The sequence below is a fragment of the Leishmania martiniquensis genome, chromosome 27, assembly GCF_017916325.1.
Source record: "Leishmania martiniquensis isolate LSCM1 chromosome 27, whole genome shotgun sequence".
In the NCBI taxonomy this organism is placed as follows: domain Eukaryota; phylum Euglenozoa; class Kinetoplastea; order Trypanosomatida; family Trypanosomatidae; genus Leishmania; species Leishmania martiniquensis.
In genome coordinates this window covers 197041-332214 of record NC_090162.1, presented here as the reverse complement: position 1 = coordinate 332214, position 135174 = coordinate 197041, and the positions used below count along the sequence as shown (strand labels likewise).

General features: G+C 58.8%; 32 protein-coding genes across 32 annotated transcripts; all 32 read right to left on the bottom strand.

Moving 5' to 3' along the window:
• Positions 1-1393: 1393 nt before the first annotated feature.
• LSCM1_03425 (uncharacterized protein) lies at positions 1394-1681 on the bottom strand (the record flags this gene model as incomplete). The annotated part of the gene is made up of 1 exon (XM_067320967.1): positions 1394-1681. The coding sequence occupies one exon, from the start codon at positions 1679-1681 to the stop codon at positions 1394-1396; it is 288 nt and encodes a 95-aa protein (XP_067177577.1).
• A 2330-nt stretch (positions 1682-4011) lies between these two features.
• Positions 4012-4302, bottom strand: LSCM1_03424 (uncharacterized protein; the record flags this gene model as incomplete). Its single annotated transcript, XM_067320966.1, has 1 exon — positions 4012-4302. One exon carries the CDS (start codon positions 4300-4302, stop codon positions 4012-4014), a length of 291 nt encoding a protein of 96 aa, XP_067177576.1.
• An 895-nt stretch (positions 4303-5197) lies between these two features.
• On the bottom strand, positions 5198-6253 carry LSCM1_03423 (uncharacterized protein; the record flags this gene model as incomplete). The annotated part of the gene is made up of 1 exon (XM_067320965.1): positions 5198-6253. The coding sequence occupies one exon, from the start codon at positions 6251-6253 to the stop codon at positions 5198-5200; it is 1056 nt and encodes a 351-aa protein (XP_067177575.1).
• A 639-nt stretch (positions 6254-6892) lies between these two features.
• LSCM1_03422 (uncharacterized protein) lies at positions 6893-9553 on the bottom strand (the record flags this gene model as incomplete). Its single annotated transcript, XM_067320964.1, has 1 exon — positions 6893-9553. The coding sequence occupies one exon, from the start codon at positions 9551-9553 to the stop codon at positions 6893-6895; it is 2661 nt and encodes an 886-aa protein (XP_067177574.1).
• A 2567-nt stretch (positions 9554-12120) lies between these two features.
• Positions 12121-12807, bottom strand: LSCM1_03421 (uncharacterized protein; the record flags this gene model as incomplete). Its single annotated transcript, XM_067320963.1, has 1 exon — positions 12121-12807. The coding sequence occupies one exon, from the start codon at positions 12805-12807 to the stop codon at positions 12121-12123; it is 687 nt and encodes a 228-aa protein (XP_067177573.1).
• A 2354-nt stretch (positions 12808-15161) lies between these two features.
• LSCM1_03420 (uncharacterized protein) lies at positions 15162-19169 on the bottom strand (the record flags this gene model as incomplete). The annotated part of the gene is made up of 1 exon (XM_067320962.1): positions 15162-19169. The coding sequence occupies one exon, from the start codon at positions 19167-19169 to the stop codon at positions 15162-15164; it is 4008 nt and encodes a 1335-aa protein (XP_067177572.1).
• A 3839-nt stretch (positions 19170-23008) lies between these two features.
• Positions 23009-23611, bottom strand: LSCM1_03419 (uncharacterized protein; the record flags this gene model as incomplete). Its single annotated transcript, XM_067320961.1, has 1 exon — positions 23009-23611. The coding sequence occupies one exon, from the start codon at positions 23609-23611 to the stop codon at positions 23009-23011; it is 603 nt and encodes a 200-aa protein (XP_067177571.1).
• Positions 23612-25698: 2087 nt separating this feature from the next.
• LSCM1_03418 (uncharacterized protein) lies at positions 25699-26082 on the bottom strand (the record flags this gene model as incomplete). The annotated part of the gene is made up of 1 exon (XM_067320960.1): positions 25699-26082. One exon carries the CDS (start codon positions 26080-26082, stop codon positions 25699-25701), a length of 384 nt encoding a protein of 127 aa, XP_067177570.1.
• Positions 26083-26915: 833 nt separating this feature from the next.
• LSCM1_03417 (uncharacterized protein) lies at positions 26916-27248 on the bottom strand (the record flags this gene model as incomplete). Its single annotated transcript, XM_067320959.1, has 1 exon — positions 26916-27248. One exon carries the CDS (start codon positions 27246-27248, stop codon positions 26916-26918), a length of 333 nt encoding a protein of 110 aa, XP_067177569.1.
• A 3182-nt stretch (positions 27249-30430) lies between these two features.
• LSCM1_03416 (uncharacterized protein) lies at positions 30431-31036 on the bottom strand (the record flags this gene model as incomplete). The annotated part of the gene is made up of 1 exon (XM_067320958.1): positions 30431-31036. The coding sequence occupies one exon, from the start codon at positions 31034-31036 to the stop codon at positions 30431-30433; it is 606 nt and encodes a 201-aa protein (XP_067177568.1).
• Positions 31037-34431: 3395 nt separating this feature from the next.
• Positions 34432-35421, bottom strand: LSCM1_03415 (uncharacterized protein; the record flags this gene model as incomplete). Its single annotated transcript, XM_067320957.1, has 1 exon — positions 34432-35421. One exon carries the CDS (start codon positions 35419-35421, stop codon positions 34432-34434), a length of 990 nt encoding a protein of 329 aa, XP_067177567.1.
• A 2697-nt stretch (positions 35422-38118) lies between these two features.
• On the bottom strand, positions 38119-39345 carry LSCM1_03414 (uncharacterized protein; the record flags this gene model as incomplete). The annotated part of the gene is made up of 1 exon (XM_067320956.1): positions 38119-39345. One exon carries the CDS (start codon positions 39343-39345, stop codon positions 38119-38121), a length of 1227 nt encoding a protein of 408 aa, XP_067177566.1.
• A 1786-nt stretch (positions 39346-41131) lies between these two features.
• On the bottom strand, positions 41132-42484 carry LSCM1_03413 (uncharacterized protein; the record flags this gene model as incomplete). Its single annotated transcript, XM_067320955.1, has 1 exon — positions 41132-42484. The coding sequence occupies one exon, from the start codon at positions 42482-42484 to the stop codon at positions 41132-41134; it is 1353 nt and encodes a 450-aa protein (XP_067177565.1).
• Positions 42485-45492: 3008 nt separating this feature from the next.
• LSCM1_03412 (uncharacterized protein) lies at positions 45493-46869 on the bottom strand (the record flags this gene model as incomplete). Its single annotated transcript, XM_067320954.1, has 1 exon — positions 45493-46869. The coding sequence occupies one exon, from the start codon at positions 46867-46869 to the stop codon at positions 45493-45495; it is 1377 nt and encodes a 458-aa protein (XP_067177564.1).
• Positions 46870-51744: 4875 nt separating this feature from the next.
• On the bottom strand, positions 51745-54507 carry LSCM1_03411 (uncharacterized protein; the record flags this gene model as incomplete). The annotated part of the gene is made up of 1 exon (XM_067320953.1): positions 51745-54507. One exon carries the CDS (start codon positions 54505-54507, stop codon positions 51745-51747), a length of 2763 nt encoding a protein of 920 aa, XP_067177563.1.
• A 1841-nt stretch (positions 54508-56348) lies between these two features.
• On the bottom strand, positions 56349-57956 carry LSCM1_03410 (uncharacterized protein; the record flags this gene model as incomplete). The annotated part of the gene is made up of 1 exon (XM_067320952.1): positions 56349-57956. The coding sequence occupies one exon, from the start codon at positions 57954-57956 to the stop codon at positions 56349-56351; it is 1608 nt and encodes a 535-aa protein (XP_067177562.1).
• Positions 57957-61406: 3450 nt separating this feature from the next.
• Positions 61407-62768, bottom strand: LSCM1_03409 (uncharacterized protein; the record flags this gene model as incomplete). Its single annotated transcript, XM_067320951.1, has 1 exon — positions 61407-62768. The coding sequence occupies one exon, from the start codon at positions 62766-62768 to the stop codon at positions 61407-61409; it is 1362 nt and encodes a 453-aa protein (XP_067177561.1).
• A 4228-nt stretch (positions 62769-66996) lies between these two features.
• LSCM1_03408 (uncharacterized protein) lies at positions 66997-68415 on the bottom strand (the record flags this gene model as incomplete). The annotated part of the gene is made up of 1 exon (XM_067320950.1): positions 66997-68415. The coding sequence occupies one exon, from the start codon at positions 68413-68415 to the stop codon at positions 66997-66999; it is 1419 nt and encodes a 472-aa protein (XP_067177560.1).
• A 3713-nt stretch (positions 68416-72128) lies between these two features.
• On the bottom strand, positions 72129-72632 carry LSCM1_03407 (uncharacterized protein; the record flags this gene model as incomplete). Its single annotated transcript, XM_067320949.1, has 1 exon — positions 72129-72632. The coding sequence occupies one exon, from the start codon at positions 72630-72632 to the stop codon at positions 72129-72131; it is 504 nt and encodes a 167-aa protein (XP_067177559.1).
• An 804-nt stretch (positions 72633-73436) lies between these two features.
• Positions 73437-74390, bottom strand: LSCM1_03406 (uncharacterized protein; the record flags this gene model as incomplete). The annotated part of the gene is made up of 1 exon (XM_067320948.1): positions 73437-74390. The coding sequence occupies one exon, from the start codon at positions 74388-74390 to the stop codon at positions 73437-73439; it is 954 nt and encodes a 317-aa protein (XP_067177558.1).
• A 1222-nt stretch (positions 74391-75612) lies between these two features.
• On the bottom strand, positions 75613-78291 carry LSCM1_03405 (uncharacterized protein; the record flags this gene model as incomplete). The annotated part of the gene is made up of 1 exon (XM_067320947.1): positions 75613-78291. The coding sequence occupies one exon, from the start codon at positions 78289-78291 to the stop codon at positions 75613-75615; it is 2679 nt and encodes an 892-aa protein (XP_067177557.1).
• A 657-nt stretch (positions 78292-78948) lies between these two features.
• LSCM1_03404 (uncharacterized protein) lies at positions 78949-80364 on the bottom strand (the record flags this gene model as incomplete). The annotated part of the gene is made up of 1 exon (XM_067320946.1): positions 78949-80364. One exon carries the CDS (start codon positions 80362-80364, stop codon positions 78949-78951), a length of 1416 nt encoding a protein of 471 aa, XP_067177556.1.
• Positions 80365-82126: 1762 nt separating this feature from the next.
• LSCM1_03403 (uncharacterized protein) lies at positions 82127-83518 on the bottom strand (the record flags this gene model as incomplete). The annotated part of the gene is made up of 1 exon (XM_067320945.1): positions 82127-83518. One exon carries the CDS (start codon positions 83516-83518, stop codon positions 82127-82129), a length of 1392 nt encoding a protein of 463 aa, XP_067177555.1.
• Positions 83519-84443: 925 nt separating this feature from the next.
• LSCM1_03402 (uncharacterized protein) lies at positions 84444-87362 on the bottom strand (the record flags this gene model as incomplete). The annotated part of the gene is made up of 1 exon (XM_067320944.1): positions 84444-87362. The coding sequence occupies one exon, from the start codon at positions 87360-87362 to the stop codon at positions 84444-84446; it is 2919 nt and encodes a 972-aa protein (XP_067177554.1).
• A 1873-nt stretch (positions 87363-89235) lies between these two features.
• LSCM1_03401 (uncharacterized protein) lies at positions 89236-91059 on the bottom strand (the record flags this gene model as incomplete). The annotated part of the gene is made up of 1 exon (XM_067320943.1): positions 89236-91059. One exon carries the CDS (start codon positions 91057-91059, stop codon positions 89236-89238), a length of 1824 nt encoding a protein of 607 aa, XP_067177553.1.
• Positions 91060-92061: 1002 nt separating this feature from the next.
• LSCM1_03400 (uncharacterized protein) lies at positions 92062-94152 on the bottom strand (the record flags this gene model as incomplete). Its single annotated transcript, XM_067320942.1, has 1 exon — positions 92062-94152. The coding sequence occupies one exon, from the start codon at positions 94150-94152 to the stop codon at positions 92062-92064; it is 2091 nt and encodes a 696-aa protein (XP_067177552.1).
• Positions 94153-94942: 790 nt separating this feature from the next.
• LSCM1_03399 (uncharacterized protein) lies at positions 94943-96646 on the bottom strand (the record flags this gene model as incomplete). The annotated part of the gene is made up of 1 exon (XM_067320941.1): positions 94943-96646. The coding sequence occupies one exon, from the start codon at positions 96644-96646 to the stop codon at positions 94943-94945; it is 1704 nt and encodes a 567-aa protein (XP_067177551.1).
• A 1450-nt stretch (positions 96647-98096) lies between these two features.
• Positions 98097-99083, bottom strand: LSCM1_03398 (uncharacterized protein; the record flags this gene model as incomplete). Its single annotated transcript, XM_067320940.1, has 1 exon — positions 98097-99083. The coding sequence occupies one exon, from the start codon at positions 99081-99083 to the stop codon at positions 98097-98099; it is 987 nt and encodes a 328-aa protein (XP_067177550.1).
• A 1094-nt stretch (positions 99084-100177) lies between these two features.
• On the bottom strand, positions 100178-101260 carry LSCM1_03397 (uncharacterized protein; the record flags this gene model as incomplete). Its single annotated transcript, XM_067320939.1, has 1 exon — positions 100178-101260. The coding sequence occupies one exon, from the start codon at positions 101258-101260 to the stop codon at positions 100178-100180; it is 1083 nt and encodes a 360-aa protein (XP_067177549.1).
• Positions 101261-105116: 3856 nt separating this feature from the next.
• Positions 105117-105746, bottom strand: LSCM1_03396 (uncharacterized protein; the record flags this gene model as incomplete). Its single annotated transcript, XM_067320938.1, has 1 exon — positions 105117-105746. The coding sequence occupies one exon, from the start codon at positions 105744-105746 to the stop codon at positions 105117-105119; it is 630 nt and encodes a 209-aa protein (XP_067177548.1).
• Positions 105747-106625: 879 nt separating this feature from the next.
• Positions 106626-108389, bottom strand: LSCM1_03395 (uncharacterized protein; the record flags this gene model as incomplete). The annotated part of the gene is made up of 1 exon (XM_067320937.1): positions 106626-108389. One exon carries the CDS (start codon positions 108387-108389, stop codon positions 106626-106628), a length of 1764 nt encoding a protein of 587 aa, XP_067177547.1.
• Positions 108390-110148: 1759 nt separating this feature from the next.
• LSCM1_03394 (uncharacterized protein) lies at positions 110149-111222 on the bottom strand (the record flags this gene model as incomplete). Its single annotated transcript, XM_067320936.1, has 1 exon — positions 110149-111222. The coding sequence occupies one exon, from the start codon at positions 111220-111222 to the stop codon at positions 110149-110151; it is 1074 nt and encodes a 357-aa protein (XP_067177546.1).
• Positions 111223-135174: the final 23952 nt, after the last annotated feature.

Here is a 135174-nt window from a genome sequence, read left to right as displayed (position 1 = left end):
GTGTGTGTGTGTAAAGATGTACCGATCGGCACGCGTCGGTGACGAACACGAGTGGGGGTGGGGTGGACAGGTGTATGTGTATGGGTGAGGTCGAAATGAGAGACAAAGTCGATGGGCACCTCCGAGCGCACCTTGACGACCTTATACGATGGATGGCTCTTGCACAGGGACTTTTCGGGTGGCTTACGTTTGATTGTCATTCACTTGTCTGCTACGCTGCGGCCGCTTGGGGAGAGGGCAAAGAGGCAGGGGCGTCGCACGGCAGGAAACGAGCGGGGAAAGGGAGGAGTCGCGAGGGGGTGGAATGCTGGTAAAGCTGTTTCTCTGGATCCAAGACGCGCTGGAGACGTAGACAGCGTCGGCGGTCATCACGCGCCTACCCCTGCACCATGTGCATAGTGGGAGGGCGTGACAGATGTGCCGGCTTGGCGCCAAAGAAGAGGTGGCGCCAGCAGAGGAACTCCTGGTTGGATGGCACGGCGATCGGTAGAAGAAGGTATCGCCTTCAAGCGCACAGGGCAACCGAAACAGGCCTCTTCATATGGGGGGAGCACTCGTATTGCTGCTGAAAAAGCGCTGCAGCGGCGCGTCCTTTTTCTTTCCTTTCGCTCTACGCCCCAGCGATGGGGTGCCTCTGCCACCCTGAAGCACACGCAACTCCTCCTTACCTCTCTCCCCATATCCACGCGCGCAGGACGAGTGTGAGGGAGCACTGTGGGCAGTCGAAGAAGGAGAAGGGTGTGGGGAAGGGGCTGCAGCGGCGGCAGCAGTATATATAGATATATATACGTATATATGTCTGTGTATGTAAAAAGTAATGCAAAGTGGTCACCGTATTGTACATACGTACGACAGAGGACAAGGGGAGGGCTGAGCAACGAAACGGGTGACGTCGGCAACGCTGTCACGCGAGTTTCAAACGTCTACTTGAGGTGTCGCACGGAGGACGACGGAGATGCAGAACACACGCACGGCCCCGAAGGCTGCTCGTCATCCAGCAACTCATGCTCCTGCTCACTCGCCAACTCATTTGATCCACTTTGCGCCCAATCAGCTTTTTCCGCTGCAGCGTCACGGCCTTCAGGGCCACCGTCAGCACCTCCGCGCTCTCGGAGCCCAAGCGCCGCGGCCTGGGCATCCACTGCCGTTGTGGGGAAGGCAGAGTCTGACAGCGAAGACTCTCTCGCCCGCTCTTTCCGCCTCCGTCTTGGCGCATTCTCTGAGAAAGAGTTTCCGGCGCTCACGCAACGACCGCACAAACGTAAAAAAAAAGTCTGGAGAGCTGCCGCTCCCTTCCGCCCTCCTCGTGGAGAGGAGTGCTTGCCGTTTTGAGCTAATCGGTACAGGGCCCATGCCTCTGACGCGGAGACCCCTCAAACTGCCGAGTTTCCTCTCAGGGGATAGCGCAGTGGTCCGTTACCACAGTGATCGTGGCCCCCCCGCGGGGACGGCATCCCGCCTGCGTCGAACCTCTTGTGACATGCAGCTGACTGCACGGTGCGTGCTTTGAGCGGGATGCCGTGGCGGCGAAACACAAAGTCGGGCTCTGTGATAGTAGCTGAGTCACTCCGCCACTGGGGCTGAATCGCTGAATCAACGCTTCTGCATACCCATCTGACACCCCGCTTCGCCATGAGAGGACTGCTTCCTTTCCTGTCCGCGATGCATCTGTCCCGATCATGAGGTCGCACACACACTATTGCATCCATCGGTGCGGCTGCAAGAGAAGGGGTACTGCCCCTCATCATCTCTCGATTAGCCACCGACTCCATCTGGCGAGGGCTAGGTTAAACTGACCCAGACATGAAGGGGCGGGGAGGCTGGCCCTCTTATCGCTGTCTAGCCCCTTGTCGACCTGTGTAGGTGCACACCCCGGCATTCTGCTGTGAGAAAGCAAGTGCTGGCCGGACGTCTCCTCGCTATCCGCATCCTTTACAAGCACGATGAGTACGACTAGACTGATGAGCGGCTTCGTCAGATGCCTCTGCCTTTTTTTTTGGAGGTCAAATTTCGACGTTGCAGTACCCCTCACTGCGTTCTGTCCACGTCTGCAGCGGCGCTTTGCTGACGGCGGCCACGAGGGCCTCGCCTGGTGTGGATGCCCGCGGGTTCGAAACCTGAATTCGTGTCCGACATTTTGTTGACGGCAGCGGCAAAGCATGGCCCTCCTGACTAGTGTAAGCTGCCAGCAAGACGATGCTGATGGAGATCAGATGATGGACAAGTCGATGCTGGAGTATGGGGGTCCAACATCCTACCTTTTACCCGTAATTCCTCACTTTGCGACCGCGCTCCAGACAATGCGCCGTGCCCGCCAGCGCCTTGTCTGGGGCGCTGATGACGGACTCCCACGAGCGAAAGCTGCTGCGCCCTTTGCCTGAAAGGGTGGGGGTATCGCAGAAGACAGCCGATACCGCTGACAGAATACACTGCGCCTTCGCCAGAATCCCCCGAGAATCGACTGTCGTCAGAGCTCAGGCGATTGGCAGCAGACGCTCTTTTGCCATTCGTTCGTTCGGGTTCGAGGCGTGTGCTCTCAGCTCGTCAATCCCTCCGCTGCTGACGGTTTGGGTGATGGCGCGAGGCTGATGTATTTAGCCTCATGTGCACATAATGACAGGCTCGCCCCCGCGCCGTGCGCTACCGCGTGCTTGGGCACGATGATGGGCTCTTGCCAGTTCTGTCTCTCGGCCTTCTCGGTGCATCTGTTACATCACTGCAGTGGCTCTAGGCTCACCGCCACTGGACTGTGGCGCCACCGTGGACCGCTGCTCGAGTGCACGAATGCGCTGATTTCGCGCATACATAGAGGCCTTATCCCATAGGCTGACCACTGACCGCTTCTCCAGTTAGATGGCGTCACGAGTGTTAAAGCGGACCATCGTCGACAGCACTGCGTCACTTGGGCTGCTCAAGCTGTATGAAAAGAGGTGTGTGTGGGGGGGAGGGAGCGCTGCTCCCCGTATCACTGACATGGGAGTCTAGTGATCTTCTGCCATGCAAGACACGTGCGGCCCTCCCTCAGTTCTTACAGCTCAGCTGATGTTTGCATAATGCCAAAGGTGCTCCGGTCTTCGTTTCGTCCTGCTTTCCCGGGGAATACGTGCCACTGGTTCGTCCGTCATACGTCTATCTGCGATGAGGTGCATAACCATTTCACGTCGATGCCCTCTTTGGTTGCCGCGACGCTGAGAGGGCTGCTGCTGAGGCGCCTCTTCCTTCAATCTCGCTCTGCGCGGGGCTCGTTTTCTACTGTGCCATTCCCCCCCTCCCCCCGCTCACCCCGTCTCTTCCCCTCGCGGCAAGAGATCGAGTGAGAGGAGGGAGGGGGAGTACAGGGAAGCATTCGCCTTCTTATTGTAGCCGATTCTCTCTCTCTGTATGTGTGTGTGTGTAAGTGCGTGCGCCCCTGCGTCTTCAGCTTTGATTGCCCTTTCCCTTGTAACGGTGATGACTATTCATGAGAGACAGAGAGATGTGGGCTGAACGTTTTCTCGCATAGCCGGCACGCCGTCTGCCGCCGACGGAAGAACGGAAGCGCGGGGGAAGAACGGTCAATACTGAGCGAGGTGTGTGTGTGTGTGCGTGTACCGTTGCCACTGAGACATGGTGCGAGTAAAAAGGGGACATGGAAAGAGTCGCAGCAGGCTATGCAGGCTCAGAGAACGTTCGCCGCAGTATAGGACGGTATGTTGCGACCCTGCCATGGACCCTTCGCTAGAGTCGGTTCTTTCATCCACAGTCGACACTAGCCGGCCCTGCAGACGCTTAGCAACGCGTCCAAGCAATTCCTTCTTTGTCATCAGTAGACGAAGGTTGAGAGCATAAAGACGAGGGGAGCGACGGAGGAGGTGCATGGCACGTGTATGCCACCCACCCAACCCATCTTAAAAGAGTTGCCCTCCGGTGCAGAAGGCGGTCCGACACAATAGAGAAAAACAGCCGTTGTACGGCGCACGAGTCCACTCTCATCGGAAGCACTTTGGGTCCATGAGGTGCCCACTTTATGCTTTACGAGAGCTTCTTCGTAAGCCCGCCGCTCCTCTGGAGGGCCTGCAGCTCGCTGCAGCCACCAATGAACTCGCCGTTGATGAAGATCGCCGGCACTGTCTCATGTCCGTACTTGGAGAAAATCTCCTTGCGGAGGTCCTCGCCGTTCGGCATCTGGTCACACTCGTAAACGCGAAGATCCTTCGCAAGAGGCTTGAGGAGTTCCTTTGCGCGAACGCAAAAGGGGCAGGTCACCCAGGAGAACACCACCACCTTATTCGCGGCGATGAGCTCAGCAACAGTGGCCGACATGGCGGGCGAGAGGCGGTAAAGGGAGGGAGTGAGGGAGGATGGAGCTGAAACGAAAACAGAGCGAGCGAAGCCACACGGATGTGAAGGCACGAGAGGGGAAGTGGGAGGGAAAGTGTGGAAGGTACCGGTGGGAATGGGAGCTGTAGGCAGAAGGGAGCGGCGGCAAGAACGAAGGAAGTGGCGGGTCGACTAGGGAGCTCTTGAGGCAAACCCAACTCGGAGAGAGGGGAGCGAGAGAACAGTTCATACATATATGCATACATATTTGTGTGTGTAGCAGCGGAGAGGGGGGGGAATCGCTGACGGGAGAGGACGTACGAGCGTCCTTCAGGGGAGGCAAGGGAGAGCGACACGTCACGGGAGCTGTGTAAGGCGCCTTGCACAGCGTGTCGCTGCAACAAAAGTGAGCGCGCAAGGCAAAGGAGACGGCTGTGAGACTCTCACTCGAGGCGGGGGACGCCGCGGCCGAGTCAAGCACGGGACACGTCGTCACCAGCACCGTCCTGCCTCGCATGTGCGGTCACCCTACTCGAGGAGTAACCGCTTCATCGGAATGTTAATCGTTTTGATCTCACTTCTTCTCTTTTAGCCGACGATGTGACTCAGTAGCGAGAGAGAGAAAGGAAAAGGCGGTGCCACGGCGGCTGCGGCTGAAACGAAGGCTAGCCGTCTGCATTGCACCCTCCCTACTCTTTCCCCCACATCCGCATCGCTCACTCTCTGCGCGCGGCCCGTGATGCTATGAGCGAGGAATTCAAAAGCTCCAGCTCGTGCACCGATCACACACCCGGAGGACTCGCAGGAGAAGACACGCTCACCTACACTTTTGCATCACCGCCGCACAGTTGCACGCAGAGTCCTCTCCAGGAACTAGAGAGGGGCCTGTGTCCTGCGCTCACATGGACACGTGAAGCGCCAAAAAAGTGTCGAGTGCTGACTGGTCCTCCACCTTATCACGCAGCAAACTCAGCGCCTCTGCCTTGTTGGCAAGGTGATTTTCCCGAAGATAGATCGTGTCGAAGACGCACGGCTGAGAACGCTCGGCGAGACACTCTCGCACCGTGTGCAAAACGCAAGCCAGTTCGCGCGTACTTAGACCAGCGTGGTTGAGATGTATACGCCGCAGTGATGACAAGTGCGACACTAGCGTGCGAAACGCATCGCACCAGTCATCCTCGGAGGGATGAGCCTGAACGGTTCCGCGTGCCTGGGCACCCAGGGGGTTGTTTGTGAGGCCAAGGGTGTCAAGGTTCGGAGGCAGGTCTCCCCCGCCCTGTCGTTGGGACGCGCTGGACATGAAGAGGAGTCCGGCGGCGGTTATCTTATTTGACGCGAGCAGGAGGCGGCGAAGGCCGCGAAGATGCAGAAGAAGACCGCTACAGAGCAGCTGCACTCCGTCATCGCCCACCTCATTGCACTCAAGGTCTAGCGTCGTGAGGCTGACACACGCAGGCGGCGGCACTAATTGTGTCGTCAGGTTCCACAGGCGCTGAGGAGCGAGGACAATGTCCGCTAGCGAGACCGCGCCGGTCGCGCCGTGGTCCTTTGTGCAGAGATTGTCCGCCCGCAGCCCGCAGTGGCGCAGCTCTATCCCCGTCACTGACCTCAGCGCGGAGGCTGTCGACGCAGACATACTTTCGTTGGCGGCCGCGTCTTCTTGTTGCTGCGGCGTGCGCTCGAGTTGCTGCAAGACAGAAGACAGGGCAGCCAACACGCGGGCAGGCCACGTCTCGTCCAGTGATACAGCGTTTTCACTCTGTTGTGAAGAGGTCGTGCCCGCTCTGTCGCGATGCCGTTTGCAACTCTTCATCGCGGCGCGTGCGCGCAACGGCATGCCGCTGACCTTGAGGCAGAATCCGCGCGGCGTTGCCTGTTGCTGAGCAAGTCGCTGGTGCTTTTCCATGTCACGCCGCAGCGACGCGCGCATGATGTCCTCCAGGTGTGACGCCATCACTGCTGAGAGATCGAGAGAGGAGCGGCGGCGAAGGCAAGGATAAACCCCTGCGATGAAGAGGGAGGGACACAGAAGCGGGCAAGTGAATCTCGAGGAGACGGAGAAGAGAGCTCAGTCCGCTTACACCCATACGCATATATGCGTTTCCTGACATTGAATGACAGGGCGGCAGCAAAAGCCCTCACAGCGGTGCTCACAGCCTGAAGGCACGCCTGAGAATTTCTGCCGTCGCGCGTTGGACGCGTGCAACGACGATACGCTTTCCTTTCGCCGCTTGGACTTGTGTGCTGCTTCACCTTCGCTCATCACCCTCCCCGGAGTTGCGAAAGGGAGGGAAGGACTCTCTCAGACCCGCGTGGACCCCTGAAACAGCGGCGCGGATTCATTTCGTTGATTACTTGCTACGATGCCCTCACTCTACACACAGTGAAGGTGACGCCTCCGTCCCTCCCCCCCATGGCAGACAGGCGCGCCCAGTAATGATGTGTGCAAATGTGTGTGTGAGTGTGTGTGGAGGAGGAATAAGGGTAAAAGAGAGTGCAGTATTGGCTCGTCACGCTACCAAGCCTACATGCACGATAGCATTCACCTCACACACACACGCAGATACACGCACGGCGTCACTTGTTAGCACGTTTAGTTGTCTTCATCCTGGTACCTCGCAACTCGCCGTGAACGGCCGCGACGAAGGGGCGGCAGAAGCTTGCGATAGTGCTCCGAGTTACCTTCCATCACCTCCGCGTTGCTGATGGATATGCCAGAGCGCCGCATCACCTCCTCGACGTACTCGTCATCGTACGCTTCGCTCGCCTCCGACTCTTCTGTGACCGCGCTCTCTTCGTCCTCCATGAATTTCTCGCACACAGCTACGTAGTCCGTCGTGGACGCCGCGTACGCCATCACCGGTGCCTCGATGCACAAACCGACTGTGATACCGGCGCAAACGCCTAACATGCGATAGTTGAAGTACTCGCCGAGGGTGAACGCGAGCGGGACGCCCACTCCCCAGAGGCTCGTCAGGAGAATCACCGCGCCCACGTAGTTCCTACCCATGCCGCTGAAAATGCCCTGAAACGCAAACTGCACCGCATCGCACACGTGGAAGACAGGAAGTAGAAAGAGCACCTCGCGCGCCAGCGCCAGCGTGCTGCCTTGGGTGCCGAAGAGTGACATGAGCTGGTCGAAGAACATCACCAGCAGCGCGGAGTCGAAAAGGCCCATGGCAAACGTGGTACAAATCGCTATAGCCGCGAAGTCCTTGGCGCAGGCCGGCTCATAGGCACCGATGCAGCGGCCGATGTTTGCACATGCACTGGCACTGAGGCCTCCAGGGATGGAGGCGAAGATGAACAGGCAGTTCATAATGCTGGACCAGGCGGCGCCGTCCATTTCGCCAAAGCGAGCACACATGAGGACCGTGACGTCGAAAGACGACGCCTCGGCGGCGACGAAGATTGCGCTGGGAATGGCGAGCTTCATGTACTCCTTGACGTGTGTCCAATCCAATGCCTCCGTTGGGCGCCACCTTCCCAGCGTGATGCGCGTCTCGGGTTTGAAGACGGTGACGACCATGACTACCGCCAGCTGGAGCCACGCCGTGATGGCCATCCCCACCATTGTGTAGCGCACTCCCATCGGTGTTAGCTTTAGCTGCAGGAACGGCGTCACGAGCACGCCAGCGGTGAGTGCGATCATTGGGATGTGCGGCTGCATCTGGTTGTTGAGGAATTTATTCACGGCAATGAACAGCACCATGGGAATAAGGTACAGCGGGGAGTAGAGGAGAAACTGTTCCGCCTCCTGCGCCAGTGCCTCTCCGTAGAGGGGGACGAGAATGCCGTGAAAGAAGTAGATACACACGCAGAGCGGCAGCAAAATGATGAGGTTGATGAGAGCTCCGCGCTGCAGCGCCAGCCCCATTTCCGGGCTCAAGGGGTCTCGCCCGTACTCGTGCGAGCAGAGGGTGTCGAGCGCGAAGGTCAGGCCAATCATCGGGTAGATGATTAGGATGCTGATGAGGAAGAAGCCAACGGATGCACCGGTTAGCTGACGTGGGCCAAGGTAGCTGCCGACAAAGGCCAGCGGCATCGCGGATATGGAGAAGGTGAAGCAGATGGAGACGGCCGCTGGCATTGCCAGGTAGAGGAGATCCATGGCGGCGCCACACCACGAGAAGCTTTCCTGAAACTCGACATTCTCATCCTCATCTCCCCCCGACACGGTGGTGGCGTCATCGACCACGTTGTCCTCTGCATCGGAGTTGATGTGCACACAACGGGGTACTTCGGCTCTTGTCGACCTTTCACTCTTCGCTGCCGATAGCACCAACGGTGTGTGGTCTGGAACCGGAATAACGTTCCCAGCGTAGGTGATTACTCGCGCATTCGAGTAGGAGCCGCTCGGCATGCGCACTTTGCGCTCCTCGAAAGCGCGCAGCGCGCGCAGGGCGCGGGCGATGGTAGCGGGGGATAGCGGCTGCCTCTTCTCCTGCTCAGCCCTGCGGTCGCGCATGAGCTGCACCGCCAGCAGATCCGGCGACGATTCCCGAAACTCCATCTTCGCCACCCCCTCGGTCGATGAGTTGACGCTACGGATGGTGCGTCGCAGACGTCCCGCAGCGGCGTTCGTGTCCACGCCGTGATGCTCGCCAAGTCGGGCGTCAGTGCTGACAGAGCGACGCGGTAGCACAATCAACTCCTCTTCGAAGCTCCAATCTTTTGGGGGTGACAACGCACGCAAGTAGCTCCCTTCACGCGAGTCCACGCCAGCTGCTGAGGAGAGACCGGCGCTATTCTTCATGGCCGACACGGCCGGGGCGACGATGAGGGAGATGGGGGTCGGCCGGCGCGGTGCGGCCGACGTGTTACGCGATATTGATGGACGTCTCATTAACGGACCAAGCGACGGCCTATTGGTCGCCATCTGCTGCGCTCGGTTGGGAACGGTGAACACGGAGCCGTGCGCAGAGGTGAAGCTGCCGTGGAAAAAGTTTTGCTTTGCCTTCTCAGCGAGCCATGCCGACTGCTGTGCAACGCTGCGCTGCCGTGAATGCTTGCGAACGTGCACCACACACGATAGGGTCTCGGGCATCGATGCGGAGCGGACCATACCAAATCTACTCTCCCGCATCGTGCCGTAGTTGCGCTGCCGATGAGGGGACGCGTGACGCGGCCTCGCCGAGCCCTCGAACAGGAGCGCTGATGCGGCATTTTCTCGTCCAAGGGAGAAAGTGCGCGATGCAGCATCGTCGCACCTCTGTGCCGTGAAGGATGTGTTCGAATTACTGGGGAAGCTCATCAGCGCGAGCGGCTCGCCGACCCCTAACCCTTATTCGTTTGTGCCGCGAGCTTACAGCGTCTTCGCACTTGCTGCTGTGCGCGCGCGCATGCAGAAAGGAGGTGGAGGGGGGGACGCCGAGGAAGAGACGGATGGAGGGGCGGAGGCGATGCTGCTGCTGTGAGAAATAGACTGCAGGTGCAGCAGCTGCGGGAAGGCCTTCGGATGAGGTGCGTTTTGGTATAGAATAGGAGAGAGAGGGGCTGGGGGCGCACGCACACACAGACCGACGAAGGGGCAGGAAAGTGGCGAAATCACGACGCGAAATGTAAGCAGCGGCGAGAAAAGAAAAAACATATAAGGAAGCAGACGCGGGACAGCAGCGGGGCCGGCACAGTGACGAAATGCGTCGCCCCACTGAGAAAAGGAGAGTAACAGCAGAGGAAGGCGGGCGACGCCAGAAGGGAGGAAAGGTGCTGGAGGGGGGCCTGGGTGACAGTGGTGGACGCGGAAGGCGAACGAGATGGAGAGGAGTGAGAGAGGGGAGGGGGGGGTGGCGATTGGGGTTGTGAGAGCCTCCCCTCCGCATTGAACACAGGATGTCAGGAAAGGGTCGCACAGTGAGCACGACGGCGCGGAGTGTGTGCCATGAAAACCAGAGATGTGAGGGAAGCATGCAGTGTTGGCGAAAAGGTACACCAACACAGTGGCGTAAGAGTGGAACAGCCACAAGGAATAGACAGGCAGACCCCAGGCGTGGGGGGGGGAGAAAAAGAAAGGAGAGGGGAGGGGGGCGACGCGGGCGCGCATGCGGAACAGGGGATGAGATGAGCGGCAGAACAAGAACATCAAAAAGGAGAAGCACTTTTACACTCACGCAGTCGAGGTGCCCTACGCCGAGATCAAAACAGACCCTCTCACTCTCTGATAGCCTCAACGACCGAGCCAACGTGGTGAGGGCGTATGTCGGTGCTCAATATTGACGTATACGTATTCCTAACCGAACGCGGAGCCTGGTCTGCTGTTACCCAAAAGAGAAAAAAGCAGCGGCTGCCGTGGAGATCTCTGACGTCTGAGAAGCGACGCACAGATCCAAGGGCACGTGCGCGTAGAAGGAGAGGGGGAGGAGAGCGCGTGCGGTGGACGCGAGTGGTGCGACTACGCGTATTGACCAAAGAAAGCACATACCGTGCGAAAAGAATGCGAGGACCGACGGGTGAAAAGCCCCACCGAGGCGGGCGCGCAAGATGCGGCCACCGACACCCTCGCGGGTTTGTTGAGATGCTGAGAAGCTCTAACAGATGGCAGCTGCCGTGGTGGGAACAGGATGAGGAGGGATGGGTGCGTGGCACAAAGGAGGCGTGGGCGTGGGCCTCCAGCGAACAACAAAAAGGGACGAAACAGAAGACGGCGGGCCCTGCTGCGAGAGGGAGAGTAAGGCGCAGGTGCGATCGAGGAGACGTGAGGGAGGCGGCAAAGAGAAGAGTTGGCGGACCTGCAACAGCTGCAGAGAGCGAGGTGGAACGTTGCGAGCATCAATGATCATAAAGAGGGCGAGGAGGTCAGTGGGATGCCGCATACCCCTCCCCCACCGCCACCGTGCTCACAGCCCCTCCTCCCCCACAGAGCGAAGAGAAAACAATCGGCCACAGAAGGCGTCGCCCCCCCGTTAGAGAGGTGAGTCCCAGAGAGGTGAAAAGGGCCTTCCATGTGTGTTTACGTCTGACGGCACAGATGCACGGCCCTCGATGATGACACGTCGGCGTGTGCACGCGGGTGCGTCGACGAGAGAAGCTTCACAGAGAGAAGCATCAAAGCAACTCGCTGCTGCCCCTCTCGAACAGCTCCGCTCACGCTCCAATATTCTCGATCATAAGCACACGAAGGCGAATGCACTTGGAAGTGACCCGTGAGCTTGCGCGGCGGCGAAGAGAGTCACACAGGCTAACGCGCCCCGGAGAGACGCAGAGCAGGGCAAGGAAAAAGAAGAGGAGCGCACCAAACGCGATGCAAATCAGCCGATGGCGGGTCAGCGCAACAGTCGGAGGGCAGAGAAGGCAGATGGAGTGCGGACAAATTATATCAAAAGGCTCCACAGACCGAGTCTTTCCCCCCTCTCATCATCGTCGTCGTGGTCGTCCTCCTCCTCCTGCTCCTCGTTTCGCGCAATATCTTTGCGCGTGGCAGAAGTCATGCAGAGAGCCGGCAGCACAGGAGGAGGAGGTGGTGGCACACGTATACCTTGAGCTGTGCGCAAAGCTCGCTACTTCGCCCCATGACTCAGTCTCTCCACAGCCACGGGGACTCCTTTGGGGGCATCGCCCTTCAGTGCTTTTCCGCCCATTTCAAAATTCGCTTCAGCATAGCACGCTCCTCGACGAGTTGCTGGCAGACGTCCGCGTACGCCGTCCAGTCAAAGTCCTGCGGAGCGTATTGGCGCACCTTTCGGGGCACAAATCGTCGATCGAATTCGCTGTAGGAGGGATCCTGGTTCTACTGCAGATAATACATAAAGAACAGCAGCGCGTTCACCATCGTAAAGATGTACAACACCGGCTCCATAACGTCCCATCCTAGGTCAAAGTAGGTCAGATGGCGAGCTGAGCACCTGCGTAGAGCAGCGCACCGCCCCACACCGTGCGGCGCCATCGCGCTACTCGCGCGATGGCAGGCCGTAGCTGATCCCGCATTTCCTCCTCCTTGCTCAGCTCAGCGACGCGGCGCTGCGCTTCCTCCAGCATGAAGCTGCTACCGGCCATTGACGGCTTCGAGCTCACCGCAGACGTCTCGTTCGCACTGATGGGTGACTGCGCTTGTGTGCTGCGGATCAACTCGAGCGTTTCGAGGTAGAGCAACGGCCTCAAGTGAATCATGTTTCCGCCGTCCAGCACTACAACCACGCCCGCCGCTGCCAAGTCAGCGAGGGCAGCTTCTGGATCCTCGACTTGCGCGGTGGCGCAAAAGTGGCGAAATTCGGCTCGCGAAATGACGATGCGCCTCTCGCCCGGCTGGAGCCGCGTACCGGCGTCAATGCCATCAAGCTCCGTGTGCTGCTGCAGCAGTTCACGTAGTAGAAGAAGCGGGGTGATGGTTGCAAATTCCTGTGCAGTCAAGGGAGGCGGCGTCGACGCCGAGATGTGCGCAGCGCGCGCGGTGGAAAATGTGCGACAGAGTGCACTGACCTGATGGCGCCACTGCAGCGACGTGAAAGCCGAGGGAGCACTCGGCGGCTTCCTGCAGCATGGAGAGAGCACCGTGCGACTAAGCGGTCGCATCGCGCACGAGTCTCCCTTGCCTGGAGTGTGGTGGTGGTGGCGGGGGGGTGTTCCTCTATCGCCGCAGAACTGACCCTTCACAGCTCTCGTCTATGGAAGCAAAGGAAGTACAGTGGGAGGAGCAGATGAAGGTCCGCCACTTACGATCCCGCGCGAAAAGAGAGCGATGGCTGCCGCCGCTCTCGGCATGTGACGAAATGATTGCCAACGAGAGACGAGAAGGAAAACAGAACAAGAGTGGGAGGCCGAGTACCGGGAAAAGACGTGATGCTCTGGTCGGGTGAGGTTTCGCTTACGCTGAGCACCGCGGCCGTACGCCGCGGTGGTCTGTACGCAGCCTTATGCGAACCACATCGTACAGGACGCGAGAAAGATACCTGGAAAGTGGAGCAGGCTAAAGGTATAGGGGAGGAAGGCGGCTCATATTTTTTTGTCGCCCGCCACTCATGTAGTCGCCCCACTTTGTTTTCGCCCATTCGATCCCTCGATCTCTGCAACATGAAGTGCCTCCGCTAATCTTGCACCTGACAGCTGCATTCACGGCGGGCATTATGGGCGTCCGAAAGTGTTGCCTGCTGCGTTGCAGTCACGACGGTACTGAATACAACTTCCGTAAGGCTGAAGGACATGTCAGGGCGCGGCAAACGAAAATGCTGCAAGCCCCGAGACACGGCACGCTGCGACTGAGATATGTGCGCACTGTAGCCACATGAGGAGTGTCACATGAAGGCGCAGGGACGTGACGCACAACAAAAAAGGGATTTTTTTTGTGCCCACACGTGGATCTGTATGCGCATCATGACGCCGAGCCGATTGTCCAAAAAAAAGAAAAAATGAAAAGTACAATTAAAAAAAAAGAATATCTCCTCTGATCGCATAAGCGGAAAAGGGGCAGTCGGCGTGGGTGGGCGGAAAGCCACGAAAAATGCCATGAAGGAATCACCACAATGGTCAGGGGAGAATTGCCAACGAACACAGAGGAATTCAAAGAACAACAACAACAAAAACAGAATGAAAAAAAATTCGCTCAGCACGAGTGGGGTGCCCTTGGGTTCTGCACGAAAACTGTACCCTACTCTGCGCTGACGGGATGTGGCTCGCGTCAAAGCGCGCAGACATACCGACCTGCGCGTGTCTCAGCAAACCAACCTTCGAAAAGACGGGAGGGGGCGGTGTTTGAGGCAGGCGGAGAATTTGGCAAGCACGCGAAGCCTGCCGTGATGTACAGGGACATGCGTGCATGCGCCTCTGCTTCCGTTGCGCCCGAGGAAAAATGCCGTTGGCGGCATGTCAGTTTTTTACTCCCTTCCACTCCGTCTGCGTGGTCGAGTGGGCAAAGCATTCTGCACCGCCGTGGGCGATTGCAGGAGAGCTGTTCTGCACACGTTCACAGACCAGACCTCTAAGTGGGCTCTTATAAAAAAAGGGGGAAAGAAGCGCGACGGCAAAGGGCAAGTCATGTGTGCGAAGAGGAGGCGAAAAGCTCTTCTGCGAGGCGGTAAAGCCGAAGCGTAGTCACAAGGAGAACAGCAGAACGATGCAGCAAACGCGGCTCAGTGGAAAGAGGTCGGCGGGTAGGCGGGGCTCTTCGTTGCGTTGCTCATGTGCCCATCTGGTTGCCTGTTCCATCATGCACCCGACGGGCCCTCGTCGACTGAGAGCATAGCCATCCGTGCCTACCCTTCTTCAAGAACGGAGGCGGCGTCACGTCGCACGCGAGAGTGTGAAGCGGTCTGAGGGTGAGTGCGTCGGTGCAGAACCATGCGAGAGAGCGACAGAGGAGAAGGAGGAGGCGGAGTGCATGTGCGTGTGCATGTGCGGAGAGGGATGAAGCGGATCGAGGAGGTACAGGAGTCATAGAAACAGGCAAACAGCAAGAAGAAATAAAAGGTTGCATTGCAGACTATGGGCAGGTCGTGGTGGTGGTGAGGGGCGAGAGAGGAGGGGGGGCCGGGGGAGGGGTGCGAAGGCCCGTGTGCGCATCCATCACCACCACACAGCAAACAGAGCAACGAACGGCCGCGGGGCCATCGCCCCTTCCCGCTTAGATCGGAACGCGCAAAAAGAGTCATACGACACTTACACACACGATGAAAAAAAATAAGCCTTCATCGAATCCGCCGCGGCTCCTCGCAGAACGGTGTGGGGTACAGGTCCGCCTCTCCACACTCTGGTGAATGACCTCACCACCACAAGCACTGTGTGGAAAATGCAGCGAGGCACCATTCGGCACACGCTAACGATAAAAATAAAGCGTCAGAGGGGAAGGGAGGGGAGGGGGGATAGAGAGAACGAGCCACAACAATAGGAAAAAGGCGCAGGTGAGGAGCTTTTGACCGCGTCATTGCCTGCGACTAGCCACCGATTCGGTACGAGACCCAAACAGACTGCTCCGCGTCTCCAAAGAGGAGCGCGGCGGACAGGCCATCGAAGCCCATCCAGACCGCCGGAATAGCCTCCTCCCGCGTCTGCGGCGACGCGTTTTCGTCTTTCTTGGGAGTACAGTCGCCCACGAGATGAGGGGGACTCGGGTGATCGGGTGTATAATTGACTGGGGTGTTGGCCAACGCCTTCCGACTGCCCCACCCACGATGAGGCAAGGAGGAGACATGACGCAGAGGGCTCGCTTGGCCGTCCTCGTTGCCGCTATGGTTTCCCGCCTCGCATCCAGCGCTGGCGGCCCGTCCCCTGTCTTTTTCAACCCCTACATGCTTCGCAAGGTATGATGCATAGACGGTTCGCGAAGCAACACTGCTTCCCTGGAACGCCGTGCTGACGCGTGTCATGATCTCGAACTCGCCACGCATCGGGCCCGGGTCTTCCTTGGTGCTACATCGCAGCGCCAGGACCCCCACGAGCGTACCATCCGAGGTGTAGCACGTGAACCCGTGGTGCGGTAGCCTCAGCGAGCGAATCGCCGCGTCCATCTGCGGGTGATTGCGATGAAATAGCGGCGATTGGTTGGACAGAAAGGCCAAGTAGGCCACACCAGGCGGTGCGCGGATGGTGTGTGCCACTCGTGCTGATATCTTCACTGGTGGGTGCATATAGCCGTGCTCCCCAGTAGAGAAGACGCAGAAGGTCAGGGCACGGAAGGCTGCATCAATCGTCTCGCTTGGCAGCCACATCCCACAGACACGCATCCCACCAAGTCCCGCAGAAAGGGTGGCGAGAATTGGCGGCAGCTTCGGCGTCGCCGTCGGGACGGTAGCCTGGATGCCCTCCTTCCTCGCGGCACGCTGAGCGACAGGCCGCAGCTTAAACACCCGTGATGCGCTTTCGCGGCCGCTGCTCCGCGTGGAGGGCACTAAGTGCGCCGTCACTGCTGTATTCGCGATGGTGTTCCTAGCGTCGACGCTCCCCGGCAAGGACGCCATGAGCACTCCTGCTGACGCGCCACGCGAGTCCTTCAAAGAGTTCGTCATGTCAAGTTGCTTGCAGAGCTTCGTTCGCCTGGGGGTAAGCAAGCTCGACGTGGTCGGCGAAATGCTCTCCTCAGGAAAGGCCGCGGCTCGTGCACTGTTGGCGCTGGTGTCTGAACCCAGGGGCGGCTGCGTGATGTTGCGATCCGCCAAGCGCGCGTGATCGCGCCTTTCCGCCCACTCCTGTGGGTTTGAGTTCGTGCCGTCAGTTTGCACGGGTGAGTTCCGCCGCGGTACCCCAAGAGGAAAGGCGGACCCATTGAGCGGAGGCGTTGAGGGGGTGTCACTGCTCGCTATGTCGCTGGCGGATTGCAACACCGAGGGAGCTAGGGCGGAACCGGGACTCTTACCTTCGTCACCAGCTGCTTCAAGAAAGCCGACGACGGTACCAGGGAACATGCCAGAGCGGCGCGATGGAGCCCTCTCTCTCATGCTGCTGCGGCGGCGTCTCCCAATCACCGGCGGCTCCGCCTGTGAGTTGCGCAGCTGCGAGACGGAGAGGGAAAGGGGGCCGTGCTCCAACACGGTGCTCGCCTTCTCCTCCGCCTCTATAATTTCATGCGTTGCCGATGGTACAACTACGTCTGCCACGCTCTGGCACGAGCGGCGGTGAACCATACTACTCCGCAGCACGCTAGAGCGGCGCAGACCAGGGTCAGCTCGGTGGCTGCTCTCGGTGCGACTACCCGAAATCGCACTGATGTGCTTCTCGTCACCGGCGTGTAGTCGGAACAGTGAGTCCGGCAACACGGTGCGCGGCACCTTCACCGACAGCGTCGCAGCTCGCATACTCGTCAAAGCGAAGTAACGGTCAAGATCCGTCGGCCGAAGGTCCGCGTTGAACAGGAACACAAAGGCACCATCGTGCGGCGCCGTCCAATGACCTCCGTTTGGCAGACTGAAACGCTCGCCAGGTAGCACCCAGCCAAACCACTCCACATCCTGATGGGCCCCAGTGAAGTTGAAGGGAACGTAGCGAGAGACACGGCCGCTCTTCTGCAGAGCTTCCGTGCAGGAGGAGGGCCACGGGAGCCCTCCGCTGAAATCGATCGTTAGCTTTACCAGAGACAACTCCGAGCGACGCAGTCCTTGACTGGGGTACGGCACCAGCACTTCCTTCATCACAACGCGGTAGAAGACCTGACCTTTCGCGTTGAGCTCTGGCACTCGCTTGTACACAGCGAAGCCGCCAAACACTTGAAACAGCAGCGCGCTGTCCAGCTGTGGTGCGGACTCCCGGGCGATGCTGCCGCTGGTGTTCATGCTGCTGCGAGCACTCTGCAGGGCAAGTGCCACTTGTTTACGCCGCTGCCGCTCGTCACTGGAGCCGCATAGCGGGTACAAAAAGGTCATGTAGTGCAGGGCCATGCCGGGCAGCTGCGGCAGAGGTTCGTCATCGGACCACGACGGCGACGACAGGCCCGGTACATGATCGCCCCCCTTCGCGCACACCGGGGTGCTGTCACGCTGCTTCTTGCACAAGATGCATGCTCCAGCCATAGTGTACCGCCGTGCTCCGGGGTTCAAGTCAATGTCTGCCGGGTCCTGCATTCGCAGCAGGTCGTACGAGCCCAGCGCAAACGGGAAGCGATACACAGGGGTCGGCCGCTGCAGATCCTGCAGCAGGCGGTCCACGGTGCTCAGTGACGGTCGCGTAAGCGGGTCGAGTGAGAGGAGCTGTGCAATCACCGTCACAATGGTGCTGCCGTAGCCGCGGCACTCAAGCTCCCGCCGCAGGCGCTTCCACAGCGCGTCAGGGGTGAGCTCCGCTGAGTTCAGCGGCGCGAGTTCGCGCATGCGAGCGCCGTGAGGGTTTCGGCTGCGCAGGGAGGCGCCGGCGATACTGCCTGCACCGGCTACGCCAGAGGCGAGCAAGTAGAGCATCACACCGATTGTCCAAACATCTCGCTTCGCGGCGGCGCTGCCGTGCGTCGGGTAAAGCCTTGGCGAGCAGTCCTCAGGAGTGCGGTATAGAAGCTGCTCCTCCGCGAGGCCAATCGGGCGATTCGTGAAACTTCCTCTCCGGGAGCGTGCAGTCCCGTTCGTGACGCTGCTCTGGTTTGCACGCGGCTCTGCTTGCCGCCACTGGCACGCACCAACGGTCAACACAAACGTTACGTCGCCGCCGGCGTTGCCTGAGTCGGCCTCTTTCGCGGGCTTTTGCTCTGCCTCCGAGGCTCGGTGAACGAGCACTTTCTCCAGCGTAAGAGCAAGTGAGAGCACCGCGTCCGGATTGCTCGCCACGCTGGCGGCCGCCCGTAGCGCGACCGCGCCAGTGGTCACGTGATGCAGAAGCGCGAGAAGCGACGCCTCTGGCACGCGGTGGCCAGACTGCGCAAACGTCGCCGCCCACTGTCGGAGGTTGTACGAGTAGCGCGGCATCCACGCGACACCAAGGCACACGCGCACCCCCTTGTGCTTGTAGACAAACTCCTCTATGGACAAGACTGGCACACAGAAACGCGACGTGTTCACCGCGGCGCAGGCCTTCCGCGCCGTCATCTCCTCCATCAGCTCTGTATACTCCTTTTCGGTGTGCACGGGCCACGGCGTTTCGGCGAGTTCTTCTGGTATCACCAGCTCATCCCCGTGGTTACGCAGCAGGCCGGCGTACACCAGCGCACGGCGACAGAGCTCCTTCCGCTTGGCTGTAGTGAGCCTTAGATGCTCCCCCGCGCCGGCCGGATCGCACTCGCACGTGTCACGAGTTGGTGACGTGCGGGCCGTTGGTGGGGTGCCGGCGGCGCGCGCCTCGTAAAACGTGACGCCGACACTGACCTTTGCCACGAGCCCGTTGCGCTGGAGTACGCTGCGGTGCGATGGGGGAGCGGTGCTCACTGTCTTCAAGTCGAGATGCTCATTCTCGAGAGGGACAAAGAAGATGCTGCGCCCGCTGATGCTGTGCACACTGCCAAGAGCAAGCTTCGGCGAGGCGGCCATTGCGTGTGGGCGTAGGCTGTCGTCGGTCTAAAAGAGGCGATTACAGATGTTCGGTAGAGAGTGAAAGAGAAAGCGAATAGAGAGAGAGCGAGAGAAAGCGAACAGCCCGTCTCATGCTGTCAACGCTCGCTCTTGGGCTCTGGTGCACGGCTGTTCCTCGTTTTGTGCTTTGCGGTGAGGCCCTCGACGGTGGGCGTCTTTGGAAACCACCAAAATGTGGTGAAAAAGCGAATAGAGAGGGAGAGAGAGAGGTGGCCGAGGGTGGTGGTGGTGGTGGGGCTGTTTGTAACCTACAACAACAGCAGCAGCACGGTGGAGCCAGCGCGGCGTGGACTACAAAGTTCTCCACCGCAAAGACGGGGGCGATCATAGCCGGTGAAGGAAAAGGCATCTGCAGAGGTGAATGGGAGGGGGAAGGGGGCGGAAGCTGCCACCACCGGTCCAAAAGGGGGACGTACTTTTCCACCCCTTCAGCTAGTCCCTTTGCCATGATGCGCTTCGCAACTGTTCTTATTCACTTTCACTCACACCCCCTCACTTGTTGTTACCTTGCTTTCCTGAAGGAGGAGCCCATCAAGCACCAGAGAGAAGGGGGGAAGGGAAGGGAAGGGAAGGCCGAGGTGAGAGGCGAGAAGAGAGGTCGACGGGCGTCTCGTAGACGGGCAGCGCACAAAACGTTTATATATATATATTATATATATATATAAACGAGGAGACACACTGTGGCCCCCTTACACCACACTGCCACGTGTCTCTGCCTACCTCCGCTTTACTGGGCGATTTGTCTTTGTCTCTCTTTCCCTTTCTCTCTCCCCCCGTTCGGCACACGCACGCCCAGCCATTGGTCTCGGACCTTACGGGCTTGCTGCACATCACTGCCATCGCAGATGTGAGTTGACATCTCCGATCTCTTTTTTTTGGTTTCTTCAGTCTGTGTCTCTGTCCCTCGGCCTCCCCTCTCTCTTTCGGTCTAAATACACATACACACATATATGTATGTGTATGTGTATGTGCTGTTCGGTGCCATTTTTTTCATTTCTTTTTTTTGCTTCTCTCATTTCTGTTTCAACGTTCTTTAGAGTGCACGTCTGTGTGAGCGGCAGAACGGAAGCACGGACAGAGACACAGAGGCTTACACGCTAAGAGATAGAGGTATGGCATACAGCGACGAACATCATGAGAAAGATAAAACACCCGAAAAAAGGCCCACAAGCGCGTACGCGTCGATCCGGGAGAGGAGCGAATACCAGAGGCGTGTGCGTGTGTGTGTGTGCCAGTGAGAGGACAGACAGACAGCCAAGGAGAGTGAGGGGGCAGAGGACGGAGAGAAAGACAGACGAAGTGTATTCATTCAGCACATGTCACGTGCGACGAAACAGAGAAACAATAACGAAAGAACTGAAAAAAAAACACTAACAACCTCAGTGAAATAGAAGACGAAAAGACGGCCCATCGCTTTCCTCTCAGACGGTTGCCCAAACTATACCGGGGGATACAAACGAGGAATTAATGCGCGCGCGTGTGGTGGTGGTGGCGGGGAGGAGGAGGATGCGAGAAAACAGAAGGGGGTGGTGATGATCGAACGAGGAGCTGCGAAGCTCAGTGAATCCCGAAACAGGGCATACAGACAGTGTGGCCCACTCAGAAACGCAACTGCAGCTGTGAGCCGTGACCGTGTCGCGGCGTCCCCTTACCAACACCCCCGTCTTCTACCGGCATTTCATGAGTCGAACCTGCTGCTGATTTTGTTGGATGTGTCTTGACGCATCTTTGTGTCTCGGCTCTCCTCACTGCACACCATCCAAGCAGGAGGGCAATGAAAGCGCGAGCCATTCAGACACTTTACCCCTCACATCGCACGCGCCACAATCAAAGAAGCGGCCAACAGAAAGACGCACACAGACAGACACACGCACAGACACAGACGTACACAGAAACACGCTCCAGGAAGCACACTATCAGAGAGAGAAAGAGAGAGGAGGGGAGGGGTGGAGAATAGGTGCGAAGGACACAGAAACAGGAGAGTGGAAACACCAGCACAACAGACAAACAAAACGTCAGAATGAAACACGCGTCCTGATGGAAATAAACGAGGAGAGAGAGAACCTCAACGGAACGAGGGTGCCTATGAACACCGTGGGCGAGATGTGGGCTTCGGGGCGGTAGAGTGTGAGCGGGGTACGACCCGAGCACAGCCCACTCAGGACACATATGCACACACAGAAGCAAAAAAAATCCCGGCCACCTGATATTTCTTCGGCAAGTGAGCTGCTTTGCTTCGTGCCGTATGTGTCTTCACGCACTCTTGTTGTTTGCTAATGTTTGCCTCCCTCTCTCCGTTCTGGTGTGGCGCTGGTTGAAAGGAGGGCTGTCGCGGCAGGCGAGGCACCTTATTCCCTTTAGGCGAGTCACGAGCCCATTCGCTGAGGCGGAGCGGTGCACCAGACAAAAGGAAATAATCAGCGCTACAGTGTATATAAGGGGGAAGAGAGAAAGCCGCGCAGATCCTTCCTTTTGGGTCTCTTCCCTCGTTCCTTCACAGCTTGCTTTTTTTTTGCATGCGCATGCCCGCTTCCTTAGAGTTGGCTTCCTCACCGCGCATCCTCGCCCTCCAGCACTCGTTCGCCTTCCCTCTCCTCCACGGTTATTTGTATCCGGACAAAAGAGCGCATGATCATCCACCCCTCCTCCATACACCAACATCACATCACAGTCTTCTTCTGCATGACCTTCGGTATGTTTCTACCCCCCCACACACACACAGATACACACACCCAATGCTGTTCTCCTCTTCTTTTAAAGATCTGTGGCGATATACGCAGTGGCTTGCCCCTGAGCGGTAGGCGGGGAAGGCAGCCCAGTGTGGGCGGGGACACGCGACCTTTGCAAAAAAAAAAGATGCAGCACCAAGCAGCACCACGCGCACACACACAGCCCGTTTTCTGTTTCCACACACCGACCTCACACTCCCTCTGTCGTCTCTTTTTTCAGTTCGCGTGAGTCGCAGCGACCAAAAACGAAGGCTAAAGCGCACGGAGAGAATCAGCAAACTTATATATGGTGTGCTCGTGAGTGCAGAGGGGGGGCGGTTGCTATGTAGACGCACGGACAGAGGCACCCAGAAATCCCGGCAAAAACGCAGAGTTGGCGAATGTAAATGAAGGTTGCACAGAGGGCAAGACAAGGCACGTGTTTATGCGTGTGTGTGGGGGGGGAGAGGAAAAATGCGAGAGAAAACCGTTAGGGTCGCACAGCGATCGCGAGAAACGCTGCGGAGTCGTAGGGGAGGGGGAGGGGGGGAGAGGTGACATACCACACATTCTGATCTTCGAAGACAAAGCGGTAAGCTAAACGAGGGCTGCTGTCTACACGCAAACGACGCCACGGGGAGGAAACAGATGCAGAGGACACAGCGAGCAATGTACCGCGTGCATCACGGCTTCTTCCAGTTGAGGTTTTCGGGGCTTTGCATCGAAAGCCCTTCAGAGCGGATATCACGCACACGGATGCAGACACAAGTACCAGCCGTTTGCAGTGCCTATCCCTTCTGGGGAGGCGCTGAGGCAGCGCACAAGCTCACCTCTGAATCCGTGACAAAGGATCGCAGCACCCAAAGATACAACTAGGGAGAAGCGGCGACGCACTAGATGTTTTTTCCGTTCACGTCCACTGCCGAGAGCGCAGAGGCTCTTGTGCACCTTGCTTCCACGTCGTGTTGGCTTGCAGGGGATTTAGTGGAGGGCTCATATTCTTCGGATCGAGCGAAAAAAGGGGGCTTGGCGAGCCCTTCCCTCGGCAGCTGTCGTCGCTGTCAGTGCCTCACCCGTCTATCGCAGCACTTAGCAGCAGGTGTCATCTTTCTTCGCCGGCGGGGGGTTCTGTAGGTTGGGGCGGGACGCTGCTTTGGCCTCGCCGCTCACCGCCAGGCGCGTCTTGATGTCAGAGGCCATTCGGACGAAGGCTTCCTCAACGTTCGTTGAGCTCTTGGCGCTCGTTTCCAGAAACGGGATGCCGAGCGAGTCGGCGAAGTCCTTCGCCATCTGCGAGTCCACTGCCTTCTTGGTGACCAAATCGCACTTGTTACCGACAAGAATCTTGTTGACGTTCTCGCTCGCGTACTTCTCGATTTCGCTCAGCCACGTCTTGACGTTGTTGAAGCTCTCCATGTCGGTCGTATCATACACTATGATGATGCCGTGGGCGCCACGGTAGTAGCTACTGGTGATGGTGCGGAAGCGTTCCTGACCGGCGGTATCCCAAATCTGCAGCTTGATTACCTTACTGTCCAGGTTCAGGGTTCGAATCTTGAAGTCGACGCCAATGGTGGAGATGTAGCTATCGGTGTAGCTGTCATCGGCGAAGCGGAGGAGCAGGCAAGACTTGCCGACGCCACTGTCGCCAATCAGCAGCAGCTTGAAGAGGTAGTCGTACTCAGAGGTCATCGTTGCGCGTGGAGAAGAGTGATGGCTCAAAAGGAGGGAGGAGACGAGTGCGTTGCTTGTCGATCAAAGGTGTGGGGGCGTGAGAGGCAGGCGTGTGGGGTGTTGCACACAGGCGGGGGGGATGAGGCACAAAGATGAACGCGGCAATAGAGAAAACGCTGAAGGAAAAGAGGAGAGGGTAGAGAGGGAGAGGGCGGGGGCCTTTTATGGGGTATGGATGACTCTGTGTGGAGTGGGGTGGGGTGAGGCAGTGGGGTGAGTAGATGAGCATCATGGAAGAGCAACACACATACACACACGCAAGGAAGCATCGGGGTGCACGCGGCGGGGGTGGGGGCGTCACGCATTCCACGAAGGGAGCGGACACTAGCACATGTGCGACATACAAGCCCTATGAAGAGAAAAGGGCAGCGAAAACACGGCCGACAGCACCTCCGTGACAGCTGTCACGAAGCGCGTGCGCGCATCCTCTCCGTGCGGTGGAGCACAAGCGCCGCCGTCCTTCTCTACGAAAGTGGGGGGAGCATTTCCGCTCCCTTCTCCTTTTCTTGCTGTCCGGACTCATCTTCTTGTTCCAAAAAACCGCTTCTAACAATGAAACACGTCAAGCGGGGAGCGATCACGGGCAGACGCAAGCAGCGGTACGCACCAACACGTACACACAAGCCAATAGGGAAGGCACGGGAGGGCCTCACACAAAATAGATGCGCCACCGTCTTCTCCCTCACCAAGTATATGTATATATATATATAAAGGTCGAAGAGAGAGAAACGTAGAGGAGTAGTGAAGCATAATCGAGAGCATTTCCCCCCCCATCCTATCCTGAGACACGCTCTATTCGTCCTGAACGGCCGGTGTCTTCGTGTGTGAGCATGCATGCAGGAGGAAGCATCGGTTTACGGGGGGAGGAGGCTGCAGTCACGCCTCTGTCACTCGAGTCTTTTATTCTTCTTCTCAGTTTTTCTACCCCCTCGCGTAGCAGTGTTGTGGAATACGCGAGCGTCCACGTGCCATCTATGCAGAGGCTCTTTGCTGCTTTTTTTTGCTGTTGTTGTTGTTGGGGCATCACCCGTTGTGCCATGTGAGGTTTCCGGAAAAGAAAAATTAAAAAAAAAACAGCGGAAATAAACAACGAGGAGAAAGAACAGAGAAAGCGCGGCGCCGGCGGTGCTTCACAGCGGGTCTCTGTGGGGAAGGGAACGCAAAAGATGCAGAGAGAAGAAGCAGTGGAGAGTCGGCAGGGCCTGTGTACGGCGTGCGGCGGGGACGAGGAGGCGCGGGAAGGCCGAATGAGCGAGTTCAGGGACCGAAAAGGGGTACGGCAGCGAAGGAAAGAGGGGTTATTTATGGCTCAACGTAAAGGGAAAAAATATCATGTAGGCATAGCACTGTTGTTTTATGTGTTCTTCAAAATAGAAACAGCAACAGCAACGGCAACAAAAATAAAACGAAACAGGAACGAACGCGACAAAAAGAAAAAACACCTTGTCTTCGGCAAAGCGGCCCAACTGCAAAGGAGCCGAGCCGCTCTCAAGCCGTACGCCCTCACACGTCGGTGGGGTGCACTGCAGAGCTGATGCTTGTTGTTATTTCTTACGTCTTCACGGTGTGGAAGACAGAGCCCTTACGTCCTCTCGAAGTTTGCGATGCTCATATCCGTTGCCTCGCTCCCCTCCTCATCCCCCCCAATAGACAGAAACTAACGTCGCACACTTCCCAAGGCCTGTGCCGCGTCTCATACAAGTAGAGACCCTGGCTCACCTCTTCCGGTCTCTTTCCTGTGGCCGGACATCTCAAATTCTGCCTGCGCGAGTTCCTTACTTACTGTGCGCCTTTCTTCGCCGGCTCTGCATGGCAGCGCGATGCTGTGGAGCATAGCTCCATAGATTCACTTTTCTTTTGGGGAGATATTTGTGAGATCGCGCAAACGTGTGTGCGCGACCTCATCAGCACACATCGGCAGGCCGCATTTTATTGGTCCCGCGCGTCGGTTGGTGCGTGGAAAACAGGTGCGAGAGTCTCGCCATGTTTGTGCATGGGTGCTTGTGCGATGCGGACTTTCTGTGTTTCGTGCCTCCATGCAAGAATCACAGGCTTGAGGTGATGTTGACGAAGTTCACCTCTGTCGCAGGGCGCTCCGCTTTGCTCATGAGGTAGTTCATGAGATCGACGCGTGCTGGGTGGGTGTGATACATCTTGAGGTAGTGCCCGTTCTGGTGGCGGCTGAAGAGGGCGTGAGTATTGCCATCCGTGGAGTCCGTCCTGCTTGCGGAGTACTTCACGTTCTCTCCAAAGTGAATTTCAATCAACCCAGGCACGGATGAGCGCACGCGCTTGAGCAGCTCCCGCAGTTTGTCGAGCTGAAGCGGTTCTTTCAGCCTCAGGTGCGTGCAGTGGCAAACAGAGTTCACCTTTGGATTCAACGAGGCCGGGTGAAACTCTTCGTTCGCATTTGCCGCGTCGATTTCCATGATGATGGACTCACTGTATATATGAATATTTATGTATATTTATATACACACACACAATCACACACACACACACTTGAACTTCACGAAACAACAGGCTGGAGCAGAGCAGCGAATTCTGTCGCTCTATTTCGGCTTTCGTCCTAAAAGAGGAAAGCCTCCCGTACTGTATACGTATGCGCGGGCAGCTTTTTGTTTCTCTTTTTTCCTTTTCGGTGGAGCTGCGGTGCTTTCGCTTGTGTAGGAATGAGTATGTAAGCTGTCACAGGAAGACAAAACGTCTGAGAGGTGCAGACAACACGCGGATGGGCAGGAGGCGCGGTTTCGTGTACCGCAAGACTCAGAGGAAAGGGTTTGCGGCGAGAGAGAAATGGCGTGGATGAAGGCGGCGTGCCGACTGGCCACTGTCCCAGCGGCGACCGCGAGACGAGCGGGTATGCGGACAGGCGTGCGAGACCGTGCCATCACCAATGAGCCATATCCAGTGGCGGGAGTGGGGTGCGCCTCTGTCGGACAAACACAGACGTACACGCACTTCGGCTGCACCTAATAGGAAGCACCACTCCTCTTTTTTTCCTTCCACCTTCTGCATCCCACTTCATAACCTGCAGAAGATCTGCCTTTGGTACTGCATTTTTGCGTTCCCCAAGGGAAACGGCCGCTAAGCAAAGAGGTTTTGTTGGCCATCGGTAGAGGCTTCTGATATGCACGCGCCTTGTGGCGCGATCCTCGCCCTCCCCTCATCTTGAAGCTCTCGACCACGCGCGTGGGCGCCTACGGTGATGCCTAGCATGCATCAGACGAACGAGCACCCCACAGGTTCGCTAAATTGTCCTTCAGAGCTTCGAGTGAATGTCAAGCACCAAGCGCAGTACCGGGGCCGCTAGACACTTGAGAAGGCGCACCTGCAAAGCCTTGTGTGCCGGGTGGTTGAAGTAGATCTTCAACGCCTTCGCGTTCACGTGACGCGACACCAACGCGTGCGTGTAGCCCTGCGAGGCATCCTGGTAGCCTGCCCATGGAGTGACGTTCTTGGCACTCATGTTCACTTCCACGAGGCCGGGGATTTCAGCTTGGCGCATGGACTGAATCGCTTCCTGAAGCGAGTTGCCAGGGAACTCCTTCGAAAACTTGTGAGGGTCGAATCTGAAGATGGCAATGTGGAGCATGACGTTGTACGGAGGCGTCGGTGGCTGATGGGAAAAGACCCGGGGGCGTCTCGCAGGAGAGAGCGGCGTGCAAAACGCACGCGTGCGATGTCCTCGTCGCTATGCCGTGTGGGTGACTCGATAGGGAAGATGCCGAAAGCGCAGCTCCCCCCTCTCCTTGTTTGTGTGTATGCTTGGGTATGGGTACCTGTAAGTGTGGGGGGGAGGGGGCGAGAGGCCAGCAGTAACGATGGCTGAGCAGACAGTGACTCTATCAGACGACGAAGAGTGTCGGTGGGTGGGTGAGGAGTGTAGACAGACAAACGGGTAGTGCTCACACGAACACAGAGGCAGAGGGGAGGGAAGGATTTCCTCAAAGAAGATGTGTTCACACGAGTCGAGGTACGCTGCAACGTCGCACAGATGGACCTCCCCCTCGTTTTTTTGCTCGCTTTCTGCTCATACCTTCCCCCCTCATTTCGAGCCCGCATTCTCGCACCCATTGCTCATCGCCTTTTTTCTGTTATATGAACTGTTCCCCAGCCATGCCGAAATATTTCTCTGTGTACGGCGTGTGTGTACTTCTCCCAGCGCCAAGGCAAGCGAGCCAGAGAGCGATCGCGGCGACCGAGCAGAAGTTGGATGCTCAGAGGAAGAAAAGTGAGAGGGAAAAGAAAGCAGACATGCATGCGCTTTGGTAAGGTAAAGGAGGAGGTGGTGCTGGGTGGGGGACTACAGCGAGGGGAGAGAGAGGGAGGCGACAGGACGGCAACGATAGAAAGAACGCCAGGGAAGAGACAATAGAAGCAACGAAGGGGGTAGCGATGGGTAGCCGGAGGCACCACTTCCACCACCGTCACGCGAAACAGCACAGCCCGTCCCCGGCACCCTACACGGGCAGCCTTGCAGACGAGTCTACAGCCGTTGTGCATCAGCTCAGAGGATACGAATAACGTGCGAGGAGGAGCGTTGTCGAGAGCAGCAGATGAAATAGCGCGAAAGGCCGCCGCGACAGGGTCCGCTGGGGATCGGATAGTCGTATGGGGCATGCGTGACGTGTGTCATAGCGAGCTCACACACTCACACAGCGAAAACGGAAGAGCAGCTCCAGCCAGGGGCGACGTCGCACGAGCACAGAGTTCGCAGTTGCAGCAGCACTCGGGCGCGACTGCTCCTCTTCCCCCCTCTCTCTCATTTCAGCTCCACTGCTCTCACCCCACGAAAGCAGGTCGCCCGCCAGGCGCTTCTCCGTCTGTTGCGCGCCTCCTCAGCCGCAGAGTGCCTGATGCGCTCCTTGTCCGAAGCCGATGTGCATGCGCAGTGGCGGCGGCGCCGCACATAGAGCGCTACGTGTTGTGAGTGGGTTGCATAAAGACGGAGCGCCTCGTTTCTCTTCTGGCACGCAACCTACGCAGGCACAGAGTCGGCGGCAAGGTCCAGGTGGCCGCCACGTGGGACGGCACCCTCCCTCTCGAAGGAAGGCGCGTCCTCGCACCAGGCCCCAGGGAACGTACTTGACGACTACATAGCGACGCCTGGCGGCTCTGTGGCCAACATGTCTGAGGTATGCAAGGCAACGAGAGCATCAGAGGAAGCTTTCATAATGAACACGGAAGCGACAGGGAGACATGTGGTTCAGTGTCTCCTGTGGGCCAGTGCGCGGCGAGAAGATGCGCAGAGACGCTGGGGTAGAGGCAAGAGACAGGGAGAAGGAGGGAGCTTGCTGTCCCGTGCATGCGCCCACAGCGCCATTACGAACCTTTCAAGACCACCCGAATAGCATGGCCCAGAGAGACCGCCAGAAGAAGGCATGCGGTGTGTGTGTGTGTGTGTGCTCGCTCACCTGGCACACCGTCCGCTCAAGCATGCACTGGAGCCATTCAGTGAAAGCGGAGGCCGCTGCCTGAGAGGGCACCCGTGTCCCTTCCTCACGGCTCCCCACGTCTCTGCGTGTAGCCGCTGCCTATGCGACGGTGCTGTTCGTAGGACTGCCAGGTGGCGCGCGCCTAAGACGAGACGGAGAGCAGGTTCCACTTTCACACAGCACTGCGGGCGGCGGCGTGCGGCGCAGCCTCGATCCCCTCACTTCCTGAACCGTTGCCGTACGCAAGCACCACAGAGCGAGCAAAGCGAGAGCAGATTTCAGGGTTTGCGCTCCGCGGCAGACGCCTTTACGGCACCACAACTACAGGGCACATGCGGAGCACGCCGCGAGGCCTTTCCGCATCTCAGTACGAGCCGCCTCCGCGACGCCCCATGCGACAACGCAAGTGTGCATGACTTTCCGGTGGTTGATTTTGCCCAGGGCTAGAGCATGGTCGGCAGAACGATCACCCACGATACAGGGTACTAGAGCTACCCACGGCACTAAAGAACTAGAGGACGGACGGAGGTATACGAGTCCGTGGAGATGGCAAGGAAAAGAAAAAAAAGAGGTCTCTATCCGCCTCGGTGTAGGCGTTGGGCAGAGGAAGACGGGATGGAAACCAAAAGGGTGGCAGCGCATCCGTTCAGTGGTTCCGCGCCATTGTTCAGCAGCGGAGCGATAACGAGACAGACCACCGCCGCCACAGCATCAGCATACCTATATCCAGGAAGAAGAGAAAAAGTTGAGCACAACGAAAAAGACACAGGCAAATACGCGCGGGCGGTAGAAGGGGACCCAAGTGAATCGGCCGGTGAGACCGACTTCCCTGCCCCCCCCCACAGAACACACACACACACACAGACACGAGCCTGCCAACTCCACACTAGAGGTGAGAGCACAGATTCGCGGCAAAATACCGACAGGCGATGTGCGAGAGTGGTCGGGTGCGGGCTGAGGTGAAACCGCACCGTGACCGGGACTGCAGAAGTCAGCAGCAGGTGAAGGACAACACACACCAATGAGGGTAAAGAAGGCGAGCGTAGAAGAACAGGAGAGCCGCGCCTCACGTGCAAAAACAAGAGCCCGCCCCCCTCCCCCGGAGGGGAAGCAGGTGCTTCGCAACGGCCATGCCAGAGAGCTTGCACTCGACGCTGAGCATACACACACACACACCTTTTTCAGATCCCTTTCTCTCACCCGCTCGCTTGCGTGCCTCTCCGGGTAAGCCGTCCTGCTTACCACTGTCCTTCGCCTCCCCCACCTCAGCCTTTGCTTCTCCTCCTTTGTGTGTGTGTTGGGGGGGTATGTGTCTCAGACAATTGCCCCTCACTGTTGCCTACCGCACCGAGTACTTCTGAATTTCGTGCCAGCGGATCTTCTTCTGAAGGTTGTGCAGGCAGAAAACGAGGCTCTCGGCCGACGGTGGGCAGCCGGGAATCCAAAAATCGACCGGTATGGACCGCTCGCATCCGCGGAGCACCGCGTAAGAGAAGTGGTAGTAGCCACCCCCGTTGGCGCAGCTTCCCATCGAAATAACCCATTTCGGGTTCACCATTTGCACGTAGATGTTGCGCAGCAGCGGGGCCATCTTGTTCGTCACGGTGCCGGACACGATGATGACCTCCGCTTGACGAGGCGACGGGCGCGGCACAATACCAAAGCGGTCTAAATCGTAGCGCGAGGAGTAGGAGTGCATCATTTCCACCGCACAGCACGCAAGACCAAAGGTGAGCGGCCACGGTGAGTAGGCCAAGGCCCACTCCGTCAAGTCGTGCAGCGTCATTTGCGCGTACTGGAGGGCATTGTTGGGCTTACTCGTGCCGAGCTTGTGGGCCAGCGTCGTCTTCTTGCCTTTCTTGAGGTCGAGACGGTGGGTCCACTCGGGACTGCCACGCGAGATCATCGCACGGCCTGTGAAGGACGCACGCGTCAAACGCAGCATGACGAATACGAAGAACAGCGTGGTGGGATGCGGACAAATCGAAGGATTCACTTCGGAGGCGCTACGAGAGCGATAATGGAGACGTGAAAGGGTCTCGAATGCACGCAAAGGGAAGGCACAGAGCAGAGTTGGTTGTCTCCTAGTCCGTGTGAAGCGACTGTGTCTACTGACGGTCCTGCGGCTAACTGTGTGGTGGTGCTTCGCCGGTTGCGGTGGGGAGAGCGTGGGAGCGGGAGAGGGAAGAGGTACTGGTAGCGCGTCCTTTCTCGGTGTTCGCACTTGACAGTCTGGCGATACGCCGATTCACCAATTTCCCCGGCGCACGAAACAACGACCAGCACTACAGCGCCGCAGTGCTGACCGTGAACACTAGCAATACGCAGCGTGCGTGTTGTTTGCTGAGTATGGCAGGGACGCGTCGCTGCTCCGGTGTTCCGCCCGCTTTTTCTCTTTCCGCCTCGACCTTAGCCGCCCCCCTCTGCCAACCATCCCAGAGAGCACACTCCCGCAGAGCGTCGATCCCAACCTGTGTAAATGCTGGAGTCGACACCCGCTCACTGGTGCTTCACACGTTCGGTAAGACTCGGTGGTACTCTGTATTGGAGTAGAGGAACTTTGACGTATTAATGTGGGTGTGTATGGATGAGCGTACGGTGATAACGTTTCGTGCTACCGCTCCTCTGACATCAGAAAGGCCACCAATAAAGACCAAAAAAGGGTGAAAGAGGGTGATGGTGGGGGGGGTGCAGATGAAGAGCGCGTAACGTATGGAGCTTGAGAGTTCCCTCTCCATTTTCTCACCTATGATGGGTAGTATCGCCACACCTACTGGACGTGGCCAGGCAGTGCGGGGCGGGTGGGTGGGTAAAGAATAGCTTGTGCTTTTCGCGCTTCCAGCAGAGCAATTCCTCCCTTAGCCCACTTCGACAAAGCTGCACGGGAAGGGATGCATGACACCTTCGTCTCCACCATGCCTCGCGCCTTTCCTCCAGTCGGCACTCAGTTTCCACTTTCTCGCCTCCTTGGCGAGGTCAAGGCTCCGGCTGCCTGCAGAATACGTGGCAGACTCGATACGTGGCGATCCGACACTGCGTATGGGGAGGCCACCCACCGGTGCATGTGTGCCAGCGTTAGTCGCAGAAGCGCGTTTGTGGCCCCTCGCAGGGGAGCGAAGAGGGCCGACGTGCGGTCGATGTTGTAGCGCGCTGCTACTAGCCGCTTTAGGAGTGGCGCCCATGTTTAAAAAAAAACCGCCTGCTGCGTAAAGCGGGAGCGCGTCGATGCTGCGTGTGTCGGCCCCTCCCCCCTCTTTATATGCACACACACACATATGTACCCGACGAGCAGAAATGACGAACAACAGCCTCGAGCGCCCATGGATGTGCACTGCTCCCCATCGTACCGGTGTCGCGTCGCTATGAAGATCACAGTCTACAAGGGGCACTAGGGGGACAGGCGTCCCGGTATAGCTTTTTCGGTACCGCATGCCAGCGCCACGCCCCGGGTTCGCCATGTGCTGTATGAGCCACATCCCGTTCTTGAGGCGCCGACGAGCAAGGGTGGGGGGCGGAGGAGTCCCCCGCGTCGACCTCGCAGAGAGACGGTGCGAAATCCTCTAGGCAAAACAATCTGTGAAGAGAACGACGCAGGCCTCGGGTGGCAGACCAGAGGCGACACATCGAGCCGCTTCGATGTTACGAGTGTCCGCTGCTCGATCGATTCATCTCCCACACTGGTGCACGTCTGCTCTCGTAGAGAAGCCGCACAGACGCTGTGGTGGGGTTGCCCCCACACCTAACATGACTTCGTTGGTGACGCCCACCAACTCGCCCCTGAGGGCGGCATGGTCCGCCTTTCGCCCACGCTTTGCGACACACGTACACGACCGTCTCCGTCACCGGTCCGCAACCCTGTCAGCCGCGCATGCCGCCGCCGCAGCAGCAGCACTACACATCAGCGTCAGAAGCGGGCCATCGCTTGGCCCTCTATGATGCAAGAACAATGTCACCGTCACTGTCTGCATTGCCTCCAGCCTCACGCCGACGCCCCTTTTCCCCTCTCTTCGAAAATATGTGAGACGATCCCCGCATTCCTGAGCGAGAGAGCGGCCGCGGGAACAGCCAAGACAAGAGACATTTAAAAGTGGCGCCATTAGGTCTGTCAGTGCCCCAGGAGACTCCTCCGACCGCACCTCCTCCGGCTGTGTACACCACTTTACGGGCACCCAAACGCCCCTGCGATGTAGTCGCGCGATTTTTCGAGTCAACGCTGCCCGTGTCGCGGCCAGAGGCTGAAGCGGTGCCTGAGGGGCTTCTTATTCACTTCCACCGCGCTGCAAGACGAGCCGATGAGAGGGCTCGCAGCCGCGCTTGGCCCCCAAATATTTGCTACCTGCCGTATCTCGGGGCATCTTCGCATCCGCCACGAGCAGGCCGTGGGAGAGCGGCATTGGTCGGTAACGTTTGGAGGGGCGCTGGGAGGGCGGATGAAGAATGCGCTGCATTCGCTGGTCCCTATCGCCGCTCACCTCCACACACATACACACACGCACAAACTCGGCGAAGAGCATCGCTGCCCACCCGCACCCCCGGTAGAGAGCAGAGGGGGGAGGGGCTTACGGACCTCTTTCGTAACTTGTATACGTGCGCACACACGCCCTGGGGAAGCGCAGTCGTGCATGTACGGCGGCCTCTCATCCTCAGGCCGTGAGATGAGTGCTCCGTACGGGAGCAATGCCCAGCATGTGCGAGACCTGAGGCTGCGCACATCCCCCCCATCAAGCCTTTTCGCACTTCTGGCGGTCATTCGAAACTCCGTCAGAGCCTCCGTTGTCTCTGCGTGCTTCCCAAGAAGCACAACGGAGGCGGAGCGCGCGGGCTCTGCCGGTTTCAGGCACAGCACCGAACCCCGACGCTATCTCGCCGCTGGTTGCACGGGGGAAGTTCTCCTTATTTCTGAGTACCGAGCATCGATTGCCCGACTCACCACTTTCCACGTGGGCCGCAGGAGAAGACGCACCGCCGACTCCCCGCCACCGCATGACTGCACAGCGTCGCGGTCTGCCTCAACGAAGGGCCGCCTTCACCCGCGCACCTGGCTGGGCAGGGCCACAGACCGCATGTTTGAGGGGCAGGGAGTGGTGCAGCAAAAGCCCCTTGGCGCCAAATGCTCTGCACTCTCCTCCAGAGCGGCCCGTACCCCTTTCCCACTGTCACGTGCGCCAGCCGAAGTCCCGTGCTAGTAGCCGCAGCACACACGCACACACACTCACCCCGTTCCGCGCAGTTTAGGAGTGGGGTGGGGTGGGGTCGGGAAAGAGGCCGCCGCCGCTCTCCGCCGCTTGCCTTTGGTTATGGTTTACCGCGAGCAGCGTGCGGCAGCGCCCGTGCGCCTCACTAAAACCGATACACGTCATTGTTATCGTAGCCGAGTTCCTTCAAAAGACCACCTAAGCTGACGAGATTGTTCATGTCCGTGGCCATGGGCTGAATGTTCAGTCCACCAGACATGGAGGACATGGTCGACATGGGAGTGCCCGCCACGTGCGACAGCAGCGGGTCTGGGCCGCACAGCATGATGATCTTGTTCTTCTCCGCCGGTGCCGGCATGCTGCGGCGAATCATGTCTGCCGTTACATAACCGAGAAAGTGATTCTCTCTCTGCAGCCACTCCTTCGCGTCGACTGCGAGGTCAATCGTGTAAAACATGCGGAACCGTTCCGGGTAGCGCCGCGCAAGGTCATCGAAAACGCCACCGAGAAGTATGTGCCGCTCTGTGCGGTTGCAGAAGAGGAAGGAGAGCTTCGTCCTGTCCACCTCTCCGCTGTCCCACCGCTCTGTCAAGGCGTGTCGGATGATCTGCAAAAACGGAGTGAAGCCCGTGCCGCCGCCGATCATGCCAACGTGCGCCCAGCGGTTCGGGCGATATTGTATTTTGAAGGCGACACTTCGAAAGAGGAGGGTGTCGCCCACATGCATGCCAAAGAGATGACTTGTCATCAGGCCATCTTTCTTTCGTTTGACGATGAGGTCGAAATAGCCTTGCGTGTGATTCGCCGTGACGGGGGTGTAGAAGCGCTGGCACTGGTCTTTCGGCTGCACGCCGTATTTGTAGCACGCCTGCAGTGTCGAGCAGGGCTTCAAGTTGAATTCGTCCTCGCTACGATGGAGGAGGAATCGGAAGAGCGCAACGTCCGAAGTGATCGGTATAATTTCTCCCAGCTGATACGGCTCGTAGCGCTGGCTGAAGACCTGTCCTTTGCGTGGCGGGTTGCGGAACGTGAGCGCATGTTGTACGCCACGGTAGCACTCCGCGTCCTGACCCAGAGACGGCCGCCAGACCCACGCTCCCACTGCACCCGCTACACAAGAGAGAGCGAAACGCATTCCTTTTAGGGTTTTCCCTTCTTCCTTCGCTGCCTTACTTCTGCCGGGTCGTGCGCAGCAGCAACGGCGAGTGCAGGATGCGCTTGCTCGGGTACCTCTGGCACGCCCGTCAGCGATGCACTGTGCTCATGGTCTGCATGCAAGCGAAATAAAAACAAAGAGATGAGTCGGAAAAAAGGGGAAAAGACACGCATGAGCCCAGTACATCAGCAGTGAGTCCACCTACAGCTGGCAGCAGCAGCAGCCACAACTCACGCGCACATCACCACGACTACCACCCCCTCCTTCCCCGATATACACGCACCAACAAACAAAGACACACACACACACATAGGGTTGCACCACAAAATCACGTACACAAAACGCAGCGAGCGACGCACCGCGTAGCGAACCCGCACACGATGAGCGTGCTCACATGAAGGTAGAAGATACAAAGACTTTGTGTGTGTACGTGTACGTGTGTGTGTGTGTGTATGTGTGCCATAGAGGAGGAAGAGGGACGGAGGACGATGCGATTGCGTCGAGAACGTCTCCTTCCCAAGCAAGCGCGGCCGCCATTCGCTTTTCGGCGTACGCTGTCGCCTTCCTGACTTTCTTTCTGTCACCGTCCGGACACCTATGCAGAGAAGGCCTGGAGGCCACAGAGAAGCGGCAAGAGCAACACAAGCACAAGATACATATTCTTCTCTTCACGTGTTCACACCACAACGAGCACGCCACTTGATGTATAACAGTGCATATATATATGTTACCGCCACAGCTCACCCGCTAAAGGTGCACCATGGTTAACGCTAAGCTGTCTCGCATGAGCTTGTCAGCCTTAAAATCAGGCTACGCATCGCACAGCCTCTTCTCGAGCTTTCTCGGTCCTTTGCACACTAGCTACGCTATCCGCACAACGCGAACTCTGGCGAACAGTACGACATGAGCCTAAAGAACCGCGCTCATGGGCCGGCTCCAGGGCAGAAACGGTGACGCAGGTCGTGGAAGTCGACGGAGGTGGCCTTGAAGCCCAGCGAATAAGTTGAAAGAGGAGGTCAGCCAGCTTCCGCCAACAGCCCTCCGGGAAATCCTGCGCCATGCCAGTGCGCCATGTACCGCGCCCTCCGGTCGCGTCAAGCAGCTGACTCGCATCATGTGTTTTTGCAGCTTTTTCACAACGAAGCCCGCAGGGTTCGATGGGGAGCGTCAGGCAGTTCTCCCCACGCTTCGAACATCTGAGCGTCAGCAGCCTCTCCCGCCGGATATAAGCGATGCCGAAAACTTCGCACAAAAACGCGTAGTGCGACACAGGAGCAAAGAGCTCTCCCCATGCATTTCTTGATTGCTTGCCATGGCGTGGCTGACGTGGTGACGCCTTGCGCGACTGCGACACAACATACCCATCACAGCTGGGAGGGCGAGCATATCGTTCGCGCCGTTGCACGTGCCCTATTCACTTAAATGAGATGGTTGGCGGCCCAGCTCTTTATGCTCACCCTTCCGCGGACTCAGGGGCAGTTCTCCTTTCCCGGCACCCGCGCACCTCTGACACGGGGATCGGCTCGCCTAATGGAAGGGGCCCATACAATAGATCTGGGCTAGGGCATAAGAAGCTTTCGGCCGCAGGTAGAGATGGGACGCAGGGGCTCGGCATAAGCACCGGGGAGAGGGAGGCGTGCGCAGCGGGCTGTGAGATGGCCATCACCCCATCAGTGCATGCGTGTGCATATCGTGAAGCAAACGGTGAATTGCGTGCCAGCTGACTGGTGACCTTTGCCCAGTCTACGAGGCACAACACCACCTCGGCTGCTTTCATGACAAAGGCGGACGGGCCAGTTGAGGGCGGCGGTGGTGGTGGTGGTGGGGCGCCACATTGCCAGCGGAGTAGCATCCAGCGGCACACCATCTGCATTCCGTGTTGTTCTTGTCTACCACCCAGCATTATAGAGAACGAATGGCGCAGTCAGGTGGCACTGCGTAAAAGAGTGAGAACGGCCTCCTGTGCACTGGCTAACTCCACAGTTGTGCGCGTCGGCGTCGAAGGCCTGCTTACAAGAAGCTCCTGCCTCAGCGTCTCGCACTGCGTGTCACGGCTGTGGGAAGTATCAGCCTGATGTCTGTGACTGGTGATCCTATCCGTCATTCAAGCAGTTGGCGTCTTCGATCTCCCCGACTGCCGCTCTCGCCAAGTATGATGTCGCGTGGCGTTTCACAACGGGCCAAGACGAAACCTAAATGAAAGGAGTGCACGATGGACCGCTAGCGCCACCATCGGTGTCCTCCGACGACGTAGCATGTCGGGTGTCACCATTGCGGGGTCCATGCTGGGGTGCTGTGAGACGACCGAGCGGCCTCATCGGCACCATGTACCACCACTGCACTGGTTTCGCTGCTTCGTCAAGGAGCGCGTGTTGCCGTTGGCCTTCTCCGAGCACCACCGCCACTGCTACACACGCAGCGGTACCGCGCCAACAAAGGAGGCATGCCAGCCTCTTGCCGTTGGAACTGACCAATGTACGATTCTTTTGAGGCGTGGCAGCCCCCCCTCACTAGACGCCTGTCCCCACTGCACCATCTGCACAGAGCGCGACAGAAGAGGGGGGAGTGGAAGTGTCCGCTCATCGGGAGAGGGGTTGTTTTGTCTGCCGCCCATTTTTCGTCAGTGCGTCACGGACCAAAGATGAGCGAAACGAAAACAAAAAGCGCTGTCTCTGCCTACTCTGGTTGATGTTCTGCAATATAATCTACCGCCGCCTCCGCGTCGCCGCCACACGCCGCCAGAGCCTCACGGCACAGTGCCTCGTCCTCAAACCCCATGTCGCGCAGCACCGAAAGACCTCGCTCCATCGCCTCCTCGGACAACACTGACGGGGGTGTGGACGACGGTGGTGCCGCTACCGAAGGCGACGGCGCATTGGCAGTGGTCGTTGATGGTACCAACGGCTGCGCCCTCATAGATGGCATCACCATTTCGATCGTTTCATTCATGGCTGCCTGATCCGGTCCTCTCGATAACGCGGAGGCCACGTCCCGGGCGAAGAAGGGTGCCATCGTGTTGGTTGCAGCGCCGCTCGGAAGAGAAGCAGCAGTCGGTGGAAAACTGAATGGGTGGGCGAAAGGGAAGCCATCAGTGCCGCCAAAAGGGAAAGCACTCGCTTGAGGTGAGGGCGTGACAGACGCCGGCGCCGCCCACGGGTTTGGCAGTGGATCGTTGTTTGCCTCCTTGTTTGGGTCGGGTTGATTCAGCTCGCTGCTCACGTCAGTGGTTGACATGCCAATGCGCACTTGCCGCTGTGTGTCTGTCTCTTCCTCGTCCTCGATGAGCTGGTCCATGTAATGATTAATCATCTGCTGCCCCCCGGGCAAGGCGGCGATGTGAGCAAGCTGCAGTTCTGCATTGCGCTCCATCTCACGCCGCCGCTGCGGGTCAACGGATGACTTCAGGAGCATGCGCAGCGTGTCGGGGTCCTTCAGCATCCGTGCCACCTCCGGCGACTTTTTCTGCATGCTTTGAATCATGGGGTTCATACTCAGCATGCTCTCCAGAAACGCAGGGTTGTCGGCGAGCGAGTCCACCATGGAGTTCATCGCGGCAGCTTTCTCGCGCTCCTTTTCCTGCTCCAACTTCTTCTCCTCCCTGGTGGGCAGCATGCGCAGCATCTCTGCACTCTGTGACTCCACCACCGGGCGGTCCGTCACATTGCAGAAGAGCTTGCGCTGCATGGGGTGCGGCTGCTGGCTTCTGAAGAGGCGCCCCCGCAGCTCTCCCCAGGTCTCCGCATCATTTTTGAGTAGCTTCCCGTTGAGTGAAACAGTCATGATAACGTCATCGGGGGCGTCGAGCATCGCCGCAGCGACCCCTTTGACATCCCCCACGGTCATCTCATCGTCGATGCAGAGCGCGAACTTGTCGCCCTTGCTCGATATAATTTGATACTCCATCCCGCCCTCTGTCCCTTTAAAAGGGGAACAGCGAAGAAGATTGCAGGGGGGAGGGGCTTTGTGACAGGAAACGATGACGGCGGTCGGCAGACTGGCGCGCTGCTCTCTGAGACGGGTCAAATGAGACCTGCCCGCTCTCCCTTGCTCCCGCTGACGCGGCCAGCGATGCGTCTTCCTGTGCCAGCAATCGAGGCAAGAGGCAAGGGGTCCCAACTCGGAGACGCGCTGCTGCTCGATCACCTCACGCCCGAGTTATGGCAGATGCATGGAAAAGAAAACAGTGGGGGAGGGACGGAGGGGAAGACGAGTGCAGGCGAAGTCAAAGGCCGATGCAGAACGCTAGGGACGGCTTCTATTTTTTTTTAACTTGCCTATTTCTTCGTTTGCTCGACTCAAAGACGCTCTTCGCAGTGAACGCCACCGTAAGTCATCATGCCTCATGGCAGTCCAGAGGTATCTGCCCAGAGAGAAAATGCAGTGGCCCTACCTACCTGTGAGGGAAGTCCTCATGCTGCCGACTTTGCTACGCAGAAGACGCTGGACTCCTCGTGGTCCGCACTAGCTCCATACATGCCATCATCAGCCAACGCACGTTGTTCTCTTTACGACGTCACCGTGTCGCCGCTCAACACACACACAACCTCTCTCGCCGGCCCCGGCGGCAGGACGAGAGCGCAGTGCAAAGCAGCCGGTCACACACACCCGGCGCAGGTCGCCTCCCAGCCGCTCCCATCATCCCGGCCGCCGCGCGGGTGCCTCGCCTCGCGGGGGGGGTGCTCAGGCGACCCGCACCACTAAGCAGCTCCAGCGCCGGGGCAGATGCGCTCGGGCCCTGCTGCCCACTTGGTCGGTGTAAGGATGGCCCATCTGTCTGCTCAGTCAACAGTCACGCCGACGCAACGCCATGTAGAGCCTGACTGCCGGCATTCGTAGGCGGCACATCGCTCTAATCGTCCCCCGCCCCCTCCACACGGGCCCACGTCGTAGGCACCGGACCCCCTATCACGACCAGAGGCGGCTTGGCGTCGGCAGGGACATAAGGGGGCTTCTCGACTCGCTCAGGCGGAGTCGGTGGTGGTGCGTGAGACAACTCGCAGTGCGTGGTGTCTCGCCTCTGTCACCAGAGTCGTTATGCATGCGACGTATAGGTGAAAGAAGGATGGCAAAGCCGTCCTCAAAAGGGAGAAGGGGAGCCAGCGGAGCGCATGTGGAGGCGAGGGAGGGAAGGTGCGACAGCGCTGACGAACGTCATCGTCGTCCGATACGGCGCTGGTAAGGATAGCACCTGAGCCAAAGGGAAGAAATGCACAGATGCGGGATATCTGTGCTCTGCAGCGCCCCGGCTACCAAGGTAGCACGGAGTAGCTTGAGAGAGCAAGCCAGGGTGAAGAGCATCGTGCAGGTGGGATCCAACACGTCTTGCCCTACTCCCCTCTCCCTCCAAAAAAAAAATCCAGTTAGTCTGCAGATGCATATTTTTCTGGATCCACGTTCCTGTTCTCGCTCTCTCGTGTCCATTGTGATACGCGCACCAACTGTGAAGACAACAGCCTCCTCCACCATCTTGAGGCATGTGTGTGTGTGTTTGTGTGCGTGTCGGAGGGAGGGGGCGCAAATGCACAGAAGGCGCTGCGGACACCATCGTGGGAAAGCAGCACAACCACCACAGAGCATTCACGACAAGCCGGTACCGCATAGAAACGATTTCCAGGGCTTGGAGTGTGTATCGCGGCCCCTGTCCTGTCTTTCCTACTCGCCATTGCCAGCAGCAGCGGCACAACGGCAATCATGGAGGAGGTTCGCTCGAAGGGCTGTGCTCGTCTCCCTGCGAGGCAGGGTAGAGGCTAGAGAAGACGGGAAAGGTAAGATGTATGTCAGATTCACCGCTCATGGTACGGCGCAACACCTCGGCGTCCATCGTATCATCCAAGCGTTCCGCGGGCAGAAAGTAGTTTCTACTGTTCCACGTCTCAGGCGGTGATGTGGACGCTAGCTGTAGGACGGTGGAAGCTAGCAGAAATGTCAGCAGTTTCGTTGCTGCCCCTGGTGGCAGCTCTGCCGTGCTTGCGTGGGCAGTGCCGGGCCGCACAATCGCGGAAAGGTGGTGCACCTCCATCTCAGATAACCCCAGCTTTCGCCTCTGCCGCCTGCATGCCTCCGCCCGCTGCGTCAGCGGAGACGCTGGGTCGCCGACGGCAGCCTCCAGCAGGTGGCCCAATGACGAAACCCAAAATGCGCTGGCGCTTGGAGTGCAGCTCACGACGTGCTGCTGCCACCGGCGCAGCACACGAACGGCACGTATCACGGACGCTGGCAGAGCTCCTCGCAAGCAAGGGAGAGAAAAGCCGAAGGCTGTTCGAAACGGGCCACGCCGCCCACTGTGCGGTTGCCGCTGCAAATCGGCCAAGGTAACATCAGGGTTTGCAATGGACACGAGCAGCCGCTCACGAGCATCGGCACCACAGCCGGACAGGTCGCTCGGCACAGGCAGTGACAGCTCCAGCAAGTCCACTCCCCGCATGGCGCACCGCTTCTCCGTCCAGATGGCGGTCCAGTCGACTTTTCGACGGCAGTACTTCGGGGCCGGCCGCTCAGCTGCGTGTGTGGCGGAAGCCGCGCCGACGGTGCTGCGCGGCGTCTCAACTGCAGGCACCGCCTCCACCAGCTTTGGAACCACAGCTCGCATCACATCCAGTGTCTCGACGCCGCCAATGTAGACGATAGCGTCTGGGCAGCAAAGAATGGGCCGGCCGACGCATGGCACCCTGGATGACGGCGATGGCTGCCCACAAACGCCAGAAAATGGGCTGTCCACAGCATCGGCCGCGTACAGCAGCGCCCACCATGACCACGCCGCATTCCCGGCAGGGCCGGCAGGGACGATATTGCGTCGTGCCAGGACGCGCTGGCACCCAAGCGTGTCTACCCTCCGACCTTGCCGCTGAGCTTCACGTATGTGTAGGACAGTCAGTAATGCATCAAACGTACCTGGAAGGTGGATATTACCCACAGATGTCGTGGTAGCGCTGTGGGCAACTGAGGTGAAGAGAACACCGGCGGTTGGGTAGCAACTCTGAACAAGCGTCACGAGGGCATCAGCCGCTTTCCCGCTCACGCCACACTGTCTCTGCAACACCATCAACGAGCTCGGGCGCCGTCGCGCGAAGTGATGAAGCACAGAAAGAGAGAGAGCGGAAAAAAAAGCGCAGCGTTGGTCTAGAACGTGTGCCACAGCAGGTCGACCAGCAAAGATTTAGTGCGTACAACGAAAGAGATGAAGGAAGAGATAGAGAAGGGCAGACAGAGGTAGGTGGGATGAAGAGTGGGCGAGAGAGAGGCGAGATCAACATGCAGCCGTGCGACGCAGGACGACAGCGGAGGAGCGACGTGAGCGTCGGCTTTAGGGTCAGACGAAGGGAGGAAACAGAGGATATCCCCTTCCACACAGACGCTGTGCCTTGGCGTGCCCGCTGCCGGGGGCACATCACCACCTATGTGCCATTATATATGTGTGTGTGTGTTTGTGTGTGTGTGCATGGCACTCTTGCGTCCGCCTCGATAAGACGAAGGTGCCTCAAGCACAAAGGAAGCACAGATGGAAAGTGGGGAGGAGTGAACACGAACGGGATGAGCGACAGCGTAGAGGCGAACACCCGGGGGAGGGCGGATAGACGAATGGAGATCAATGCGGGGCTCACTCATCGACGATCTGGCGGGGCAGACACACATACACACACACATGCGAGCACGTAGATTTTGCACGGCAGCATGTTGCTCCTGCCTCCTCTGTTCTACTCGAAGGCACCCTGACACCTGCTTCGCCCATAGCCGTCTCTGAGAGGTACTTTAGCCACCACCACCCTGGAAGCCGCCATGCCGATTTCCACGCTCTGCGCCCGCCGCCGGTGAGATGGGCGCAGTCGACGAGGCTGACCCGCTCGTCTACGCCTTTGCAAACTGTGGTCTTCAATCACAAGAAACAACCTACGTGTCTGCGCGTTTGCGTTCAAAGATGCGAGACGTGCGTGTACGTATGTGGGTGTGAGCTGCCAAGAGAGTGATAAAGAGAGAAAGAACATACACTTGAAAGGAGGCGCAGCGCTAATCACTGCAAATGAGCGAAAGAAAAATAAGGGAGAAAGACATTCGTGAGTGGGCAAACCGTAGCCACTACGCTGCGGACGTCGAGAGAGGGGCGTCAGGGGAAGGGGGAGAGGGATGGCAGAGGGACAATAATATATAAAAAAAGAAGAAAACAACAACACCCGATCTCGACACAAAGGTGCACACGAAGGAAAGAAGGGACAGTGCCTGAGGGTGGAGAGAAGAGACACCAACGCCTATCGTCGCGCTTTCTCCCTCGTTTTTTAATTTTCTTCGCCGCTTCCCTATGCATTAATCATGACACAAACAAACGAGCAAAAGGTGAAACAGACGGAGAAATCCCACACGTTGGGCAGAGAGCGGAGAACAACAGAAAAAAACTCTGCTTCGAAGACAACATCTGAAAGCGTAAACACGAAGAGAAATATAAAAAAAAAACAAAGAGGCGTGGAGAAGCGGTCACTGCATCAAAGCGTTGCTCGTACGCAGCCCTATATACGTGTACGCGTGTGTCTGCTCCACCTATCAGCATGGCGACACCTAATCGTCTTAGTACTTGCTCCAAGAGAGGGTTAAGAACACCCATGCGCACACCCACAGATACTTGCACACGCACGCGCGCTCACAAAAGGGGTCGTTAGCAATACAGAAAAGGTTCCTTTTCTCTGTTGCATAATGAAAGGATGTGCTCAGTGCGGGAACCAAAATGCCAGCAGCGGCCGACGTCAGCGAATGGGGGAAAAAATAAGATGCCGAAGGATCGATTTCGATGCGAGCGACAGGGAGTCTAGAGGGGCTCACGGTTGAGCCCACACTTCCTTTTCTTTCCTCGTCGTCAGAGCTTCGAGTCATATATATATATGCATGTATGTAAAAAGACACACACACACATACATACGTCGGCGCGCCTTCGCCGTCCCACTCTTGCCCCATCTTATCCTCACGCTCTTATGCCGGTCGTTAACGAGCGACACAGGGGAGGCGAACACAAGAAAATGAAGAGCAAATCAAACGAGTGCTATTCCTGAGCGCGGCTGTCTACGCCACCGCTCTCTGGAACGTCTACACTTTCATTTATGCTTTTCTCTTTGCTCACCGCTTTTTTCTCTTCGACTGATGAAACGCAAGGACAATAGGGAGGGGGTAGGGGCAGATGAGGGGAAGGAGGGGAGAGGGGGGAGAGCTGACCACACTCAGTGAGAGAGAGACAGAGTGACAGAGTACGACACACATACCTTTAGCCAGATCATTATCGGTGAAATCAGGAACAGTTATAGATAGAGATATATAGAAAGAACCATCCATATATATATAAAGTGGCGGACGTGCACATTTACACATGCACAGCAGCACCCGCACTCGCACTGCGGTATATATATATATATATATAACGTCCGGGGAGGAGAGTCAAATAAAAACAACAACAAAAAACGCCTGCCCCTTCAGCTATCATGTGTAGCCTCTCCCACATTTTTTTGCGTTTGTGTGCGCGCATTGTATGTATAGATGCTAATATATATGTATATATATATATATCTGTGTATTCCCTCTCCTTTCCCCCGCTCTCTCTCGAAGAGAGAGCGAGGGAAAACAGCAAGAGCAACACCGAACGGAAACGCATCCCGAGAGGCAAGACCAACACCCAACGCATCGCTTTTGTTGAAATTTATCGACGGACAGAGCATAGATGGGCGTGAACACCACAGAGAGAAAGAGAAAAGCCAGCCACGAGTGGCAATGCTCGTACACAACACGAAGAACATCTATTCGGTCATAGGACCACCGCACCCCCACCCCTCAGCACACGCCATGACAGAGCCATGCGCGCATGTGCAGACGCCGGCAGAAGAGGCGTTCTGGCGCCACATGCTTTAAGGGCGTGGGCCCGATAGCCGCGAACACTGGTGGTAGAGAGAGAGCGAGAGTGGTGGTCAGAATCCAGCCAGCTGTGTGCGAGTCTGTTTCACAGAAGTGAGTCGAGATGCGACCACACACCTCTCACTGCTCGGCGCAGACGTCCAGTCCGAGGCGGGCATTACACGGTTACTTGTAGGGAGGGGCCTCCATGAAAGCCTGAGGCGAGTAGCCGGGGTACGGAGGAGCGGACTCCTCATACGTCGGAAGCCCTTCTCTGCTCCTATATTGCTGCTGCTGCTGATGCTGCGTGAGCTGCTTGCGGATATCATTACCACCCTCTTGCGATACGCCGTCAGCGCGAAGACCTTTCGTGATGCTTGGGCGGGCACAACCCCGTCGGTGGCCCGTGGAGCCATTGCCGCTAAAATTTCGTTTTTCGTGAATGACACCGGCAAAGTGAGTACGGCGAAGACTGTTGTTGATGCTATCGGCCTTGAGCTCCTCAACCACCATTGAATCACGCGGCAGGCGAGCCTTCTTGGATAGTAGCGGCGCGTCCAGAGCAATGTACTCACACATGGCGTCCACTTCGCTTGCCGTGCGCGCGAGCCATACACCTCCAATGTCGAAGAGAACGCGTTTGTGCAGGCTGCGAACGAGCCTGAGATCGGCCTCGCTCTTGCAGTACAGCAGGTAGCACCCGGCGCCGCGGCTCTCCAAGTGGCTCGCACAGGCTCCGCAGGTACGATGCACGAGCCACAGCAATTCCGCTGACGTCGTCTCGAATCGCACTTGGCCAATGAAAAGCGCCATTGGGAGAGTGTTTTCGCCAGAGCCAGCGCTGCCGCTGCTGCCGTTCGAGCTCGAGTTCGTGCCGTTGATCGCGTTGTGGGCGGGGGTGCCTGCCTTCGTGGCGCTGAGACTCGCAGGGAACTCAATGAAGCGGCAGCGATCCTTCAAGGAGCGGTGCACCACTTCTGGTGGGAGCTCGAACGGTGTGTCGAGAGGAGGGCAGTGGCCATGTATGCAACGCTCATCTGCGGCCGGGGGATCTCTGCGGTAGTGCGGGGCACCGCGCAGCATCCTGCGGGACGGAGCGGACCAGACGTCGGAGGGACTACCCTGCGGCGAGTGCGTCGGCGTAGACAACTGCAGGGGGCTAGAGGTACCTGAGTAGCTGAAGCTGTAGGGATTGTGTCGACCGCTGCGATCCGTATCGGCAACTACGTCGCTCGGCATCGGCGTCACATAGGGGGAGCGGGCACTGCCCTTGGTTAGGCAGGTGACCTTGATGGGGCTGTCCCCCAGCGAAATCAGGGTACAGCTACTGTGACGCCTAGGGACCGGTTGGTAGTTCGCCTGCTGTGGCTCAGCGTGCATCGAATTAGCGAGGAGATCCTGCTGCTGCGAAGGCGTTCCGCCTGGCTGTGAGGTGAACCCAAGTGGCCTTGGAGGGTTCGGCGGCGAGCAGGTGGAATTCGCCGTGACCGAAGATGGGCCGCTCAACACTCTTCCGCTGCCGAACGGCTGCTGTGAGGGATAACTGCTATCGCGGCTCTGCATGATGGAAGCTGCGCCGCTACAGACACGAAACACAAAAGCCGTGAGGATGCGTCAAAAATGGAGCCGAGAGGAGAAGGTGAGGTGCAGCAGGGGAAGGGGAAAAGTGTGTGGGGGGGGGGGGTAGATGGGCAAGAAGAGCTGCACAGAGAATGAAAGAAGAGAGAGGGAAGAGCAGAATACTAGATGAGGTCAGACACAGCTAACGAGGCACGCAGCGATGGCACGCAGACACACCAAAACAAAAGAAAAAGCACGCCAACGACAAAAAATGAAACAACCACTTGCAGAGGAGTTCACACACGCGTGACTCGCTGGCGCACAAGCACGTGCACACTCGACACCAGGAGTGTAAAAATGCTTGTGTGTTTTGAGCCAATGGACACACACGCCTTCGTGTACACACGTATCAGAGAGATCACGCGAAGAGCACAGAAAGTCTTACCGAAAGGACGGCGACCACAAAAAAAAAACGCACAGACGAAGAAAAGAAAAGGACAACACGTTTGGACAAAGAGACGCGATGCTGCAGGGGGGTTGGCGTGCAGAGCTGCTAGGCTAGAGGAGGGGCGGTATGGCACCAAAAAAGCGAGCGAGTGACACACACACACACAAAAACAGAACAGTAGTGGACCTCAGAAGACGGGGAAAAAGGCCCTACGATTGTGTGAATTCGTGTAAGAGAGCGTGAGGACAGGAAGAGAAAGAGGAGAAGGGGGTGGGGGTGAATCGCCGCGCACAAGGCCGTGGCAGAAGAGTGGAGTGGAGTGGAGTGGAGTGGAGGGAGTGGAAGTGGTGAGAGGGAACGCGAGATGAAAGAGGGGGGTCAAACACAAGATGCGCAAACACACGTGAAAAGGGAAAGAGAGAGAGCGATGCAATAAGGCAGTGGACATAAAAGATCGAAAAAAAAAGCTCAGAAATCACACAAAAGGCGCGAAGAGAGGTGTGCAGTCCAAGGTAGAAAAAGAAGAGGGAGAGACGCAATCTGGCACGTACGCACAGAGAGTGACTGCTACAGTACGAGTGAGAGCGAGAGGGAGAGAGAGTGAGGGGGAGAGACGACTAGAGGCGTGAGGGGGAGAGGGGAAGAGCTGAGTGGGCAATCGCGACGCCGTCGCGACGGCGACACCTCCAGAAGAACGAAAGAACAATCACAAACGTGCTGCCGAGGAGAGGGAACGTAAAGAAAGGGAGAGGGGGGGCAGAGGAAAGGAAGGAGAGGCACACAATAAGGCTACAAGAGAGACAAGAGTACAGCGAAGGCGAGCGTCCGTAACCAAAGCACACCGAGTGGGCAGTCTAGAAGACGAGAATCACGAAAATGTTGAAGCCTAAAGGCAAACAAAAGCTCGAGAGGAGAGAAGCACGCATGCACACAAAATGGACACACTTACTATCCGGGCGAGGGGCAGCAAAGCTCTATAGCGATGAAGAAAAAAAGCGAAAGAAGGGGAAAAAATAAGTTACTAAAACAGAGAACAAAAGTAGCGGAGGACCGTCACACACACACACACACGCAGATAGAGAGACAGAGAGCGAGACGTACAAAGGAGACGCTGAAGACACAACGAAAAAGGCCAGAAGTGAGGGCAAACGTAACGGTCGCTTCCTCTTTCGGTTTTCTCTACGTGAACACGCGATAGAGTCAAAGGGGGGCGTCGTACTCTCACACCGGCACACACACACACACACAAACGCACAGGTACAGAGAGACAGCCAGTTCACAACGTAAGGGAAAACAAAAAAAAGTGAAGTGAGGAGAAGTGCGAGGGTGAATGGAAGCCGACGAGCTAACAACGCACAAAATCGCTGTATAAGAGGAAGACACACCCACGATTGGCCAAACAGCTGACTAATAATAGCAATAATAAAGAGATGATGCACAGTACGAGGAGGGGGTGGTGGGAAACACGGAAATGGAGGCGTTAGTCAAATGAAGTCACAAGAGGAAAGGCGGAAGAGAGAGAGGGGGGAGGGGAGGAGGGGAGGGGAGGGGGGTGAGCGGAAGATAGTAATGGGGACTGCCAACAGAAAAAGGAAACGCAAAGGGGAAGAAGGGAACAGGTACGGGAGTCGAGGCGCAGAGGGGAAGGCAAAGATTTGCGTGCGTAGAGGTGAGGGGAGCGAGAAAAAAAAGTAAAAAAAGCAACACGAAAAGAAGCTGAAAAAAAAAAAGAGGGGAAGAGGAGAGCTACAGAGAGCAAAGAGAAAACAGGCGCGGAGGCTCGAAGCAGAACACACGTAACTAACCCAACCGCGAACAGAAACCTCTCGGTACTGGTGCACGTGCGGAACGACCCTCCTCTTTGTCTGGGCAAATGTGTCTTGATGCCTCTGACAAACGCGTTTCTCTAAGTTCGTACCGTTTTCGTATCCCTCTGAATACCACACTGCTTTTTGTGCCCGCCTTTTTCTTTGTTGATTCGTTTGACTGGCGTAAGACCCGTTCGGCACAAACAACAAGCAGCGAGCGAAGAAAGAAGAAGGAAAAGAAGAGAAAAAAAACAGCGTATCGTCTCTGCGTAGTGCGCCCTCTGATCGTTACGTTTTGCAGCTCTCTTGCCACCTCACAAGACAGGCACCAGCAGGGGAGAGGCGCACCGAAACGAAAGGAGACGATGAGGAGGAAGTAAAAGGGGGGAGGGAGGGGGGCAGTCAGCGACGATTTCGAAAGAAAAAAATGTTTTTCTCACTGGAAGCAGGCAGAAAAAGAGAAGCGCAGCGACAGAACAACAGAAGTAAAAACCAATGGCGTCAGCGCTTCCGCCGTCTTTTCGTGTGCGATAACGTAACGGGGATTCGTCACCCACGAAGAAAAAAGCTGCCGTGGATGAGCGGTGTCTGCGGCTTTCTGTTGTGTGTGTGTGTTTGTTTTTTGCTCTGCTTTTGCTCTCACAGGGGTCTGCAATAGGGCGATGGAGAAGAATAAAGAGACGCAGGCGTTTGCTTACAGAAGGAGAAAATACGGGGATGCATACCACCACACATACACACACACACACGCACACACACACACGCCTCACCAAACAAAGAAACAGCAGCAAACAACCGAAAGCGTCCCCAAGAGTACGGTGGGGAGGAGGAGGAGGGGGGGAGGTATCAGTGGTGCGGCGGGGTGAAGTGATGGGGAGCCGGAGGCGGTCAAGCAGACAGTACGCGAGGGAAACACAGAGGGTGGTGGCGACGAGTCTAGTAGCAAGGATGGCAAAACAGCGCTTCGAAGCCTGCCACGACTGCGCGTGTAGGAGAGAAGGGGATGAAGGACAATGCGGTAGAGATAGATGCGTTGGCTGTTGTCTGTAGCGCAGAGATTGAGGATGAGCGAAGGAGAGAAAGAGAAAGAGAGAGAGAGTCGTGCAGCTTTTTTTTGTTGTTATTTGCTCGTCACTAAATTCGTGAATCCCTTTGCAGGAATCGAAACAGTGGTAACATACACACACACACACACACAAGCGTGCGCCGAGTACAAGAGCAAAAAAACTGTCAGCACAATGCCTTCGTTCTCAGCACCTGTCGCCCCTCCCCCTACACCTCTCTCCTCGTTCACTCGTTTCCTCACGGCGTTTTGTTTGCCTGATGTGGTGATGATCGTTGAGGAGAGCGGTTGTTGCCTCTCCCTTCAGCGCGCCCACGCCCTGCGCCGCTCAGTCCGTGGGATTCGTACGCGACGGTTTTCGTGTGTACTGCCGCCTGTGTCACATATAATCGACAAAGCTGTGTTCTGCGTAGAAGGGGTGGTGCGCCGGGGTCGGGTGGGGGTGGGGGGAGATGCCCTCGTGCTAATCGCTTGTTTTCTATTGACGAGCGAACAGCGAAGGTATGAGCAGCCGAAAAAAAAGCACGCGCGCGTGTGTTCGTGTTTTCGCGTCAATGAGAGTTGATGAGACCAGACGAAGGTGAAGGCAAAAAAAAATGCATGTAAACGTATAGGAGCACGGCTACGAAGCAGGGAGGGAGGGAGACGGAGCGCCAAACTTGGGGTAAGGTAGCTACGGATAGAGTGAAAAGAGGCGAGTACAAGAAAGGGGGTGAAGATTCGGGGTGGCAGGAAGGCGTGAGGCATCGAGGCATTCTGCCAGGCACTGCGGAGCAGGTGAAAAGAGTTTCAGTGGAGAGGCGAAGGGCTCGTGCGTGCTCAGCGGTGCGCATAATGGATGTTCGGGTGTTGCATCAGATGTTCCGAGAGAACCTTCCCACCAGAAACTGCAACGGCGAGGGAGTTACTGTGGGCTCACATGCGCGGCAGAAAAAACAACATGTCGAGGTGCCGACATGTTCGCGCTCTGTGTCGCTCGCCTTGGCGCGCTATGCGGGGAGCGGAAGGGGGGGCGCGCAAAAGAAATGACTCTATGGGCCGGAGTGCACGCAGGTTGCACTCGAGGCTGCTCGAGGAGTTGTGCTTCATTCGCGTCGCAGTATCACCAAGGGTAGACGGAGAAGCGCCCACGCGCTGACACGCGCACGCGGCGAGAGAGGGAGTTGATGCAGCACTCTGCAAAACTCAGCGCACACTGGACGTGGAAAAACAGACGACAGGGAAACAGAGAGAGACGGCAGCCTTTAGCCAGCATCCAAAGAGCTCGCGATGCACCTAAGCCCCTCGCCGCACGTGCCGTGAACCTCCCCATTCCCCGCACTTCCCCTCACCCTCTTCGCCTCCAACGTCTGCAACAGGGCCTACGCGTCTTGCCCCAACAACGAAAAACTGATGAGGGCTAATGTACATCTGAGAATACTCTGGCGAGGCGTACAGGGATGCACGGCCGAGTGAACAGAAACGCACAGACTGTGCGACCGTCAATGATAACGGAAGTAGCACCGGTCCCAAGACTCACTCGCTCTGCAGCAGCCTCGTGCACACACAGTCAGACCGTGTCAAAGGTCAGGCACTACGCAGCAGTGCCGAGTCAAGGCAACGCGCAGTTCAGGGCAAAGAGCGGTGAACTCTTCGTTCGCCATGGCGGCGTACCGCCACCGGGCCCCCGGCCTACCAGTGCGGTATGGGAGAAGCTCCGCGGCGTACCCGCTGCTCTCTCCGCCACTCCCTTCGTCTCGCACCTCCGCCGCGGCCTCACCGGCTGCGTTGTGCGCCACCGTAGTGCTGGTCACCGTGATCGCCGTCTTCAGCGCGCGGAAGCGGCTGAGGGCAGCGTCTTTGCCGAGGGCGACCATTCCCCGTGGGCCGCGGGCCTGCGTGGCGCTCACCCCGTTCTTGACAGCCGACCCTTCCGCGGCGACGGCTCGCAGGGCAGCGTCCAGGTCTAACAGGGGCTGCGTCAGCACCGTCACACCCGACAATAGGTGATGGTCCTCCATCACCACGGCGGTCGATACTGCTGCGCGGCCGTCATTGCAGGCTCCTGCGCGAGTGATCCGCGTAGGCAGACGAAGCAGAAACTCGCCCTCTTCCAGTAAAAGTACATGACGCGACATGTATGCGTATCCGCAAAGAGCCGGGGTGGGTTCGTCACTCCGCCTTGCCCATGCTTGCGATGAGCTGTGCCTCGCGTGCTGGTGGACCGGCACGCAGGCAAGGTGCACCGGATGAATGTGGGCGAAGGCGTTCATCGGGGTGCGGTGGATAAACTGCTTGTGGAGCAGCTGGGATGGGGCGTATAGGTAGAAGAAGGCGACTGAAAAGGGCAGCGCCCAGACAACAACATCACCAGTCGCCTCGGTGACCATGCGCACGGTGCTGCTGCGCTGAAAAGCCCTTGCACAGACGGGCAAGGCACTGCTGTGATCAGCAGGGGAGGACTGGTACTGGGCGTAGACGGACACACAGTCTAGGACCTCGGCGTCGCCGACCCACTGGCCAGGCAAAACTTGATTCACGCGCCGTGGATTCACGCCTGCTTGGAGCTCGGCGTACGTATGCGTCTCCTGCAGCGATATGGGCAGAAGGTAGATGCTGTCGCATTCGCTGCCCTCTGCGTAGAGGGTTTCCCCGTTGCGCACAAACACCGGGACGAGATGCTCTGAGACCTTCTGCAGCACGTAGCCCCACTGAGTCTCCTGCTTTCTGCAGATAGCCCTGTAGTGCACCTCGGAGGTGGTGAGAAAAGCGCCATCGACGGCCGAGTCAAGGCGTAGCCCAGGCGGGGCCTCTGGTTCAGGCAGCACGACCTGGCGGAGGCAGCGCATGAGGTCAGTCGCCGCCACCGCAGCTGCCGACGGCGGCGTCAGATCGTTCAACTTCAACACTTCGAGCGGTTCTGGGACGTTGGGCCACACTTGCCGCCCTCCGAGAACGGTGCGTTGCGCCAGTAATCGAGGCATAAAGGCGCACCGCACCACATCGACGCACTCAGCGCTCCACGTCGGGCCTGCCGGCAGGGGTACTGTAGCTGTGGCAGCCGCCCAACCTTGCGCGGTGGAGTCGTAGTTCACATACCCCAGCTTCCTGCCCAACTCTGCGTCCGTCGCGGTAATCGTGTTCCCAGAGCTGCAGTACGATTCGGAGAGCCTGCAGGAGTCGAGGCCGGCGCGCGAGCCTTTCGCTCTTGTACCAATAGCTGGCATGTTTGCCTGCGAGCCGAGGGACACGTCACAGGAGCGTATCAAGGCAGTAGACCTTCCAAGAAGCCACGGCACATCCGAGATGCCGCGCTCCACCGCCATGAGCACCCTCTGCCGCATCTGCCTCGTCCACATCGTTCGAGCCGCAGAGTCCGGCGATGCTGTCGATGAAGCGCTGTCGCAAGCCGCCGCAACCACACTATCCGTTGTCCCCTGCTGCAGCCGGAGTTCATTCAGCAAGCACTGTGCGCGAAGCATCTCCTTTTCGCTCTCCGAGATCAGCGTGTCGTCCAACACGAGTGTCGTCAAACTTGGCGTCGTTTGCACTAGCCGTGAAATCGCCGGCACCATCGCCGCCGCCACCGGGTTGCCAGAGATGTCCAGGAGCCTTATCGAGGGGTGGCCTTGCAGCGCCTCCAGCATATGACGTAGCACCGCGCTGCCGCCTTTTAACGTCGTGGAGTCGAAAGGCGACGTGAAATCAATCGAGAGGCGTGAGAGGCGCAGCGTTTCCAGGTGCGGAAGCAGAGAGCACATTACTTCGTCTTCCTTACGTGCGCGGAGCACGCCCCCGTTTTGGAACAGCACCATCGCGGAAGAGAGCGCAACAGGGCTTTTCCGCCCTGACACAAACCGCTGCTGAATGCGGCTCCGCTGCACCGTCACACAGTGCACGCGAAGCAGGTCAGCGAGGGCCAGGAGCGTGGTCGGCCCTACGTAGCATGCGCTGAGGTCGATCTCAGTCGCGGGGGAAATGATCACCTCCGCCCAGTCCTCCTCGAGTCGTGCGGTGTCGGAGTTTTCGTTTTCAGATGGTCCCACCGGCGATGGAAGCAACAGTTGTGCCCAGTACCGAGGCACGTGCACGGCGCCGTGGTAAGAGGCAAGCAGCGAGAAGTACTGAAAGACGAGACTCGAGGTTGCAGCGGCCTGCTGCAGAGCCACAGACGAGCCCTCGCTCGAGGGGACTTTGAAACTATCGCCGGAATCGCTACCCCAGAACACCTCCCCTGAAATCTCCTTTTCGGCATTCGTGTAGGCATCGCGATGAACCATTCGCCCGGAGCCGTGACGCGATTCACCGCTGGTGATGACGGTTTCTTCAGCCGCGACTTGCATCTGTCATCGACAACTTTGGCGCTCACATGCACAGACACACGCACAACCTGCAGAGGCGATCTCGGCTGGGTGTACACATACGCACGCCTCCACAGAGACAAAGCGTGAGGAGGCGGGAGACACAAAGAATGCGGCAACTGCTGCTGACGGAGTGATATGACGTAATGCGGAATGCGGCGCACAGAAGAGGAGAGCGTCCCGTGTCCTCGCCTCTGCACACAATACAGCTGCGTGAAGGGAGAGAGTAGAATCGGAGGTAAAGAAGTGAAAATGACCCAGAGAGAGAGCGGGACGGTGGGCTGCCTCAGTGCCACTACGAGTGCGTTACCCGCGCACGCGATCGAGGTGCCACCGATGCACCTCCTTGCCGCTTCCACCTGCTTTTCGATGCTGCTTCGTGACGCGCAGCACCGTTTTCTTTTGGATGCAGTCCTTATGAGGGCATCGGCACACACTGACGTTTTCGCCTTCTGCGGCGGCTGTATGCGGGCGTGGCCTCAGATAACCATTCAGGTGCCTATTCGATCCCCCTTGCCCACTCGCGCCGCTCGGAGATCCATGTGACAGAGAGACAGCGAAAACAAGACAGAGGTCCGACACTCACCGCCGCCCGCCAAAGGAGACGAGAGGGGGAGGGAGGCAAAAAGACGCGAATTCTGATTTGGAGAAGACTCGACCTGCACGCTCACCCACACAAGAGCCGCCTCCTTCCTCGTCGCATACTCGCGAGGGGGCGCCCCGGGACACAAAGAAAAAGATGCGGTGACACAGCAGTCGTGAACGGCGCGCTTTCGGGCCCCTAGTGCCGACTCAGCCATTCGCCAAGGCAAGGAGAAGAGCAGAAAGAAAGGAGAGGGACACGCCGACGTTTCACCAACATCTATCGCGGCACGCCGAGCAGAGAAGGATTGCTGGCGATGGAAGAAATATGAGAGCGACGCGCTTTCTGAAACGAGTAAGAGAAGGCCAGCGTGCGAGGAACGAAAATGCGCTCAGGAGGAGAGAGCGCGCGCACCTAAGGGAAACTAACGACTTCATAACGAAGAGGCTTAAGTGGTGGGAGTGGGGGTGGGGTTGGTGTGTAAGGCGGCAAGGCTCGGAGGAGGGGCACCATTGCACCCTCTGTGTCCTCTGTGCTCTTCACCTCTGTTTATGAAAGCAGTAAAGCGCTTTCATGAGCAACAACGACGGCTAACTAAAGAAAAAAACAAAAAAAATACGACGAGCATGAAGAAACGAGCGCTGAATGCCTTCTGCGCAGAAGAGGGGAAAAAAGAAAAAAAGAGGTGGCCGGGGGGTGGCCGGACAGGGTGCGCTCCATTGCATCCAACACCAACGCCGAAAGAGAGAATGAAAGAGTCACAAATCAACTCCTATCAGCGGTGATCGGGATGCACGCTCCCACTTTCGCATCTTTGCCAATGCTCTTCCGGACATTGGCTTGTGCCGTCAGCTCGCTAAGTACACCAGCATTGACGCCCCTCTTCTGCCATCCCCCTCACTGACGCGCGAGCTCTCCCCCCTCTCTTCAGCCCAGAGTGCTCGGTCACGGCGGCGTCGAAGACACTATGAAAGGTAAGGGCGAACGCGCAGGTGCTCGCGCAGCGTCACGGAGTCGGAGCTCCAAACTGCGAGGAGGCAGAGAGGGAGAGGAGAGCGTGTCAGACGAAATGAGCAAGGGCGCTGTGGGGCAGGCATTTACTTAATCCTTTGCGTGCTGTACTCTCAGTGCGTGGGTGATGGTGGCGAGGGCTTCTCCGTTGCCGGCGTGTGTGCAGAGGCGCGCCTTTCGCAGACAACACTTCGCTGATCTCTTCGGCCATCGCGCCGCCGCCGTGCGTCTACCATGAAGAGAGGGTGGCACCGTAAATGGCGGCGCTGGTGCCCCATACCACAGCAATCACACCAGCGAGCAGCAGCGTGTAGGTGCCCAGGAAGTGGCCCCACCCCACGCGCGCAATCGAGAAGCCGCCGGAGTACATCATGAACAGCGAGGGGAAGATGAAGCCAACGAAGCCACCGCAGAAGCCCCCCAGCAGACCAAAGACGGTGGTGATGCGCGGGATGAAAAGGCCGGCAACGAGGGCCACCGTTGACTGCAGGGCGCACAAGGCGGCGTTCTTCCACCATGGCACGCGGGACACGTCGGTGCCGATCATGTAGTACACGCAGTCGCGGCACGGGATCAGATGCAGCGCGAAACCAACACAAATTTTGAGCAGCATGCCAACGTACGAGACGGCCATGAGATGGTCCTGCATGGGGTTGTACATGGCCAGAATGGAGTCGCTCACCTCCGGGCCGAAGTCGAGATACCCGAAGAGGCCCGTGAGGAAGTAGAGGATGGCGCACAGCGACATGCCGAGGAGCGCGGCCAAGAAGACCCGGTGCACGGAGAACTTATACATCTCACGGGAAATCTCCGGCGCGTTCACCTGCGCAATGAAGGCGAACATGAGGCTTGACAAGCCGTTGATCGCCGTGTTGCCGGATTGGAAGGCCACAAGGTCGTTCCGCATGCCACGCTCGTGCAGACTCTGACCGGAGTGAATAATGCACGTGATGGTGAAGAACACAACAAAGAGGATGGCCACGGTCGAGACGATACGCAGCGAATTGATCTCCTTCAGCAGACACATCGGCAGGATCACGATGATCCACAACATCGAAGTGATGAGGCGGTACCCAGACTCCGACTTAATATAGCCCGAAGCAGTCGGCGAGTTCGTCAGAAAGCCGGTGAGGATGCTCTTGAGGGCAATGATGTACGAGACGTCGCCGCCGAAGCAGAGCACCCACATCACAAAGACGACGAAGTAATCCCAGCCGCGACCCATTAGGCGACGCGCAATGATCTCCCAGTTGTACAGCCCGGTCTTGTGCGACACAATCGCAAGCAGCACAAAAGAGTACACCGCCATGGTCACCACGACAGCCAAGTAGATGGTAGCCATTCCCGTCCCGCTCATCTGAAAGGCCGCAGGAAGCCCGATGATGCCGCCGCCGATCGTAGAGCTGGCGATGCTAAAGGCTGAGGCCAAGATGCCGCCATAAGGCATGATCACCTGCAGCGCACGGAGAACAGGGTTGGTCGTGTGGCGGCGACGCCACACGCGGTCCTCACGGTCGCGCCGATCCGCCTCAATGATCTGCTGCGCGATGTCCATGACAGGCCTCTGCTTCGGGTATCCCTCCGCTGCTGGTTCTCGATCATCGCTAGGCGAGGAGGACTCGAGCCCCTTGGCCTCTTTTGTTTTGCTGCTCGTGCCGCTAACCCCCACCACCACCTCATCTGCCGGGCACTCCTGGCCAAGGTGGTCATTGAGGAACTGCAGTCCGTCGTCTCCGTACTCCGGCGGGTCCTCCGGCATATTATGTAGGCCTACACAGCCCTCGCCGCGCTGGTGATGCGACGCATCTTTGGCTCTGTGGATTCTGTCAGATGGCATCTCCCACGTTGCGAACCGCTGTTGTGAAGAGGGGAGTGAGTGTATGTGCGTGTGGTTGGGGGAGGGGGGCGGTGTTCGGAGCAGCGCGTGGTGTTGTGTGTTCCGTCTGACACGTCCGTAGCCGTGAGTCAGCTTTTCTTCGATCTCTTACTGGAGTAGCACCGAGCCGTTGCACCGCCCGACTCGGGAGAAAAGCCGCAGGCGACGCGGGCGGTGGCAGTGCATACAGCGGCCACACGCGAGGCGGGATGAGCGTGCGCGTATATACGCGGAGGAGGAGAGTGCAGGCGAACAAGGAGGACGGAGTGTGAAGGAAGAGAGGCGAGCCGCCGAAAGAGAAGCAGCGGCGGACCTTCGCATCATACCAAACTCGGAAAAGAGGAAAAAAAAAGCGGTCCGATCTCGGCGGAAGGCGAAATGGCGAGAGGGAGGGGCGGTCGCCGTGCAGAGGAGGGTGGGTATGTCCGCACGCTCCCTGGAGATGCGTATCCAGCACCTGCAGCGTCGCCCTTGCATCGCGCGCGCGGCGCGTGCGCCTTCTAGTGAGTCCATGCGTAACGCCGTTCATGTGTCTTTGCTCTCTCTCTGCATGCGCGTGTACGTGTGCTCGAAGGGGTGGGAGGAAAGAGAGGGCTACCACTGCTGCAGACGGCGCCTGTCAGCAGCTCCGCTTCCGAGAGTGAGCGGCGAGAAGAGTTCGCCCTGCGCTGCAATACGAATCATGAGCGCTGATCTCTACAGGCGCCCGGACTGTTTGGCACGCGTGCCATCAATGGGGGAGCCAGCATAGACAGAGAGCACAGTCGCCGGTGGTAGAGAGGGCAGCATGGGGGACGTAGGTGTTGACAGCGCGGCTAGTCTGGGCCACGGAGCTCCCCCCACACACACACTCCGCATAGACGCTTGCCGTCACGTGTGGCGCCACCGCCAGCGAAATGAGAAAACGAACAGCAAAAAAAGTGCAGAAAAAGTCTCAGAGTTGAGATGACCTCCCCGACTGATCCATTTGTGTGTCGCCCACTCGACTCTCTTTGCAAGAGAGAGAAAGAGGGGGGAAGCGGCCACCAGTGAGTGAGTGGAGACCCCGGCCGCCTCGGCAGACTGCTCCGCTCGAGACCTCGTCACCTGCGAGTCGTGGCTACACAAAAAGAAAAAAGGCCAGAAGAAGGGGTGAGCCGAGGGCCCTATCACACCTGCCCCACTCCCCTTCACTCACTCTGCTCAGCCTCGCTGCAATGCCTAAGGCGCTTTACGGTCACGCAGTTCCGGATTGAAGCGCACGCAAAGGCAGGGCCAGCCGGACCCGCACAGCGAAGGCGCTGCTCAGGTGGCGAGCAAACGACTGGAGCGTGTAAACGGCGCGGTGAAGGAGAGCCCTAGCGTGGGGAGCATGGCGAAGAGAAGAAGAGAGAGAGAGCGATGTATTTAAATCAAAGGCGTAGTGCGGCAGAGCGGAGAGACTGCAGATAGTGCGGCAAAAAGAGCTGGAGAGAAGAAGAAACGTGACGGCGTCGTCAGTTGTGCTTAGACATTCGCCATCACTCCCTCTTTTCTTTTTTAAAGAAAGTTCGGCCGTTCTGTTGGCCTTCGTCATGGTCTCGCCGACGGCGTCTTTAGCCCTCCACGTGGAATACGAGGAGGGCAACAAGGAAGTAAAAGAAAAACGCCACATGAGCGAATCGCCTTCTTTCCCTCCCCCGCCTCCCTTCCCCCGAGCAACCCGTCACCTCCGTCCCCCCTGCGTCGTCTCACAACGTCATACGGGCCATTTCTTCCGCCGTACCTCTGCCAGATCGTTCTGCATGAGCTCTTCTGCCGCCGATTCTCTATTAAGGCTATGTACTTGCGGCATAAATAGCCCCAACTACCGTGCACAGGGGAACGGGTGGGGTGACGCGGCTGCCGTGTCGTCGTGCAACGCACGGGCGAAGAGAGCGGAAGCATGGCTGCGGAGAAGGTAAAAAGGGAGCAAAGAGGAAGAGAGAGGCAACACAAGTTACCTGTGCTCGTAGGGACGAAGAGAGGTAGTGGTACTCGATGCCATTTCCATGGACAACTGTGGTGCTGCGCGATGGTGGAGGGCGGCGACTCTACATCGAATCCAGTCCATTCCTTCCACGAGCCGGAAAAATGCAGAGAGTGAGGGAAGATTAAGATGAACAGTTACAAAGGTGAACACGAAGGGAAAGACGCTCCACAACGGGGAGGGTAAGGGAGAGAGAAGGTGCACAACACTGATGTTTGCTAACAGACACACATACACACTTACACACAGACAGACAGACAGACGCATAGCAACACGCAAGACAAGAAAACTGTTTCCAAATGAATGTACCGGAGGAAAGAATCGAACCTTAGACGGATGAGAGAGGCATACCCATGGAAACTCGCTGAGAGGGAGAGAGGAGGGAGGGAGGGAGGGGGAGGGGGAAGAGGGCGAGTCCATCCAGCGGTGCACGCACACCGACACGCACGCAGAAGCGCAGGCATATCTGAGTTGCCAGTGGAAAGAAAACAGAAGAACGAAAAGATAGGATGAAGGAAAGAGGAGAGGAAGTCGAAAGATGAAGAAAAAAAAGAGACGAAGAGAGATCGAAACCTTGCAGGAGGGGGCGTCATCGCGACCCACTAAAGGACACCGAAAAGAAAAAAAAAGTCGCAGAGACAACCAACAGCAACAGCCAAAAAAGAAAAAGTCTGCCCATCGAAGAAACGTCACATCGAAATGGGACATCTTTTTCTGTGGGCAAAAGGGGGACTTGAGAGGGACGGGAAGAGCGGGAGGGACGGAGAGCACAGAGGGCGTTAGAAGGGGAGTAAGTGGGAGAAGGGGGAAGGAGCGCGATCGACTTTGCCGGGAAGAATAAAAACGAGAAGGCAAGCGCTGAGGGAAAGCGCTGATCGCCACGCGGAGCGGTCAGCCTCATGCATCTATATATGCCTGCCCTTTTTAACTCACCTCTTCTGGCCAGCGCACTAAAACTGGTGGAAGAGGAAAAAGGAAAGAAAAAAAAAGCATTTCCTCAAGCGGCATCATCACTCATCGCCGAATGGATTGCCATGGCGTGAGTGCGCATTACATTCACGCCCTACACCTAAGACGGAGCTCCTTATAGCCTTCTCAGAAAAGGTTCCGCTATGCGCGCAGGCAACACGGCCCTGACCTCTGATTTTCAGGTTGCGTTCCTGCCGGAGTAGCTCATGTTGACAATGTGGTCTTGCGTCCCGAAAGGCTGCAGGCCAGATGTCTGCGGAAAAGCAGCCGCATCTCGGCGCGCGTGGGGCCGAGGAGAGATGTCACTCCAATGCCTTTCTGAAGCTCATCTGCCAGCCATACCCTCCCGTCTCCGCTATCGTCCACCACATTTTCGCTCGACTTGGCTCGCACTGCTGAAGCAACACCACCCTAAGGCCATCCTCGAGGCGTGGCAACGTTGCAGTCAAAGCGATCTATACCTCATCATAGATGGCGGACGCCGTCCCCCACACCACGCCAATGACGCCGACGATGAGCAGAAAGTATGTGGACAGGTAGTGGAACCACCCAACCGACGACAGCGACCAGTCGCCCGCGTACATGATCATGAAGGACGGGTAGATGAAGCCAATGAAGCCGCCAGAGAAGCCGCCGACGAGGCCGAAAACAAGTTTTATGTTCGGGATGAACAGTCCGGCCACCAGCGCCAGAAACGCCATGAAGCCGCATACGCACGCATTCTTCCACCACGCGATCGTGTGCACATCCACGCGAACGCAGTGATAGATGGCATCGCGCACAGGAATCATGTGCAGGCCAAAGCCAACGCACAGCTTGAAGAGGATACCGGCGTAGCCGACACCCATCATGGCGTCCTTCACAGGCGTGTACTGCTTCAGCGCGGAGCCGGTCATCGCAGCGCCGAAGTCGAGGTAGCCGAAGAGCCCTGAAAAGAAGTACAGGACAAACACAATGCCGACCGCAATGGAAGCACCCAGCGTAAGGCGCAACGGCGTCGGGTTCCGCATCTCCCCGTAGCTCTCGTACGCGTTCAGCTGCGAGATGAAGGCAAACATGAACGTGGCCAGCCCCGAAATGGCGGTGTTGCCGGTCGTGAACATCCGTATCTCCGGGCGCGGGTCCGCGCGAAGGCCGTTCTGTGCACTGTGCACCACCATCGCGATCACAAAGTAAATGATGAACACAATCGCGACGCAGGAGAAGTAGCGCAGCGTGTTGATCTCCTTCGGCAAACACAAAGGTAGCATGACCACGAGCCACACAGCGAAGGTCAGCAGACGCTGACCCCAGATGTTCAGAAGAAATTTGGGTGTGCTGTCGGCGTCCACCAGAAAGGCCGTGATCACATCCTTCAGCGAGATAATGTATGACACCTCCGCCCCGAAGCTGAGAAACCACATGCAGAAGGCGAGGAAGTAATCCGCGCCGGGGCCGAGGAGCGTGCGCACAATTTGCTCGTAGTTGCGCAGTCCCGTCCTGGCGCCGGCCTGGCCCAGGAGGTGATAGGAGTAGATGGTAAGGTAGGCGATGATGATCATGTAGATGATCGACATGATGAGGCCTGAGGCGTTGAAGGCGTAGGGGAGCGCAATGATACCCGCTCCGATCGAGGAGCTGGCCAGGTTGAGGCCCGTGGACAGCAGGCCGCCGTACGGCACGATGTAGTCGAAGTACCTCTGGAACGCGTTCGTCGGGACGAGGCGGCGAGCCACGCGATCGGCGCGGATCTTGTCCTGCGCCTCGATCTGGCGCTTCGGGTCGTACCGCGAGAAGTCATATGGGTCCAGCGTTTCAGCGGAGGAGATCTCCTCCATTCCGTTATTTTTGAGGGCGTGCCCCTGAGCCGTCTCCACGTCGAGTTCGGGGGACAGGTACGGCAACTCCTCTTGAGCTTGGCTCCCCACAGGCGGAGAGGAGAGCCCATAGGGGGCACTGGCTTCGACGCGGCGCATGTTCGTGCGTGGATGCTGCGTGGAGGTGGTGCGCTGAACGGAGCCGTTGATGTATGGACGGTGATTGGTGGCAATAGCATATATAAAGCCTTTGCGCTACGAAGAGAACGGGGGCCGACTGCTCAAGTGATTTGCCAAAAAAAAAAGGGGCCGCGCTACGGTGTGCGTACGGCAGCCCTGATGTCTACGTGCGCGTCTATTTCTCGGCTGTCCCTTTTCTTTGTGGACCATGGCGACGGTAAGCGCATGGACCGTTAAAGGCAGAAAGAGTGGGTGTGTCAGAAGCAAAAGTGTACGGGGGGGGCAGAGCGCTCAACGAGAACGATGCCGGGAAAAGCGGTCATTCCATTAGCTGACGCCAGTGGCGAGGGGATCCTAAAAGCACCGCCAAATCGTCTACAACTGCTTCCTGCGCACTAGGGAGCAACGATTGCGTTCCCTTCTTCCAGCACCAGGCGCCGCAGGCAGTGTGCGCCCCTCTTTCCACGCCTTCGCCGTCGAGACAGTGCCTATGCGGGAAGGCAGTGCCCCACCCCCTGTCTGATTAAACCAGAAAAAGAGTGACGACATTGTCTATAGTGTACGTGACGCATCTGCAGCAGAGGTCCCTCTTTCTCCATACCTTCCCGAGTACCGAACAGGTCATCGGGCGGCTTCTAAGCCTTTACATGAAGGAGGCGCGTTCGTTTTTCTTTCCTTGACGTCACCGTGTCGCCGCTCAACACACACACACACACACCTCTCTCGCCGGCCCCGGCGGCAGGACGAGAGCGCAGTGCAAAGCAGCCGGTCACACACACCCGGCGCAGGTCGCCTCCCAGCCGCTCCCATCATCCCGGCCGCCGCGCGGGTGCCTCGCCTCGCGGGGGGGTGCTCAGGCGACCCGCACCACTAAGCAGCTCCAGCGCCGGGGCAGATGCGCTCGGGCCCTGCTGCCCACTTGGTCGGTGTAAGGATGGCCCATCTGTCTGCTCAGTCAACAGTCACGCCGACGCAACGCCATGTAGAGCCTGACTGCCGGCATTCGTAGGCGGCACATCGCTCTAATCGTCCCCCGCCCCCTCCACACGGGCCCACGTCGTAGGCACCGGACCCCCTATCACGACCAGAGGCGGCTTGGCGTCGGCAGGGACATAAGGGGGCTTCTCGACTCGCTCAGGCGGAGTCGGTGGTGGTGCGTGAGACAACTCGCAGTGCGTGGTGTCTCGCCTCTGTCACCTAAAATGGGAGACGAATGCGTCACAACGACAACGATGGGAGGCAGAAGGCAACTGCAGCGAGAGGGAGGAGAGCAGTTGCACAAACGACGGGCAGCGTTGAACGAGGGAGGAGATGGACGCCGAAAAAGCAAACAGGTTTCCCCAAAAGATGCACTAAGAGAGGCTGCTGATCGTTACGGCAATATTCAAGATGTATTGACCGAGGAGGACTCTGCTGCTATGGCCACTGCGGTGGATGAAGAGAAGGGTTGCCCCCCCGGTACACGCTAAAGAGAACCGAGGCGAAGCTCATCCCGACGACATCGAGGTTGACGATCGCTGTGGCGGCCTGCAGGCCCCATTCCCCGTTCCCTGAGATGGAGGAGAAGGAAGGAATGGGGTGGTGTTGGTGTTGGTCATCGTAACATGTCCAAGACACAGGCGGCCGAGGGCATTCGCAGAGAGCGTTCGGCAATGCTGGTCGAAAGGTGAACCACCTACCCAGCCATCGCTCCTGCGAGTCATGAGGCGAGTGTCCGCTCAAGCGCGTCACCCACATCCCCTGCCGGTGACGGCCGCATTCCTGTCCGATGGCGGCCACCGGTATAGTCTAGTGGCAGTAGTCCCCGACGCCCCCAGCCAAGTAGCAGGAGGTGCTAGGGGTGGTGGTTGGCCTGCTGAATGCCGAGCTCGTTGCTGTAGCGGCGGAATCATCGACGGTCTCTTTGCAACATAGAGCACAAAGCTAGCAAGCCGATGGAGAAGCCTCCGGGGAAGGCTGTCGATCGGCCGAGAGTTGAGAATTACACGTCCTCATCTCGCTGGTCTTCGTCGTTGCTTTCAGTTTCTTCCTGCATCCTCACCGACATCGGAAGGGTTCGCCCGCTGCAAAGGCTTCGGTGTGGCTGCCAAGTTGCATTGCCCCCCGTTAAACTGTATTCTCCGGCTGCGAAAATACTGGCCCACAACACTGCTTCTCGGGCGCCCGCGTGCGCGACGGAGTCCTGCGTGTAGGGCGCCGTTATTTTTTCGATGATAGTTCCAGTGAAGGTGATCGATGGGAAGCGAGACAAAGAAAAAGGGGGGCTTTTGTGGAAGCGCACCTCTGCAGAGTGAGAAGCTGAGGGGAAAAGAGAAGCAATGCAGGTTGTCCTTTGGTGCTGCTCCGCCCACAGGTTGCTGTCCTGATGCAGATGATTTGCCTGCGAGAGATGAGGAGAGGGCGACAAACAAAGGGTCATGCAGCCAGCGACAAGGACGACGCATGCACTAGACGTGTCTCTCCCCCTCTCTTTGTGTGTGCCTGTCACATGTGCGTACTTGTGTAGACCTGGTGTGAATGATAGAGGCACGCCTGTAGAACCAGAGGAGCCGGAGACAGTGAGAGGTCTACGAAAGAGAGAAAGAGAGAGGTCGGCGCCGGCTCAAAGAGTTTCTGGTGGCATGGAACATGCTGTCGTCGAGAGAAAGAGATGGCCGAAATGCTCCCGAAATACTCAGGTTACGAGAGCTAACGTGCCGATCAACAGCGATTGTCGGCGAGGTTCATCTCTTCTCCGGTCGCGCTCTCATAACTTTGCAGATCGCGCAGCTGGGGGTGCGCACGAACAGTGCGCTTGACGTTTACACTCCTCTTGTGACCACGTGAAGGAGTGTACGCTGGCGTCCGTCCTTCCGTAGCTGTTGTCTTATGAGGTCCTTTCCATGGGGCCCTTTTCTTTCGTTGAGTTGTACAGCGTCTGCTCACTGAGAGAGGAAAAGGGCCCCATGCGGCGATGTTCACATACAGAGAGGCAGATGGAGAGAGAGGAGGGGCAGAGAAGGAAACGCAGAGGGGCCGCAGATAGCGGTAGCACATATATATATATATGGCGTGAGCGCAGAGGAGCCGAGGAAAGTTGTCATGGCCGGGGCAACAGCCGCGATCGCCACAGACAGAAAAGGCAAAGGAAGCGTGGCGCGCACACACAGAAGCACATGCACACACCAAAGGCTGTAATTCACCTAACGAAGAAATAACGGGGAAGAGCAGAGGTGCCCCAGCTGCACACAGCCCCACAGAAAGCGAGAGACGATACACGCCACACACAGAGAGGCTGAGGGTGAGTAACAGCAGCAGATGCGCGCGCAGCAGCCTTCCTCCCTCCCCCAATCCAGCACTGATACCGAAACAGAAAGAGGGGGAAAGAGGCGACGGGCCGAGAAGAAGTGAAGATTTAGACGGAGCATGAGAAGCAACAGCACGCACCACTGCGCACCAAGACGCTCTCTCCACCCCTCTACTCCTCTTCAGCTGCGACGCAATAGCAGTGAAGTGCGCCTAAAAACAGAAAGACGCTGGCCTTTCGCGCGGCGGCGCGGCCGCTGGTGCGGAAGTAAAAGAGAGACAAAGAGACAGACAGGGAGTTGAGAGAGTAGGGGGGAGGGGGTGAAGCGTAACGGTAGCCAGGGGCAGTCACCAAAAGAAAGGAAGGGATCGCAGCACCACGCAAGACCGTGGAAGGAGGAAGCGGTGGCGAAGATGTGAGGCGCATACACAACAGAAAAAAATAGAGAACACAATGGCCGCGCCATCGGGTACAGAGAGAGAGAGGCGCCTCTTCGAAACGGAGTGGGAAGGCGCACGAGATGGGCGGCACCACACAGAAAAAAAACGTGGTGATTGAGCCTTTTCCAAAAGTCACGGGCGCCCGTGTAAGACCGTGTGTTCTCATGCGTACGCGAGTGTGAGGGGTTCACCTCCTCCTGCCTGTATGCCAAACAGTGAGGTGAGTATGTGAGAGCCGCACCTCCATAGACAACCTCTCCTTCGATGTCCTGTTTAGTATCCCGCGATGCCTATCCACTGATTCTCACGTCGAGACAGTGCTCCACGTGGCTGTCTGTGTCTCCTAGAGGTTTCCTTGATCGATGAAGCTCACGCTTGAGGTGCGGCGCAGTCGTGGCGGCGTTGTATTCATGTCGTTCTCGTCTAGCGACCTCAAAGACAATTCTCGCGTCACCGCCTCGCCATTCACGGAAGAGTGGGCGACCGCGACGGGCACAGTCGAAACATGCAACGGATCGAATGCCTGAAAAGGTAACATCTCCTCCCCTCTGCTTGACAGAAGGTCCTCGGTCAATTCGGGGGAGTCGCTGCTGGCGTTAGAAAAGGTGTCGAGGTGATCCACGCCATCCTCCATGCTTTGGTATCCGTCTTGAAGAATTGACCGGCGGCAACCACCGTTTTTGTTGACAGCGGAGGCATGGAAGGAGCGTGCGCTACAGCAGCTGCTGCTCCCAGAGCTGAAGCGCGAGTCTGAAGAGAGTCTCGAGCGCTTCGACAGAGATCGCTTGACACTCCGCACGCTCGAGGCCATCGACGGCGCTGCGGCAGGCTCTTCGTCCGCAAAGCAGCACCAGCGCTTCCGCTGAGCTTTGCGGATGATGACGAGTAACGCAAGGCTGACCGCCAAAAGGGTCAAAATCGATATGCCGACCCACATGTTCGCGTTCCGCTTGGGCGCCCCCTCTTTCTGAGATTCCCCGTCTGTATTTGTGTCGGGAGGCTGCGTGGTGTCAGTGGGCGTCATGGTTGTCTCTGTGGTCGTCGGGAGCTGCGTCTTCGTGGTGGTCGTTGTGGTCGTAGTCGTGGTCGTTGCCATCTCAACGAGGCACATCATAAAGTATCGGTTCGTCGGCACTTTACCGTAAGAAAAAGAGGTGTCACTGCTGTCCATCCAACCGGCCTCTGAAGGCGCTTGGGGCAGCACCAGCATTGCGTAGCGCTCGTGCTTACTGCCCGGGTACGCTTGTGCGCTGTTCTGCTGCCTCCAGTAGTTCGCGGAGGCGGTGCTGATCATGCCGGCACCACTCAGACCCCCCTTGCTCTCTGAGGGGGGGTAGTAGTTGCCCTGGTAGAAGGGATAGGCATTTTCCGCGCCGTCGTAGCGCCCCTGATCCCAGTGCCAAACACAGCTCAGTGTCGCACTCGAGGTTGTGCAGTCCGTGGAGGAAAGAAGCGTGGAGCCGCCTAGGTAGCCATAGTAGCTGCTTGCCCCCTCCGCCTCCATCTTGTCCAGCAGCTCCTGATGAACGGCGTCAGATACGTCCGGCACCAGCACGCCTCCCTTCGCTGCGCACGCCTGTATTTGGTAGCTGCGCAGAGGGCTTTCAAAGGCGTTTGCCACCACGATCCGTACCGCGTTCACATCGTACACAGGAGCGACACCGTAGACAAATCCTACACCCAACAGGAGCACCCAGGCGCCTACGCTGAGGAGGCTGTGATGCAGCCGCCCGCATCGGCCTTTGCGGGGGGCCATCGACATGGTGTAGAAGGCCGATGGCCACCACGCACGATTTTGCCCTTCGATCCACAAAGGCAGCGCGCCCAGTGTTGGCGACTGAAGAAGAGCCGCACCCAACGTGCTCTGCACTACTACCCGAGTGCGTTTCTGTGGTGCATCAACGAACGGCGCACACCCCCGCTGAGCGCAGAGGGCCACGTCGGTGCGTCTGCGCGTGCGAGCTGGCCGAAAAAAAAAAGAAAGAAGCTTAGAGGAGTGGAGAAGCAGACGCAATTTTATTTCGCTGCAGACTGCGAAGGAGCAACGCAGACCTGCTGACAAAGAGAGAGAGAACAAAGATAATAGCGGCGCGACGAATGATGGTCAAAGGGGCGGCCTGATAGAAGACAATTCGCACGCTCTGTATGCCCTGGCAGCAGCGATGCAAAACTTGAAGACGCGATGAGGACAGCTGATGCAATGATAGCCGGCCAGCTGCCCTTCCGCAGAGAAGGCGCAGAGAGACGCGCACGAGGGAGGAAGCAAAGGAAGTCCACGACTCGATTCCGGAGTGACGTGCTGGACGAGCTGGTAACAGCCAAGGAGACACAGGTGAAAAGGGAGGGGCAATCTCTCCCGCTACATAGACAGACACACAAACGCCTCAGTGAGGAAAATGTCGCAGTAAACACGAAAGAACAGAAGAAGAATCCGCTGTGAGTAATGTGTGCTTCTTAGAAAAAGAAAAAGAGGACACGCTGCGTCACACGCGCTCGGGAGCGGGGATCGAGAGAGGGAGAGAGAGGGGGAGTGCGAAGATGGGGTGGGGTGGGGGTGGGGGGTAACGGCAGGCAAAGGAAAGCTGAGTGCACTGAACACAGATAAAACAACAACAACCACAGAAAGCTCTACGGTAGGCGATGCCGCTTCTTGTGGAGAAATCGATGCTTTCGTATGTGTCTGTATGCACGGGTGTATGTGAGGGTGGGTGTGGAAGTGCTCACGTGCTTTCCGTGGGTCTGTGGTGGAGTCGATAAACTTTCGCCAGCATGCCTGATTTTACTGCGCCCGATTCTCCCTCGTTCGCCGCCTTCACCTGATGCGTCGCCTGCCCCGACCGAATGAAGGCTTCTGCAAGCGGCTGCCTTAATGTGCGCTGAAGAGCGTCTTTTCTCTTGATCTTTGCAGCTAGTCGTGCGATCAGTGGCCACGGCACGGAGGGCGCTGCTGCGCGGTGCTACCTGACGCACTCTCGCCCGCAAAGAAACTTCGTGAGAAGATAAATGACGCAAGCACAGAACACTCTAAAAAAAAAATCGGCGCGCTCGTTGTGCCGCGCAGTTTTTCCTCTTTTTCTTCCACTTCTTCGACGTATCGACAGCGGGAGGTGTAGGAGGAGCGGAGCTGTGTGCGTGCGGGTAACTGAAGACAACGAAGATAACGTGGTACCTCTGTCGCAGGAGCTGTAAGACTGTACGATTCTTCGTTATCGAATATGCTGTGTGAGTGACGGTCGCCTGCAGCGAAGCAAGGGAGCAAGAACACTGAGTGAGTTGCTTTGACACACTGACATGCAGAGGGGGGGAAGGCAGCGTCTGCCCTTTCGTGCGTGGTGGCGATCGCCAGCCAAAGATGGGGAAAGCACAGTAATAACTGCTGCAGAGCGCGAAGGGTGGCTTTGCCGGGCCTCCGATGGCACTCTCAACCCAAAGTGGAGAAGAGGCGCAGATGGGTGGAGGACGGGGAGGGGTTCAGCGACGACAAAAAGCAAAGAGAAAAAAATAGAAAAAATGAAACAAAAAACGCGCCGAAGTAGCCGAAAAAGCACCCAAGAGGCGGTACAGGAGACGGCGGCGCTGACGTCGGATTGAAGAGGGACGAGGGCAACAAGAGAAGGGAGAGGGGTGGGGTGAGGCGGACGAGCAGAAACGTGCGCCAAGGCAAAAAGGAAAGGTAATCGAGCTATGCACAGGAATGGAAGAAGGCGCACTCCGCAAGACGGAGAGAAAAAAAATAAGTCAGGCGCTGAAGCCGAGCGAAGCTGTTGAGCGGATACTCCTTGCGAGTGGCACGAAAGAAGAGAAAGAGACTGGCGATACGCGCATAAGGTGAAACGAATAAGGGAGGGGGCTCTGGAGGAGAGCGGTCGACAAAAAAACACCAGCAAGACTGCTATGCACAACGGAAGGTGCAGGCCGCACACACGCAGAAACGGCACTGCGCACGCTTGCGCACACGCCAATCAGTCAGCGTAGCACGCGCACTTGGCACAGGGCAGCAAAGAATAAAAATAAGAGAGAGGAGACAGAGCAAAAGAAAAGAGACCCCCATTAAGAGGGCGGAGTAGGCGATCTCTTCGTGTGAACCAAGAGAACAATTCTGCGGTTCGTGCGCGCCGTGCGTGCGTGATACGAGAGCGTCTCCCTTTTTTCGTTCTTGTGTCAAGAGGCTGCCGCTGTGGGTCTGTCAGCTTTGGTCTCCCCTCTTTTGAATAGACGTCCGCTTCGAGTGCACATGGATGTAGTTTATGTAGGTGTGTGTGTGTAGATGTGGCGAGTAGGGCATGTTACAGGGGGGAGGCGGAGTACCCAAAGAAGGAGGGGAGTGGGGCGGGGGTGAGATGAGGAGTTCGCTGCATTTTTGTTGAGCCAACGGAAAGTATCGACGCGGCACAGTTGAGTGAGGTGAGCTTGCGGAGAAGTTTCGCATCCACGTTTTGCTGAACGATGGCGAGGCCGTGCGCACTGTAAGCACCTCCTCTACTGCATCCCCCACGATGGGGGGGCATACATACACCTCCTGATTTGGATGCCCGTTAGCATGCAAAATGTATCAGAAGTGTCGTCTTCCCCCCCACACACACACACCGAAAAGCCCTGCGAATAGACAGATTCGCCCACAGGTTCTCCGCACCTGCCCGGCCATGCACCCCTTGCGACTCACGAGACTGCACAGAATCAACCCCTCGCCTCCCGCGAGCAGCGCCGGTTCTGTGGTTGTCATCTTTTTTTTCTCCTCTTCAGCTTTAGTGTAGATGACACCTTCTGCCGCCCCTGCCGCCGCTTCCCCACACGAATTCTCTGCCCCTCCCTTTTGTTGTTCTCTTTTCTTTCGTCCATATGTTTGGTGTTTCCACAGAGGTTTCCTGCACCGTCATGTGTACCTACAAAAAAAGAAATACTACCACACTAGAAGAGGGCACCTGCGCCTCCTTCCCTCCGCCTCCTCCAAAAGAGGCAGCACCGAGCGCACGACCAATGGGGAAGGAGGAAGGGGCTTGCCGGGGGGAGTGAAACGATCCACGCACATCACGAACAGAAGAGAGCGGCTACGTGCCCGCGTGTTTGCGTGAGAGAGAGGAAGAAGGGCCCGCGTTGCGTGTAAGCGCATCTGTGTGCGTATGTGCGTGTGGCGGCTAGTGTGGGGCCTTGCAGGGACACACGCATGCTGAGGAGCATACGCATACACGCATGAGCGCCTGAGGACAGAGCCCCTCGCACACCTATAGCGGCCGCTTATGCATAGTGGTGCATAGTACATGAAAGAGGAGCTGATGCTACTTCGGGTAATGAGTGGAGCGACTAAGGATCACGGTATCCCTTCACAGGATATTCTCGCCGCTTCCAAACCGCCAGAGGCACATGCGCTGCGCTCGTCTACTCTCTCTCTCCCTTGTTGGCCGCCCCGCCCTCTCTACGGCGCCGTTCCGGCTCGATGGCGTTGGTCGCCCAGCTTGCTTGCCCCTCGACCCCAGTTTACGCGTAAAGCTGCTTCTGGTTCTGAGGGAGCGAAGCCTGAATGTTCACCGCCAGGTATTCCTCGATCTTGCCATTCTGCACGAGCCGGCGCGCCTGCTCACCAAACACGGTGCTCTGCCGCACATAAGCGCGTAGACGGCGACGCTCCTGGATGTGCTCGCCAATCGCAAAGACAAAGAAGGTGGGCAGTCCCACGACCATCAGGCGTCCGTACCCCTGCGGGGTGTAGCGCCAGCGGCTCGTCAGGGTCTCAGAAATGGCCTCCTTAATTCTGGCGTCCACGCCAACGTCGAAGAAGTGCGGCGGACCAAACTGACGGCGGATCGTCGCATTGCCGGCGGTGTACATAACAAGTCCCCCCATCACTGCACCGGCCGTCGCAATGTTCGCCTTCCGCCACCACTGGCGGCTCTTCTCGATTTGCCAATCGCTCTCCGTCTGGAACTTACGCCAGCGGAGCATCCACTCGTCCAGATACTGCAACGTCAGCTCGACTTTCATCGCTGCCGTTTGAGATGTCCGCGCGTTTGTTTATGACGTTATTCACAAGAGGCGTCGCCTGAACGAGAGGGGCACTGTTGCAGTCGGTGGAAAGCACAGCAAAACGCGTCGCGGTGCAGGTCAGTGCGGAGGGGGAGAGGGAAGAGGAGAGGGGTGCCCCCAACGCAGCCGCAGAGAAAGAGAAGTTTCGAGGCAACAACATGGTGGAATGGAGATGAAGGAAGAGCCAGCGCCAATGCACGGGGGTGTTGGGCAGAGCAGCAAAGAGCATTTCCAAAAAAAAAATGCTGTGCGATACCCCCCCCATCCGTATTCATGCCGTTTTCGAGCGAGAACGAACGGGAGCGACATCCTCTCGCAAGAGAGAGAGAGAAAGGGCACGGCTCTGCCCAGGCGAGAGCCGTGGCACCGCCTCCCGCAAGGCCACCTGACAAGGTACACATCGCCTTCACGACGGCTGCGGAGCACCGTCGGCGTAGCGCATAGGAGGTGATGCGTCATCTGCTCGCGTGTCCCTCTTCGTGCCTGTGTTTGGATATCGATTTTCACGTCCATGCAGCGCATGACGCAGACGAACTTCGCTGCAGCAGCCGCAGCAGCAGTATCGCATGTCGTGCTTACAGACCGCATAATCGCAAAGCACACGCAAGCGCAGCGTAAGAGGGAAAAAAGGTAATGGCCCTGTTCAGTGTGCTGCTAGCAGCAGCTCGTTGGCACAGTTAGATGAAGCAGAGACTGGAGAAATATTCACGCGTATATGTGTACGTCTCGGCTCACAGATGAACCAGCCTTCAAGACGAAGCCTCACAGAACAATCAGTCGCCCACGCTCGTCAAACGCGCCGCCCCCGTTCTGGCAGAGAATACGCAGCAACGTGACGCAACCAACGGAGAGCTCTCGCCGAAGCTGTGTTAGTATCTCTTCCGCGACACCGGCATCCACGTACACGCCGCGATCGGCGTGAACAGGTGTGCGTCGGCTTAGCACCTGATGTAGGTGATACAGGCGACCTTGAAGGGACTGCTGCGTCGCCCACACGCTAGCGGATAAGGCCCGTGCCTCTGCCACGTGCGTTCGGTACTGTTGCAGCGTAGTCGCCGGTGCGGCAACCGGCGCACGCCCCTCCCTGGCGCCCCGACGAGAGGCGTAGATGACCCGCTCAGCACGCGCCACCTCCGAAAATAGAGGCAACCGCTGCTGACGCAACAGAGTCCCGTAGTCGAGTCGCATGGCAGCCAGGAAAAGGATTGGGAGCATCATGAGCTGCCCTGGCGATGATTCGAGAGGCCCTTCAACCTGCGACTGTGCTGAGACAGCTGGTGCGATGGGAGGTGCCTCAGGCGCAGGCGACGGCACAGCTGATACACCAGCCTGTAAGAATTCATTTTGACGCTTCTCACGCACCAGCAAAGTCAGCAGCCCTTGCTCGGCCCTCGTGTAACATGAAGATGCTAGCAGGAGCTCGGCAGCTGTGATGGTGGCCTCTCGAACCGGCAATGACTCCTTCAAGGTAGCTTCTTCGACACTCTTCACACTCTCAACAACACGCTGCAGTAGCCGTAGTGTGTGCTTGTGCGACTCTATGACAAGCCGACGGCGTCTGCGCGCTATGCAGCCTGCTTCATATGCTTCGAGGGCTTGCACGTAGCGCTCCCGCGCATTGTCGCGCCGCACTCGCTCGTGCTCAAGTGCCGCGTGCGCGACGGAGGTGCCATTGGCGGTCTCCATTGCAGAGTAAGGCGATGATACGCCGGACATGAAGATAGAAGAAGAGATGCGCCAACGGAGCCGCCCACGCTTGCTCAGGCATAGGACGCTACCTCATGCAAGAACAGAGACGTCTAATCCACCGCCTCTGGAAGCAACTGAGGGAAGGGGGGAAGCATCACCAGCGAAGCGATGGGTCGATGCAGTCGCTGTCGGGGGAGGGGAGGGGAGGGCGGAAACGCCCTGCGCCACAGCGCCTGCAAAGGACCGATGACAGAGTTTCTATGCGTCTACGCTGCAGAAGAAAAAGAAGGGGGAAGAGGGGTCAAGAGGAGCTGTTAGCTGCCTGGACCAACCCAAGTGTGTACTGAATGCGGCCCCTTTGCTATCAGGTGCGAGCAGGTATTGAACTGTATGTCTTTGGGTCTGTGCTGTGAATGGAGAGGGGAGCCAGACGAGCTGCCAACGACATTTCGCTCAGTAGCCATCCACCACCTCTCTGCATGGGTCGTGTGCTTGTGGCGACGATAGCGTTCGCCCCAGATGCACCACAAAAGCAGCGCTGGAAAACCTCGACCATGCGGCAGCGTGAGGGAGGGGGCCGCGGACAGGCGTCGCGAAATGAAGCGAAGAAGAGTGGCCATGCAAGGCTGCGAAGAAGGCGGGGAGGGGCGCTCCTTCATTGGCACAGTGTCGCATGCAATCGATGGAGCATGAAGACCTACACCCCAAGGCGAAGACACTCGACTTCATGTAGGACGCAAGACGGCAGGGCCGCAACCAGAGGGTGGAGGAGGGGGGCGAAGGGCTGCTACTGCCTCCGAATAAGGAGATCCGTTTTCTTCTCATCCTTTATGGAGGAGATACGAGGGCGATGAAGATCGGTATCGGCGCCGCTTCCGCCTCCCACCTCCGTCCCACTCGAGCGCAGTAAAGAGCGCAGGTGCTGTTGCACACCAGACAATGCGCATGCTCGAAGAGAAGAAAGGGAGGAGGGGGCGGGGAGAGGGGAGGGCAGGGCAGGGCAGGGCAGGACAGAGGAGGAGAAGGGTAAAATGGAGCGACGCCGCTCACTGGCCGCTGAGTGCTACGAGCAGAGCTAACGTACACAGTGCCCTCGCTCTCCCCTCCTGAGTGACGCCCTCTTCTGATTCGTCTTGCTGCTCCCCCTCCCTCCCCCCTCCCTCTCCGTGACACACACACACACAACAATAATGAAAAAAAAGACCCACGCTCAAGCACGCGCCGGCCCCCCGCCGGCCTTCTGTGAAGTCTACGTCGATGTCGTCGCGTCCTTGTCGGCGTCCATCGTGTCATGCAGAGAGTCTGCTGTGTAGCCTAGTGTGTCGGCCGTCTTCACGGTCTGGCGCACCTGCATACCTTTCACATCCAACCACAGATCCATGGGTGTAACGAAGAGGCTGCGTTTCTTCGCCTCGCGGTACTTCTCGTAGAGCTCCTTGCTCTTCGACTCGATTCGGGCATCATCGAGAACAGAGTAGTACGTCTTGCTCTGCCCAGACGGCCGGCGCACTTTAACCTCGACCGTCGGCCAGTACTCCTTGCCCAACTGCGCCTTGCGAGCATCCGCCAGCACCTCAGACAGCTTCGTCGAGCCGTAAGTGACATTGTCAGACTGGTCCTCGAATTTGTCACTGTCAAGCTTCAAGACGCCCATGCCAACGCGGTCGTCGGCGATGATGCGCAAGCGCCGCTCCGCTTGCATCTCCAGAAACGGGTTTCCGTAGGCGTCTAGCCGCTTCAAATCGTCGAGACGGCATTTGAGGGAGACGTTTCGGTTGTGCACATCCACCATGCGTTGATACCAGCCCTGCCAGTCGTACCGCTTGTACTGTAGATTGTCGTACTGCTCCACCATGCCCATTTCCGTCGGCACATTGAACTGGGTCGGTTCCGTCCCGACAGGGCCGATGCGGCGGCGTGTGCGCTGCGCGATGAGAGCCGCTGCCGCCTGCGGGACGTAGGAAAGGCGAATGTATACACGGGTCATGCACTCCAAGTACCACACCGGCGACTTGGCCGCCGCAGAGGTGCTCGCCGGGAGGACGCCTGACTTCACCCAGGATGGGTGGCGCTGGCGAATAGCGTCCAAAAGGAGGTCGAGCACCCCCTTGTCGACCTGAGGACAGTGCCTGCTGCCCTGCTGCGCGGTGGCTGACTCGGCACGTTCGAGTTCCTGCAGCGACACCCCCGCCTCACGCAGCACGGCAAGCGTGATGTCTACTTGTTCATATGACGTAAGCTTTCGAACAAGCTGCTCCACCCTGACTTTGCGCCCATTGGCCCGCTCCTTGCGTCGATGCAGCGTTGCCTCCACCTCTGCCGCGTACTCCTCGCTAAAGAGTCGCTTGGTGGCGTGCTTTGCGCCAGTCGCGTTCCTGAGCAGGCGATACACCGCCTCCAACGTGGCTGGGTCGGAAAGGAGCTCACGGGCATGCTCGCGCCAGCGGTGAGGCCAGTCGATGGCAGACATGGCAGCGTCCCAGTCCACCAGCTGGTTGCTATGGCTTGCGTCGTCAGGGAGCTGGAAGACGCGAAGAAGATGCTCCTTGACGGCGCTGTGAGTCCCGCTCATCAGCGAGTGTAACAGTGATTTCACCTCAGCGGTGCTGTCAAAGCGCTCCACCATATCTTCCACATCCGCCCGCAAGAGCTGGCGGTCGTCCAGCATCGCCTCACAGAGCGCGGCGTCGCGGCTCAAGTCATGCAGCCTAGCGGAACGCAGCGCCTTTGCAAGCTGACGGCACCCCTTCATCTCTCGCAGCAGCCCCTTCACCGCCTCTGTGGCGAAACGGCGTTTCACAATCGGCTGCACGTTGGCGAACGGTACACACACCGCGTGTTGCTGCGCGGTCTCAATACAGTCGTCGAGGTGAGACGAAGCGGCCGTGAGCTCCGCAGGAGCGCATCTCTGCCTTTCTGCGATAGACACGAGCAGCAAGTAGAGGGCGACGGGTGCCGTCATGGCAGGGGTGCGCACAGCATCTTCCAACATGAGCGCCTCCCACACAAAGCCGAGTGTCGCATTAACTGGCGACCTGTCGGAGGAGAAGAGCTCTTTCTTTTGGGCCTGAACGCTGTCGAAGAATACGCGCCACACGCCATCGCCATAGCTGAAGTAGGGGCAGTCACTTACCAGCGGCAGTAGCCCTTCCTGCAGAAAGGCGTTCCGCTTCGCAACGGCCTTCCGGCGAAGCACCTCAAGGGCCAGAGCGCCATCCTCGCGCGGTGACAACGCCAACATGTCCGCCTGGTAGCGCGCGTGCAGCGCGGCAAGCTCGCGCTCGAAGGCAACCTTGTCAAAGACATGAGACGTGTTCAGCTGGCCGTACGCCTGAACTGCTTGCTTCCATAGCACACTCAGCTTCTCCTCGACGCCTGGACCGGCCTGCTTCGCCATGGCTGGAATCACCTCGGCTGCAAAGCTCTGCACCATGGCCTCCGCAGCAGGTGATACAGGCAGTGCATCCTTCACGAGCAGCTCGTCGAGGAAGAGAGGCAGGCGCGGGTACTTATCGCCGAGCCAGTACTGCAGCGTTCCCCACTTCTTCGGCAGGAAGCAGCGCTCCTCCAGCGATGGCGCACTTGCCGCAGCGGCACTGAGCACGGAGCTCTCCGGTGGCCGAGACTCTTGATTCGGCAGAGTGCGCAGGTAGGGATCTCTTTCGCTGGTACCGAGGCCCTCGTGTACTTTAGTTCGAAAAAGGTCTGCTGCCGGCGCCGCGTTCTGCGCGCGCGGTAAGTTCGAGGGGATATCCATCGTCGCCATCGACTGATGATTCACAAGGCCGGCGCCGTGTGAGCCGAGAATGCGGTCGCGATGCTGCAGTTGCATGCGCCGCGGCGTCAATGACACACCGCGACAAGAGGCGCCCAGCGCCATCCAGCATGCGTCGCGTGCCTCGTGTAATCGCTTTGGGAAGCGCAACATCACTGCGCGTCAGGTCTTGAGAAAGGGGGAAAAAACTAAGCGGTGCGCCACACTGGCAGAGAAGTGGGGCAGCACTGAGCTGTCCGCGTTCCTCCGCGCACGATGTTTTGGTGAAACACTCGCCCGCCGCTGCTGCTGCTGCCGCCGCCGCCGTGTGCACGGAGATGCGCCAAAGGCGACCTAGTAAAGGGAGGAACATGGAAAGTTAAAGGGAGGAACATGGTCGTCGAAGGGCTCAGTCACGGCAGACATCACCGCAAACGGGCTAACATGACAGAGGGGGGGAAGGGGGCGTGCTAAAGTAGCGAAAACGAGTGATGGGGATGAGGCGAGGCGGATGGCCTGCCGCACGACGTAGCATACACATACGTGTCCGGCAATGGCAACACTGCGAACCACCCAATAGGGGCAGCACCACATACTCACGCCCTCAATCGAGAGTCATCGCACCGAATACCCCTTTCATACCAAAAAGGGGTGAGAGATGCAGTATATTCTGCTCCTCTGCACGCGTACGTGTAGGGCAGGAAGGATAGGCGGAGCATCGACCCTACGCCTTGCGCGGGCGAATGTATTCAACGCTGTACAGCAGACGCGTGCATCAGCGATAGGGAGAAAAAAACGCCCTGTGGCGGCGCGGGTGCGGCTGCGAAACGTTTACAGGAATAACTGGCTCAGCAGACACACCTTCTGAAACGAGGAAGCGAAGGCGCCTGCATGGAAGCCGAACTCGTGCTCTGTCATGTACTGCAGCCCTCTGTTGTACGTCGCCCCCTCCGCCCAGCCCAGGCCCAGCAAGAAGCTGGACTGTACCGTGAAGAGCAGCACGAGCACTGTGAGCGCCTTCATCAGGAATGCCTTCAACATCTCGTTCGTCATGCCCACAACGGCCGCGGCGTTGCGCGCCCGCGAAGAAGGAGGGGATCCGGCGCCCTTGTAGTAGACATGGCGCGCCACCAAGTATGCGACCCACAGGGGCATGTAGATCCACATGTACCGGAGAAGTCCGGACGAGCAGAAGACGCCAAAAAGCGGCACCAACACCGCAGCGAACGCCACAAACGCCGTGCCCTGCATTAGAACAGTCGGTAAGTCGTTCAGCTCGAGTCTGCTGATGCGCAGCAGCAGCTCCACGATGAAGACGGAGTCCGCCTTTTCCTCCTCCTTCACCACCACCGGACGGGCGCGGTCGACGTCCAGCGGTAGAAGCAGCATCATGGCGTACTCCCACACCGGGGTGAGAAGGCCTGAGAAGATGTTGGCCGCACCGCAGACGCAGAAGCGGCGCCAGCCCCCCTTGATGGGTCCAAAGTGGTACTGAATATAAATGAGCATCGCAAACGCCTTGATGGCACAGAGGATTATGTAGTACGGGTGGAACTCAAAGATGACGCGCTGGCTCTCACGCCGCACCGCCTCCATTGTGTTGGTGAGGACCTCGGCAACAACAGGCGCGGGCACAGCCGCGGGCGGGTTCTCCTCGTGGTACACCTCTATTTCTGCCCGTCCTTCTGCATTTCCGGCGTGCACGGCTGCCGGCCCCACGTGCGGAGCAGTCATTGCTGAGCCGCCACCTCCACTCAGATCAACTATGACAATGTCTGTCGCAGAAGATGTCCCGACGCCAGCGTTAGACGCGGTAGGGTCTGTTGGGGCGGAAATCCCACGGAAGAAGGCGGCGCTGTTGTACAGCTCGGCGGACGGCATCGCAGGGGTGGCACTTGCCGTCACCGCAGCCGCGTGGTGCGTCTGCGTCATTCGGTGAGCCTGCTCGGCAGATGGCGCCTCCACAATGTGAGCAGCCCTACTCATCCACAGCACGCGGCGCCATTGCTGGAATGCCTCCATCACCATACGATCTCGATGGGCGAAGATGTTGAACACAGCGTTCACGGCTGTCACGGTAATGCTGGACAGCACTAAGAGGAGAAAAGTCGGTATGAGAACCTCCGACGGGAGCTCCTGCAGAATGGAAGAGGTGCTGGCCCCTCTTCTCGCCTGGCGGCCCAACCGCTGCGAGGATGGCGGCGTCAGGTCCGCAGAAACCAGCAATCCTTTGGAATACGGTGGCATCCGTTCGCGAGGAAGCTGAAGCTCCTCTTCCACTACAGAGCAGCTGAAGAGAGACGCTCCCTGTTCGATTGCGGGTGGAGGAGCAACTCTCCTAGACGCGCACAGGAAGGGCCCTGCCAAGCGCAAAGGCGTGGGGAGAGGGGATGGGAAGGGGGTGAGAGCGCTGAAAAAAGTACGTAAAGAGGGGGCACGCGCTGCAGCAGGAGGATCGTGGCTGCTTTTGTTCTTCTGGTCCGTCTGTGCGCCTCCTCGACGTATGCGAAGAAGAAAAAAGCCAAGATCCCGGCACCAAGTCGACAGCGCACACGCCGTGAGTGGTGTAGGGAGGGCGCGACGGAGTATGGGTTCGTGTACGCCTCGTCGTGGCAGACTGAGTCGTCTCGTCACCCGAAATCTGAGTTGATGCACACCGTGAAGGAAAGGGATGCCAAAAGGGAAGAGGTACGATGAACGGTGCACACAGGCACAGGAGTTCCTTACTCTATAGCATCTCCTTCGAGAAGCCTTCTAGCACGCCCATGGCAGCAGGAAGGGAGCTTTAGGGAGGTGTGGAAGGGGGGCAGGCCCCTGAGTCCCCGGAAGAGCCGGCATAGAACCAATACGAAGATAATACACCAGCAGCTACAGCTTTGAGGCGACTGCACGCTGGCAGCATGCATGGGCACCGCCCCAAATTTCCCCCGTGGACACTGCACCGTCGCTGGCGAGGGCAACGTCGTAGCCCCCCTTCAAGTGTGTGGCTGCCATCACAGGCATACAAGAGGAGGCAGAGGCTTCCGCCAAGGAGAAAGCATAGTGCGCTTGAGTGCGTGAGGAGGCCGTTGGCGCACCTGCACATGTGTGTCGAAGAGGAGGGAGGGGGGCGGGGATAAATGAAGGAGACTGGGCGTGTTTGCTTGCGGACGTGGGCGAGAGCCCTGCTTGTCTACAAGTTGCTATGATACATGTAAGCTGAGGAGGTGGGAAGGTGCTGGAAGCCGAAATAAAAGAGATACCCGAGAGGACAGGGTCAACCCAACGCGCACTGGCGCCTGTTTCGCGGACACAAGGAAGAGAGATAGGGTAACATCGAAACGTGTGGACGGGGAGTGTCCGTGGGGGTGGGAAGGAGAGGCGTTTAAAGGGGAGGAGGTGGGAGGCCCAGAGAGGGGGGTACTGCAGCCGCGGCTCGCCCACTCACGAGCACAACCCGAACGAAGAGTTGAAGCAGAGACGCTTACCACACACCATAGGAAAGCATAGTGGACAAGTCACAGCCAAAAAGGATAGAAGCGCACGCACGGCACATTGCCGCCAACGCGCCCTCCACCCGCGACGAAGCGACGCTCACACTTTCATCTTCCCGGCTGCCACACAGGAAGTGAAAAGAGAGGTGAAAGCAGACACGTACACACACATAGAGAGAAAGAAACATCGAACGGTGAAATGAGGCGCAAACATGCATCACGGCAAGAACAGCAGAGGCAGGGGTGAGAAGAGCACCTCGAGCGCGCGAGTGTTGCAGAAACGGCAGGCAGCGCACGACGGCCTTCACACACACACACACACACCGAATCCCATATACTGATAAAATGTCAAAGACGGAAGAGCAGCATGACCAGAAGAGCACCAGATGAGGGCAGCTGGCCTGAGCACGCACAAACACACGCATACACTTTCTGGATGTAGTTTTGCGCTCTTCAGCGCACCGTCACCCTACCCTGATTCCTTTTACCGGGGGGGGGAAGGGTTGCTCCGCACTTTCCGCTGCGGCTCCTCGCTGCTAGACAGCGAACTCGGCTGGAGACGGAAGCGATGCCATGCGGCGTCCGCACCGGGGAGTGTTGGCGTAATCAGTGGATGCCCAAGAGCGCTGGCTTTCCGGATACGCTGCAACGCCTCGTTGACTGCTGGCTGCGGTACCCAGCGGCTCCGCCTCTGCCGCCTCCTTGGTCAGGGCCTCATTCAGATCCCGCATGATGCGCGCCGCGCGGTGATTCCAGCGCCGGTAATTCTGTGCTAACGACTCGTTCGTGCGGCGCTCCTGCAACTTCCATGCACGTTGGAGGTGCAACCGCACGTCTTCATCGAGCAGCTTCCCACTCTCGGCGTACTGCATTGCTTGCCGTCCCTTCACCTGCTCCGCCCGTTCTTTTTTCTCCTCCGCTGCCTTTACAATCTCGATACCACGCGACACACGCTCATCAAGAAGTTTCAGGAGGTTCTCCCGCTGTCGCTCCTGACGCGCGGCGTGGAATAGCCTGCGCTGCTGAATGTAAGCCTCCTGTTCTGCCTTCTCCTCCGCGTAGCGGAGTGCCTGCTGGCGCTGCCGCTGCTCGAGTTCCTCCAAGAGTGAGTCGTGGTTTTTGCGTTGCGTCGCCAGGATGGCCTCGCCGCTTTTCCACACGAGCACAGACTTGGAGCGGCTCGCCTCCTTCTTCGCTGCCCACTTGCAGCGCTTCGCTTCTCGAATGGCGCACAGCTTCGCCTCCATTTCTTGTCGGTGGATCTCTGCCAATCGCGCCTTCTCCGCCTGCTTCTGCGCATCCTTCGCCGCTTGACGCTCCCGTACAGTGCGCGCGTATTCTTGCTTCGCCTGCTCGCGGTCATGTAGCTCTTTATTCTTGCGCTGACGCTCGGCGGCGAGGTTTTCCAAGTTGCGTGCTCGACGCTCTTCATTGGATCCTGCCTTCATTACCGTTATCTCCTGCAACTGCTCATTGTATGCCTGGCATTGATGCGCTTTGGCGTCGGTGCGGTTGTTTCGCTCCTTGTAATACGCAAGCTGCATACCACGTAGTTCCTCTAACTGCGCAACACGCTGCTTTTCGGCCTCCTGACGCCTCTTCTCTGCCTCCTCCTCTGCTTTAATGCGTCGCTCGTAGGTCTCCAGCAAGCGTTGATTGTGGCGCAGCTCTATGCGCCAGCGCGCCTCGGCATTGAGCCGTTGTACCTCGTCTAATGCGCCGTAGATCAGAGCGATGCGGCGTTCGACCTCTGCGGTGCGCACGCCTGCCGGCGGTTGCCCAGTGGTTTCTTCAAGAAGCCCACGCAGCTGTGCCATGTAGCCGGCGTATTCTTGGCAAAGAGCGTAGTCATCCAATTTCTTTGCGAGCGAGTGCTTCGACTGCTGGCCTTTGGGGGCCGCTAGAGCCGGCAGGTGATTATTCACCATCCGGGAACAGGGGTGGCTGAGAGCTTCTCTGCCGCGTCAGGGGCACCAACGTGCAGAAGAGAGAGGAAGCTTTGCGCTGACGTTAGCGAGGAGTGGGAGGTGGTGTGTGTGTGTGGGGGGGGGCGATGCTGAGTGACACGGCGAGCAAGGAGACGACGACGGCCCTGCTCCGCTGGACGCTTTCCCCTGTTTGCTGCCGTGAAAGAGGTCCCTGCGTCAGTGGCGCGGACGAGTCTACGAGAGGGACAGAGAAAGTGGATGGAGCAAAGGAGGGGAAAGTCGATGAGAGGCGCATGCGTGTGACCGGGAAAGTGGGTGCAGAGAATTCGAGCCACGGAGGCGTTGTAGCCACCGCCTTGCGTTCCGTTGAGCCCAAGAGGGCTCAGAGAGATGCCCGGGGGAAAAGAGAGGGCGGCGTCGCCTGCGACGTAAGCTCTGTTCCGGATCATAAAAAAAGTACCTTGCTGGCACCCCCAAGTTTGTTTGCCCCTCCCCTCGCTCCCTCCTCAACGCGACGTGTATCGGCGCGAGCCATTTCTTGGAGTCGACTTGACGCACTCTCATGCAGGGCACAGCTCATCCTTCTTCGCATCACCTTGCAATAACGCGCATCGCATCGCTGCAGCCTCTTCACTAACGGTCTGGCTATGCACGTGATGGCAGACAGGATCGCATGCACAGACACACACGCACAGAAATATATATATATATATATACCGTTAGGGATACTCGATGCAACGTCCGTGTTGCCTGCATCTCTCTTTGAGCGCCTCTTTATCTACGAAGTCTGCAGCTACACATCTCGCGCCGTTGACTGCAACAGCCACCTTTTCTTCGGCTCCCTGCGCTGTGAGCACCTTTGGCCGCGTCCCTTTCCGGCTCACCTGCTCTCCCTGAAACCTCCAGAGCTTTAGACGGTTCAGTTTCACGCACCAGAGCGACGTTGATGCTCTCGTATTTGTCGCAGCAGCAGCTCACGCCCAAGACGCGCCCTTTCCTCTGGCGTGCTGTGCATTATTTGCTGGACTAAAGACGGCGCAACCGGCAGCACAGTGCCACGACTGTGGCATGTACTTTCCCGGTGATGGCGCGCTGCCGGCTGGCTTTTGTGATGGCTGCCTGTCGGTACAAGATGCGGAGATGCCGGCGCTGACGACCCCCCATGCGGCGCCGCCTCTGAGCTGCGTTGCGGGTGTAGGATTGCCGCAGCTTCTTCCGTGTTCGCTCCAGTGGAGAGCGCGCCTGCAGGCTCTGCGGATGGGTGCTGGCATGACGCAGGTACAGCCGCCACCGCTCCGTTCGTAGCGAATGAAAGCGCCGCGCCGCTCCCCTCCTGCGGCGCCGACGACTCAACGCCGGCTGCGGCGCTTCGCGAGCACTCGTGAGTCCACGCTGACGCTTGATTCGACGCAACTGGCGTGAACAGCTTCCGAGACGTCGCACGTGTGGCGGGGCATGCTTGCGGAGAACGATACCGAGCGAGGGTGTCGACCGCCGGCGATGGATCTTCGCCCCGTATGCGCGCACTCACGCAGTCGTGCCGCAGTACTGTACTCCGCGTTGACTTTATCGGCACGACCACGTCTGGCCTGCACTCGTACGGAATCAAGCGGCGCGGGGCCGGATGAAAGGTATACTCGCCGCCCTCGACAAGTACCCCGTCGCACACGGGGCGCTGACGTAGGTTCTCCTCTCTCCACTCTGCCAGCTCCCGCGCCCGTCGAGCGCGGACCTGCTCCACCACCCCCGGCTCCGGTTTCTCTCGCTTCACGCGCGGCAGCCCGGCGGGGGAGCTTCCCACGCTGCCTCCGATGCCCCGGTCCTTGTCTGCCCGGTTTGGTGTGGCGGCACTGGCCGCCCGGCGCGTGGAGGGTGGCGGAGGGGGTGCTTTGCGCAGGAGTGCGCTCTGCTCAGGGGTCGCCTGCTTCTCCGCCAAGTACCGAAATACAACCACGGCAAACTCGCCTTCCGTCAGCCGGGACCGTCCGCAGTGCTCTACGGCTCCGAGTACCTCCTCCGCCTCGTCCGCGCTCAGGACGTCCAGGGCGGCGCGAGCCAGCTGCACGACAGACTGCGACGCAGTGGTGCGGTAGCTGCAGCGCCGCGCGCACGCCACGTGCTGGGCCAGCGAGCGGAACTTGGCGACCAGCACCGCGCGGTGGTATTCTTGCTGAAGGTGCTTGCGCTCTTGCGCAAGCGCCACAGCCTGCTCGACCCGCGCGAGCCGCTCCTGCTCCCTGTCCAGCTCGCGCTTCAGGTGACCTCGCGCCGCATCTTGAGCAGCGTGGCGGTATAGCTGCTTTACAATGTCGCCGTCGCGCTCGCCTGACACGATCTGGGCAGCCACAATGCGCTGCGTTTCAAGAGACAGGGTCGGGTGATGCGCGTCCGACCGCGAACTAGCGCGATGTACAGACCGAACGTCACTTTCGTATGGGAAGAGCTCTGCGTTACCCTTGGGTGGAGCAGATCCGGCTGCGCCATGCACCACGCCGCGGGTGCACAAACGCTCAACAATCTCTGCCACCTGGTCTGGTCCCATGGGTGCGGAAGAGGGGTGCCTGCACTCCTCGAGTTGATGGAGAAGCTGCGGCTTGACGTCACGCTCAAAGGCGCGTCGCCTCCCAGCCTCTGCGTATAAGTCGCGGAACACATTTGTCACCGTCCTGGACGACTCCATGGCCGAAGGGTCCAGGCGAGCAGTACGAAGAGTCAGGGGGCGGAACGTGCACGACTGCAGTTCGCGTTCCACCTCCTCTTGCCGCCTTTTCGCCACCCATTGCTTGCGGCGGATAACCTCAGCACCAAAGCGGTTCTCCGGGCGCAGAGAGGCTGGTCTCTGTATGCGCGCGGCGTAGGGAGAGACTTGAGGAGCGAAAGGACAGTCGCGTCGACGGCGCGCTTCCTCAAGCACTTCCTGCCTAGCCTTCTCAAGCGCCGCCCAGTGCTGCTTTGCCACTTTTGCCCGCATCGCCTCCTCATACATGTCGGAGGGGCTGTTGCTAGAACTGCCCTTGCCAGCTTCGCTGTCTGAGTAGTTCGCGTAGGAGCTCCCATGCTGCGCGGTCGACGTCCGCTGACTCGTCAGCGCTACAGCACCTTCTGTGCGCGACAAAGCTTGCATCAACGCCGATGAGTACGTCGAAGGTAGCTGCGGCTCATGGCACGACAACGAGCCACCGTCGAACGTGTGGGTGTTGTCGTCGCTGCGCCACTGCGATGTCGAGATCTCCGCGGTTGTGGTGGTGGCGCGACTCTCGCCAAACGGGAAGCGTTGAGGTGAGGCACAGGTCGGCGGTGCACGCATCGCGTGCGGAGGTGCCTCAGCAGGAGAGCTACCCGACGTCGACCGCGGAACTGCAGCAGACGAGCTGCGAAACGCCTTCCGTTGCGCTTGTGCGGCGGTCGGCGCCGGCGGCTTGTCGAGGCCGTGCACCACACCTGGGCTGGCGGCATAGTGCTCCGATCTTGCCAGCTCCCCTACGCGCGACAGAAGTTTCTCCAGGTGCGCGTTCGAGTTGTCGGAGACCACCGGAATAGGGCTCTCTATCACGGTCATTTCTGTCCGATGGCGACTTGCCGTAGGCGTTCGTTCGCTATGGGTGCTGCTTTGAGTGTGTTGTCGCTTAGCGGTGCTGCTCAGGGGCTGCGACGCTGCAGCAGTAACAGCGCCGTAACCGGGCAGGGTTGCTTGTGACGGCAAAGGAGGCGCCCGTTCGGCCTGAAGCGCATCCAGCCACACCGCGGAGAGCGCTTGTGTTGGTCTGCAGACGCTCTCAAGCACCACGGAGTCGCTCAAAGGTGACGGCAAAGGCTTCGTCGCGTCCGTGTCCTCGAGTGGCATGAGATATTCGAGCAAGACGTATGCCCAGATGTATGCGTGGACAATCTATGACGAAACGGAGCGGTAGCCGTGGCCCGCAGAGCGTTCAGAAACGCCGGAAAAGGGAAGAGCGAAGAGTAGGTCGAGGAGATGGCCGCGGCGGCGCACAAAAAGAAGAAAGGCGCTCGCAATTGCCTCTCACGTGCCCTAAAGTCACACCGCTGCTTGTATCGACCAGTATATGTTTATGTGTGTGTGTATGGGGAGGATACTATAGGTCTATGTATGTGCGCCTGTACATGCAGGTGTCTGTGTCGACGATATGGGGGAGGCGGGCGTCAGGGAGTGCGTCTATGGCGTGCGTGGGGAATAGGGAAGGCGTCGCCGTGCTGCGGGTTTAAGCGTGTCTGTGTGCGCAGGAGGGATGGGGGACTGCGGCGGTCGACAGACAGTCGGTGAGGAATGAGGCCGAGAAGAGAAAGCAAAATGAAAATGAGGAGCCTCCTTTCAACCCTTCTGTGCGTCGAGGAAAGAAGAGGTGGAAGGGAGGGAGTCGTGTGATGAGGAGATGTGAAGCAGCGACGAGAGCAGCGGCGGCGGCATTGGCACGAGAGAGCAGAAGAGGATGCAAAGAAAAGGAATGAGAGGTGAGCAGAGGTGACGATAGGCATCAGAGGTGGGCGAATCCACCGGGCGTCGCGACGGCTGACGTGAAGTGACGCCACTCGATGCGTGCGTGGATGTGGCTGTGGAGAGAGCTCTTTGAGATCCCTCTCCTCTGCGGCGTTCCCTTCTTGCGTGATGTATGTGCGATGGCCTGTCTGCATATACGCAGCTTAGGCAAGTTGACGACGTCAACGAGCAATGCTCCAGACGAACAACGTAAGGTATATGTCTGTGTGTGTTGGGGTTGGTGAGGGTCCATACACACAAGCGAGAATCGTAACGAAAAAAAATTGGGCACTAAAAAGCGCGCGTGACGGAAGGCCACTGGGCGCTACTGGTCATTGCTGGGAACCCGCACGTGCGACGTGCCGCGCACACCGTGAAGCAAAGGTCTTCTCCGGGCAGAGCTGTCTGGGGCACGGTGCGTACGCAAAGCAAGAGAGAGAAGAAGAGAGAGCGCGACACTCGTTCCGTAAACTGCATCGAGAGTGATGCCGGCCACTCTCCTGTCTCCTGCACAAAGAGGGGTATAAAATCACTCCCCCTCACACACACACACCACCCGGAAAAGTCTTCAGAGGCACGCGAGCAGCAGCGCCGACGGGGGGAGGTGGAGGAGACGAACGCACTCCATCCTCTCTTTCTTTTCTGTACGCGAACTGTCCTCGTACGGGGGCGAGCGAATGTCGTCAGGATTCTCCATCCCTTCCTCGCTCCTGCGTAAAACGGGCCCCATCGTGGAGAGCAAAGACAATAACAAAGAAGAACATGTGGCAGCCTCCCTTCCACTCAGCCATGCCACACTTTCGCCGCCGTCCTGAGTACTCTGAGGAGAGTTGGGCGGGTGGAGTGTGAGTGTGTGCGTGGGCGTGGCGGTGTGGAGAGCGAGGGGGGGCGAGCGCTGCCCATACGGGCTTGTTCTTTGCCTGCATCTACAGAGCAGAAGACAGACCCACATGCGTCCCCGTCCCGTGCGGCAGTGTGGCGTCGACGTGGAGAGGATAGGGCGAAATTAAGGACGACACCGCAAACAACTCTCGCTGTCTATGTCAGAGCGGCTCCCTACAAAGAAAAAAAATACTCGGCGTGTCGCCGTTGGTCGCACACGCGTGCACCGGAGTGAAGCTGGTGAATAGGATAGACGAGAGGGAAAGCGGTGCAGAAACCAAAGACGCCACTGGCCCTCTTCAGCCTTCTCTGCCGGCGCTTGTGCCTTGACGACACCGACCTAACGCTCACGGCAGCCCTGGTCTACCTTCTCACGCTCGTGCGCATCGGCTGCCTTCGGCACATAGGCAACCAGCGAAGGTTGCGCGTACCGCTCCTGGGAGAGCTTCTGCGCATCGGATATGGTCCCTCCCGCTGGCGGTGGGTCGGGGTTGCCATCGTGCAGATCGCTGGTCAAGGCATCTTCCCTTTCCCACCCGCCGGCGCGCGCCAAGCTGTCCAGTTTCTCGATGTATGCCTTCTTGGCGACGTCCTCGGCATCCACGATAAACTTCGCTGTCTCTGCCACCACAACCGCGTGCCCTGCGTCGGACATGACATCGGTCAGCAGGACAGGGGTCATGTACTGAGTGCAGGAGGTGCCGAAGAAGGCGGCGTCCATGCGTGGCACCTTGCCCTCCTTACAGTGCAGCACGAAGCGGTCCCACTCAAGACCGACAAAATGGACGCGCACCGTCGGCAGTACGACGGTGTAAGCCACGCCGCTTGGTGTTCCGGGAGGAAGGTGGTTGTAGTGGCGCGCGTCGTCCCAGGCAAAAGCGTGATCGGCCCACGGCCACGGCAGGCCGGTCATGAGCGTGTACAGCCAGGCGCGCACGTTGTGCATGGAAACAACGCCGTTTCCGTACTTGCACGTTCCATCCGTCGTGCGGTGGCGAATGTGCGGGTTGTGCGTGAGCGATCCAAATGCATAGAAGGGGCCGTTCTTGATGTCGCCCGAGTAGACACCGCGGCCAGCGCGGGAGAAGAAGCACAGGGTCTTGTTGGGGACCGTATACTCGTAGCTGAAGCCGCGCCGCGGGTTGATGTGGCTGACGTCGAAGGCGACGCCGGTGTTGCGCCATGTGCGGTACTCAGGGAACTTAAGCAGGTTCGTGTACTCCTTTAGGTGAAAGACAAAGTCCCAGTCGATGATGTTGTCGCGGTTGTCGTAGCGCTCCGCCATCTCCTGTCGAACACGCGTCGTCCAGTGCTCCCTGATGTGGGCCGTCGAGGCGTCACAGTTCCAGTGTTCCAATTGACTCTCCACAAAGTCCCGCTCTTTACTCTTCATCTCCTCAAACGAGACGATCTGCAGAAGCGCAGAGGAGTCGGCCACCAGCGCCTTGCGCAGCCGCTGCACCACGTGGCGCACTTGCGCAGCTGTTATGTCGCGCATCAGCGCATTGCCGTAGACGTCCAAGAACATGAGAACACGCTCCTCTAACTCTTCCAACGCAAACATGCTGTCAAGCAACCACTGGAGAAAGAAGAGGTGGCGGCAGTGCAGGCGCAGGCTTGGCTCATAGATGTAAAAATGATACGTCGGTGGTGCCCCCACCTGGCCCTTGGCAGACTCGGCAGCACGAAGGGCAGACAAGGTGCACAGCAGGTGGCGAATGTCAGAAGCACCGGCCAGTAAGATGATCACCTCGTCCTTTGATACCGCGGCAGCAGTGGATGATGCCCTGGAAGGGGAGGGAGAAGGAGTGCGTCCGGGAAGCGGTTCGGTTGACTTCACTGGAGTGGTCTCTGCCGCCTTCGCCACCGCCGCCTTACGACTCTGGATTTGTGCGATGAGGTCATCGAGCGCAGCCTCCTCTTTGCTTCTCGGCGACGGTCCCCCCGCAGCGGGAAATGCGGGCGTCGTCAAGGGCGATGGAGCCTGATGACGGTCCGCCATCGCGCCAGGCGTGTGCCGCGATGCACTGTTCTCCGCTGCGCAGCGCTGTCGCTTCGCAAGCAGCGACACAAAATCAATCGCTTGCGACCAGCCCCAGCATGTTTCGGTGCCGATGGAGTTCAGCAACAGCTGCTGCTCATTTCGAAGATACTTGTCGCTCATCCTGTCATCTCAGGGCACAGGCGCGGAACGGCAACCAAGAAAAAAGGAAGCGGAAAAACACATCAGCACAGGCGCTGCCTGCAACGACGCGACAAAGAGAAATGGGCGGTGAGTGATAGACAGAGAGCGATAGAAAACGGCGTTTCTTCCGAATGGCAGAGCGCGTGAGCTCTAGACGCAGACCGTGTGTGCGAGAGAGGGGGGCGCAATTAGTGCGCTCACACAGAGGCACGCACCCGTCAGGAAGCAGCGATCCTAAGCTGCCGACAAGATGAATGGTGACGTGGGGGGTGGATGCAAACGGGTTGGTGGGGTCCGAAAGGCATGGAGCGCATTTGACTCATCCGCGCATGCGTTTCAGAGGGAGGGGGAGGAAATAGGGAACAAAACCACCGAATCTCCCTGCACGGGGCACAATAGCCGGTTCCTCCCGCCACTCTCTCTTCAGGACAACAAGCAGGCGAGTCGGGAGGCGCCCCATGAGGCTCTGGTGACACGCTCCAAGACAGCGAGAGGGCAGCACTCCTCCTCTCCTAATGAGTACATACGTTGAGCGGATCGTCGGTGCAAGTAGGAGAGACGGACGGGCGGCAGCGGTTTCGACTGTGTCCATGCGCGTTATCACACGTTCAGCAAAGAATGTGAATTCGTGGTCCTGCAACCGTGCGTTCATGTGCACAGAAGCGCGCGCGTTTCGTCCTCTCGTCGATGGACACGCCGGCGCGTATGCCTTACGTTCATTTCTTCTTGGTTCTTTTGACAGTCCACGCTGCCTGTGTGTGTGTGTCGGGGGGGAGGGGGCGGAGACCACGACGTGCGCAGTGATGGCCGTAGGCGCGCACCGGTCATCAGCTCTCTTCATGCCCACTGCGGACGACTCACGAGAACGCAGGTCACTCTCCCCGTCGTCCCACCTGCCGTGCCGGACTCTCTCCTTCACGGAAAAGCCTTACGCCCTCCGGCCATCCTTTTTCTCCTTACCTACACAAGTAGCCTCGCGCCCTAGTGCATACTGTAGACGGCTGGCAGCGACGCACTGTAGGCTACCACACTCAATGGCTGATGCTCCGTCGACGGCCAAATGCACGTCAGGTGCAAGTCCTTTACGGGCTTCCCGGCCTCGACAATGACCGCGGAGCTTTGTTCGGCAGCGCTGGTTACGCGCATGCAGCCGCCAAGCCCAACCCGCTCCTCCTTCTTGTACCACTTCATTTCAATGTTGTACAGACTGACAGTGCCCTCGCAGTCGGCTGCGTAGAGGGTGAGAAGCGGGAACGACATGGACACGACAGTGTGCACACGCGGAAACGCAGAGCGCAGCGGATGCGCCGTGACGATGATGCACAAAGCCTGGAGCGAGGCGCAGAAATAGCGGTTGCCCTCATCTTTGACGGTGATACGAAGGACACACGCGCTCCTAGAGCGCGTGAGCACCAGCGCATCTTGCGTCGTTGCGGTGAGAACACCAGTGGAGGCGCCCGACGCAGTTGCCCCATGCGCCGCATCCTCCACATGAGGGAGCGCATAGAGCTGGGTAGGGACAGCGTCTCGCATCTCGTAGTGGACCTGGCCCAGAGGGATGGCGTCCTGCACGCGCAGCAGCTCCACAGCGCCTGGACCCTCCACCCCGTCTCCCTGCTTGCTTTCCAGCCGCCACAATGAGAGGGTTCCGTCATTGCCGCTGGTAAGGAGGCAGTACCGCAGTGCGTCAACGACGGTACCTCGGGTCTCCAGTGGAAGCAGGGCATGCACAAACGCGCTGGAGTGGCAGTTAGCCACCGTCCACACCACACTGCCGACCGCGATGTCTAGCACCTTCACAGCGCCGTCGAAAGAGCCTGTGACGATGAAGGAGTGGTGACACGAGAGAGATGCCGCATCTCGTGGCCCAGAGAAGGCGACAGTTGTGATGCCCATCGTGTGCACCTTCTCGAAGCGGCGGACCAATTTGTGGCTGCAAACGTTGTACACCTTCACCCACCCATCGCGGTAGCCGACGGCGAGCCAAGCCGGCGCCGGCCCCGCCCCGTCCGCGTTCTCTAGGGTCATGCACAGCACCCCATCCGAGTGTCGAAGTGGGCTGCCGATGCTCTTGCCCATCGCCACACTCACAAAATCGACGGCACCGTCGGCACAGCCAACCATGAGCAGCTCCTCCGCCTCACTCGACAGCGGGGCGCAGCAGCACGCGGCGCGCTCGCCAGCGTACGGTAACCGGCATCCTATCTCCCGTGGCGCTGCAAGTGGGTATTGCAGGAAGGTATCGGCCCACGCACCATCGTCAGGCAGTGCCGGCTCCCGACTGCGTTTGCGCAAGCTCACCCCCGCGCTCGTCGCCTCGGCATGCGACGCTGGTTCGCCACCTTGAGGAGACCCTGAGGGCCCAGACTGCGCCGTATGTGCGCTGCAGTTGCCCCCACCAAAGTCGCCAACGGCGGCGCGAGCCAGGGCGGCCGCCAAGCGGCCTACCGGGGCCTCCGAAACAAAGCGGATGGCCGTCTTCAGGTGTGCGAGGAGTGCCGTACGTTTCTGAAGCATTTCCGGCGTGACGTGGCGAGCGGCTGCGTTGCGCACAGTTTCCTCGCTTATGGTGCGCTGCCCGTGCTCGATCTTCTTTTCGAGGCGAATGTAGCGCGCCGGCGTGTCCGACTTCATGAGCTGAAAGATCGGCGCGTTCAGGAGGAGCGAGCGGGCTGCCGGTATGAGGCTGTGGAGGTCGACCATCTCTTCGAGGATAGCCTCGTACAAGGTCGCCTTTATCTCCTCCGGGAGAAGAAGCCCGTCGACGTACACGTGGAGCACCTCCGCCCAGCTGCCCTCCATCACGGCCCTTTCCAAGTTGCGCTCCGTGGCCGCAGGAAACTCCTTTGTTCCGCGTGGCTTTCCGAACCGAGACGACTGAGCGCCACCGTGTGCGTTGCCGGTGCCATCGGGCTTCACGTGAATGGTGTTGTACGGTACCTTTGACTCCGCTTGCAGCGCGCGAAGCGCTTGCTGGTACCCGTTCTCATCGAGGAACTCGTACACACACCGCAGCACCCGCTCATGCGAAATCACGCGTGACGATGCAGGCAAGGATGGCTGAGACGCCATGGGCCCCGCCAACCCTCTCTCTGTCTGCGCCTCTGAGGAAGGGGGAGGGGAGGGGAGGTGAACCTCCAACCACGTCTGCCAGGTGCCAGCGTGGCGAGGATCTGTGTCTCTACCCACGTGTGAAGGGCGTCGTCTTGCGTACCTGCGAGGCGAGAAGAGTGTCGAACACAGCCGCACACATGTGAAAGGCGGCGCAAGAGATGGACGAGGGAAAGGGAAAGGAGTGATGCGAGCATTGAGGCCACCAGCGTAGGTGCGTGTCGGTAGGGATAGCCTCTCCTGGAGAACACCGCGTACAGGCAGATGGGCGTAGCGCACACGTCGAGGAAACGAAGGACAAACCCGAGATGCGTGCTGTGAGTACGCGATTTCGCAAGCACGTGAGCACTAGTCATAGAAGCTGGTTAAACGCGCCCCTGCCCGCGTCAGGGGAGCGGTGTTGAGGTGGTCGTCCCAGAGTCATCCGCAATGCCCTCCGTCTCGGCCGCTTTCCGTCTTTCCCCAACGCGCACACATGCGCATGCAAGCCATGCCCACTCCAGCTCCATGTGGCGCGGGCGACTCCCTGAAGAGAAGGGAAAGCGTGTCGTGTCGGCCGCCGCGGCAACAATCGAGGTGCCGGGAGTGATTGCCGAGCATAGGAAATGCACGAGCGTGCCAGCGGTGCGTCTACTGCCACTGCGCACAGCACCATCAACGCCTCGCCGGGCGCACCGCATGCGTCCCCCTCCCCGCGGAGGAGCTGCAATCGGCGCAGAAAACCGCCCGGGGAGACTCCACGCTGCGCCGCTCATTGGGTCACCCTTTGAGGGCGCTCGCGGTGCTGTGCAATGATGCGTGCAAGCTTCCCTAGCGCTGCGGCCTCTCGCTGCGCCTGCGCACGTACCAGCTGCTCGCGTCTGCGCCGCAGTGACTCGCTCTTCGTCTCCAGCTTCTCGCGCACCATGGCGCGCGCCTGGGTCGTTGCCTGTGCCCACAAGTCATTCTCCGTTGTGGCCGTGTCACCCTCGACGTAGCGACGGCGCCGCAGCACAGGAAGCATGCCAGCGGCCCATTCGCGCACCATGCGCTCCTCCATCAAGCGCCTCTTCTGAGGGTTACGGAGCTCCTCCTCTGCCAACTCGAGCTCAGCAGTGACTTCATCCGCCATGTCTCGATAAGCTCGCTTGCGGGTGCCGCCGAGGAGTGCATCGCTGCGTTGAACACTGCGCACCGCTTGCAGGCGGTCAGCCTTCATCCCCTTGCGCTGCAGTCGGGCCTGCGCCGCCGCCGCCGCACGAGCCTGCTCTACCCTGCTGAACTCGATCCTAGCTGCCACAGTATGCGAGGTGGGGGCTAGAAAATAGTAGTCGTCGTCCACCTCAGTGGCAGCCATCGTGTGCGGGGCCGAAGGGGGGTACCTCGAACACCGCCGCGATGCCGTCATGGCCTGGGTCATCAGGTCCACATGCGGCTTCGAGAAGTCGACAGGGACACGCGGTGTCGCTGACGACGCCCTGAGCACGGACGCCGGATCCATCGCGGAAGAGGAGGAGGAGGAGAATCGTTGGCTGTTGCCGTGCCGGTCGACGGTCATGTGGCTCGTCACTTGAGGCGCACGAGACCGATCTACAGACGCCGCCATCGGAGGCGGTGCAGGGACAGAAGACACTCTCTCAGACATCTCCAGGCCACGCGCGCCGCCACGTGTTGACACTGGGACGACAGCATCTCGCGTCTGTACGACTTTGGCAGATTTAGTAGCTGTGCATGCAGTCGCTCGGCGTAGGGCCGGCGCCGGTGCCACTGCCGACTCTGGTCCCACGGTCGCCGGCGTCGGCAGCGATGGCGGTTGCGGCGCGGCGGCAGCGAGCGCGGCGACGCTGAAGCTGTCTGCCAGCGGTGCATGCTCGTCCTCCTCCTTATCCCGCAGCTTCGTGCAGGTAACACAGAGGAACGTTACCGGGCGTTCTTCCAAGCTCAGGCACTCAAGATGTGCAGCAAAGGTGCACTGGCGGCGATCGCAAAATATAATGCGGGCGGCGTTGTGGGGCTGCTGGCACACATCACACACGACGCTATTACGCAAGGCCTCCTCGCTCGCCGCGTCGTCGTCGTAGTAGGACGTTTCCCACGCAATGTAGTTGCGTTTGCGCACCTTGGTCTCCTCCTCCTTTCCGGAATCGGCGTGAACGGTGTAGATGCGGGTGAACCGCGCCTTGCAGCATGGGCACACATTTGTGTTCCTTGCCCAGGCCTTGATGCAGTAGGAGCAGAAGAGATGACCGCACGAGTTCAGACGGCCACGCGGGTTGTCGACCGGGTGAACGTCGGTGAAGCAAATACCGCATATATTCTCGTACAACGCCGTCGAGTCCGCTGCCGTCGCCCCAGAGATTGCCGCACCCGCACTGGGAGCGAGTGAACGCCGCTCCGCCGCCTCCAACGTCACTTCAGGCAGCTGAGACGCCGGCGCAGAGCCCAATCGTGCGGCTCGGTCTTGGTCGGCACACATCCGTAGGAGGGCGACGGAAGGACGGGTTGGTCACGGTTCGCTGTCGACTACGTGTTTGTATCGGAAGACGGTGAATGGAAACACCTCACGTCTCGGTGGTCGACAGAGGTGAGCCCAGAACCTTTCCGTCCCAGTAAAGTGTGTTCAAGTCTGCCCGGAGGGCGCTAGAGAGGCGGTATAGACCCTTGGCCGCCAATGCTATTGAAAGCAGCACACTGGGTGTAGACAGGGTGCAACGGCACCACGACGGCGAAATCACCTGTGGCTGTCTGTGTATGTATGAGGTGGGGTCCGCGGCGTAGGGAGGGGGGTGAAGGGGAGAGAGACTGGTACGATGGCACAGGGACACATGCGCCCTCGCCTGCAAGGAACAGGCAGATGCGGGAGAAGTCAATAGGGCGCGGCACAGAGACCGGTGGCCCGAAGATGCGAGGGAGGACAAAGAGAGAGAGAAAGCCGAAGATAGGCCATCAACAAAGACGCCGACAGCTTCCACACGCCCAATTCTGTGCCGCTCAAGCTGATGCGATGCGAAAGGCGGAGCCCCTCACCACCACCGCCCTTCCCACGCGTCTGGCACACATGCGCACGACAGGCGGCATGCGCTTACGCCCAAATGGGATGCAGCGAGGCAGCGAAGAGATGCATTCCCCTCACGTACACACGCACACACGCACGCACGCACCTTCACCACCACCCCCTCCTCTCTCAGCTATGGGTGAGAGTAGCGCAGTGCACACATGGAAGGCACTGCGGGTCTTCTCGTTCCGTTCGTGTGCGCGCCGGGTGCGTGACGAGCACAAAAAGGGGGAGAGGAGGCGACGAGGAGAAGCGTCGCGGCGCACTCACTCCCATCACCCAAGGCGCCAGCCTGTGTCTCGGGTTCGCTCCACGAGAACGGCGACATAGCACGCGTGTGGTGACGCTAAGCAAGCAGACGTCATTAGAAATGCAACACAAGTTAAAGAAACGCGGGAGGGGGCAGGGGAGGAAGTCGACGAGGGTGGAGGATACAAAAGCGAAAGGACTCGCACTGCGATCAGAAAGTGTCACCCCGTTCAGTACAATGCCCTTTGTCCGTGACGAATCGAAGCAGCGAGTGGTAAACAAAGAGAGCGAGAGGGCCCCGTATCGGAGGAAGCATGCTGGCGCGCCGTTTTCTCTTTCTTCTCCTTCTTCTCGGATAGTACCAAAGCGCACGCACGTCTCCGCACGATTTCCTAACAGTCAGAAGAGCTGCTTTGGCTAGTGCGCACACGAACGACAGAGAACACACATACATACGGAGGGAGCGAGTGGCCAGTCCTTTGTGAAAGCGAAACGAGGCGTACAGGCCCGTGCACTGCCAAACGAAGAGCAAGACATCCAGGGGGCCAATACACGTGCAACACCTTGCTCCTGTCGTGTGAAGCGCCCAGTGGAAAGAAAAAAGAGCGCCCAAAGCGATGCACTAAGGATCTTTCATGAAGGGGTGTTCGAGGATCTCTGGAATGGTTGGCCGCAGCTTTGGGTTCGTGACGAGCAAGTAGGCGATGAACTCGACCGCCTTCTCATCGTAGTCCCGAAGCCGCGTCGGTAGGGGCGCTACGTGGTAAACCTTGAAATTGCGATCGTAGCCAGGCAGCTTCGTCACACCGGGCCACGTCTTCTCCGTGGGGGTGCCCACCACGTAGAACACCTTGTCCAGCTGGTCGCGCCAGTTCTCGCCGCGAAAAAGGGAATAGCCGAGAATCATCTCCGCCACGATGCAGCCGACTGACCAGATATCGGCCGCCGGGGTGTAATGGCGATCGCCGAGAATGATTTCGGGGGAGCGGTACCACAGTGTCATGACCTCGTGTGTGTAGGTCTGCACCGACATCTCAAACATGCGCGCCAGCCCGAAGTCCGCCAGCTTTACGTAAAACTTGGTCTCCCCACTCTTCTTGTCACGGTAGTTGGCAACGAGAATATTCCCCGGCTTTAGGTCTCGATGCAGGATACGGTTGTTGTGGCAGGTCCACAACGCGTAGAGCATCTGACGGGTGAACTCACGCACAATGTTTAGCGGCACTGCTGTGCCATTGGTCGGTTTCTGCCCGCTGGCGGGACGGTAACGCTTGATAAAAGTGCGGAGGTCCTCGTCGAGAAGCTCGAAAACAAGGTAGACGCGATGTTCGCTACACACGACGTCCAGCAGCTTCACGACATTCGGGTTGTCGCTGAGATCGTGCAGGAGGGTCGCCTCGCGGATTGTGGTGGCGGGCACGCCTTCCGCGAAGCCGTCTAGTCGGAGCTTCTTGATGGCATACTTGGCGCCAGTCGCCTTGTTGCGGGCCCGGAACACAATGCCATACGTGCCCTCGCCGAGCACCTCTTCCGGCTCATAGGCGGCACTCAGCGCCGCGATGTCTATCGGATCCAGTTTACCATTCAAGTTATTCACCGAAGTGGACATGGTGCGTTTCGAGCGCCAATTGAATTAGCAAGAAAAAAGAGCAGCTCGGCCCTTGCGGCTGCGACGCGCTAACAGATGTATGTGTGAAACGACGGAGTGTGCGCGCGACTGTGGTGGGCTGCTGTGCGAGGCGATATTGCCGAACCGAAGTCGCCCTCGGGAAACTCAAAGGCGGAGTCCAGCAAAGCTGACACACATACAGAGAAGCGGAGCGCTAATCCAAGGACGATCGTGTCCATGCGGTGAACAGCAGTTCACATCGGGGGGAGGGGAGGGGAGGGGAATGGCGGTGGGAGACAGAGATGTCACGCTCACAAGCTAATGAAAGGAGAGGCACACGCACGTACATGCCAAGACGTGTGCGGAAGGGAAAGGGGGAATGCGTCTGTTCCGCTGCGGCGGCGACGGCGGCCTCTCTGTTTGTTTATTTTTTTTCCGATTGTCACGCGGCACTCACGGGCGCAGGTGTGCTTGCCACACCAACAGCAGCCAGGAGGCGAGAAAGGAAGTGTGCGAAGACGTGGCGGGTAGAGCGGTGATGAGTTCGAGCGCAGCGCTTCGCAAGCCAAGATGATCCACTGTTCAAAGCTGCGCGCGCCAACGCAGCGGTGCACTCATTGGCATCTCCTTCTGGCGGCCACTGTCTTGCAAGAAAAAGCGCACACGCACCTCCAGACCGGTGGTGCACGATCTCGTCCTCTTTGTTACTCTGCGTTCGTCGCATACGGCGTCGCCCTTTTCCCCACTCAACACACAGGATACGACTTATCCGCCTAGCACGCCTGGCATGCAGCGCGCGCGAACGCAGTAGGGGCGGCCTAACGCCGCGGCCACAGCGAAGTCAAACGGGAAGGACCGAGGAGCGGAGGGCGGCGGTGTACGACGAGGGGATATGCGAGTCAAACGAAAAAGACAGGCGCTTCGTTGGGAGGCACATGAAGACTCCGGTCCTGGACGAGAGACGGGCGTACCCGCAGTGCAGCACCAACGCACCACAACCGTCACACGTCGTGCCACCCCCTCTTTGGTGGACTTGTCCTCACTCTATGCGTCTCGCACCCGCATACTCGTTTTTGTCTTCCTAAGGAAGGCCTCTATGAAGGAGCGCTCTCCACTGCGGCAATCATGCGTGCGAGCATCGCGGCGAGCTGCAGCGAGGTTCCCACACCCTCCGCAATACGCATCGTCGTTTCACCCACTATTTTAAGCACCTCCAGCTGCTGCAGTTCACTCCGAAAAAGACGGGCGTTCGCCTGGACCACTTTGAAGAAGGTCGAAATCACGTCCACAGGGGCGTAGCCGCGGTTAAGCAATCGATTCATCTCCTTGTGCGCCTCCTGGATGTTGCGCTTGGTCACGCACGCCGTAATGATGTTCTCGACGAGCACCGGATGCGGCTGGTCGCACACCTTGAAGACATTGTCAGCGTTTACAAGCCCGTATCCAGTGTGTGTGGCCTGGAGCGCGTTCAGTGCCTGCCGCAGGTCGCCTTCGGCGAGGTAGAGGAGGGCCTCCAGCCCGTCATCGGTGTAAGAGACGTTCTCCTCTTGGATGACGTACACTAGACGCTTCAAGATGTCGGCGTCGCTGAGCTTTTTGAAGCGAACAACCGCGCAGCGAGATTGGATGGGCTCGATTATCTTATTACTGTTGTTGCACGCAAAGGCAAACCGTGTTGTGCTGCTGTGCAGCTCCATTGTGCGACGCAAGGCCTGCTGCGCAGCTGGGGTCATGCTATCTGCCTCATCCAGGAGCACAATTTTGTGCAGATGCACCACCTGCTCCTCTTTGGTGGCCCCCTCCCCTGTGGAAAAAAACTTTTTGGGTAGTGTCTTTTTTGTCTGCGCAAAGAGTTTAATCTTCTCACGCACCACATCCAATCCACGGTCGTCGCTGGCGTTCAGCTCCAGCACCGCCTCCTTAAGGATATCCTTCCCGGCCCCACCGAGCGACGATCCTGCATTACCGGTGTCTGTGTTCTGAAGCAGCAGATCACGCGCTAGGCAGAGCATACTGGTGGTCTTGCCAGTGCCGGGCGGCCCACAGAGGAGCAGGTTTGGCAGGTTACCCTCCTTCGCAATCACCTGCAAACGCGAAATCGCCTCTGTATTGCCGACAATGTCGGATACCGTCTGCGGGCGGTACTTCTCCACCCACGGCGTGCTGACGGTGCTCATGACAAGCGTGAAGCGCTGTAGAGGGCTGCGAGAGAGGTATAGAGGGTGCGGAGCTACACAGTGGAAGAGATGACAAGGAGAAGACGAAACGAGGGGCCATGTACATATATATATATAAAGACCTCTCACAAATTATCCATGAAAGTCCCTTCCCGTAATGCCCAGTTTCACAGCGTAATGGCGATGAAGACGGTGGTACGCAGAGGTCTGGCGCTACGATATCGGCGTGTGTGCGGGAGCGCCCCGATGAACCGCAAAGGCCTCGACATGTGCATGAGCAGACCTCGTGTGCAGAAAAGGAAAAGGCACAGGCCCCTCCCTCCCTTTCTCGCCGCGCTTTGCGTGTGCTTGAGGTAAGAGTTCGCCAACGCGCACCGATGGGCGTTGAGAGAAGTCGCGAGGGAGGAAAGCGAACCAACGCGCAGTGTGTGTGTATGTATGTGTGTGAGGGGGGAAGGAGGGGGGAGGCGGTAGAAACAGAGATACTGGTAGAAACGACCCCGCACACACAGAAACACACACACACATTCGCTGCTGTTCCCACGCTGGCGGAAGCTGCACCTCATTTTCCAGTCCACAAAGCGGAGAAGGGAAGCAGTAATCGCCACTGTTGAGCTTCCGTGGAGAAGCGCAAGACCTTTGGAAACGTAATAGATCTTCTCTGACTCTGGGACGCCGAGCGCGAAGGCGAGCGGCACAAAAAACACCGCAACGTTCAGGCGCATATACACATCTATTCACATGCTCACACAGACGAGCTTCGCAGCATGAACGCTCACTTGTTGCACAAAACATGCGCTCTCTCCCATCCGCACACATCTCTCTTTGTCGCAGACACCACAACAGGACCGGTAGCGCAAGCCAGCGTCGGCATGTATTCATTGCCTCTTCATATGCATTGGGCGGAGCACAAGCAAGCGCTCTCTGACGCAACACGCGCTCTTCCACCCTGTCGAAACCTTTTCGAGCCAGCCGCAGAGCTGCCCGATGTTTCATGACAAGATGCGCTGTGGAAAGGGAAGGGGTGGAAGGAAGGAGGGAGGGAGGGGGGAGCGCCAAGGAGAGGAGAGGGGCGGTGCTTCCATGGGAGAGCGGCACCAACGATGGGTACTTCAACTCGAGAGAGCGTCCGTTTCACCCGAGAAGCCACGGAGGAGAAAAAGATTGGCGTAGTTACCACAGTGAAAAGCAAACGTACGGGCTGGCGAAAAAAAAGGAAAGAAAAGACCACAGGCACATTATCGCTGCCTCGCACGCAACACAGAGCACCGCCAGCACGCACCGACATACGTACAGCGGCGCTTCAGCACCTTCGGAGAAAACAAAATAGCCAACGAAAAAAAGGAAAGCACACGCTTCGTACTCCAATTGCGTGCGTCTGGCCGCGGGTGCTCGCAGCGATCAACGAGGAAAAGAGACGTGAGGTGTTTTCTTCAGGCTGCTCGGCGGCTCCCTTGTCTAACATCTGTATATGAGGTCAAGTCCCCTCTGGCACACCATTTACAGGGTCCTTCGCCTCGCGATTCGAAGCAGTCGTTCACACACGTGCGCTTCAGCAGCGTCTCTGACCTCGCAATCCGAGCGCGGTCTCAGACTTTACCCACGCACACCCGCTGCGTATATCGCCTCACAGCCGCTCCTATCATCCCGGCCGCCGTGCAGGTGGGCTAAGGCGAGTCACACTAGTAAGCAGGTCCAGCACCGGGGAGATGCGCTCGGGCACCGCTGCCCATTGGGTAAGTGTAGAGATGAAGCATCTCATGCTCCCTATCGAAGGGGGTGGGGCATGGGCGCAGTGCCCTGAAGGACCCAACGGCTCATATTCATAGGCAACACATAGCTCTGACCGCCCCCCTCTACTCTACGTATTCGACTCTACGCCACCACCAGAGGTGACTCTGCATTGGCAAGGAGAAGGTGGAAAGGGTAGTTGCTCTTCCTCTGTCCGCACTAGCACAGCAAGTGGATTGCTGGAGTCTCTGCGATACCCCACGCACCAGACACGTGGTGCCTCGTCTACTCCTTCGTCCAAGAGCACCTATGCGCACATGCATGTGTCCAAGGAGGAGATCGCACGAAGGTAAAGGGAGGGGCGAAGAAAAAACTGCAGAGACAGGGGAGAAAAATGGGGGAGAAGCGAGAGGCAGAGAGAGAGCATAGGGAGACGATCCATGGAGGCGTGCACGCACGTGCGCGCTTGGGCACAGAGAAGAGTATGGAAGAGCAACCGACGACACTCGACGACGAAACGAGCACACACACAAAAAGAGGTATACACAGCAAAAGCGATGAGTAGAGAGGAGACACACAGGCACACACATAGATGCATATCCCGCAGCACAGAGTACGCTAAGCAGGAGTGCGCGGCGGCGAAGGTGCCCGCCGGCAACTTGCTTCGCACAAGACGCAGACAGCGAGACCAAGTCTCACAAGGGATCGAACGCGCGGTGGAGTTGAGGATAGTACGTGTGATGAGGCCAATAAATAAGGGGGAGTTGCTTATGAAAAGACAGATGAGTCGCCTCGGCACAACAGCGCCGTAGAGGGCGAGACTGTATGCAAATATATAAGCGAAAGGACTGAGGCTGGTACGAGGGGGAAGTGATGGGAGGGGTAAGGGATGGGACACGACGAAGAGGATGGGAAAGGCACCTATGGACCTCAGCAATAGCAACAGCAGCAGAGAAAGGTGCACGTAAAAGGCAAGAAAAAAAAACAGCATCGAGGAAGAGGTGCGTCTACATCTCCTCACCACCACATTCCCCTGCCTGGATGTCTGTGTGCGTGTGTGTGTGTAGAAGGAGAACGCCAGTAACGCGAAGAGCGCTCCACAATGGAGTGGCGCCAGAAAAGAAGGATGCTGTCGTCGATGCGTGTAAAGCGCGTGGAGGGGCAAGAGGGTGGCCGTCACTGAGGAAAGAGTAGTCAGGCCTCTACCTGTATGTGCTGCCCCGCTCATCGATGAACGTTGTTGCTCCGGGCACCACCAGCGAAGCCAAGGCAGATGAAACAAAGAGAAGAAAACAGTCACACGCCCGCCCCCATGGCGCACAGGCTACCGTAGCGGAGGCCACTCGAGAACGGGTAAAAAAGGGGGCGAGGGCATTGACAGGGCCCACTCATACACGTGGCTACGTAAGGAGATAGTGCGGGGGACGGAACGGCAGGACCGAGAGCCTCAGTGACTACGCCGCGAAACAGGGGTCGTCGTACACTGCTGCTGTTGCGTCGCAGAGGCGAGAAGGAAAGGGGGTAGAGGTGGTTGCGGTCCATCCACCCCGCCAAGCGTCTGAGAGCGGAGGGGAAGTCAGAAAAGAGGAGCAACTCCCAGAGGGAAGACAAGGAGGTCGTCCAACTCCAGAGGCGACCGAAATGAACACCATCGAGAAATGACACGCTCATGAGGGAAATTGTTGACAGAGGGCCCACGCACACATGACATGCATACACCCAACAGAGAGGGGGGAAGGAGAGCGATGGGGAGCAGCACGGCCCCGTCTCTTTGCCCGTGTGTGTGTACGTGTTCTCGTCATCTCTTACATCCAAAGGGAAGTTGGACACCATTACGGAACAGACGATAGGGGGAGGGGGGCAGATAAAAATATATATGTAGATATATATATATGTGTGTATGTGCACCCTTTCACAAATCGACTGAGCGCATGCGGCAACGCCGGTGACGGATTCACCACTCTCACCAGCAATGCCAGGGAGACGGCCACTACTCAAGGTGAATCGGCCTCTTTAGATACCTACGCAGCGGGACATCCCCATACACACTCAACGCACGCAGACGCGTATGGATCCCCCCGAACCGACGGCGAGGACGGAGCGAACGTGTGCATTTTTCGACGGCTCAGTGCGCGCACATCGTTAAGGCGCTGGCAATAAGAGAGACGCCGGATGAGACAACAAAAAAGGCAAAGCCAACGGACAAGTTCCACTCGCATGCCTTGAGCGACGGCGTGTTGCACCAACCGTGAAGGTAAAGGTGAAGGGCAACGCCGCACGTGACGGCCGCGGCGGCGGCGGCAAGGAAAAAATACATAGCAAGCGGAAACTTGACGACAGCAGAGAAGAAGAAGAGAAAGATAGCCATGATGACGTTCGCAGCAGCCAGAACACACGACACCACAGACATCCCCTCCGCCGTCTGAATAAGCATGTTTCCATGGAAGCAGGTGAAGTAATCCTCCCGTAGGTCGACAGGGGTGCCGGCCTTTGATGTGGCATAAATGAGCTTCCACAGCGTCATCTTGCTTTTGCCTGGCGGTCCACCGGCGAGGAGGCCGAAGCGCTCCAATGTCGCCTTATCTGTCTCGATATCAAAGCTAGGACTATGAATGGTAGCGTTCAAGGTGTCGAGAGTGCTCTCGACGCTGGCCGGCATCTCGAAAAAGGGCATGAATACGCCGAGCACGGAGAGCGCCAGGGCTATCACAGCACATAGGAGCACAGCTGTGCGAATGATCGTGGAGGAACGCATCCTGCCGTGGCCCCCTCGTGTAGAAGGAAAAAGATAAAGGCGGGTGTTTGCCACGGGACTTCAGTGTGCGTTGATGCGTGTTCGGCTTGTGCTTATCCTACGAAGAGGGTCTACACCGGCCTGAATGGCGAAGGACGGCAGTGAGGCGCTGACCAGAGAGGCTCACGGGAAACGGATTCCTGCCGGCACTTAAGCTCGTCGCATGCGCGTCTGTGTGAGAATGTGTTACGATGAAAGCGACTGAACGCGCCGATGTGTAGGTGTCGGCGCGTGCATAGTAAAACATGGTCGCGCGCCCGTGGTGTGCACGCGCAAGACAAACACACAGACATGTTCAGCGCAGAAAGGGTCAAGGAGAGGGAAGGAAGTGAAAGAGAAAAGCGCGGCGATGCCGACCACAGCAAAGGCGAGAGAAATATGGGCGTAGCCGGCAGGCATGAAAGAGTGAAAGAGAGCACTTGCGAGACCATTGGACGCCTCCCACGCGCATATCCGTTCTGTTCACGTCGCACACACACACAGACACACAGAGACATACAAGAGTATTTACCCTGCCAGCGCCCCCGTTGTCCCTCGAGGTGACGCGCAAGCGCGTCGACTGTGCCGTTTTGCATGCGCGCCATAAAACGTCAAACGAAGTACCCCAACGAACGCGTCAGAGGCTGACACAAATTCGGGCGGCAAATTCATCACCACGAGAGACTTCCGTCATCTTTCATGACCTTCGCGTCGTGCTGCTTACCCCTCTAAGCGAGCCCCGTCAGACGCGAGCAGAATGGCCTTCATGGAGCCCCTGCTCACCCGCACAGTAGCATGTATGCAGGCACCTACGTGTGCTGGATCGCTAGCGCCCTTCGCACCGGTGGGAAGCGGGGAGACTTAGCGAATACGTGTCCGCTGAGCCTCTGTGTGCCGAAGCAATGCAATGCGAGCCGAGACCGGAAATAGAAACACGCTGCGGTCAAAGTCCTCGGTGCCCTCGATATCGCGGCGGTGAATCTCCTCCTCTTGCAGCACTGCGCGAAGTCGTGCCTGAATGCGGCGCAGCGTTAGCGATGGTGGCTTGACGGCGGACATGGACGACCCAGCAAAGGTATCCACCACTGCACTACCGTCATCTAGCGAGGCCTTTCCGCGTGGTGATCCGTATCGCAGCCCGTCTTCCCACTCGCTCTTCATGCTGCCACGTTGATAAAGCTGATCCTGCTCCGACAACGACGCCGCACCGCTTGCCGTACTGACGTCTTTGATGGGCGAAATGTTCGGCGTGTCTCGGAAAATGCGCGGCGTGTGCAGCTCTTCATTACGGTGGCCGACGGCGCTGCCGAGAAGCGAACCTCCCACCGCCGCCTCAGCGCAAGTGCGTGAGGGACGCCTCGGTGTTAGCTGCCGCGCGGCGGGCCGAAGTGTGTACGCGGCAAGCGAGTGTGTCGCGCACGCACGCGTCGCCGGAGAGCTCGCAGCGCCGGCCACTGCCTCTGCGGCGGCCGGCGAAGCGCAGGCGTCCAGAGGTGGGGCAGATGAAGCTGATTTCATTGGGGAAGACGGCCTCCGTGGCGCCGCGCGATCTCTGTCGTCACCTTCCGGCGCGGCCTTCTGCTCATGGCCGGCACGAAAAAGGGCCACCTCCGCGGCCCAGCGCTGCACACGGGAGAGCATTTCGTTCCGGTACAGTTCTGCACGCTCCTCCACCTCTCTGTCCTCAAGCCGTCGGCGCCTCTCGTGCTCCTGGCGCACCGCTTCGCCACAGGCTTGCTGACAGAGCGCACGCATCGTCTGCATCCACGGCGATGCCCCCTCCGTGATGGTGCGTTGCAGACCGCCATCTAAACTCTTCTTCAGCGCATCTTGCAGGGCTGGGTATACCGCCCCGGCAGCGCTCGAGCTGCGCGGTACTGCCTCAGAGGACTCACCGCGGTGACCGCGGCCGCCGTAGCTGGCGATGCCGTCAGCTCTGCTGCAGCTGCGGTACTTCGGCCGCTGCTGGTGTCGACTGAGCAGCGATACGCCCTCGCCTTTCAGCTCAGAATGATCACGGCTCTCCAGCGTTTTGCAGCTATTGCGCTCACGTCCTGCCGCAGTCGCGACGAATTTTGTGGTGCTCGCACGCAACGGTGTCGTAGCGGGTCCCCCAAACTGGCGCCGTCGCTCGTCACGTAGGAGGTCCTCGCGCCTCTGAACGAGAGCCAAAACGGTATGATCTTCCAGAAAGGGCGAGCATTCCGTCAAGAAATCGTCAACTTCCTGCGCACTTGTCGAGCTCAGCAGCCTCGCGCCTCGTCTCTGCGCCTCGACGATTTCGCGCCGCAGCGACTCCGCATTGCACAAGTCCGTATACATGCACAGCTGCACCTCATCCGGTGCACTACGGGCCTTGACGAGGGCCTCAAAGATGCCGCGCTCACTTAGCTCCCTACAGGCCTTTCGTAGGGGCACCACATAGCCCTTGCAAGCATTCATGTGCACACGGTACATATTCTTGGCCCGCGCGATCAGATTGGCAAGCGAAGAGGAGGAAGTCTTTCGTGTGTAGGCAGAGACGCCGGTTGAATCCTCAGCTGCTGTGATGGCCTGTTCGAGCTCGACGATGTCACCTTTCTCTAACGCGTCCTGCAGCGCGGCCGTAACGGTTGACGCGTGCATGCCGAACAGAAACGTTCGCAGTGAACGCGGTCACGAAAAGAATCGGGGCGCGGTGCGATTACCGCCCTGGAGAGAAAGCGGCGAAAAACGACGTCGGCACACGAGCACAGATGCGCCCGGATATGGAGTAGTTGAGGCGCTTTGGTGCAACGTTTGTCAGGTGAAGCCGTGGTGCGCAACGAGGTGAAGTCATGGCCCAGCCGATCAGGAAACACCGGTGCGCCTCTAAAAGGCGAACCGCTTCTCAGGATGACAAAAAAGAGAGACGCACGCACAGACGCACGCACAGAGAGAGAGACAGGTCTTCTGGCCGGAGTGCGACGACGCGAGTGTGGGGCCGAAGAGGATGCCAAAAAGGAGGACCTGCGTAAAAGAGGAGGGAGGCGAAGAGAGCAGCTGTGAAAGGGGACACGTGCGCAGGAGCAGCAGCATCAGTCACCTTGCATTGCCACGGCCCCCTTCGTTAGGGTGGCGGACGAATTAAGGTGCTGAAGAGGCGCTTGGGCTTGCCTAGTGTGTGCACGCACAGACAGGCTGCGCGGGAACCCTCGTTAGAACGGATCGCTTCACGTGCTCGGGCGCTGAGCAAGCGAGTTCGCGGCAGCTTTCACGTCGCCGTCCGAAGTACCCGTAATGGCCAGCGCCCTTGTGAGCAGGAAAAGGAGAATGGCTCTTAGCACGGCCAAAAGTGGCGTCGATCCAGTCTCTGCTCGTCTGCGGCCATAGTTCTGCGTGTGCTCCGCTCTTCATGCGGACTGAAGGGGAAAGACAAGGCCCTCCACTCCACTCTGGCATCGACCAATTCAAGCCGGCCTGACTGCAAGCCCCCACAAGCGCACCTATCGAGAGCACACGCAGAAAACGGCACAAAAGGGGATGACGGAAAAAAAAACGCAGGACGCCATGATAGAAAGGAGTAAGAGGCGCTTTGAGATGAGCGTATGCCGACACACAGACACGCACATACAGATAGTCATAAAGAAGGGGTGTGGGAGGAGGACGCGAGAGAGCGAGACAGATAGAGGGGGTGAGCGGAAGACAGCGGCTCAGCGGCCGCTGCGGCATTTCATCTCTTCGTTTCACATCTGGCGGTGTGAGCAAGACACGAGCACAAAAAGGGTTCAGGAAATGTGACGCCCTTGAGAAACGGACGAAAGCGAAAGCGGGGCAGCGAGCCACGCTACACAAGGCTAACGGAAAGAGAGGGAAAGCGCACCGGGGATTTGCTCGCTGACTGATAAAGCAGCGGGAGCAAAAACGCCCTGAGGAGCGGAGTGCAGCCCTCATCCTCTTTTTCTCGTTTGCAGGCAAGCGTGGAAGGAAGAGCAGGGAAGGGTAGACTGGCGGTGGGGGGGACGCCCCTCCGCTGAGGCCCGGTACGCGCCTCGTGCACGTGCGGCAATTGAACGCGTTCCTCCGAGGCTGGCCAGAGGCCGAATTCGTACATACTATAGACATCCAAAGTAAAAGCGAGGGGAAGACCGAAAGGCTGACGGATAGAGAGGGAGAGGGAGAGAGCCGCGACAGAGAAGACGCCCCGAGACGTGGTTCACGCAAGCGGCAGCAAAAGCGGCGGCAGCCGTACGGGACGTGAGACGCCGCCACCCGAAGAGACGGAAGAAGTGTGCGAGAGGCGTGTAGAAAACTCTACACGGAGAGAGAGAGCGTTAGTGTAGAGAAGCCACGCGCTACGTGTGGGGTGTGTGCGGTGTGAAGGGAAGAGAGAGCCCCATAATAGAGCGAGAGCAGGGAGAGCCTTCTAATCGATCACGGGACTCGCCGGCGCCTCCGCTGCTGCACGGCTCTTGGCTAGCTGGGTGGCGTTGAGCCGGACAACCTCTCGAATGAGCTCATCCACGAGCTCGCGGGCCTTCTTCTTCTTTGCTAGCTCTTTATCTACCTCCACCATCAGCCACGGGAAGAAGTCCAGCTCAACCTCGTTCAGCACGCGATCTGCGAACCATCCCTCATCCTGCAATCGGGAGAAGACGCGGTTCTCCATGTTGCTCATGTACGCCTTTGCAAACTGCCTCGCCTGCAGCTTCTCACGGGTCTCCTTCTCACGCTGGATGCGCTCCACCTCCTGCTTCTTGCGGCGCTCTTTCTCCTCGAACTTGCGGCGTTCCTCCGCCTCGAGCTTCTGCATCTCCAGCAGCTCTTCCTTGCGGCGCTGCTCAAATTCAATTTGCTGCTGGCGCAGTAGCTCCAGTTCCTCCTCCTGCATCACCTCGAGCATTGCCTGCTCTAGCGTCTTGCCTACAAGCACCTCGAGGATCGGCTCGACAGCCTCGTCAAAGCGGAACAAGTCCCCTTCGTAGATTTGTGTCTCCGCGTCGCGACCAGACTTGGTTGGGACGTACTTTGGAGTCGCTGGTCGGTCCATGAGTGGGTCCGTCTGCGTCTCCTGCACCTGCTGCGACACCTTGTCGGTCAGCTCCTCCAAGTACTCGTCGGTTTGGATCTGCGTGTTTAGTCGACCGTCACCCGGGTCGGGGGTGGCCATGTGCCGCCGAGCCGCCTCAATCTGCTTGCGACGCTTGATCGACGCCGCGCGTTGTGACGCTTGCTTGCGCCGCTGCGAGTCGATCATCTCGCGCTTCTCCATCTCAGCCCGCGCAGCGGTGGACATGATTGGGGTAGCGTAGGTGTTGCCACGATAGACGCGACGGTCATACATAACGTTGCCGAAGCGCTGCGAGCCACTGTGCATGTTGCGGCTGGCATTGCGGCTGCTGGACGGGTCGCGGTACTTGGGCTCCTGGAACCCTTGTGGCGGCTGCCGGAAGGTGTAGGCTGCCGCCGTCGCCCCCGAGCCCGCTGTTGGTCGCTGCATGGTTAAAAGGCGCACCAAAGGCAGCAGTACAGTAGCTGGCGTCTGCAGGCGCGTGCCTGTATGTCGACCTCTACAGCGCTGGCTGAGATAACGTGCGTGTTAGGAAAGGGGGGCGTTTCAAGGGACGCAAGTGGATCTAAGGGGATAAAAAATGCTTCGACACAGCGGACATACACGAGCGGCTCCACCGCGTAGCGCTGGCTGATGCACACGAGGAACCAATCACAGCAGCGGAGAGCTGCGTAGGCTTGGAGAAAATGAGGACGAGAGAGAGAGAGGAAGGCGCGGCTGATAAGCGCCGCTGACTTCTGGTGTCGCTGGATACGAGTGCGCCTCGATAGCGACGTGTCTACTTCGATGCGTGCCAACACCGGGAAGGGGAAAAGGGGAAGGGAAAAGGGGGCAGGCGGAGCAAAAGCAGAGGTCTGTGCGTTGAAGTCTGCGGAGAGGATTTCTTCGATGTTTGCCTTTCGTGCATCGAACGTTTTCCCTCTCCCTCTGTGTGTGAGTGTGCGTGGTTTAATTACTGTTCGTGCTCAGACAGCGTACGGCGCGACAGCCATCGTTTGTGTGTGTGTGTGTGTGGCGGGGGGAGGGGGAGGGCAGGAGAGAGACCGAGCGATAAAGAGATTATCAAGGAAGAGTAGCGTGAGGGAGACTGGTAAATACATGGGGGCACGGTTGCCCGAGGTCGCGTGATACACGCCGCCAGCGGTGCGGTGGTGCGCGGATAGATGCACAGGATATCAAGGTAGATTGCTACATGTCCGCGAGCAACGCTGCTTGTCGCACGGTTACCGTCTTCGACTCTCGCCTCGCTCTTCTCCTCCTCGCGTTTGGATGGTCACCGCCTCAGAAAGGGCTGCGATCACTCGAGTTTACCACGCCTATCTCACGGCGAACGTGGGAAGGGTGGCGAGAGAAGCGGAGGGAAGGGGGGTGGGTGGGTGGGCGATCGGTTGTGCGAGGAAACAGACGGTAACGAGCCGCATGCGCATGCACGCGCGTGATGTCCATCACCTCCTCTCCCTTTGGTGGGTCATTCACGTTGACTGGGTAAGACCAAGCGCATTTCGAAGTGTAAAAGTGCAACGGTGCTGTACATAGAGCGTTCAAGTGCGCTGCAGGGGATCTGCCGCCAACACGAAACAGTTTGTATAGACCCTGGCGCATGAGCGGGAGTGCTGGCGGATGGGGAGGGGATGGGAGGGGAGACCGCAGCCCTCAAAGGGGGCAAAGGAGCACAAACCGCTGAAAGCAAATCGCCCGTTTCGGCACGTCGCCGAATAATCAATGACGTCAGACACGCGACGCTTTGGGAGGAATACGTGTGCAACCCTCCTCGCCAGACACAAACACGAAAAAAAAACTGCATACATGGGAAGTGTGCGCAAACTCAACGAGAGCAATGCATGAGGCAGATCTATGCCGTAAGGTGGCAGTCGCAAGAGAAGTACGACACAGAAACATCAGATGTCGGTCTGCATACGCAGCGGTGTCCTCCCGCAGGCCATAGCGGATACGGGACGCGTAACGCAAGCAGACTTCCCGCAGCAGACGAGGAACCGACAATTTGCATCGAGTGGAAAACACATTCTCGCAGGAGTGGAGCCAGTGGCGTGAGGGACATGTTGCGACAGAGAAAGGAGGCTCCGTAGTGAAGGGACGCGGCCGGCTGTATCGCTTCTCCTCTCGCACCCCTTCTCCTTCTCGGATGCCCTTCACCTTGATCTCCATTCCCTCCACTCTCCTGGTGTCACTGATTGTACGCCCCGCCGCCACCCGCACGCATTGGGAGGCTTAAAAAGTACAAGAGTAAAGCACACTGTGAGAGCCGGGAGCTGGTCTCGCAGTGCTGGCATCCTTGGTACCCAGTGGTGGCAAGCTGTCCTTGCGCTGCCGCTGCTGAGACTGGCGAGCCGTGGAGGACGCCTGCGGTCGATGCAGGCTGTTCCGGCCATCGCCCTTGATGAACCTGCGCGGCAGCGCCGGGAAGCGGGTTTGCTGCAGCTGCCGGGTCCCGGCGGGCGGCGGCACAAACTTCACCAAGACCCGCTTTGGGGTGAAGATGCTGACAGTGCATGGGTTGTCCCCAGAGACGGGCTGATTAGGCGATAGAAGAAGGAGCGAATAGTAGCCCGGCTTCTCAGCCCTGAAGACAAGAGAGTGCTCGCGGGCGTTCGTTGCGTCACCGGAGGAGGTGAGCTTCATCGCCTGGTCGCTGAAGGCCACCATCATCACGTCATCATCCGCAATAGCGTCTCCATTGATCGAGGTCAGCAGGTCTGTCATCTTCTCCTGGCGTAGCAGCACATGCACATCGCAGGCGCTGCCTACAGTGAAGTCCACTCGTTGGCCTTCCGCTCCGGGTTTAAGCACCACTGCGGCGCTCTTCGGCTCCCGCGACAGCCCGCAGTAGTGGAGCGGTGTGAGCGAGACCTTTGCGTACCCCGGGTAGACGGACAGGAAGAAAGAGCCGTGTTGGCCGACCTTGGCCGTGTAGGGAACGAGGAGACACGTGCTATTAGCTGGGATCTCTATTATGGTGCACACCTCACGTGAGTCGAGCAGGACACCCTTCTGCAGGAAGCGCGCCGTGCTGTGTGTGATCAAGGGCGTTAGCGGAGCGGAGGACAAGGTCGGCTCCATGAGGGCAACACCCGACTGCGGGTAATGGCTGCACCCCTCAGGGTCAACGAAGAGTGGCAGCGCGTGACGGAGCTCCGATATCACTGTCGCCGAGCGAGAGCTGTTGTTCTGCAGAACAAAGATGGGATTGTTGCGGAAACTGGTGAACTTGGCACTGCCTCCACTCGTGCGGATGTCCCACGCACCCGTCGCCGTAAGCCTGTCACCACAGTTGATGTGGCATGTTTGCATGCTCGAAAAGTTCCGAAGAAACGTGGGCAAGGGCAGGTAGAGAAGGTCGTCTCTCCCGGGGTCGTATTGGCACGCGCGCTGCAGCGCCTGACTCCAGTTGACGTCCCCGTGGCAGAGTGGACCGGTGTAGACCGGCTCGTCTTGGCGGTACGAGTTTTCTAGTTTGATGACGACATCGGACGAGTTCGTCGAACCCTCCACTGTGAGGACCACGCCGACGAGCGCGTAGCTGCACAGGGGGTGAATGCCATCTGGCACCTCAGCATTCGACGAGCACAAGACCACGTTGCCGCGCGCCAGGCCTTCCGCCACGCCGAGCCAGAAGTCCACAGAGGTGTAGTTGCCGAGGTTGGCAGCCTGCGCCAACTCCTGGTCGAAGGGGGTATGCGTCACGGGGCGGCCTGTGAGGTCACGCAGCGTCTCTAGCGCGGTGCAGTTCACCAGCCGCTCGTAGCCGCCGACAAACTTGGCGTACGCCTTCTCCAATAACAGCGGATACCATAGGTGGCAAGATGACTGCAGAAACTTCGGCTCACATGCTTGCGTGCATGGCACGCGGTCGTCCACATCGACGTAGACGGGGTTGCTGTGGGGATCGAAGAAGATGAACGTGTAGGGTGCGTTGACTGGGGCCTCACTCGTGGCTATGAGGCGCTGCAGCAGCACGGGGTACCGCGAGAGGGCAGCTATGAACGGGGCAAGGTAGCCAACGTCACGTGGCGCGGACACGACGTCGCCGGGGAACGGGGATGCCGGCTCAAAGGACTCGTAGCGCCCTTCTGGGTAGAGGTCACATACACGCACCCACTCCTCCGCCACGTACTCGTTCCTCGCGTGGAACTCCGCGTCTTGCCACCCACGCAGCTCCATCGCCAGCTCGTGCGCGCGGCGGTTCAGGAGATGCTCCAGCTCCAGCGCCAGCGATGGGTTCTCGCCGCTGCGCTTCAGGCGCCGCCGCTCTAGCTCCAGCTTGTGGAAAGTGGGGTCCGGGTCCAGCGGCAGACGCTCCAGCGCAATGCCCTCCGGCTCCTGGTCGAGGTACGCGCGCTCGATTCGAATAAACTCCGCCGCCAGCTCCATAGCGCGCTTGTTGAGCTCCCTCTCCAGTGGTATCAAGTTCGTCTGGCCCTCCTTCTTGGCACGGAAGCGCGCCAGCTCCGCCTTGTGGAAGACCTCATCCGTGTGCAACGGGAGATCTGCCAGCGGCACGCCAGACGGCTCTGGGTGGAGATAGCCACGATCGCTGCTCAGCAGCTGATCAGCCAGCTCATAAGCGCGCGCGTTCATGGCGGTCTCAAGGACCCCGATGTCCGCCGCCCCTGCTTGCAGGTCGCCCTTGCGAAGCTGCCGCCGCGTCCGCTCGATCTCACGCATTCGACGGTCCGCGTTCAGCGGCAGGTCATGCAGCGGAATGCCCAGCGGGGTGGGGTTCATGAAGGCCCGCTCCTCGTCGAGCTGCCTCTTCGCCAGTACCTCGGCGCGATCGTTCAGCTTTTCCTCGGTCGCCTTCACCGAAGCGGCGTTTCGGCCCGCCTCTTTAAGAGCACGACGCTGCTCCTCCATCTTTCGGAACTGCTCGTCCTCGTTCAACGGGACATCTGCGATGGGCACGCCGCACGGCTCCGGGTGAAGAAATGCGCGCCCCTTGAGCACCAAGTCCTTGGCGAGCGCGTGCACGCGCTCGTTCATCTTCCGCTCCGTGTCAGCGAGATCTCCTCGGTTTTTCTCGCCTCGCTGGAGGAGTTTGCGGCGGTGCAACTCCTTTTCATGAAACTCGCGATCGGTATTGAGAGGCAAGTAGCGCAGGGGGACCCCCTCCGGGTTCTGATCCAGAAATGCACGCTCTTTCTCGACAAACGCCACCGCGATCTGCAGTACGCGGTCCACCATCTGCTCTTCACATGCACGAATGGCCTCATGGTTGCGCTTGGAATGCAACCGCAGCGCACGGCGCTTGCGCTCGACAGGGTTGAGGACACTGTCATGATTCAGAGGCAGCTCCTCGAGGGGCACGCCCAGAGGCTCTGGATCCAGAAACGCGCGCTCCTTGCGAAGCAGTTCTTTGGCGATTGCATGCGCCCTCTCCTCCAACTCCGCCTCCTTTGCCGCTCTCATGGTGGCGTTGCTGAGCACATCGCGCTTCAGCTGCAAGCGCTCATCCTCCAGCGCGCGGAATAGCGGGTCAGTGTTCAGGGGCAAATCATCCAGCGGTACGCCCTCCGGCTCGCGTGACAGAAAGGCTCGCTCCACCTCCAGGAACTCTTTGGCCATCTCGTGCGCGCGAACGTTCATCTTCCCCTCGACCGCCCTGACCTCCGCCTCACCCCTGCCCCCCTTCAGCGTTTTCTTGCGCCGGCGTCGCTCTCTCGCCAGGTCACCGAATTCCTTGTCCGTGTCCAGGGGCAGCCACTCCAGCGGCACACCCTCTGGCGTGGGGTCGAGGAAAGCGCGGTCGGCAGCCAATGTTGCCCGCGCCAGCTCCCTCGCCCTCATGTCCATACGCAGCTCCATCTCTGCGATCATGGCCTTGTCGGGGGAGGTACCGCGCTGCGAGCGGTACCGCGCGATTTCCGCCTCCTTGAACTCTGGGTCCTCATCGACGCCGAGCTCGGCGAGCGGAATGCCCTCCGGCTCCTGCTCCATAAAGTCGCGGGCCTTCGCGAAGGCCGCCCGCGCCAGGGTGTGGGAGCGCTGGTTCATCTCTCCAGCCAGCTCGCGCAGCACATCTGCGTTCTGCTTCGTCGCAAAAGGGTCCCTGCAGCGCCGGCGGTACTCATGCTCAAGCTGCCGGAACGTCGGATCCTCATCGAGCGGGACCTCAATCAGGAACATACCCTCCGGCTCAGGATCAAGAAAGGCGCGCTCTTGATCGATCACGTCATCGGCAATCTCGCAGGCTCGGCGGTCCATCTCGTCCTCAATGGCGGCCATCTCCGTCGCTTCAACGCGCCCTCCTTTCCCGCGATGCCAGCGACGCCTCTTGGCGAGTTCGCGAAACGCTGAATCCGCGTGCAAGTTCAGCTCCTCCTTTGGTATACCGCGGTAGGACGCCTTGATGGGCTCCAAATCCAGAGCGATGACCTCGCGCGCCAGCTCGTGCGCGTGATTGCGCAGCTCCTCCTCGTCCGCCGTCACTTCCTTTCTCATGTTTGGCGACCGCTTGTGCGCGCGGCGCTGTCGCTCCAGCTCCCTGAACTTGGTATCTGTGTCGAGCGGTAGCTCCTCCACCGGGATGCCGTGCACCTCTTTCGGTAAGTAGTCACGATCGCCCACGACGATTTGGCGCGCCAGTTCATGGGCTCGCGCGTTCAGCTTCTTCTCCAGCTCCTCAACTGCCGAACCTCTGCCCATCACCCCCTGGGCCCGCAGGATCGCCCGTTCCACCTCCATACCATGGTAGAGGTGGTCGCTGCCGAGTGGGATGTCGCAGAGCTCCACGCCTTCAGGCTCCAGGTCGAGATACTTGTTACGGTCACCCCTCAGCTGCGCCTCGCCCACCTCGTCGGCCCGAAGTTGCAGTTCACGGCGCAGGTTGGCGACAACCATAGAGAAATGGAGAGCATCAGGTTGATGCTGCAGCTGCTTTCGAAGCTCCTTCTCCTTCGCCACGAAGGCCGGGTCACCGTCGAGGGCCAGCAGTTCCTTTGGAATATCGGACGACTTGCTTCGCAGGAACTCGCGACCCTTCGCCTTTGCCTTGGCAGCCAGCACGTGGGTGCGGTCGTTGAGCTTCTCCTCCACAGCGCGCACCTGCGACGATGTCAGCGGCTCGCCCTGCGCCAGTAGACCCAAGAGCTCTTTTTCCCGCGCGCTGAACTCCGCGTCGTCGTCCAGCGGCACCTCGGCAAGCGGCACCCCCTCCGGTTCAGGGTCGAGGAAACTTCTGCTCTGCTTGAGGTACTCCTTCGCCAGCACGTGAGCGCGATCATTCATCCGCCCTTCCGCCTCGGTGATGGCCTTCAGGCTCTGCTTCTCCGCAGCCTTTAGCATACGCAGGTCCTTTTCCAAGGCCACAAACCGCGAGTCTTTGTCCAGCGGCAGCAGCGACAACGGCACCTTATTCGGCTCTTGGTTCAGCCGCAGGCGGTCTGCCGCAATCCGCTCCCTGGCGAGCGCGTGTGCGCGCGCATTCAGCGTTGCCTGCACTTCACGCACCTTCTCCGCGCCTCCCAGCGGATCCTTCTTTGCCCGCCGCAGCGACACCACTTCTGCAGCGAAGATTGCATCGCTGTGAGGGCGCAGGTACTTCAGCGGGTATCCCTCCGGCTCCCGGTCCAGCCCTTGCAGGTCCTCCTCGAGCTGCATCCTCGCCAGACTCGCTGCGCGGTCATTGAGACGGCCCTCCAGCTCCAGCATGCGCGCCATGTTCCCCTCCGCCTCGCGCGCCCTTAGCCTTGCCCGCTCCACCTCCAGTGAGTGAAACTTGCTGTCGGTGTCGAGCGGCAGCTCCGCGACCGGCACCCCCTCCGGCATCGGAATGAGGTAGTCCCGATCCTTCGCCAGTGCCGCGTTCGCCAGTGTATGCGCGCGTTTCTTTAGCTGATCCTCGAAGTCTGCGATGATGATAGAATTCTTTACGGGATCGCGCGCCTTCAGCACCGCCCGCTCCACCTCCATATCATGGAAGTCGACGTCTGTGTCGAGAGGCAGACGCGTCACAGGCACGCCCTCCACCTCCTGACCAAGGTACCCTCGGTCACCACGGAGCAGCTTCTCGGCCGCCTTCATCGCACACTCATTCATCAAGCCGAGCACTGTGGCAGCCGCTTCTGCGCTGCATCCCTTCGGAAGCTTCTCCTTTTCCGCTATCAGCGCTTCGAACTTGGGGTTCTCGTGCAGGTCGAGCACCTCCACCGGGACGCCGCGTGGTGTGGGGGACAGGGATTGGAGATCTGTCGCCTTTACGGCCCGCGCCAGCTCCGCGGCGCGCCTCCTCAGCTGCTCCTCCATGTCAGTGATGCGGTGCTGATTCTTGCGGGGGTCTGTCAGCTTCAGCTTCGCCCGCTCCACCTCAAGAGTGTCGAAGGCCGCATCCGCATCCAACGGCAGGCGGCTAAGTGGTATGCTCTCCGGCTTCGGATGCAGGTAGCGGCGGTCTCCCTTCGTGACCCCGTCAGCGAGTGCGTAGCAGCGGTCGTTCATGCGACCCTGTACCTCATTGATTGCCCTGCGCTGGTCATCATGCGATGCTTTCAGTCCGCGCAGCTCATCGACGAACTGCGCAAAGATGGCGTCGTGATGCGGCTGCAAGAGCGTCAGCGGTAAGTCGCGCGGGTGCGAATCCAGGTCGCGCAAGTCCTCCTCCTTCTGTGCGAGCGCCAACGCGCGCGCGCGCGCGTTGAGCTGGTCCTCCAGCTGGTTCACCAGCGTCATGGCATTTCGACTCTTGGCTGTGAGCCGGGAGGCCTCAAGCCTCCGAAACGCGGAATCGCTGTCGAGCGGAAGAACATCCACCGGCACTCCCTCAGGGGCCGGGTCCAAGTATTCCCGCTCTTTGCGCACCAGTTGCTTTGCCACCTCGTGCGCCCGCTCGCACAGCTGTGTCGTCAGCGCCACGAGCTCCTTCGGATCAACGGCGCGCCCCGCCCCCTTCTCGGAGAGCAGGTGCAGCCTCTTGCTTTCCAGCTCCGTGAAGCGCTCGTCCTCGGAGAGCGGCACTAGATGCAGCGGCACGCCCTCTGGCTCGGCATCGATGTACGTGATGCGATCCTTTGCCAAGAACGCCTCGGCCAGCTCGTAAATGCGCCCGTTCGCCGCGCTGCGAACCTGCTGCAGCCCCGCTGCATTCCTGGCAGGATCTCGCTCAAGGCGCCGCAGCTCGGGAAGCAGCGCCTCAAATGCGCCGTCGGCATGGGGCTTCAGTAGAGACAGTGGCACCCCCAGAGGACGCTGCTCCAGCCCCTTCAGATCCAGCTGCAACTGCTCCGCAGCCAACTCCTCGGCTCGCGCGTTCAGCCGCTCCTCCAGCAGCGCGATCTCCTCGCAGCTAGGGTCAGGCTGCCGCTTCGCAACCGCTCGGGCAACTTCCGCCTTGTGGAACACCGCGTCTTCGTCGAGCGGGAGCAGCGTCAGCGACACGCCGAGCGGGTTTCCTTTCAAGTACTCGCGGTCTCCGCTCAGTGCCATGGCCGCCAGCTCGTGAGCACGCGCATTCATTAGCTGCTGTTGAAGACGAATATTCTCCGCGTTATGCACCGAATCCGCCTTGAGCACCCGCACGACTTTAATGAAGTCCTCCATCTTCGCATCCTTGTGCGGCTGCAAAATGGAGAGGGGAAGGCCACGTGGGGCGACATCGACGCCTCTCAGATCCTCCTCCATCTGCGCTAAGGCCAACTCGTGCGCCCGTGCGTTCAGCTGCTGCTCCAGTCGCGCGATGGCATCAGCGTGCTGGGTGGAGTCCTGGAGATGCAAGATGGCCCGCTGTACCTCTTTTTCGTGGAACGCGTTGTCCGTGCGCAGCGGCAGCAGCTCAAGCGGGACGCCTGCTGGGCGCGAGTCGAGATATGCACCGCGTCCCCCCTCCAGTGCCGCCGCTGCAAGGGCATGAACGCGCTCGTTCAGCTTTGCCTGCACCTCCGCCACCCTACTCTTTAGCTGTGGTGAGCGCTTCCACCGCCGTAGCTCTGGGATTAACCGCATCACCTCCGCGTCTTCGCGCGGCTTCAACAGATCCAGGGGAATACCCAGCGGCAGCTTGTTAACGTTCTCAAAGTCACTGCTCAGCACGTTGCGGGCAAGCTCGGCCGCCCGGATCCTCATCTTGTCCTCGAGGGCCGCAACGGCTTTTCGGTTTCGCATGGGGTCGCTCTCCTTGAGCTCCTGTCGCTCCTGCTGCATGTCGTTGAAAGCCCTGTCGGTGCCAAGCGGAACATCGAAGATCGGCACCCCTGCCGGGTTGGGGTCCATGAAGTACAGCTCACCTTCCTTCCGCTCACGCGCCAGCTCGCTCAGTCGGCCGTTCATGATCTCCTCCACGTTCTCCGTTGAGGTGGTCGTGGGGTCGCGCATGCGTGCGCGGCGCAGCTCGGCTGCCTGGCAGAAGAGAGGGTCGGAGTGCGGCTTCAGATCCGTGGTGGGGATGCCATGGTAGCTGGGCGGAAAGATGGCGAGGTCCTCCTTCATCAACTGCTCCGCCAGTTCGTAAGCGCGATCGTTGAGCATGCCCTCCGTGTTTTGGACAGCAGCAGCATGGCGTATCGGGTCAGTGATCTTCATCGTGGCCCGCTCCACCTCCAAGGCGTGGAACATGTCATCCTTGTCCAGAGGTAGGTCTTCCAGCGGGATGCCGCGCGGGCGAGGGTCCAAGTAACTGTCCCGATCGCCCTCCAGCAGCCTCCGCGCCACCACAAAGGCGCGGTCATTCAGCGCCGCCTCCTTCTGAGCGAGCACGTCGGCACTTCCATCAGGGCTCTTGCGAAGTTGGCGAAGGCCTTTGATGAGTGCGGCACCTTCAGAATCGCTATGCAAAGCCAACAGCTCCTTCGCAATCCCTAAAGGTGTGCCATCGACAGCGGCAAGATCGGCTACGCGCTGGCGCCTCGCCAGCTCCGCTGCCCTTTGATTCAGCATGATCTCGAGGCTAGTCATCGTGGCGCCGTGGTGCCGCGGGTCTGTCAGCCTCAGCTTCACCCTCTCCACCTCCATGCCGTGGAAATCGTCATCGGTGTCAAGCGGTAGCTCCTCAAGTGGCACACCCGCCGGATTCGGATCGAGGTAGTCGCGATCCATCGCCTCCCCGGCCAACGCAGCCGCGCGCTCGTTCATCTCGTCAATGTGGCGACCCATCTCTGTGATATCGCGCGGAGGGTTCTTCTTCATCTCCCGCAGCCGCTTCACCTGCTCGGCGAAGAACGGATCCTCGTGCGGCTTCAGAAGCCCCAGCGGAACGCCACGCGGGGCAGGATTGAGGTCGCGCAGGTCCTCCTCTTTCTGCAGCCGAGCAAGCTCGTGAGAGCGCTTGTTGAGGAGCCCCTCCAGGTCTTTGATCTTGCTGGCATTGCGCTTCGCGTCAGTCGCCTTGGCGGCAGCCCTCTCCACCTCCATCGCGTGGAACACCTCGTCTGTGTCGAGAGGCAGCACTTCCAGCGGGACCCCTGCAGGGTTGCGGTCCAGGTAGCCACGATCGCCGTCCAGCATGCTCTTTGCGAGCTCATGCGCTCGACAGTTCATGGCGGCGACCAGGTGTGCAAGCTGCGGCGATTCCGTGGTCACTTTCGGCTGCGCCACCTCTAGCGCTCGCCGCTGGTCCACCAGTCTGGCGAACGCAGTGTCAGCGTGGGGGTCGATCACACGCAGCGAGACCCCTTCCGGCGCCGGGTCGAGGCCATGCAAATCCTGCGCCCGGCGCGCATCTGCCAGCTCCATCGCGCGCAGGTTGAGTTGGTTTTCCAACTCTGCAATTTTGTCGGCGTTCCAGCGCGAGTCCTCGGCCTTCAGGAGCGCCCGTCGCACCTCTGTGGCGTGAAAGATCTCGTCTGAGTTGAGAGGCAGCAATGAGAGAGGCACCTTCTTGGGGCTGCTGTGCAAGTAGCCACGATCCTGCTCGAGCAGGTCGCGTGCCATAGCCTGGCAGCGCTCCTCCATGGTCGCCTTGATCGGAGCAACGGCGGGGTCCGATTTATTCGTGGTGGGCAACTGGCGCAGCGCGGCGATCGCTTTCTTGAAGCTCGGGTCCGCGTACGGGTGCAGCCACTCCAGTGGCACATCAAACGGTCGATGGCTCAACCCATCCACCTCCTGTGCCATCCGCTCCTTGGCCAGCTCATAGGCCCGCTCACTCAATCGAACCTCCAATTCCTTCACCGCCGCAGCGTTGCGGAGGGGGTCCAGGGACTTGAGGTTCGCACGCTTGCGCTCCAGCTCCTGGAAGGTCGCGTCCTCGTCTAGAGGAAGCAGTTCAAGTGGTACGCCTTCCACCTCCGCGCCCAGGAATGCGCGGTCGCCAGCAACCCGCCTCTTCGCCAGAGTATAGCATCGCTCATCCATCTCTGCCTGAAGGCCGCGAATGGTGTCAGTATTCATGGCGGGACGTTCTCGCTTTAGCGCCCGGAGGCGGTCGACCATGCTATCGAAGGTGTCGTCAGAGTGTGGCTGAAGCACAGCCAGCGGAACCCCGTGCGGTGCCGGATCGAGCCCGCTCAGGTCTTCCTCTTTCTGGCGCCGCGCCAGCTCATGGAGTCGCTCGTTGAGCTTATCCTCTAGCGCTTTTACGATGGAGGTGGCGGTGGTCTTGTGCGCTTTCAGCTTGGCCCGCTCCACCTCCATCGCATGAAACACGGTATCCTCGTCCAGCGGCAGCTCGCTCAGCGCCACCCCTTCTGGATTTTTGTCGAGGAAACTGCGGTCGCCCTGCAGACGACTGCGCGCAATCGCATGCGCCATCTTCGTGAGCTCCGCGTTGCAGGAGCGCACAGGTTCACTGTCTGCACCATGCGCCTGAAGAAGATGCCGGCGCTCCTCCTCCTTCTCGAGAAAAAATGGCTCATCCGCCAGGTGCAGCACCTTCAACGGCATCCCCTCAGGCTCCGCGTCACAGTACTCCAGCCGTGACTCATTGGCAAGTACGCGCGCACGATTGTTTAGCTCCTCTAACAGTCCGGCCAGCTTTGCCGCGTCGCTGCCGCGGAGCAGCCCATCTGGCACAGCAGCAGCCGCGCGAACGGCGCGCGCCTCCCTCTCCAGGCTCAGAAAAACAGGGTCAGAGTCGAGTGGCAGTGCCTCAAGCGGTAAGCCCTCGGGATTCTGCTGAAGCGCCGCGTACTCTGCCTTGTGCATGGCTGCGGCCAGCGTTTTGGCGCGAGTGTTGAGCTCTTCTTTGATGAGGGCCGCAGCGCTGAAATCGTCAGCTGCCTCCGCGTCGCGGCACCTTTCCTCCGCCTCGGTGAACGCCGCATCCGCGTCGAGCGGCAATTCCTTGAGAGGGATGCCAAGCACGATTTGGTCCAGCTTATTGCGAAGGGCCGCCTTCACTCCTTTTGCGATCTCATGGGCACGCGCGTTCAGCTTCTTCTCAATCGCCTGCACCTCCGCCGTGGGAGAAGCGGTGCCTGATGCGCGGGCAGAGGAACGGAGCTGTGCCCGCTGCACCTCTAGCTGTTCAAACGCGCTGTCAAAATCGATGGGCACCTGCCGTAACGGCAACCCCTCTGGGCGCTTGTCCAAGAAGCCGCGGTCGCACTCGAGGGCATCCTTGGCGAGGGCGTCTGCACGGGAACGCAGCGCTTCCTCCACGGCCGCCAGCGTTGCGGCCGATTGCTGCGGGTCTAGCAGCGCCATGGCGCGCTCCTCTTCCAGCTGGCCAAACTCGTTGTCGTCGTCCAGGGGCAAGTCTCGCACGGCAATACCGCGCAATGTTGCGGGGAGGAAAGAAGCGCGATCCTGGCAGTTCGCCTCCAACGCCAACTGCTCGGCGCGAACCACCATCTGCTCCGTTAAGGCGCGCAGCGCTGATGGGTCTGCCACTCCAGACCGGAGCGCCGCACGGAGCTGTGCCTCAGCAGTGAGAAAAGAAGCGTCGCTGTTGAGCGGCAGTGAGGTAAGCGCGCGCCCCTTCGGGTGAGGATCCATAAACGCCTCTCTCTCCCTCCAGCACTGCTGCTCCGCCAACGCGCGCGCGCGGCGGTTGAGTGAGTTGATCGTGTCTCTCAGCGCAGGCTCATCCAGCGTCGGCCTCTGAAGCTGCCGCACTGCCTCAATCTCCAGCGCTTTGAAAACCTCATCCTCGTCGAGGGGGAGGTCGGCCAGGGGCACCTGCAGCGGAGTAGTTTCAAGGCGGCATCGCACACTTTCGATCGCAGCATCAGCCAGCTCTCTCACACGAGCCTCGAGCGCATCTCCTTGCGCTGCAGCGTCGGTGGCTGTGTCACTGAGTAAGCGCGCCGTGATGATCTGAGAAATCTTCTCATCCGTCATCAGAGGCATCAGCTCTCGCGGTATGCCGCGCACCCGCTCCGACGAGCATTCCTTTATGTGCGACCCCTTCAGCTTCTTCGCCATATCGTGCACCTGCTGATTCATGCTCTCCTCCAAGGCTACTATGGCGCTCCTGCGTGCCTCTGTTTCGCCATCCGCCAGTAAACTCGCCCGCTGCTCCTCTTTCACACGGAATAAGTCGTCGTCGTCGATGTGAAGACATGCAAGCGGAATTCCTTCGGGGAACTGATCAAGGTATTCTCGATCCCTAGACAGATGCGCGCGCGCCAACTCCTCCGCTCTCGCTTTCAGTCGGCCTTCTAGCATGGCGGCCTCGCCCTCGAGGCCATCTGTGCGCGCCGCGCGAGCGCGCTCCTGCTCCATGCGTAGAAACTCGTCGTCGTCGTCTAGCGGCAGCGCATGAAGAGGTACACCACGCAAAGTTTTCGGCAGGTATGTTGGCCGGTCAGCCGCGTTCATCTTGCGGGCGATGCCAGTTGCACACTGGTTCACCTTCTCCGCCAGCCGCTGCAGCGTGGCAGGCTCTGCACTCCCCGCCTCGCGCATCTTCAAGTACGCCGCCTCTGCATCACGGAAAGCATTGTCATCCTCGAGCGGCAACGTCTCCATCGCCCGGCCCTCATACTCTGCCTCGAGGTACTTTGAGCGCTGCTGGCGCTTACTCTCCGCGGCTAGCTGTAGGGCCACTCGCGCCATCTCCGTCTCCAACGCTTCGATGGCAGAGGCATTTCGTTTAGGGCTTCTGCGCAGCTCGCGCAGCTCGTCTTCCATTTGAAGAAACGCGGCGTCACCATCAAGCGTGTCCCGCATGGCCTCAACATCAACGTTGTACGGGATAAGAAAGGCGCGCTCGGCTTCCTTGAGCCTCTTACCTATTTGCGCTGCGAGACTCCCGAGTGCCTCCTCGAGCCGTGTGATCGCGGCGGCATTCCCATCAGGGTCCTCCTGCAACAGGCGCAGCCGCTCAACCTCCTTGGCAGTGAGCTCGGGGTCTTGATCGAGAGCGGCGCTTAATTCGCGTGAAATTTCAGCATTGAGAAATCGTGCTCGTCCGGACTCCTTTAGTGCGTGCGCCAGCTCATGGGCGCGCGCGCCCAGCTTGGCCCTCAAGGCAGCGATGGAGCCGTGATCAGCGAGGGTGGAGCGGAGCAGCGTCCTCAACTCGTCTTCCATTGAGCCGAACTGCTCGTCCGTATTTAGCGGCAACAGCTCGAGAGGCACGCCCTCCGGCGTGCGATCGAGATACGTCCGCTCGGCATCACGCATCGATCGAGCGATCTCCCTCGCTCTCTTCGCCATTCGCTCCTCCAGGTCAGCAATGGCGGAAGCACTCTCCTCCGGCCGGCGTCGTAGTTGCATCAGCTCCTTCATCATCGCCGCGAACACCTCGTCAGAGATGAGCGGAATGTCCTCACGAGCGATGCCCTCAGGCCGCGCTTCGATGAAAGATAGGTTGCTCAAGGCGCACTGCTCATTGATTTTCTCGGCGATGCCTCGCAGCTTCTCCTCTTGCGACCGCAGTTTATAACGGTTACGTAGATCTTGCTTGAGGTCGTACCGCTCACGCTCTGCAGCCATGTACTCCTCGTCGGCGTCGAGCAGTGGGTTGAGTACTCTCAGGTCGCGGCCAGCCAGGTACTCCGGTCGCTCACTTGCCAGTATTGCCTTGGCTAATTCGTGCACGCGCTCATTGAGGCGGTCCTTCAGGCACTGAATCTCATCTGCGCTCGAAGCCGGGTCAGCGAGAAGGCGTCCTAGCGCAGCACAGTGCTCCTGAAACAGGGGATCCCCATCAATAGGCAACACCGACAGCGGAAGGCCTTCGGGGAAAGCGTCGAGAAACGCCAAGTCTAACTCCTTAACTGCAACGGCGTCCTCCGGTGGCTCGGTGATGCGCACATGAGCCTCTTCCACTGCGCAAATTTCCACCTTGCACGGCACCTCGCCGTTTCCACGAGGGCACGTGCTGACAAAGACGTAATGGCCTGGTTCTGCCAGCTCCACTACCAGACTCAGTTCGCGGTAGTTCATGGCGGACTGGATCCCCTTGATGCGATTGTTCTGCGAATCGTAGAGGTAGACGCCCACGTAGTCTTCGGCGATCACGTCGCCGCCCTGAGGGGGTGTGAAGGGCTTCTCTTGTCGCAGCACCGCGTGCACCTCTGTCGGTTCGTCGATCAAAAAGCCCACCCGCTCCTTTGCGCGGTTGCGAAGGCTCACACGCGCGATGGCCGGCTGGTGCGTCGCCACCCTCGGGCGGTACCGCTCAATCCTCAGCTTCCCAACATCCTCGCTCCTCATGAACCAGTAGGACAGCAAAAATTTGCCAGTTACCCTGCTGCCACAGTGCCCGACGACGTAGGATAAAGAATGTGGTGGAATCGTCAGGATGTTGGCCACCTCCCGCGCGGGCAGCAGCATCTCGCGGTGGATGAAGCGGTGATTATCGAGAGTGACGAGGTGCGTCGAAACATTCGCAGCATTGGGGTTCGCCACGGCGACGCAGAGCCCTTTCTTGGAGTAGGCCAGCTCCCGGTTTGGCAACATGTGCAGCAGGTGTCGCTCATCCGGTTGACGCACCATCGCGACGAGCTGCACGATGTCACCCGTCGGGTTTGAGAAGACATACAAAGGATTCTCACGCCAAGATACACACGACGTATCCCCCCCAGCGGTTCCTTGAGCCCACTCGCTGTTGAAGTGCCACGAACCATCTGCAAGGCCGGTGACATAGCCAATCTGCACTGAGCAGAACGCCCCGGCAAAGTTGCGCGCAGGGATCCAAAAAACACTATGGTCCTCTTCTAGCTGGCACCTGCTCTGCAGCTCATTCGTCCATGCGCCATCTTTGGCATTCATCGGGCCCGAGTACGGCGCATCCTCATAGGGGTTGTACATCTTCACAAGCACATCCCCTACCTGGTGCCCGCCATTCACCAGCACAATCTCCAGCACAGCATAAGAGTGCCCGAACAGCAACCCGTACTCCTCCGCTGCTTGCCCCGTCGCCAGTGCAGTGATACACACGTCTGGCAGCGACCTCTCCAGCTCTGCCCAGTAAGGAGCCTCATCAAAATAGGACATGTTCACTGTGGCCGATGCAGGGTCCGTAGAGACAGAAAGGCAAGGCTTTCCAGTGAAGTCGTGAAAGACCTCACCCTGCGAAATGTCCTCCAGGTTTTGGTAAAGCGTGTAGAACTTCGCGTACGCCTTCTCCAGCAGCAGCGGCCACCAGTGGTGCGTCGGCGAGCGGCAAAACACCGTGTCGCCCTTCACCATCGGAATGCGGTCATCGATCTCCACCTTCACCCACTGCCCGTAGCGGTGGAACTGGAACGTGTAGCGGCCATCCTTGCGCGGGTTCTTCGAGATGAAGCAGTTGCGGATGACCTCAGGGTGGCGCTCCAGCAGCGCCGCAAACGCCGTCAGCGTGCTGCAGTCGTAGTGGTCGCCCTGTCCAAACTGCTCGCGGCTCAGCTCCCTCGGCAGAAGCGGCTGCGTCTTGCCTTCAGGGTAAAGGTCGCCGATGTGCACCCACGGCTCATTGGTTGCGCCGCGGTTGTCCATGTAGAAGCGCTTGTCCTCAAACGGAGAGTCGCTCTCGCCGTGCTCGCTGTGGCGCACGACATCGAAGACGAACGGGTTGTAGTCGATCGGGTTCGCCACCGCAGCGGCGTCTTCGCCCTCGTCGATGATGTCCTCATCGTCGAACATCGTGGCGTCCTCTGGAGGGTCGACGATGCGCACGTTCGAAGCGTGCGAGCCAACGATCGTGATGTACGCCGGTACCTCGCCCTTCGCACGCGGGCACGTGATGGAGATGGCATACCGGCCACTGCGGGGAAGGCGATGAATGATGCTAATTTCGCGGAAGTTCGTGGCGGCGTGCACGCCGGCGACCTTGCGATCCGTGTCGTCGTAGAGATACATGCCCATGTAGTCCTCCGTCATGGCGTCGCCGCCGGATTTGCTGATGTAGGGCTTTGTTTGGTGCATGAGGATGTGGATGTCCGTCCCCTCATCCACGTAGAAGTCGACGCGGTCCTTCTCTTTCTGCCTCAGCTCCACGTTCTTGGAGGCGGCATTCGCCCAGTTCATGCCGGGGATGATGAGCGGCTCTACGGAGAGCTGCGAGTAATCTTGACCTTTGAGATGGTAGAGCAACAGCTGAAAGCTGGCCTCAGCGCCCTTGTGCATGCAGGAGGGGACGAGGTAGCACAACGAGTTCGGAGGAACCGTCATCGTGTTCGCCACCTCACGCGAGTTGAGGAAGAGGCTCTTGTGAATCGGTTTGTGGTTGTTGCCGGTGACCCAGAACGTCGGGGTTGGGTTGGGGTGCGTTGAGCAGACCACGACGAGGCCGCACTGAAGGTAGGATCCGCCGGCTTCTGCGTTGGCGAAGCGACGCTGGTCTTCTTGCTGTATCATCGCCACCATCTTGACCTCCTCCGCGCCGCCGTTTCTAACGAGGAAAAGCGGATTTCGGCGCCACGTTACGAAGGTTGGATTCCCACCGGCAGACTCGCCCTTCCAGGCAGCGCTGTACGTTTGCACGAGGCCTTCTACGGGGCGCATGAAGCAGTACTGGATCGAATTTGTGTACCTGAGAAAGGTTTTCAGCGGTAGGAAGATTGAGTGGCGGTCGTCCACCGGGTACTGCTGCCGGTGCCTCGCCGTCCACTTGCTGTCAGTCTTGTTCAAGGGGCCGCTGTACTCAAACTCGTCGTCCTCGAAGGGGTTGTGTAAGTGAATTACAATGTCATCTAACGCCGAAGATCCTGTAAGAGAGAGGACCTCCAGAATGGCGTACTGTTGCTCTGACTGCATGCCTACGCGTTCCAACTCCGCGTTCTTCGTGAGAGCAGACGAGACGTAGTCGCCACGTATGAGGCTCTCCCCAATCGACAGCCAGTACTGTCCGTCGTCGATGTCGACGCCGGCGGCCTTGGCCAACTTCGCGTCCATAGGGATGTTCAGCACTGGGTTGCCCGTCAGGTCGTGGAAGGTCTCCTGAAGCGTACAGCCCTCAAGGTGGTCGTAGGCGGTGTAGAACTTGGCGTACGCCTTCTCCAGCAGCAGCGGCCACCAGTGCTCGGTGGGGGACTGCGTGTACAACACGGCATCGTCCTCTAACGGAATCGTGTCGTCGATCTCGACTTTGACCCACTCCTTGCCGCGAAAAAACTGAAACGTGTAGCGGCCGTCCTGGCGCACCTTCCTTGTCACAAAGCAGTTCCGGATCACATCGGGGAAGCGCACGAGAGTCGCAAGGGCAGAGATCATGAAGCATTCGTAGTGGTTACCCTGGCCAAACTGGTCTCGCGAGAACGTCTCCGGCAGCAGCGGCTGGTTCACACCGCTAGGATACAGCTCTCGAATGGAAACCCACTGATCGGTCACATGTTGATTACTGTTGATGAACTCAGTGTCCCTGAAGAGGGTGTTGCTGTCCGGTACCTCCTCAACGGGTGTCGCCATGCCTATCGAGAGAAGTGGAAAGGGGAGAGGAGGGGCGAAAAAAGATGTTGAGAGTCCTTTTTCGTCTTTCGGGCTCTTTTACGGCGTACCCGATGCGTGAAAGGGAATAAGAGGCGGGTGTGTGTGGGGGGGAGGGGGGGTCGAGGGTGGCGAGAGAGGGGCGCCTCTCACCTGCGTCGATGCAATCGTCCCTTCAAGGCGACGACCACACGGCGCGAACGTATTTAAGAGGTGAAGAAGAATAAACAGCGCAACAAGAGGGCAGCCAAAACGAGGAGATGAGAAGGGCTGCGAGCAGCCTGGCCGCTGCAGCAACTCAGAATGCGCTTAGGAAGAGAAAAGGTGGGAAGGCAATTGTGTGTGTCGGTATAGGTTTGTTTGTGGGAGGGGGGAGGAAATATGGCGGCAAGAGATGCCGTCGAATTCGCAGTCTGAACAAGACCCCAGGCGCGAGCGACAGGCAGACAAGAGTGGGAAGGGGGAGGGGAAGGGATGCTGCCGCGGATGGATGAGGCATACACAGGAGACACTCCGCTGTTTCAAAGGGTGAGGCCAAAATACAAACGCACCGAAGAGAAAAAAATGGAGGTGAAACGGAAGAGCAGAAAGCGGTCACACACAAACACACAAAAAGAGATACCGCAGCGCGTGAGAAGATGAGACCACTGATGCAAAGTAAACAAAGCCCGTGGAGAGAAAATGCTGTACACGGCTGGGGGGAGGGGGCGTGGCTATTTACAGATGTAGTGCTGCAGGGCGGTGGGCCGAGCGGCGGCTTTCGTTCTCGTGCCGCTCAGCGCACGCCGCGTGCAATCTACAAGGGAGGAGGAAAAGAAGACAGGAGAAGGGGTGACGGTCGCCTTCTCCGCCAAAGGAGGTTCTGCGGGCGTCCGTGGCTTTGCACTCTTGTGCGCAGAGCAGCGTAGGCCAGTGGGCGTGTGGTGACGAAAGAGTGAGAATGACCCACAAACGTAAACGAGCATGCACGCCCTTTGCCACTGAGTGCCTGCCAATATTATTTTTTTTGAGGTAAAAAAAAACCTTGGCACACACTCAAAGAGAGAATAGGGACGCCCTGCAGAAACCAAACGGGATGTCAACCAGGGCAGAGGCGGCAAGGGATTGCTGTGGTGCTGATGTCGAGAGTGGGGAGAGGTGAAGTCAGGTGTGAGCGAGCGAAACCAAGCAGTAGCACGGCACGAGGCACACACACACACTTGAAAGAGCGGTAAGGGGGCAGTGATCGTGTTCGATGAGCTCGAGAGAGACAGAGAGAGAGAGAACTTTGCTTGCAAGCACCAAAAGATGTGCAGAAGGGTACGTGAGGAAGATGCCCAAGAAAGTGCGTGTGTATGTGCGCGCGCGCTGCGGGAGAGAGAAGGACGCGCAGAGAGGCTCCCCTTCAGCGCTGGAGAGGGAAGAGAGCGTACACTCCTCACGAGTGAGCAGTCTACGCGAAACGCAAGCGAGTGCGAGAAGACGCGCCCACAAATGCACTTCTCGACTCCAGCTGACGCTCTTCTTCGTTCGCTTCTTATTTGCGCTCTCTATTCCAAACAGATGCCCTGCCACGTCACGTGCGCAGCCAACAACACGTCGCCGCGCTCCGTCGCGCACGCGAGTCCGTGGGTGCGGTGTGGGAGACAAATGGATAGTGCGCGTATGAGCAAAAGTCGGGGAGGAGGAGAGGGGAGGGGGAGGGGGGAGGGAATACGAGCAATTCACCCAAACGTCCGCATGTGCGTGTGTGTGTGTGTGGTGTATTTGCGTACACTGCCAAAAGACGCCCTTTGGCGTTTCGGTCCTGTACGCGTCAGCAGGCAGCGTTGATGGTGTCGTGTTAGGGTGACACGAAGAGCTCAGAACGAGAGAGAGGGGGAGGGGGGGCTATGACGGAGGGAAGGGGAAGTGGACGGGGCTCCCTTTTTGCTTGGTTTCCTCTCTGTCCCTGAGTCTTTCGAAGATGACTGGCGCTCTTTTCACTCTTGAGAGTATATATATATATGTGTGTCACGCTCTCTCTCTGCTAATACCCTTACAGGAGTGTGGAAGGAGGGGAGAGAACGAGAAGAATGGGATCGGTGGAGGAGGCAGAGGATCAGCAGACGCGGCGAACAAAAAAAGCGCGTAAAGAGAGCGCCACTTCTGTCTCATACACGGCACACAAGCCGGCAGGCAGGGAAATGAGAGAGGGAGACACTGCGGGACAACGCACACACAAAAAAAAACGAGGCAAGGCAAGAGGGATGTGAGAAAGAATAGACGGGGGGAGGAGGAGGGGACAGAGGTACCACAGAGGAGCTGCGCGAGAGAGCTCACGTTTATTCACGTTCCTTTTTGCTTCTTTGCTTTGGCCCTCTTGCGCGCTTTTCAGCTGCCCGTCGCTGAAAGCACCAAGACGTGCTCTCCTCCGCTCCCTCACCCGTGGAAGTCTCACTGCTGAGCAGAGGCGGGAGGGAAACAGGAGGAGAGCAAAGAAAAAACAGAGGGCACTGATGTACACGAGAAAAAAATAAAGAAAAAAACGCTGGTCTCCCTTTCCTGTGTGTGTGTGTGTGTGTGTATGTGCCTGTGTGCCTGTCGAAGTGCGTACGTTTTTCTTTTTCGTCTACCGTGTACGTTTGCGACTGAGGAGGGGGAAGGTGGCGGGGGGGGCGTGGGTGTGGAACAGCGACACGTCACATCAACCTCTCCAGGAAAAAGAGAGCGATGACGATATACATCTTCGTGCGGAGAAAGACCGCCCCGAGATCGAGAGAGAGGACGGATCGTGGGAGCCGTCCGAAAAAAGGGGGAGGGGGTGGAGAGAGGAGAAAGTAATACGAGAGCTGCAGAACACAAAGCTGCACATCCGGGTGCGTAGGCACGCGCACCTGCGTCGCGTGCCGTGGGCGAGAAACATCGGCGAAAGAGGCTGCGCCCGCTTGCACAGAACATCTCAAGATGAGGCAGGGCACAGGAAAGAGAGCGCGCGCGACTTTACCGCCACGCTACTGCCTGCCTCCATACCCGACGCACTCGTCTGCCTCACCAAGTCTGACGGAGGAGAGTGCCCGAAGGGAGGCCCAGCCACAGGCACTAGCAACGCACAGGAGACGGCGAAGCCAAAGCCGCGAAGCGCCACCACTCATGGGCCCTATGGCGCTCGCACGCATTCAACTGCAACAGCGCCTTTCCCTCCTGCGTAGGTCACTCCTCGGGGTATCGTGGTGTCGTTTGGGGATGCTACCTCAACAGACCGGAGAGCAACGAAGGTGGAAATGTCGAGGTGTTTACATCTTTACGCCGCGAGTGAAACCGTGCGCGTAAGGTGTTCGTGTACGCATGAAGCGTTCCACGTGCCTACGCAACCCGAGACGCACTTGGCTGCCTTGGCGTGGGCCGGGGCACACTCCGCGGACGGAAAAGAAGAGGGTACGGGGGGGGACACACCACCATAGGCGCTCGACTACAGAGCGCACGAGGTTCTCCGAGACAGGGGAAACATCAACCAAACAAGAAACGTGAACAAAAGTGACGAATGGATTCGAATGAATGGAGGCAGAATCCAAATCAAAGGTGGAAGAGGACGTGCGCTTTTTTCAAGCACGGTGCCGCTCATGGCACCTCTCTGTACGCTGGCGCGCACCAACGCAACCACCACCAGCAGCACGGCACTCCCCCATGTCGCCCTCCCTCTGCCCTCTCTTCCTCCTTTTCCTGCCGCTTGTACGTCGTGCGTCGATGCGTGCGCTGATACACGAAACGAAGTCGCTCGTGTGTTGGGTTCGCGCCCTTTTTGTCGTTCTGTGTTTTCCTGGACGCGATGCTGCCCTTCGCGTAGACTGCTCCCCCCCACCTCCATTTCTCCGGTAACAGCGATCCCCCGCCGCCGCCCCGGGACAAGAGCCCACAGTATCCGACAAGGCCTCTGCCATACGAGCCGCCTGCTTCGCTGACGCTTCTCTTGCCTGCGCGCTCGACCCGTAGTGTGCATCCATGGTGACGCGCCCCCTCCAAACAGGGCTGTCTTTGCATCGGCGCGCCTTTTTTGAGCTCCCTCCACCCCACTTACCCCTCCGCCTGTGCCCACTCGACGCCTCCCTCTCATGCTGAGGCGCCTCTCATTCAGAGGATGGAAAGGGTCATCCGCTTTCCTCGACTGCCCTCCCTCCCTCCTCTCCCCTCTGCATTACCCTTCGCTTCCCTTGGCTGCTGCGACGGTAATAGCGCAGCGCGCGGCTCGAGCGCTGTCTAGGCGAGAAAAGGACGGGGGAGACGGTGTGTTTAAGCGAGACAGCGAATGCGCACGCCACACATGTGACGCCGGTATCAGCGCCATCGTGAAGTCTCTTCGTCAATGAGCAGGGCGTGAGAACGCGGCAGGGCAAAGGAACGACAGGCCGCCGAATAGAATGTGGGCATACATGATGCGCGGGCGCCATCCGTTGTCATCTCGCACGTGAGTAGGGGCCCCAGAGCATGACAGAACGCTGTTAAGGGCGTACAGACTACTCGCCCTGCTTCTGGTAGCTGGGGATGGAAGGGAATCACATACACATGCGTGTATCGATCTGTATAGGTGCGCGAAGGGGCGACAGCGGAGCGCGCGCGCACACGACATGGCAGTACCCAACACCGCGAGAGAGGGGAAGCCCTCAAACAGAGAAAAATAAAATA